The following is a 117,144-nucleotide window of genomic DNA, read 5'->3' as shown; positions in this document are numbered from 1 at the left end:
GGGTGCAAGTTCTATAATACCCTGTTTCAGGGAATGAGAGCGACTACGTCCACCACTGGCCTCCACCTGTACCCACCCAGTCACGTGAACACGTGCAGTAGCCACAATCTAATGTTCATAAATGTAAGGCAGTCAGAGAAATTCTAATTTCCAGTAATGACCAAACAGCCTTGCTCCTGATTGTGCCTGTTGGGTGATATACTTGGCATACTGCTGGAGCTAGATTCTGGAGGCCAAAGGCTTGACTGGATTCAGGTTTGGATTCTGACTACTGATTCGAGTATTCGAGTTTCCAAAACTGGTTATTAAAATAACACAGTGAGGGCCAGTGAAATGGTTCCGCTAGGAAATGTACTTGCCATCCAGCCCAAGGAGCTGAGTTCAATCCCAGGAGCCCACATGGTAAAAGGAGAAAGATAAGTGGCCCTCATCTCCACATGTGCACTGTGGTGCACACTCCCATCTCCCATCACAATAGATACATGTAATGAAATAACGCTCAATAAGCTAGGTTTGCACACGCTTGTCTCCTTGTTTGCTAGGCCCTGGCAAAGAAGCCAGGATAGGAATGTCTCACCAACAAGTACACTCCCAAATGTGATTTTTGTTAACATGGCAGGTGAAAACTTGTATCTTATTTCCATTCCCTATTATGAGCAAGTATGAGGAGCTTTTCACATGGTTACGTGGGCCATGCAGATTTTTAAAACCTAAATGGAACCGGTGAACTCAGTCAGTGAAGGCACGGTGCTCAAGTCTGACCTGAGTGTGGTGTCTAGAAACCACATACAGGTGGAGGGAGAGAACAGACTCCACAAGACCAGACTCTGATCTCCACATGTACACAGTGACACGTATGCCCCCACATCATAATACACAATAAAATTTAAAAATAAAGTTCAAGCCTGGAGATGTAAGCTCAGCTGCAGCATGGGTGCTTCCCACAGGAGGCCTTGCATGCTGTCTCCAGCACCACCAACAGCTAAGTCAGTAAGGAAACAACCAGGTTTGGAACACACATATTCCTACAACTCTGGACAAGGCAAGACAAGGTCAAAGCCATTCTGAGGCCAGTGAGACCCTGTCCCAAGATAGAAACCTTCATCCTCCATTTCCTACTAACACTTTAGTTACCTCTTTCCTACCCTTTTGGTCTTAGGACTCTACCCAAGGTATTGTATATGGTTGTTAAATTTTTACTTCTTAGGTCTGTGAGGTTTTTTGTCATTGTTTTAAAACAGGGTTTCACTGTGTAACCCTGGCTGTCCTGGAGCTCACTGTGTAGACCAGGCTGGCCAGATCTGCCTGCCTTTGCCTCCCAAGTGCTGGCACTAAAGGCGTATGCCACTACTGCCCAGCCTATGAGGTTTTGATATCGGTGGTTTTAAGTAGAGGGCCACAGAAATGTCCCTCCTCTGGCCTCCATGATTGTGTGTGTGTGCCTCTGCTCCCATGCACATATATGCATATATCACACACATTATGTCCACTATCTTTTTAGCTATGGCAATGACTTCACGGGTGTATCAGGTCAAAGGTGATTGAACTAAGCTTATGTGCTTATCTTTACGTGAGCACAGCTCACTCCTGGTTCATGTGCACGTGTCTACAGGAGGTAAGCACAGCTCACTCCCAGTTCACGTGCACGTGTCTACAGGACGTAAGCACAGCTCACTCCCAGTTCATGTGCGCGTGTCTACAGGAGTGAGCACATTCACCCCCACTGAGGCTGCACCAGTGAGATGCAGCAGGAGGAGCCTCCAACAGGAAGTCCAGCGTTTCCTTGAAGGGCCTGACTCCAGGGCGGACCTGCCTTTCCACTCTGCTCGGATGCCTCCTGGGCTGCAGGAAGGCTGGTGAGCGTAGGTGGACTAGCCAGAGTCACTTTGAAGCAATGAGGTAGTGAGTGGAAGTGAATGGAAACAGAACAAAGACTGGTAAAATTTTAAAAATTGTTTTTATTTTTTTGTCTTTTTTTTTCCTTTTTTTTTTTTTTTTTTCCTTTTTGGTGCTGTTGATTTATTCTTGAGATGGCTACACCACAGGACAGAACTGTGCCCTTGTAATCTAATGGCAATGCAAGACCACACTCCCTCACTGAGATCTGTTCTGAGTTTCCCACTTCAGCCCCAGGTCCCAAGAAGTCAATTAATTTTCACACTTTTTATTAAACACGGTAGTCCTGTAAATACATTTCCTCCATCCCCTCTTTTTTGTCTCTTGCCCCCTATGTCTGTGGGTGAATAATTCACGAAGAAAAAGAACGATTTAATACACATCTGTATCCTCTCCCCCAGGCTGATGACGAGTGTGAACTGGAGTGCACTCAACACGGTCAGGGTGGGGTTGTGTGCTCCGTGAACAGAACTGTGGCTCTGGCTAGTTCTGACTATCATCCCTGACCATGATGGAAGCAGAACATCATGGTCATCCTTGTCTGGACTCCTCTGAAGGTGGAACAGCTGAGGTGTGCCTGTGTTCCTCCTGGTCACCTGTGTTTTAGGGAAGGAGAACAGAGGAGATGGCCGACTCTAATTCCAATTGTAGCTACGTTACTCACTTGAACCCCACATTTCCCTTAGGAACACGCCTGTTCTGGGTGTGCACTCATGCTGGTATGTGTCTGTCATGTGTGGGGGGCATCTGCTACCAGGTGAATGTTACAGTTCTGTTTTCATCTCAGCTTTCCTTTGTTGGTTTTTCTTTCCTTTTTAAAATTTCCTTAAATTATTTTTCCTTTTAGAAAGAAGTTCACCAGGAAGTTAGTTCTCTTCCCACCACGCCGGACAGGCTGCAGCCATCTTTAAAAACCATGCTGTTTCTCCCTCACACCCCAAACAGGGACTCCTCAGGATGCCTCAGGAGGGTGAAGTTTCTCCCTGTCTGGCGGCAGTGAAGGCCCCTCTGCCACACTGGAGGTTTCTGATTGTGGGACACAGTCTGGGTTGTTTTCTTCCTGTCTTCTAATAAAAAAAGACATTCCTGACAAAAGAGAAGAGACAGGTGATAGCTGGGCTCCAGAAGACAGTGAGCAGGGTGAAACCCAGGCTTGAGGCAGGCGACGATCTTGCTCAGGCACTCACTGCGGACTGTTACAGAACTCTGGTTAACAAAACCAAAGCTTGGCCTTCCCCAGCTTGCAATTAATTTCAAGGCAACATCAACTTCCCTAAAACTCCCGTGCTGAGCTGCAGACACTAAGGATGATGTAAAGGTTGGGAGGAGGCCAACAGAATTGAGCCTTCCATGCTAAACCACCAAAAAAGCTCTACTTTAGTCTGTTAAATATCGGGTTTCCATGTAAGATCTAGTTTTGAAAGATAGCTTTGTTTACTAATAATGATTTAAACTCTACAGAAAGAGTGCTAAAGAGATGCATCATCTATTGCAATGGCTAAAAAAAGTGAGGAACCCGGTACCAGAACCCTACCCCTGAATTCCGCCTCTCCTAGCTTCTAACAAATCCTAGCATTTAACAGATTGTTAACCACCTTCGACTTTCAATTTTCTTCTTTGTAAAATGAGCACAGAAGCAGAACCCTGTAGGAAGACTTTTTTTTTGGTCAATACATTAAACACACAGGAATGGTACCTGACACTCAGGGCTTGATGAACACGAGCACTACATGAGCATCTACAGCTGCCTACAAGCAACCTTTTGAGTTGGTGTATCAGCGCTGGCTCTCAGACACATGCAAACCCGACCACCTCAGATGACGTTATTACTCACTTAACAACCAACCTTGAGGTAATTCTGGTATGGTAAGACACTACTGAACATCACCTTGACCTACTAATGCATTCATTACAGAAACAACCAGTAAGTGCCACTGATTCAGAAGATTGCCTATTGGGTAGGTCAGTAAATGCTCCTTCCAGTGTCAAAGGGCGAGCTTAGAGAGTTGCCTTCTTTATCTAGGCAATAACTGGTAAGCCAATTTTACCACCTAGTCATTCCTTTCCTCAGATGAGCTTGCTTAGCTTCAGAATCAGAAGGGACACACATACAGAAGCTGCCATCAGGAGGCATCCAGAGGGGCTGCTGCTTTCCTGCACCTCCCTGGCATTTCAATCACAGAGACGGTAAGAACAAGCTGCTCACACATTAATTCTGGCAAGTCTGCCTTAGAAGACTGGTGCCAGGAACTATGGTCACCATTGTTCCCAGCAAAGTAGCAGAGGTTCAAAAGTAATGTCTCGATTGTTATACACACTTATCAGGCTAGAAGAAGCTATGAGGGGAGATACTTTTCTGGTGCATTCTGCAACAGTTACCCTCTATGGTATGATCTGCAACAGTTACCCTACATGGATGATCTGCCTGCCCTGGACACCCCAGCTGCTGAGATAGTTGAACACTAAGTTCTTGATTTGAGCTATGAGCCTTAAACATAGCCCCATTCTCAAGCCTCCCCACCAGCCCAGAAAGAACTAGAAGCTTATCAACTCACCTGGACGACAGGCACAGTGCAGGAGTGTGAGCGCGAGCTATCGAAACAACCGGGTGAAGTCTCGCAAGGCCCAGCAAACTTGCTTACATTCCTCGGCACTAGAAGAGAGAAGGTGGGCGGGGTGGGGTTTGACTGAAGACCGAAGAGCAAACACACTGAGGAGTAAGAATAATGCTGAGGCACACTGAAGAGGGTGCCAACTCTGCCAGAACTGACTTCTCATGCCTGACATCTTCCCAGAACTCGGGGTAAAAGTGAACTTCCATAAACAAAAATAATTATAAGCTTGGTGGCTCTCAATGAATGGACTTTGGAGACAAACTGTTTAGGCTCATTCCTAGCTCTTGTGTCTTGGGTAAGACACCAATCTTTGCCTTAGTCTCCTCATCTATTAGCTACTTCCTGTTCCTCAAGAGGATCAAATCCATTCACATAAATAAAACATTTATGACAAATGGGAGTTTCTATGACAATACTTGAAGCTCCCGACACAAGTACAAGGAACCCAGGAGCCCTCAAAGGAAGATGGCCAGCAGGTTTCCACAAGGCTGGGGGCATTTGACCTCTATGAGGCATGCTCACCTAGGGCACCCCCTTCCTTGTTCTCCTTCAAAGACAGATTCTGTTGACAAGGCCTTGTCTGGTAACTAGGACTAGCAGCCACTGACTGTCTAGTGAACAGGATGCACAGAATCTCCTCTTGGAAGGAGGAGGAGAAAGGAAAGGGTTAACACGTGTGGAAAAGGAGAAGAACAAACAGGACTTGGTTCTCGGAAAACTGAGATACCCTAGTGTGATGGAAGCCCAATGCTCATCTGACTCTTCCCTGAGGCAAATTTCCTTCTTCTGTATTCTCCCAAAAGCTTTTCTGACTGAGCCTGGGGCTGAGCTAAAGCAAGAGAAAGGAAGTATTTCTTAACACATTCTCCTGACGCCTCTCCTGACCAAGAAACTCAGGCACAGGAACAGAGCACAGCTCAGGGGACTTGCCATTCTGTGCGGGCTAACTAGCAGATGGGTGACTGTTTAGAGCAGTAATCAACAAGGTATCAAATACCTATCTACAGACTCCCCCACCAAGTATAAAGGTCTAAAATAATGATGAAAACCTGGAGTCAGACTCCAGGAGTTGACAACAGAGATCTCGGGAATTTTCTGCCGTAAACATGTAATGGATCAATCACGCCATCTGGCATAGTGGGTACTGAACCCGCGGTGGTCTCGGGCATGCTGTGCAAGCATTTGACCACTCAGCTATATGCCTAGCACCTCTGCCGACTTAACAAGCCTTGCTAACAACATTACATTTTTCAGTCTATTTAAACATAAACACCACATGCTAAGGAAGCAGTCAAGTACATGCAAGCTCATGTCATTCATGTTCTCGACATCAGGAGGGAGGGCAAGGAGCTTACCAGAGGGTGCTGTGTGGTGTGTTATTACAAATGACTAAGAGAGAGGATACACAAGCACCCCCAAAATGCTAGAAACTCAGACTTCTTTTATTATCCCAGTATCCTATATGTTTGAAAATTTATCCATTTTCAATTGAGATCTTTCAATTTAACCTAGTCGGAGGAATACCTCCATCTCTATCCTCTTTTTTGAGAGTAAGAAAAAGAGCATTGAAATTAAAGTGCTGAGCATGGTGGTACATGCCCTTAGTCCAGCACTTGTGAGGCAGAGACAGGAGGATCTCTCTGAGTTCCAGGCTAGCCTGGTCTACATAGTAAGTCTAGGCCAGTCATGGCTACATAGGGAGATCCTGTCTCAAAAAACCAAATCAACCAACCAACCAACCAACCAACCCCCAAATAAACAAACAAATAAATAAGGTTCAAACACAAGAGAACTCTGGTGAATGCAAAATGAGTGTGATGATCTGAGTAAGGCTGCCCCATAGGCTCATATATTTCAACGCTCAGTCACCAGGGAGTAGAACTGTTTGAAAGGATTAGAAGGATTAGGAGGCATGGCCTGGTTGGAGGAAGTGTGTCACTGAGGTTTCAAAAGCCTATGGCCCAGACTCTCTCCCCCTACTGCCTGTGGACGAGGGTGTAAAGCTCTCAGCCCTAGGGCCATGCCTGCCTGTGTACTGCCATGCTCCCAGTGGTGGTTTGAATAAGAATACTCCCCACAGGCTCATATATTTGAATGCTTAGTCACCAGGGAGTGTGGCACCATTTAAAAGGATGAGGAGGATAAAGAGGTGGGGGCTTATTGGAGGAAGTGTGTCACTGGGGGTGGGCATTGAGGTTTCAAAAGCCCATGCCAATCCCAGAGTCTGTCTGTCTGTCTGTCTCTCTCTGCTTAAGAACTAGGATGCAGAACTCTCAGCTACTTCTCCAGCACCATGTCTGCTTACATGCCACCGTGTTCCCCACCAAGATAATCATGGACTAAGCTCTGAAACTGTGAGCAGGTCTACAGTTAAATGCTTTATCTTATAAGAATTGTCTTGATCATGGTGTCTCTTCACAGTAAGAACAGTGACCAAGACAGAAGTTGTTACCAGGGATTGGGGTATTGCTGCATTAGGCCTGACCATGCTGTTTGTTGGAGGAATATGGAAGACTTTGGAACTTGGGACAAGAAAACTGGTTGGACACTTTAAGCAGGGCTTAATGGGTCATTATGGTAGGAACATGGAAGACAGTGGAGCTGAGAGCAATGTAGACTATGACCTCTCAGCTCAAAGTTTCAGTGGAGAAGAATATTAGTAAGTGGCCTACACACCATTCTTGTGATTTTTTTTCCTTTTTGTTTTTTTGAGACAGATCTGTATAGCCCTGATTGTCCGGAACTCACTGGTTGGCTTTGAACTCACAGAGATCTGCCCACTTCTGCCTCCCAAGTGCTAGTATCAAAGGCGTGTGCCATCACTGTCTGGCTATTCTTGTGATACTTTGGAGAAGACTATGTCTCTTTTCTGTCCTTGTCCAAAAGTCTGCCTAAGGCTAAACTGAAGAATTTTTACATTATTAGCATTGTCAGAATAGATTTCAAGACTAGTATTGACTCTGTCATGTGGTTATTTGTGGTCACTCTTATGCAGAACTATAATGAAAAGGATCAAGCTGAGCAAGGAAAAATACAAAATGTACAGTTTGAGGAGAAAAGGAGCACCAGGAAGTGTAATGGAGCTAAGTCCAGGGCTCAAGGAGATAAAGTTTAAAGAAAAGCCTGATGCTAAATGAATAAAGGAAATGGTGACCTCAGGGCAAGGCCTCACCCAGCTAAGCTTCTAACTTGGGAAAAGGAATTAAAGAAAAGCTTAAGCAGTGAAGGGAACCATCAACAGAAAGCTGACACAAATGTATCTGAATTAGGAGGCCAAGTTCTAGCTTCAGCAAGCAGCAGAACTTGGCAGCTTTGGCCCCATGGTTCTGGCTTTAAAGTTAAGGATACAAGAATGGGGTTGTGGAATCTTCCTTCTAGGTTAAAGAAAGACACTGATGCCAAGTGTGTGTCAGGGGTGTCCCTGCATGGAGGTCCAAAGAGACCACTTCAAGAAGCTGTAAAGGTGAAGCCTGGATTGTGTTGGAGACCCCAAGATATTGGAGATACCAGAGTAGTGTGATGCCCATTGAGGAAAGCCACCAACAGAGTGAAGAACCAGCACGAGAGAGAGAAGTGTGTTGCAGTCAACAAAGCTGAAAAGTGTTGGAGATCTGAAAAGTGCTTTGCTCTGAGACATGGAGATAAAGAATTTGGAGTCTGCCCTGATGTTTTTGGTCCAGGATCTCCTGACTATGCTCCCCTTTCTCCTTTTTGGAACAGTAATGTATATTCTGTGCCACTATATGTTGGAAGCATGTGATCTGCTTTTTCATTTTGATTTTACAGAGGGTTACAGTTAAGAGACTGCCATGAGTCTCAGAAGAAACACTGGACTTTTAAGCAGTCTTGAGAGTATCAAAGACTGTATGGGGACTTTTGAAATTAGACTGAATGCATTTTTGCATTATGATATGACTACAGGCCCATGGGGACACAAAATGATAATGGACCAACCCTCTGAAACTGTAGCAAGCCCACAATTAAATGCTTTTCTTTATGAATTGCCTTGGTCATGGTGTCTCTTCACAGCAACAGAACAGTGACTAAGACAGTAAGCATGGCATAGGTCTCCAATCAGCTGCATTTCTGTACCCAATTCTATCACTGACTGACCTGGGTGGCAAGAGCTCTAACTAATTTTGAACTGAAATGGTGTTGGTGGGTAAGCCCACAAGAAATGATTAAAAAGCTCAATGAAGAGATAAAACAAAAATACCTCCCCCGCAAAAAAAAAAAAAATCAAAACAAAAATTTAAAAAGCTCCTTAAATGTTAACACCACTTTCTTACCTTGGTTCTTATGGCACTGACTAGTTTCTGTTCTCTGATTTTATTTTCTAACTCCTATTACTTTTCTGAGTTCCATTTTCTATATTTCAAGTCTTCTCTCAAATATGTTTGTGGCCACTATTTCTCAAGCCTCATAACCCTAGGCACGGGCTGAGAAATTCTACCTGGTGCCTTGGTTTGTAATGACAACCTGGCCAGTGAGACACCCCATCTGGTGCCTAGTTCTTCCATGTGCAGCATGTTTTAGCTTTAAGAGTGTCATGCACGGTAAGATGTCATGTTAGGCAGTTATACCAAGATGGAGAAATGGGAAAAAATGGCAGGGTTTCTTTTAGTTTTCATCAGTTTGAGCTAGTGATAGCTCATCACGTGTTGTATTCTAGGTTGATAAAGCTCAGCTTTCTGCAACTTGACCAACTAAGAAAACTGGAGAAGTCATCACCATTTGAAAAGCAGGCTGGGACTTGCTACAGTGAAGCTGAACCAGCTCACCCTCCCTGCTAGGACGGCAAACAAAACAGCATGTTGAGGCAAGAGTTAGAGGACCTTAAAACCAAAAGGGAGACTGAGTCATGCATGGGTTCAAGGGTAACACACACAAGAGAATTACTAAGAGAAGGTAAGCAATCTCAAACCCCAAACCCCTTTTAAGCTCAACATTATACCTACACACACACACACACACACACACACACACACCCCAATCTGTCACAGCCTGCTCTGGGAGCTGCAGAACTTGTTCGGCCATGAAGGTCAAGGCTGCTTGGTTCAGTTGCCTTCTCACTGAGCAAGGATCAAGGATGCAGTTATTCATGATATTGCTTTACTTGGAGCCTTTTCCCTTGCCCCTCTCTTGAATCAGAATGATGTCCGTGACCTTGATTTCAGACTTACTCATTATTCTAGCCGTCGTATATTAGCCCCATCAAGAGCATATGGGCCTGTGGAGACATATTCCAGAATGTGTGGGTGGCTGTTGTAAAGTTGGCAAGAGACATGCCCCAGCTAGTTTTGCAAATAGGCAATGACATTCTGGCAGTTTCTTTTCCAAACAAAACGGAGTTAAACTTCACGGATCATCTATAATGTATGGGAGCTTTGGGATTCCATTTGGCATCTCTCAATAACCTTATAGGGTAGAACTAACCTTATTTAAAGAGGAATCAACTGAAATTGAAATAACAGCATAATGACAAGATTGAGACCAACAGTCTCTGGAGGATTTCCCTAGGCTCCCATCTGCTTCAAGGAAATTAGAGCCAACAGATCATAGTTTTTGTTGACCAGCAAGATGGAGCAGAGAAACAGAAGCAGTGAGAAGCAGCTTTCTCCTGAGAGGGCATGCACATGAAATACCACGCATACTATAAAGCACAACGAAAGGAAATCAAATCATTCTGTAAGGTCACCCCAGTCTATACACGCTTACCTGGTACAGGGGATCCCCCCTTTGGAGAAGTGTATAGCAAAGGCCAGTTATTGTGCTAACTTTCAGCCATGAATATCAGTTGATACAAAATTAAAATACCAGTTAGTTCTACGGCATGACCTTTAGTCACTTAATATGCTACAAAATAACAGCTCTCTTTTTCTCTCTCCAACTTTTAGCTAAGACAAAATCTCACATTCTAGTACAGGGTGACCTGAAACTATATAGCCCAGGTTGGCCTTGAACTCAGAGTGATCCTTCTGCTCCAGCGCCCCCCATCCCCTTTTGAGACAGCCTCGTGTAGTTCAGGTTGGCCCTGAACTCCTCAAGTGGCTGAGGACATCTGTCACCTTTGTACTTCACCTTCCCAGTGCTAGGATTACAGACATAAGCCACCACACCCAGCTCAGAGACTTAATACTGTTAAGTTATCAAATCAGTAACACCCAAGGAAGTCTACTGAGTAAGTAAGTAACCATCAAAACTGCAACATTAATACAGAAACAAAGATTTCTACAATTCACATGGAATCTCAAGTACTCCAAATGCCCAAAACAGTCTTAAAAAGGGACAACAAAATTGGAGGTCTCATAATTCCTGGTTTCAAAAATGTATGATATTGTCACAGTAATCAAAATAACATGATACTGGCATAAAGCCAGACATACGGATCAATGAAATAGAGAGCCTAGAAGCAAATCCTCATGTATATGGTCAAATATTTCTTGACAAAGGTGCTAAGACCATTAAAAGAGAAAGAATAGTCATTTGAATAAATGCTGTAAAGAAAACCAAATAGTTACTTGCAAAAGAAAGATATCCCCTAACATTATATAAAATAAATAGGCTAAATGAAGGGAGGAGAGAGAGAGAGGTGAAAGGGAGAAAAGGAAGATAGATATAATTCTTCATGGAAAACCTAAGGGAATTTTGTATTATGCTGGATCTGGCAACTCTTGGCTAGGATAAGAACACAAGAAACAAAAATGCAAGGCGCATGTAATACCTTTGGTTCTCTGCTTAGCACTGTAAAAATGAAAAACAGAACAAGTATGTCTTCACCAACAGAGTTAAAAGAGGTCACCAAGGACAGTAAACTCCAGCCAGCCAATACTAAGCAGTAGGACCTTGTCTCAAAAAAGTCAAACACAGCCACAAAAAGGGTCATGGAACGTAGAGATTTTTTTTATTTAAGATACAGATATCCAATAAGCAAATGAAATACTATCTCATACTAGGCTTAAATTGCTAAAGCAGCTGCTATTAAGAGCTGGGAGACCACAGAGAAAGAGAAACTCTGTCTTCAAAAATGAAAAACAAACAAACAAACAAACAAATAATAAAGAGCCCACAATAAAGCATTTTGCCAGGTGGTGGTGGCGCATGTCTTTAATCGCAGCACTCCAGAGGCAGAGACAGGCTGGTTTCTTGAGTTCCAGACCAGCCTAGGCTACAGGGTGAGTTCCAGGATAGCCAGGGATACAAAGAGAAATCCTGTCTCAAAAAACAAAACCAAAAATCCCCAAAGCAAAACAAACTTAACAGCTTGGAGTAGAGGAGCAGAGGGAGGGGAAACTGTAGTTAGGATATTATTATGTGTGTGTGTGTGGGGGGGGGATTTATTTTCAATAAAAGGGAAAAACAAAAAAGAAACTTGGGGGTAGGGGAACCACTTTGCTATTCAGAACACTGCATCAGTCTATTAAAAAAAAAAAATCTTAAAGTCCACCAGCATCCCCCTTACCAAAAAGGTTGACAAGGATGTGGAGAAATTGAAACGCTGTAAAAATCCAGAGGAAATGTAAATGATGAAGCTACTCTGGAAAGTAATGTAGTGGCTGCTTAAAAAAATTTTTTTCCTTTCTTACTTTTTTAAACAATTACAATCGAGTTTCCAGAGTCTAGCAAATTCACTGCTGGGTGTAAACCCAAAAGGAATAAGAGCAGGGTCTTAAAGAGTATTTGCCTATCCATGTTTTTAATTTTACATTTTAAAACAATTTATTTTTCCAGTTGGGCATGATGTCTCATGCCTTTAATAACACAGGCAGAGGCAGGTAGATTTCTTGAGTTCCAGAGCATCCAAGAGCTACACAGAGAAATCCTGCTTGAAAAACAAAATGAGATCTATTTTTAGTGTGTGTGTGTGTGTGTGTGTGTGTGTGTGTGTGTGTGTGTGTGTGTGTGTACCCAGAGGCCAGAAGAAGGTGCTGGTTCCCTTGGGGCTAGAGTTATAGGCAGTTTTAAGCTGCACAACACAGGTGTTGGAAACTGAACTTGGGTCCTCTACAAGAGTAGCAAGTACTCTTAATGGCTGAGCAATCTCTAGCCCCTAAATTTATCTTTAAATCATTTACTTAGTCGTAGGTATGTGTGGTTAGAAGACAACTTGCCTAGAGTTGGTTCTCTCTTTCTACCATGTAGGTCCCTGGGACTGAACTTAGGTTACTGGGCCTGGAAGCAAGTCAATTTTGTTGTTTTTTGAATGAGGGCTCACTATGTAGTCCTGGCTGGCCTGGAACTTGCTATGTAGGTCAGGCTGGCCTCAAACTCACAGAGATCCTCCTGTTTCTGACTTGTGAATGCTGGGATTAAAGGTTTGTGTCACCACACTGGGCTCACACATCCATGTTTTAGGAACTATGTGTAACAATAACATCCATGTTCATAGCAATGTTATTTATAATTCACAGAAGACAAGAAGAGAAGCAACCTTAAATGTGCACTAACAAAAAAATAAATAAAATGGGGCATATGCATTCATAATGGCTAATGTTGACTGTTAACAAGTTCTAGAATCACCTGAGACAAACAAATCTCTGGGTAGGTGTGTGAAGGAGTTTCTAAACCGAGTTAACTAAAGTGGGAAAACCTACTCTAAATGTGGCTGAATATAAGAGAAAACCAGCTAAATATCAGCATTCATCTCTTTCTGCTTCCTGACTGCAAACGAAACATACCTAGCCTCATTAAGCTCCTACACCAGGACTTCCGGGCCAGGTCCCCCAGGGCTCTAATTACGGGGGCTGTAAGCTGCCTGTGGTGGGGCTAGGATCTGCACATCTGTAGAAGAGCAGCCATCCCCCAGCCCTTCAAGTGCACAGGTGCTCTCATCCTGACACCTCCTGTCCGTCTCTGCTTCCCGGCCACATAAGATGAGCAACTTCGATCTTCCTGTCCTTCCAACATGATGTTCCTTTCTCATCACATCAAAAGTAAAATAAAGGTGTGTGTCACCCTGCCTGGCTTGTACAATTTTCTTACCTATTACATGTACTTCTTTTTCAGTGACTATTCACTAATGCACACATACGATGAATTGTTTAACCATTCTCTATTGATGGATAATTATTATATTTCCAGGCTGGTTTTTTTCTTCTTCTGATATTACCAACCTTGCTACAACACTCATTCTTTGGCTTACACATTATCACACAAGTATATGAATAAAAGCCTGGCTTAACATTTAGCCAAATTCTAAAGGTTCTACCTATCAGTTACAAAATTCAAACTGAGTTACTGCCATGAATACTATGTAGAGACCATAATGTCTCAGAAAGACTTTGATTCAGGGTTACATTTAGAAAACAACACTGTATTTGTTTTCCCTTGAGATTTTAATACTGAAAAACTGAAAACCACCCATTTCCTAGTAGGAGCAATAAAAGGTATGAGTACACTTTAATGTCTACAAGACAATAACTAGAAAGAGTATATGGGACTATATCAAAGATGTTTGTATGTTCACATTTGATAAAGATTCACATTATATTTAAATTAATATATAATGCGCATTGTAAATGGCTCATGAGCCTAATGCATCTCAGAAACGTTTTGTTTCATTTGCACAGTATTAAAACTTTAAAATTTCAAAAGAATTTGACTGTTTTTAGGTTTGGGCACTGTGGTAGTTCGAAAGTAATTGGTCCCCATAAGCTCACAGGGAGTGGCACTATTAGGAGGGGTGGCTTTGTTGGAGTGGGTGTGGCCTTGTTAGAGGAAATATGTCACTGTGGGGGCGGGCTTTGAGATCCCAAGCCAGGCCTAGTGTCTCAGTTCACTTCCTGTTGCTTTTAGATTAAGATGTAGAAATTTCCAGCATTATGTCTGGCTGCACAAAGTCATACTCTCAGCTGCCATGCTCCCTGCCATAATGGACTAAACCTCTGAACTGTAAGCCACCCCAATTAAATGTTTTCCTTTATAAGAGTTGCCATGGGGCTGGAGAGATGGCTCAGAGGTTAAGAGCACTGGCTGTTCTTCCAGAGGTCCTGAGTTCAATTCCCAGCACCCACATGGTGGCTCACAACCATCTATAATGAGACCTGGCTCCCTCTTCTGGCCTGCAGAGATGCATGCAAAAGAACACTGCACAATAAACAAACAAACAAACAAACAAATCTTTGGAAAAAAGAGTTGCCATGGTCATGGTGTCTCTTCACAGCAATAGAAACCCTAACTAGGACAGGCACAACAGTTGATTAACTGAAGTCGACATCACTCTTAATGTTTTATAGACAAAAATGCTTTCTTGTTCATGCATGGATCGGTGTTCTTCACCACTAAATATCAAATATTATGAGAACTAAGGATTTGAACAGCAAAGATAGATCTCCTCAAGGTTAGCTAGCTATATGTGTAAGTGACAAACATACACAGCACGATGGTGTTGCCACCCAATGACTTTCTATGCCAACTGATGGAATGGAAATCTAAGCAGTTATTTTTCTACCTAACACTGGCAGCCACTGCCTCCCGTTCATACAGCCCCAGCATCTCTCACCTCGTGACTTGCTTGTGGAAATCTGTAAGTTGTTTGTGTGTCACTGTGACAGCTCCCACAGTTGTCTCCTTTGGCAAACCTTTCAAGGAATTCTCTAGCCACCGACAGAAAGTCTGTATAGAGAAATTGGATACAAATTTTAAAAGGAGGTAAAATTACTTACTAGGCACCCTATAGATACTAACCGACCCCAGAGGAATTCTCTTGAATCAGGCCCAACAAGATTAGCAAAATATTATCTTAGGCCTTCAGACACTCTGGGTTGATGAACTCTGCAAAAGCAGGCCTAGCTTCTCTTCAGAAGGGCAGAGGTCAACCATACCTTACAAGTGAAGTCTCTTCTGGATGAGACTCTTAGTCTGTTCCTACCATTAACATATTTATTTAAAAAAAAATTACTGGGTACCAGAAAACTCTTGAAAGACCAAAAGCAATTCAAAGTAAACATCAGAAAGACCAAGGAGAATAGGTGCTGCTAGCATGTTCCTGCAGTCTAACTTTGAGAAGACAGGAAGAAGCTTAGAAAAGAGCAAATCAAATGATGAAGAAATGAACACTACTTATGGATGTTATAGATAAACAAGGTATAATTAGAAGTATTGATGATGTCCTACAACAGCTTAAATTTTTTTTTTTATTTTATTGTATGTGTGTGTGTGGGTGAGTATACTGCCTGCATACATGTCTGTGTACCACAGAGTGCAGTGCATGTGGAAGCCAGAAGAGGGTGTAAGATCAACTGGAATTGCAGATGGTTGTGAGCCACCATGTGGGTGGTGGAATTCAACAACCAGTGCTCTTAACTGCGGAGCCATCTCTCCAACCCACACTGTGAGGCATAAATAGCAAGGCCAGGCCAGGTGTAGAGACACATGCCTTTAATGCAGAAGGACTAAGAATTTCTGGCCAGCCTGGGTTACATAGGGAATTCCAGACTAGCTTAGGCTATATAGTCAGATCCTGTCTTAAGAAAAAAAAAATAAATAAGTTAAACATCAACAAGACACACATACATATACCCTCTTTGCACATGCACTCACACTGTCTCTTTTTTCTTTGTTTCTGTAACATGGACTAAACACGAATCCTTGGCTGATCTGAAATTCACTATGTAACTAGGCTTGCCTCAAACCTATGTTGATCCTCCTGTCTCTAGCTCCCAAGTGCTGAGATTAGCTGGGATTACAGTATGTGCCAGTATGTACCTGTATTTTTATTTATTTATTTTTTTCTTTTTTTGGAGCTGAGGACTGAACCCAGGGCCTTGCGCTTGCTATGCAAGCTCTCTACTACTGAGCTAAATCCCCAACCCTGTACCTGTATTTTTAAAGCAATGGAGCAGATAGAAAAATTAGGCATTTAGAATTCTGCAAATCGCTGGGCGGTGGTGGCACATGCCTTTAATCCCGGCACTCGGGAGGCAGAGCCAGGTGGATCTCTGTGAGTTCGAGGCCAGCCTGGGCTTCCAAGTGAGTTCCAGGAAAGGTGCAAAGCTACACAGAGAAACCCTGTCTCGAAAAACCAAAAAAAAAAAAAAAAAAAAAAAAAAAGAATTCTGCAAATGAGTTTTCCTTTACAAGTTTTCATAATGGTACCCATGGTCTAAATGGACCTCCTACTCTTAGGTATCTATATACATATTTTTTTTTTTTGTTAATAGTATGAAATGTGATACTTAATTAGGAACATGCTAAAACTATATAATTAACTAAATCTAAGTTGCTTAAACCATGTGCTTTAAAAGTTCTTTTAAACATTATTACACTGGTAGTGATAAAACAAAAACACTTCATTAACTCACTCTCTCTCTCTCTCTCTCTCTCTCTCTCTACACACACACACACACACACACACACACACACACACACACACAGGCATGCGTGCCGCTATTTCTTGGGAAAAGAGTCATGGATGTTTGATTTCTGGGTCAGGTGATACAGAAACCATGTCAGAAAGCATACATATAATACATATAATACGAATCAAGAATCAAGATTTTAAAGTCATCCTTCCCAGAAATTAAATTCATTCAGTTTCCTTGTAATATCTACTTCTGAACATATATGCACTAAACAAGTAACAATGGAAACTATAGTACCATCATGTATTTTTATTCTTTATTTATTTATTTACTGCTTCTGGAAGACAGTTCATTTTAAGTCCTACTATGTATTTTCCTCTATTAATATTAAACACTAGAAATCATATTTTTCAAACTAATTTACAGGCTATTACATGGTAGCTGGAGAGAGGACTCTGGTTGAGAGACTATGGTTTGGTTCCCAGTAACTCACAACTGTCTGTTGGTCTAGTTCCAAGGGAACCAATGCCCTCTTCTGGCCCCTATAGGTACCAGGTACATGTGTTGTAAACATACGTACATGCAGGCATTCACACACACATAAAATAAAAATAAACCAAAAATTTTTTATACAGTAGGTATAGCATCATTAATGACTGTATGGCTGGTACTGAAATTACTTGAGGGAAGCGAGGGTCATCTGACTATAGCATCTGTCACCCCACTGAGCATGAGGGTTGACATCTTCAAGGCCAGGGATATAGACAGGTAGTACACTACATCCTTAGCGTGTGTGAGCAGCCCCTCCACTATTTTCAATAATCAAATGGAAAAAGGATCTGGTCAAATAGATCCAAAGGGGGAAAATCAATCCAGGTGTCTACAATGCGGTTTACTTATAATACTTGTATCCTTACAAATACTCTGGTTAATTTATCACAAGAACTAACATAGTCTAGTATAGAGTCCAGAGTGATTGTACACTTCTTAAATAATCTTCAACTGTATATGACTAATATGTAAGTATCCGATTTTCACGGACTTGACACAAGTCAACCAATCCAAAGCATAGGACCCACTTCTGGTGATGCACACTATAAACCACAGGGAAGTGACACAAACATACTTTCAAGACTCCAGTAAGGAATGACTGGCTTTCTATGGCTCCTTTACTTTCAAATTAAGCAATGTACTTAAATTTGGTTCTAAGGACATACACAATCCAGCTGGTTCAAACGTAGGGCCAGTTTCAAGGAACCAAAGCTTATTAGGTTTGGGGACTATGAGAACAGGCACCTTACGAAAGAAACTCACCGGTCTGTCAACCTGCATGATCTCCCAGAGCACTTCCGCGACGTCTGGTAAGGTATAGGGGGGGAGACAGAAGCAGCAGGTGTGGAGCAACTGGCTTACAAGCTGCTGCCCGAGTTGGTTCATCACCTGCCCAATCAGTTCCTTCCGCAATTCAAAATCTTCTTCATGCTGTAAGAAAACAGGAACACAGACTAGAACAAGGATTGTTTCAGACTATTTTGTACAGCACACAGCACTTAACACAGATATCTGAGATCTAGAAGTTAGTAACTTGGTCAGTGAGTGATCCCCTATGGGAGAGGTCAACTAAAACAAATCAAGTACACAAACAAGAAAGATAGAATAAAGTCACGAAGCAGAAAAAGTATGTTTAGACTCACATCATTTGCTACTCCTGTGTGGATGAGGTCTCGTAGGAACCTCATGACACTACAATTGGCATCTCGATGGTCCAAGGTGGTAGACGCAATGGCCCACTGTAAGATCGGGATTACTACTTGGCTCCTCAGTAAGGTGACAGGGCTACGCTGAATAAACCTGGTATGTGAGGAGAAGTTAGGTATTAACAACAAGATTAGGCCACAAAAGCCGCCAAGATAAAGGATAAAAGGCATGGAAACAGTAAAGGCCACCGGCTACTAGGACCATAGGGAAGGAGGGTTAAAAGAGAGCACAGAAGACATTCAGCAATTGTCCAGTGGTAACTAACTAGTCATTGGACCCTTCTTAAAACCCAGAATGTACAACATCAGAAGTCAATCGTAATGTCCACTCTCAACTTCGTGTTTCAATAATATATAAATGTAGGAGAATGGATTTGAATAAACAGACTACTCTGGAGGAGAATGCTGATAAAGGGAGGTGTGTGCACACGCATGTGGGGCGACAAAAGGAACAGGAAAACCACACTTTTCACTACATTTTGCTAGGAACCTGAAGTTATTCTTTAAAAACTCTTATTTATTTAAAAAAAGAATAAAAAGGCAGGGGGAGCAGGACTCCAGTGAAAGGCTAATCTCAATTTCAACTCACTGAGCTGTGGAGTCCCCTGGGAGACGGGATTCTGGGCATTCTGTGGGGGATCATCTTGAGTAGGTTAACTGCAGTGGGAAGGTTCACTCACTGTGGGGGGCACCATTCTCTGGGTTGGGATCTTAGGGTGCACAGAGGAGAAAGCCAGCTGAGCACAAGCATTCATTGCTCTCTGCTCTCTCATGGGAGGCAGTGAGAACGGCTACTTCCAGCTCTAACTTTCCCACGGTGACAGACTAAAGAAGCAAACTGTGAGCAAAAATAAGCCTTTCTTCTTAAGCTGCCTGTCGGGGTATTTCATCACAGAAGAGGAAAAGCAATGAACAGTCAGAGGAAGCTGGGCATGGTGGCAGATATCGGCCAGGGTGGTCTACATAGCTCTCAGACCAGTCAGGGATACACAGGGAGAACATGCCTTTAAAACAAACAACAACAAAAACTAGGAATTAGTTCTAAGATAAGATTATACTGAAGGATGTTCAGTTTCTTCAAGAAGTAGAGTGAAGCATGAAATAATAAGAGCATCATGGAACAGTAACACTAGTGGGGGATTATCTGTGTGTGCTGGCTAATTTTATGTCAACTTGACACAAGCTAGAGTCATCAGAGGAGGGAGTCTCAATGAAGAAATGCCTCCATAAGATCAGGCTGTAGGCAAGCCTGTAAAGCATTTTCTTAATTAGTGATTGATGTGGGAGGGCCCAGCCTATTGTGGGTGAGGCCAATCCTTGCCTAATAGTCCTGGGTTCTATAAGAAAGCAGGCTGAACAAGCCAGTAAGCATTCCTCCATGGCCTCTATATCAGCTCCTGCCTCCAGGTTCCTACCCTGCTTGAGTTCCTGCTCGCACTGCTTTTGATGATGAACTGTTATATGGAACTGTGAGTGAATAAACCCTTTCCTCCCCAAGTTGCTCTTGGTCATAGTGTTTCATCACAGCAATAGTAACCCACTAAGACACTGGGTAAGCACCTTTTTTTTTCCATTTGATAGTTGGCATTGAGCTCAGTCTCCACTTAGACATATTCCTAGCCCACCTAAGTACATTTTTATCTTGTGCATATTCCTTTTCTGTTCCCACCCAATACTTCCTCACCTCTGGAGATAGGCCAGCTCACAGAAAGGTTATGAATCAGTAAGCTACTTTTCCCAATGACCTCATTTTATAGAGAAGGAAATAATAAAATGTCAGGTGGCAAAATTAAGCAGTGACAAGAGATGAGCAATTAACATTAAAAAGTCTTGTTCTTCAGAAGGACTTACCGGGTGGCTAACCTGAACAGGTCATCTACAGTGTCGGGGTGATTTTGGAGGCCATTCTGCTGTTCTAGGAGCTGAAAGGTGGGAATGCATAGGGCCTAGAATAGAACAGTAATTTTATAACAAATGCTTATACATAAATATCAAAATATTCAGACTTGCCAAACATCACAGCACATTCAAAGAGTAGAAGACGCACATAGGAAAGACAAGATTATAATAAGAAGAGAAAGAGAACTCTTGCCCAATTCAAAGAACTTATATGTTCTTATATGTTTGAAAGGAAAGGAAGGAAGGAAGGGAGGGGAGGGAGGGAGGGAGAGAGAGAGAAAGAGAGAGAAAGAAAGAAAGAAAGAAAGAAGGAAGGAAGGAAGGAAGGAAGGAAGGAAGGAAGGAAGGAAGGAAGGAAGGAAGGAAGGAAGGAAGGAAGGAAGGAAAGAAAGAAAGAAAGAAAGAAAGAAAGAAAGAAAGAAAGAAAGAAAGAAAGAAAGAAAGAAAGAAAGAAAAGAAAAGAGGGAAAAAAAGACCAAAAAAGTCACATTCTTAGGGACTGAGGGAGGAGACGGCTCAGTGGGGAAGCGCACTTGCTATGCAAGCTTGAGGAACTGATTCTGGATCTCCAGTGCCTGCATAAGAAGTCAGGTGTGCCTGGACACACCTGTGACCTCGACTTTGCGGGCTTAGACAGACAGATCCTAAGACTTACTAGCCAGCTGGCCTTGTGGAAAATCCACTTCTACTTCAGTAAGAGATCCTGTCTCAAGGCAATAGGCAGAAGGCAGGAGAAAGACATCTGATGCTCTACTGTGGTCTCCAAATGCATAATATACACACACCTGCACATTGATGTGTATATCACACATACAACACACATCACACACACAGAAGACACTTCAGAAAGGGACGAAAGTACAGACTTCAGTTGATGATAGTGAACAGACTGACTTGCTCACTGACCAAATGATTGTGTTCCATCCCCACTTAAAGATCTATTTATTTTAGAAGATGGTATCAGAGCTCCTGAAACTGGAGTCACAGTATACCCAGGTTGGTCTCAAACTCACAGTAATCTTCATACTTGGCACAGAATTAGAAATTAAGGAAAAAAAAAAAAAAAAGAATTTTTTTAAAGGATTGTTTTATGCATATGAATGTTTTGCCTGCATACTATGTATGTACACCATCTACATGCCTGGTGTCTTCAGAGGTCAGAAGGTAGCATCAGATCCCCTGGAACTGGAGTTATGGATGGCTGAAAGCCACCATGAGGGTGCTGGGAATTGAATTCAAGTCCTCTGCAAGAACAGCAAGTGCCTTTACTTGCTGAGCCATCTCGCAAGTCCCAGCATTAGTGAAGACACTTTATATATGTACTAGATGCTGTCTAGTCATCAAACCTGATATCTGAGTTTGATCTTCTGGACCCACACAATGGAAGGAAGAATCAACTTCCACAAGCTGTCCTGACTTCCACACTCTGTGGTGATATGTGTACCCCACACCCCAACAAACGCAGTAAGGAATTAAAAAGCAAGGCATTGCAGTGTAAACTTATAATCTCAGTACTTGGAGGGTAGAGGCAGGCAGATCTCTGTGAATTTGAGAGTAGCCTGGACCATATAGTGACACCCCGTCTAAAATAAATAAATAGAAAAAAGAAAAACAATCACGAAGTGTCTATCTCCCCGACATTAGAATATCGACATACTGTGGTTGTGATAAGAATAAAAAGGACCCAGCAAAGGTTTTCCGGTCCACAAGGAAGGCCTGGCATAATCTCTACAAGAAAAACATACCTGGAGCATGTCTAATAATCCTTGCCGACAGCCTTCTTCCATGCCATACTCATCCACAAGGATACTGCCAAGGTACAGGAAACAGGAATGCTGATGTACACGATACACATTCACCATCTGCAAGAAGAAATTACCTAGTCAACTCATCTCTCACCCTTCAGAAAGTATCTCAAGTATCAATAATCTATCTCCAAGAAGAAAATCAGATGGGGCTTCTCTCTCTTTTTTTAAAAGATTTATTTATTTATTATGTATACAGTGTTCTGCCTGCATGCCATAAGAGGGCACCAGATCTCATTACAGATGTCTGTAAAACATCATGTGGTTGGTGGTAGATTGAACTTAGGACCTCTGGAAGAGCAGCCAGTGCTCTTAACCTCAGAGCCATCTCTCCAGGTTTTTGTCTTAAAGGCAAAGTATTACAGTTTGTTGGCAACACATTCTGAAACAAGGCTCAACTTAATTTTCAGGTTTTCTTTTTCAAGAGTTCCTTCATACCTTTGATTGGTTTCCTTCCCAAGACAATGTTGAAAGAACTGTCAAATACTTCAACTACAAGCAATTTAGTTCTCAGGGTAGTATTTCCAAAATATGGTTTCATGTCTAGGATTAAAGGTCTATACTACTATGCACTAAAATACCCACCCCACCCCTACAAAGATTAAATGTGCTGTCCTGACAACTGGGAGGTTAATATCAATACAAATTACTTAATGGTCTAAGGATAAGTGTTTCACATAGGTCTAAATGTTACTACTTCGAATCACACCGCACAATTACTTGCCAATCTTAATGATTAAAAGAATCAGATTGGGACTGGGAAGATGACTCATGGATAAAAGCACAAGCTTTAGGACCAGAGTTCAGATCCCCAGAACCCATGTAAAAGTTGGGCAGGTGTGGCAGCCACTTGTAATTCCAATACTTGGGAGGCAGGCAGGGCACCCCTGGAGCAAGCTAGCTACCTCCCTAGAATAGCCAGGATCTCCAGATTCAGGGAGAGACCCTACCTTAACAAGAAAAGTAAAGCTTGATTAAGGAAGACACTCTTTGTTAACTCTGGACAGCACTCTTCCTACACACATGCACGTATACTACCACTTGGGCAAAAAAGAAGTGAATCAAATTTATTTTTGACAAATAAAAAAGAACTGTGTGAACAGCAAAGTTTGACTTGTTTCATTTTCCCCAAAGATATTAATTAAAAAAAAAAAAATGTTTGCCACTGACACATAAAGGCTGGGCATGAGTCATTCTCTTCACACAATTTTAGCCAGTCTGTTCAGACCACCACTCCACAGGCTGTTTCTCTGGACAGCAGACCTACTCCATGCACGTATTTATGAAAACACACTTTCCGTTCTAAATCAATCCATCAACCCGGGTTCGCCCCGAGGGCACAGTCCCGCCCGCCTCGTGTCCTCTCACGGACAACTTACCTGTGTGACCAGCGGCTGCAGCAGGGCTGCAGACCCTTTGCCTACACAACGAACAGCGAAGCGCAGGCATCGGCAACAACGCTCCACAATCCGGTTGTCAGCACGGTGCTTGTTTAGAGTCTCAGACAGAACTGGCCAAATCTGAATCAAAAGGAAAGTAAGACAAAGAATGCATATTGACTAATAGCTGAGAAAATAATCCTAAATGGGTAATACCTGGTTTTGTTGAAGTTAAGTAAGTACTATTATTATTAGTCTCACACCATGGCCCAGGCTGGCTTCAGCTCACAATCTTCCTGCATCAGCCTCCTGAGTTTCTGGGGTTACAGCATACATTATTACACCTGTCTGATTTGGATAAGATTTTCTTTATAGTAGTAACACGGCCTGATTTGGCCAGTATGTGTATAGATATGCACAAGTTCACATATTACACATTACTAAAACCCAACCTTGAGAGAAACACAGTGACTCTTAAGAACAAGACCACCAACTCCAACCTTATAAAAATCAGATACACATTTTCCTAAATTTCAGACTTCCTTAGTGAGGATAAAAGAAGCATATAGAGGAAAAAAATATTTAAGGAAAGCAGAAAACAAACAAAAGGACTGGGGTTATAAATAGTTATCTGCTACACTGAAAGCTTAATTTAAGGCTATCTAGTATCTATGCAACCTCTAAAGTTTGCAATGCACGTCTAGAAATCATGGCTCTGGCTGTAGAGATCGTTCAGCAGTAAAGGCATTTGCCACCGAAACTTATGCCCTGAATTAAATCCCTAAGCAACACACAGTGCAAGGAGAGAACTAACACTTGCAGGTTGTCCTCTGACCTCTGCGCCATGGCGAGTGCACATGCATACAAACACACAATTTATAAAACAATATGCAAGCAAACTAACAAACAACCCCATGCCTCTTGATCCTCATATTATCCTGAGTGAACAAAGCATAAGGGAGGATTATACAGAGGGAAAGCTAATGCCACGGACTTTGTCAAAAATATTAGACTACGACTCACTAAGCCTCCTAGCAATTAGCTAATCTTAGAACTTCTTTGGTTTTCAGTGCATTTCCCAACCATTTTATTATCATCAAGTCATGCCAACAAAATAAATCTCCCTATGAACATGAAAGACAGCGTCTCTTCAACCCAGTTCTTCAAAGCCTTAAAAGGAAAAGAAAAAAAGTATCCATTAGTACTTACTTCCTGTATGACTTTTTGGCATGGATGAGTCTGTCCATTTTCTACAATAGGATTGGTGTGTCTGGGAAAAGACAATAGGCCCAAACAGTGAAAGGAGAATTTAACTGAGAACCCAGCCCTCACTCTCTGCTCATAAAATCAGGTAGAGTCATTTACTCACATCAGTTTTCTCATAGCCCCATTTCAAGCAAAAACAAACATACTTAAAGCCACCCCCCAAACACAAACATCAAACTATCACTAAGTCACTCCTAAAACAAGCAAATTCCATGCAACTTTGGTTATATAGGCTGCAGGGCAGGCTCTACTATTTTTTCTATTATTCCTCTTTATAAACCTAAATGTGTTTGTTTCCAAATTAATAAAAACACATTAAACCTGCCCTGAGCATTAAAACACAGAAAGTTTTGCTAGGTGTGGTAATGCACACATTTGATCCCAGCACTTGGGAGGCAAACACAGGTAGATATTTATGAATTTGAGGTCAGCTTGGTCTACACACCAAGTTCCAGGCCAGCCAAGGTTACATCATAAGATCCTGTCTCAAAACAACAAAAGCCCAGGGGTCATGGTGCACACCTTTAATCCCAGCACTCGAGAGGCAGAGGTAGGTGGATGTCTTTTGAATTTGAGGCCAGCCTGGTCTACAGAGTGAGTTCCAGGACAACCAGGGCTACACAGAGAAACCCTGTCTTGAAAAACAAACAAACAAAAGGGAAAAGGCTCTAAGAACTATAGTATAACAAGTGGCTTGCCATTGTTCTCGTCTGAACCTATGATACATGTTATGGATCCACAAACAAAATGTCAAATTCAACTCCTCTGTCTTGTTCTACAGCCCAGTAATTTGAAGAAAAGCCAGAGGGAAGCTTGAGAATCACTGAAACAATGACCAAAGAGACAGTGATGATGGTGATGACAGTGAGTGAGTGAGTGAGTGAGTGAGTGAGTGAGTGAGTGAGTGAGTGTGTGTGTGTGTGTGTGTGTGTGTGTGTGTGTGTGTGTGTGTGTAGCAGGGCAGGGTCAGAGACAGGATCTTCCTATGTAGTCTAGACTGGCCTCTGCTTGCTATGTAGTAAGCATGACCTTCAACTTCTCATCTTCCAGCCTCCATCTCCCAAGAACTGGGATTATAGGCTTGTACCATCACTATCGCTTGCTTATTTTGGTGTCTCATTTGTGTTTTTATTTTAACTCTAGACCTTCCCTTCTTACCTAAATATTACTGCCAGGCGATCTAAGAACACAGTGGGATCTGAAGATATGCCATTGCTGGGCTCCTGAGACAACAGCTGAAGAGACAAAGACGTTAACACACACAGACCTTTAGTGAATACTGCAGTAGACATTCTTATTTATCAACCCTCAACTTCTGCCTGAGAAATACTCAAATGGTACAACTTTCTTATTTGCAAACTACTTTCCTCTGTCTTGTGCCCTGGATTAGATGGCATATTAGCAGTCTATTTACTATCTGATCATTTGGGAGGGCAAAACAGCATTTCTCCATTTACCTATGATTAAGATAATGTCTGTATCTTACTAATCTGTACACTGTTACTTTATACTTAATATATGTAACATTTATATTTATCTAAAAAATATTTAAGTTTATGAGTGTTTGTTTATGAGTGTATATTCATGTATATATACTGTGTGTGAGGCAGCCTGGTGCCTAAGAAGGCCAGAAGAGGGTGCTAAGAACTGAACCCAGGTCTTCTACAAGAACAGCAAGTGCTCTTAACTGCTGAGCTGTATCTTTCCAGTCCCTATATGATATGCAGCTTTTACAAAAACCTTCATTTAGTTGGGTGTGGGGAGAGATATGTAAGTGCCATGGAATACATGTGGAGGTCCAAGAAAATTTGTGGGAATCAGTTCCCTCCTACCATGTGGGTCCTAGGGATCAAATTTAGGTCCTCAAGCTTAGTGGCAAGCACCTTGACCCACTGAGCCATCTTCCTAGCTCAGTTTTGTTTTAAGTTTCAGACAGGTCTTCCTATGTAGCCCAGGCTAGCTTTTGCCTCAGTACTTGACTACTGGGATTATAGGCAGGTGTCACCATACCCAACTTATATTTAGTTTTATTTAATATAAAGTGTTAAGATGATTACTTCTCTAAAGAATTTTTTTTAAGCAAACTGTCTCTCACTCTCTTTCCTAAAATTCCTTAAATACTGCTAGCAGTACAGATCATTACAGATAAACTTCAGGATCAATATGGCAAGTTCTAAAACTTCCATTAGTATGTCTATTGTTATTGCTCTAGAAATGCAGTTAGGGAAGAGCCGACAGCTTTAAAGTGTTCTTCAACAAAATATGGTAGACTACAGCTTTTCTTTCCTTGAGACAGTCTCACTGTGTAGCTGAGGCTGGCCTGAACTCACGATCCTCTTACCTCATCGTCCCTACTGAGTTGGGATTACAGGTATGTGCCAACACTCTAGGTTTCTAGGATATGGTTTTACTTCCTGGACTGGTTTTCACACTGCACCCTCTAAATGGTTATTACTGATACTGAGAAACTGAGAATCTACTGTCTCCACACAACCCCGCAATTCCCCTCACCCCCTCAGACAGGGTTTCTCATGAAGCCCTGGCTGTCCTAAAATTTGCTCAGTAAACCAGGTTGGCCTCGAACTCAAAGAACCACCTGTCTACCTCCCGAGTGCTGGGATTAAAGGTGTGAGCCACCACCATCCTGAGAAGCTACTGATTTTTAAATAGTCATATGACACATAAACAATGCTTTGGTCAATGAGCGACCACATGTATAAAAGTCATTTTATAAGATTATAATGGATCTGAAAAACTTAACACAGAGACTTAAACTACTCAAACATCAGTGTGTAATGTTTACTTCTATATTTGTAATGCTTCTAATATGACTGTTATTGATGTGTTTACTATATTATCATTACTGTTACTTTGGCTTTGTTTGTTTTAAGAGTATGTCACCATTTCGTCCAGGCTGCCTAGCATTCACTATGTACCCCCGCTAGTCTCAAACTCCTGATGTTACTGAATCAGCCCCTCAAGTGCAGGGGACACCATGTCTGGCCTTACCATATTTTAAGGTGTGCGCATACTCAGGAAAAAGAAATCACTATGGTAGCAGCAGCCCTCATATGCCCAGTGTTTGCCATGTCTCTTGATTTGCATCAAGAGGTCATGTCAAATGACTGACCTATAGCTTACAGTCCAATGTTTGAATACCTACAAAAATGCCAAACAATGCTTCCTCAGACTATTTCCTTGATGCAAACAAATGTTCAACTGTATATTTTCTAGTATGCACATACAATTCCAAATTTTAATAAATTTCAGTTAATTATCTTGGCTTTTAAATGTATGATAACTAACTTGTAAATAAGAATTGTACTTTTTCTTTCGGAACATCTAAGTACATATTTGTTTCGTTCCTTATATGGGCTCACCTTTTTCAATGCCATAACCTGAACAGAACATAGCTCGCTAAGACATTCAGTAATCTTATCCAAAGGTAGTCTTGCTAGGACAAGAGCTGTTCCTGAAAAACAAAAATGACTCCAATGAAAAGCATAAAGGCTGAATTGAGGTAATTAAATTAGTTGATCCAAATTATACAGATAAACAGAATTCTTTTTAAAAGATCAGCACTGTTTTTAAAATTACAGTATCTTAAGTGTGTGTTTAGAAGAGTCCAGGCTGATGTTCACATTGACGTAACTCAATGTTCATTTCTTCTTAGCAGCAAATATGAATGTGTTTAATATGAATGTGTTGTCTCTAACCCAAATCTATATTCATGCTACAAGCAGTATGAATTAATTTGATAGGCTTAAGTTCTGCTAAGAAAAGAATGTATGAACACATACTCAACACTCCCCTGAATGGAAAAACCACCTTCACCATCACTAAGTACATTACAACTAAAAGCTTCAAGAAGACTTTAAGGTAAGTCCAACTAGTGATCTAGAGGAGACTGTTACTAACCTTTCAGCAAACCCACAGCAGCTTCGGGAGACAACATAAAAGAATCAAGGGAGTGGGCAATTTCTAGGAGTCCATTAAAGTGCTGAGCCATATGATCCCGACAAACTGAACAAATGTTATGAATGGCTTTGGCTGCCGCAGAAGCCAGAGGCTTTTCACACAGGCCTTTCATCAAATAGCCCAATACAGGGTCTAAGAAATAAAAGTCAAATACAGATTATATATCTGAAACTCAAGGAAAATAAATACTTTCTTGCAACAAAGGCTGATATATTTTTCAAAAGTAACTCATAAAATGAAATATATAAAGCACTCTTAGTATTAAAACAAAACAAAACAAAATTCACCAAGTGTGGTGACACATGCCTTTAATCCTTGCACTTGAGAGGCAGAGGCAGGCTGATCTCTGTGAGTGTGAAACCAGCTTGGTCTACATGAATTCCAGACAACCGAGGGATACATAGTGAGACCTTGTCTCAAAAGAATCAACAAGGGCCTGGAGAGAGCACTGGCTCCTCTTTCAGAGGACCCAGGTTCAATTCCCAGCACCCACATGGCAGCTCACAACTGTCTGTAGCTCCAGTTCCAGGGGATCTGATACCCTCACACAGACACACATGGAAGCAAAACAACAATGCACATAAAATAATTTTTTTAAAAAAAGAACCAACAGAACAAAAACAACTTACAAATTTGAAGCTGATCTCTCTGATGCAGCGTCAGAAGGCCCTGAGCTCCATTCATTTCATCTTTCAATTCTTTCTTCATTGTAGTTAACTGTTCCTTCTAACCCCAGCTTCAAGCAGCAGTTTGAAAACCACTGACAGTGAGCCCAAGGGATGGCTTAGCCATTAACAGCATGCACTATTCTTCCCAAGACCTGAGTTCAGTTTCAAGCACCCACAGAGTGGCTTACAACTGCCTGTAACTCTAGCTCCAGAGGGATCTGATGCCTCTGGCCTCCCCAGGCACCTGCACTCCTATATACATATCGACACTGTTACACAGACTTAAAAACAACTGTGTGTGTGTGTGTGTGTGTGTGTGCACGCGCGCGCGCGCGCGCACATATGTACATGTAGCCCCACGGTAGATGTTAGGTGTTCCTCTATCACTCTCCACTTTATTTACCGAGGCAGGTGCTCTTAACTGAACAAGCTTGCTGATCATTCTACTAGCCAGCCTGCCCTGGAGATACCAGCTCTATCTCCCTAACACTGGGATTTCTGTTGCCCACCTCACCTGTCCAGCTTCTAGGTGGGTTATAGGTACCCAGACTCCAGTCCCAAACCCCACCGCTATCACTTCTAAATGAAAGAACTTACTATCTTATCAAATGCAACTGTTCCAACAATGGTGACTACAAAGGTTTACTTCCAGAGTTAATCCTACTCTTCTTTTTACCTTTCTTTATAAAAATCTGATTTTTTTTGAAGAAAGGAAATATTAAACACGCTGTAGGATCATAAGATCATTTTCATGAAGGACTCAAAAGGGTACTGTGTCAAAATCCAGTTAAAACAGTTATCTTGAACCAAGAATGTAGCTCAGTGGTAGAATGCTTAGCTAGCATACATGTGGCCCTGGAACTGATCCTCAGTACTATAAAACTAATTTGTAACACAACCTACCCTAGTCTATCCTCCTCCCCCAAACCCCAAGACTGTTTAGTTAGGATCCTCAGAAGATGGAGAATCGGAACTGGCAGCTCAAACAGCTCCAATGTTGTAGGCTTTGGGTCCCAAACGACACAGCAGTTCTGATTATTCTGGAGTCGATAGTAACACAGAAACGTGTTTACTGCTGATGTACAAACCTGAATCAGATACTGCAAGTCGGTATTGAACTCTGCTCATTATTGGACATGACAAACAAACAATGACCCCACTTCTGCTTCCTGGTAGAAGGACACACACACACACACACACACACACACACACACACACACACACACTCATGCACACACGCACAGGATTTTGAAAATATTATGGAATGGCATGCTCTACTTGCTAAGTGGCTCAGTAATAACTGAGCACACCTATCATATGTTCCACACACAAAAGTGAGAAAAATAAACTTGTGTACCTTTTTTGGTGTGTGTGTGTGTGTGTGTGTGTGTGTGTGTGTGTGTGTGTTTTCAAGACAAGGTTTCTCTGTGTAACAGTCTTGGCTGTCCTGGATCTTGCTCTGTAGACCAGGCTGGCCTTGAACTCACAGCCCTGCCTGTCCCTGCCTCCCAAGTGCTGGGATTAAAGGTATTTGCCACTATGCCCACCTACTTGTTTACTTTTTGTGGCAATTATTAATCATTAAAACCAGATTATTTGCAAACATTCACAAACTTGGGAACACATAAAATTCTCTGAATGAATCTCTTTTAAATATCAGGAGTCTGATTACATCTTTCTCTGGACAGATTTTTCCCCCCTTTGGATCTCAGGGTCTTTATCTGCAAAATGGGATAAATGATAAATGATTCCAACTTTAACTCCAACTCTCAAGATTCATTTTACTTTACATTTATTTTGAATAATTATTAGCTTTTACATAAAACATCTCCTTCACAGAGAAAACCCATTCCTTTCCTTTAGTCTATTAGCTGTTAGGAGGACAGTCTGATCAGCGCATACATGTACCAAAGACTAGCAGAGACAGAAATGTTTGTGCTTTATTTAAGTAAGGCACTAAATGCTCCAGCCCTCTCCCTATCTGGAGGTCTAACAAATGCTCCAACCAAGCAACTCACACTGCGCCTATTCTATGAGAAGAAAGTGGGAAAACAGACGCGAAAGAAAGGAGCCATCAGCCCAGCTCAAGGGACGGCAGCAGAGGCCGCGTTCACACTCACCCAGGAACTGAGGGTTCCGGTCAACCACTTCACTCATTTCCCCGACCAGCTCAATGCTGGTGTACCGAACAGCCATATGTACAGTCTCTGGGAGACGGACAACTCCCTCCAGCACCTCCACAAGGGTGGGATTGTTCTCCCTGAGGACAAAACAAGGACTCAGAGTTACTGTCTATAGGGGAATATTCTGGCCAAGCAACAGGCAGCAGTGAGACTTCACAGTGCCTAAAGGGCTTCTAAGTAAATAATAACTATTCAAATAAAAGTGCTGAATATTCTCAAACAAGGAGTTTGGTTTCTTGTTTTCTTGAGGTGCTAAGAATGTGTTCTACCACTGAGACACATTCCCCAGCCCTGAACATTTTCCAAACCTTCAAAATGGGACAAAAGATAGAAATTAAAAAAAAAAAATAAAAAATAAAAAAATCAATATTCCGGAAGTACACTGCTCCTTCTTCTGAATGACATACAAGTATCTAGATACATACTATCAAAGAGAGGCATTTGCAATTGGAAAGGCAGACATTTAGCTGATGGTGAATGCCATCTTTTAAAGAACCTATTTCATTGTGTCCCCTATCTGCAGCACCTAGAACAGTGCCTGGCACATAGTGGGCACTCCAGAAATACTACTGCCCGCTGAAATGAATGATGAGAACTCTCACAGACTGCTTCTGTCAGCTCTGTCCTCCAGAAGATTTCTATGGCTGGACACTGGGAACTTGGAAAGGAAAGTGTGGGTGGACTGGCTCACTACGTGACAGGACCCCAAGAACACAGGCTGCAGGGCCACTAGGATGCCCTGGTTTGGAACATAAGGGGAAATCTAAAAAACCACTTTCCACAGTTCTGTGAATTTATCACCCTCATCCTCCTATTAAACTGGGTTCAAAACACAGCATGGAAGATGTTCCCAGTTAGAATTTAATTCAGAAATGAAGATGTTTAAAATGAAGATATCCAGGATTATAGCATGAGTATTATCTGTCAATTACTAGGCTTATTACATCCTTTAAATGGACTAAAAAAACAAACCAAACCAAAAAACTGTAATCACATGTTGGTTTGAAGAGAGGATAAACAAGTAATTATTCTCTCGTTGATGCCTTAAACTGGATACTCAGCCAGTTATAGGAGACTATCTACCTAGCCTTTTTCCAATCAACACCTACTGAGCACAATAATAATGATTTTGGTAACCCTCAGACCAACAGAGAAGGTTCCAAATGGTTTAAGAGCAAGGGCTATGGTAAGTGGTTAAGAAGCAGAACTTCTATTAGGAAAAAAAAAAAGGCCTAATCATCTCCTAAAGTATTCTTGGGTTGAAAACACATCTACAAGTTCACAGACTAGGCCCTGAAAGGCCGCTAAGAAGGAAGCACTGTGCCGTTAACAGGTGCCCATCTGCCGTAGCCAGCTTTCCAATCAAGGTCCTAAGTAGAGCTCGAGTGTAAGCACCTGATCAAATTCCAACATAACTGGACAAAGTTATTATATCAGTGTATAAACTCAGGACACAAGCAAACTCTGCTTAAGAACCCTGTCTTTAATTTAATTTCCATGCTAAGCAATTACAACTCAAATTCAAATAATTTAAACTTTTCAATGGCAATAACAAAAGTAACAACTGTCCTTTAGATTGTCTATTCTTTTACATGAAATGGTACCAATGCTCTGCCTCTGAAGCCCATAGATTCCCTAAGACAGAGAAAGAGAACAATGTAATTAAACATCTAAGGGTAACTTACCTAAGGTCACAAAAGCAGGAGATCCAAATTAATGCCTATCCCATTGTTCTTAAGCAAATACCAAACAATTTACCACTCTAACAAATTCCTTGATCACACCCACTGACACAAGGAGCCACTGAAGGGAAAAAAAAATCAGCATTCTATTCCTAGCATCAAGAGTAAAGTGAGTTTAACTCTAGGAAATATATTAAAATACGGCATCAGCAATGCAGGCCATCCTGCACTAGACTAAAATGGGAAAGCTGGACAGCAGCATAGCAGTTATAAGACTTTCCAATAATATACCAATACAGAAACATGGTGTAAATCTCCTTTCTCTTGATAGTTAGAGTTCCCAGCAAAAGACTTATTAGACACTCACGGATCAACACTCTTTGCTATAGCAGCCATGATAAAGAGAACCGCTTCTGTCACCTCCCAGGGTGGGTTGCCTTCTTTCAGAGTAGAATACAACTAGAGAAGAAGAGGTGGATTATGGAGCCATTAAAAGAAAAACAGAATTCCAAACACAAACAAAACAAAAAATGTTAGTTCAAAGAAATCCGGCTCATTGTTTCTAAACCCAATTATCTCTCAGAGCCAACTATGAACAGTACTTTCAGGTTTCGTATTCTCACTATCTAGAAGTACTATGATTTTTAGAACCCCAAGAGTTTATCAAGATTATCATGTGTCCCCAGAAAAATGAGTATTATGGGGAAAATGTTAAACATTAATGAGTGTCTTGTGGTCTTGGTAGGAGATCAATAGATGAACATTCCTTTTTTTTAAATTTATTTCTTTTTGTGTCTGTGTGTGTGCATTGGTATTTTGCCTGCACTGATGTCTGAGTGAGGATGTCAGATACCCTGGAACTGGAGTGATAGTTGTGAGCTTCCATGTGGGTGCTGGGAATTGAATCCAGGACCTCTGCAAGAGTAGTCAGTGCTTTTAACCTCTGAGCCATCTCTCCAGCCCCCAGACAAACATCCTTAAAGCACAAATTCTGCCTGTGCATCTGCTTTATACAGTATATTTTCATTACTGGAAGCATCCACAGTAGTGCAAGTCAAAGTGCGGAAAAGAAAGTGCTCAGGAGGCTCTGTGCAGTAGCATGTCCAAGTACAGCCTTTTTGTTGTTGTTGTTTTTCAAGACAGGATTTCACTGTGGCAGTTCTGGTACTATCTATGTAGACCAGGCTGGCCTCTGCCTCTCAAGTGCTAGGATTAAAAGTGTGCATCACCACCACCCTGCCAAGTATACATCTCTTAAAAAAAAAAAAAAAAGGCAGACCTAGCAGAATACTGAGTGATGTTCTGGTCCTCGATTTCCCAGATTACATCTATGTGTGGAACATGACTAGCTATCAGGCCAAGTAAAGTGTTTACAGTTAAAAATAAATAACCGAGGGCTGAGGATTTGCGCAAGGCCCTGGGTTCAGTCCTCAGCTCTAACGGAAAGAAAAAAAAAAAAAAAAAAAAAAAACACAACAAATTTCTGCAGTCAAAAGAGACATTACAGAACCAGGCAATGGTGGCGCATGCCTTGGAAGGCAGAGGCAGGTGATCTCTGTGAGTTCAAGGCCAGCCTGGTCTACAAGTAAATTCCAGGACAGCCAGGCCTGTTCCACAGAGAAAAGCTGTCTCAGAAAAAAGAAAAAAGGAAGAGAGAGAGAGAGAGAGAGAGAGAGAGAGAGAGAGAGAGAGAGAGAGAGAGAGAGAGAGAGAGAGAGATAGATTACAAAGGAAAGAAAGAATAAAAAAAAAACTTCTCTTGTATGACATCACAGAACTTTTAATGTAATGTGTAGATATTTGTATCATTTCCTAATTTCAATTAATGATTTAGCTAGCTTTCTTTCGTTTTTTGCCAAAGAACATTTTCTGGCCCTGGTGCTCCATAGAACACATCTTGGCAACACTGACAGTTCATATAATTTGTAAACTTAAGTCAAAGACAAGAGCCAGTGAGAAAAGAGTAGAAATCTGAGTGTAGGTCATCTGCCCACTGAATCTGCCTCCTAAGAATCTCCAAATCTGCAGAGCTGATTCAAAGAACATGCTTTGTATGAAAAGCAATTTACTGAACATTTCCTTACATCAGGTAAGATCATATACAAGTTTTATATACAGACCAGGTGTCAACCCTCCTCTCATTTTCTTTTTGTTAGTTTGGTATTGCTACAACACAGCACCCAAACTGTCACATCAGAGTTCATTAAAGTACTATCCAGCAATAGGAAAAACACCTGAAATTATTCTAACATTAAAGTGATGTGGGATGATGACAATGATTGCAACCTTACAAGGTAAAATGTCACTTAGTGATCATCAGGAAACCACAGGACTAAGACTCTTCTACTCTAGTATAGCCACCTCTGGGATGAAGCTGAGATGAACAAGAATCTAACCGTAACTGTGGACCAAGGAAATACCATATAACTAATGAGTTGTCGGGATTAAACCTGGAAAACCTGCCATTTTTCCTAGTGGGGTCCAAATCCCTTTAAGTTTCCTGGAGACTTGCAGATTTGTCAGCTGCACACATGGAACAGCCCTCATTATGCAGAATAATAGAGTAAACCATAACTGAATTTATTTGTCCACTACAACTGGTTTATCAGACTCTAAATGAACACTGCTACTATATGCCAGGCAATGTGCTAGGCACCTACATATCTATTATCTCATTTGGCCACCAAGCTTGGGAAAGAAAGAAAGAAAGAAAGAAAAAAAAAAAAAGATGGACCATTTACAGAAGATATAGAAGCAAGATAAACACAATCAATGTGACCATTAAAACTGGCTTCAGAATCTCCAAATGGACTTACCTGGGCAAAACACTCCATAGAGCCAATCAAGAAAATCAGGTCCTTCACCAGGTCTGACACTCTCATTCGGAACTCCCCAAAGTCATCAGTCTCTTCGGGGACTCCCTCCTGAAATTCAAAACCATGTACCATCTGTTTAAAACCCACCGGAGCTGCCAATGCCCTGAGTAAAATCCACAGAGAGGAAAAAGCCATTCAGTAGTCCAGTGCCAATGAACCAAAGTGCAAAATCACAAGGCTGTGTTACCAAAAGAGAAGATCTCCTCAAGTGTCGGGTGGGTTGAGTCAACATGTTCTACCCTCCACTTTCCTATGAGAAATTCTTCCGTTTATCTATGTGACTATGTATGCCTATTTTGTATTTTCAATTACACATCTTGTTTGTTTTCAAGAAAACCATGATATGAAAAGTGATTGGAAAGAAGTGTTAAAAGTTGCCTATCTAGAAAAAGTCAGCTCTTTAATACTGAACAAATCTGAGGCTTTCTTTTTCAAAATCTTAAACAAAACAACAAAACCCAACTATTATCACAATAACTTCACAAGAAAAATTTTAGACTTTAAATCTTTCCTATCCCAATGCACTTCTCCAAATAAAAGAGTTACCAATTAATTTTAAGAGGTTAAAAGCACCTATGAATGTCTTGGGCTATGAACGTCTAGAAACACTCCTCAGTACCACTGAGAACTGCTTATATAGTTCAGCCTCCTTGTTTTAGGATGAAGAAACTAAAATGGAGAAATAATGAGGAAATGATGGCTTTCCAGATGAAATAATGCATAAAATTCTAAAGTACTATAAACTTCAAAGTGCAAAAAATATATGCAAGGGAAATGGTGCCACAGACTTGGCACAGAGCAGAGAATCCCGTGAAACAGAGCAGCTCATGTGGGATTGTCCAAGCAAAATGTGCTTACAACTGGGGATCCTCAGTTCAGAAAAATTCAGAGACGAGTATGTCACATTTCATCATAAGCAATTAAATTTACTCCAGGGACTAAAGCTACCCCACAAGCACTCAGAAAGGTAAAGTAACTGAGGCAGAATGAACAAAGTCGTTAAGAAGAGAAGGCAGTGGAAGAGCTTTCTAATCAACTATTTCATGTGTCTAGTATATTTTCTTCTAAATTATCAAATGATTATAAGTAATATAAAGTGAACGTATACATATGTGGAGGGAAATCAAAATTCTCAATATCCTTATACAATTTTTTCACTTTTTTGTATCAGTTTTTACCTAACCATGTGTCCTACACTATTAAAAACACAATATAAACCAAATGTGGTGGTATATACCTATAATCCTAGCAATCAGATGTAGAAGAATTGAGAATTCAAAACTGGTCCCAACTACATATCAAAGCATTGTCTCAAAAAACACCAATGATAAGGCCAGGTGTGGTGGCACACACCTTTAATCCCAGTGCTTGGAAGGCAGAGGCAGGTGGATCTCGAGTTGGGGGCCAGTCTGGTCTAAATAGAAAGTTCTAGACCAGCCAGCACCATACAGTGGACCCTATCTCAAAGCAAAACAAAGTAAAAAACTAAACAAACCACCAAGGACATGGAATGTAGCTCACTATGAGAACTTGCTTAAAATGATCAGGGCCCTAGGTTTGGTCCCTGGCACTACAAGAAAACAAAAAGGCCCGAACAAATTCAACATTTTGATTTTTATCCCTTATCATAATAATTACTACTGCAGAACTTATCACTTTTAATTGCTGCATAGAGGTTCATCAAGTTGCTGAACATAATTAATCACTTTACACACACACACACACACACACACACACACACACACACACACACACACGATGCTTTGTATAAAAAATTATCTTTCTTCTTTTATAATATCATTTAAAGCAAATTCCTACATAAACAATTACTGGTTCAGCAGGAAAAATTTGCCTACATAGGTCTAATTTTTATTATACTAGTAGTGACTTCTTCACTGTAAGCTAAAGTAAAAAAACCTTGAACACTACTAGATCTATTACCTTTTCTTTTTTTTTCCTTTTCTTTTTTTTGAAATAGGGTTTCTCTGGCTGTCCTGGAACTCACTCTGTAGCCCAGGCTGGCCTCTAAATCAAAGACCCGCCTGCCTCTGCCTCCCGAGCTTTTAGTTTTTCAAGTTGGAATCAAAAGGTGGAGAAGATTTAAGGCAGAGAAGGGTACTTACATGGTCAGGTTCCAGCTGGCAGTGTCGAGCCAAAGCATGAAGCAGCCTCTGAATGTACGCTTTGAAGATGCTATGGATAACCTCATCATTGGTTTTGTACAAATGTTCTCCTAGTCGGTACCAAAAGTTAAAGGAAATTTCTACCACCTGTTAGGTAAGAAAGTTGATGGTTTATTTGTGCAGGGAAAGAACAGGAAAAAAAAGTTTCATGACTACTTACCATAAAGCACAGGAGCTACAATATTCCATAATGCACATGCAGAGAGGAAGCCACCTTTTCTGTGGTACAGGTTTGTTATGTTACCTCCTAAATATCTTCCCAAATTACACCGCAAGATTCACTCAGATGACTACCTTTATATATTCATTCTCTCTCTCTCTCTCTCTCTCTCTCTCTCTCTCTCTCTCTGGTTTGTTTTTCAAGACAGGGTTTCTCTGTGTAGCTTTGCACCTTTCCTGGGTCTCGCTCTGTAGCCCAGGCTGGCCTCGAACTCACAAAGATCAGCCTGCCTCTGCCTCCTGAGTGCTGGGATTAAAGGCGTTTGCCACCACCACCAGGCTATATTCTCTACTTATCATTGAGAACACTTTTCCCAATGAACATTAGATTCTATAGAAAACAAAGACACACAAGTCTTGTAAGGCATAGTATTCCTAAATTTCTGGAACAATTAATTATGCTGACATCAGAAGATTTCTTCCCAGGAGAGCTAATTGTAACTCCCTTGACAGAGATGATTTTTAAATTCATGCTCCTCCCCTGTTTTGAGGCAAGGGAGTTGATTCATATAGTCAAGGCTAGCTTCAAACTCACAAAGTAGCTAAGTAAGGAGGATGACTCTGAATTTCCTCTTCTCCTGCCTCCACCTCCCTAGTGTTGGGATAACAGGGACACACTAACATGTCCAGCCCTCATTTGGCTGTTTTCATGAACACGAAAGATGACAGAAAGAGACGGGAATTTCAGTCACAGCTACCCTTCCATATAATGCTATTTCCGAAGTGACGACTACTCCTGCAAAGGGCTATCCTCAGGAGAGCTGCAGACAAATAAACAGCACCAGTTTGTGATAAAAGGCAAGAGGCTGAGGACACAGGAATAAGAGCAAGCCCAGAAGAGGGGCCTGCTATGGTTCCTTTCCATTAAGGACCTAAAGGAAAGCTGCTCAAATCAATGCCCAACCCAAGAGCACTTCTGTAATTCTTTTTCTTTTCAAGTTAGCAGGATTTAAAGATTTATTTTTACTATGCACATGAATGCAGGTGCCCAAGGATGTCAGAGGCATCAGATTCTACTGGAGCTGGAGTTACAGGTGGTTGTAAACCACCACATGTGGGTGCTACAAACTGAACTGAGGTCTCTGGAAGAGCAGTATGTGCTCTTAACCACTGAGACATCTCTCCAGCCTCCTTTACTATTTTTTAAGTGATGAAGAGGCATAATTTCTCAAATAGATGAAGAACTTTCTAAAAATCTAGGAAAAAATTTAAATTTCTTACTTATCTTTATGTGTATAGTTGTTTTCCTACATGTATGTCTGTGCACCATATAAATGCAGTACCCATAGGAGCCAGAAAAGGCTGTTGGATCCCTTGGCACTGGGGCTATAGTTTAGTAACTTGGGTCCCCAGGAACAGCAGCCAATTCTCTTAACCACTGAGCCATCTTTCGAGCCCCTAAAATCTAGGAAATTTCTAAGTGGGTATAGAAGCACATGTCTATTATCTGGGAGATGAAGACAGGATGCTTATCAGGCAGTCTGCCAGCCAGGGATGCACACCCTGTCTAAAGACAAAGAACAAAGACAGAGGGCTGGCTGGGGGTGCTGACGGGCGGCATCAATGTGCCTGACACGTGCAAGGCCCTGAGACTTATCATCAGTACCCCAAAGGGAGCAGGGTAGAGAGTGTAAACTGTCTTAAAGAGTATTATTATTTTTATAAATACAGCATCCATGTAGCCTAGGCTAGCCTAGTGCTCACAACGTAGCCCATGTTAGCCTCAAACTCATGATCCTTTGTCTCAGCCTCCAAGTGCTGAGATTACAGGCATGTCTCATCACATCCAGCTTTATCAGCTGGCCTCAAATTCATGGAGATCCTCCTGTGTTTGCTTCCTGAGTGCTGGGATTAAAGGCATGGGCCATCATGCTTGGTTAAGAAGGAAATTCTTCACACCTTTAATCCCAGCACTCGGGAGGCAGAGCCAGGCGGATCTCTGTGAGTTCCAGGCCAGCCTGGTCTACAGATCGAGATCCAGGACAGGCACCAAAGCTACACAGAGAAACCCTGTCTCGAAAAACCCACCCCCCAAAAAAAGAAAGAAAGAAAGAAAAAGAAATTCTTAAGTCTCATTCATATCTTTTAAAGAAAAACTGAAGACATGAAGACTTCTGGGGTTACCAGGAACTGGTATATCCTAGAATTTAGATGAGGAATGCCCAATGGCTCATATGCGTGGGAGGCTGTGGTGCTATTAGGGGGTAGTGGACCACTTATGAGGCTGGGCTTAGAAGGAAGTGGGGTCAGTGGGAAACTTCTCAGAGGGAGTTTGGGACCTGGACTCTCACTGTTGCCGCTTGCATATGCAGCCAGCTTGAGGTAAGCAGGCTGCCTCTGCCCTGCAGTCTTCAAGGCCTGGGTCCAATAGACAAAGACAAAAACATCCAAAACTGTGTGTGAGCTTGGAAAAGACAAACAAAACACACCACTTTTTCTCTCTTTAAGTTGGTTATCTCTGGCACTCAGAGGCTGAATGATATGATGTGGATTGTTTTTAGCTATAAAGCTCTAAAAAAATAAGTGGAACTAGAAAGGATGCATAGTGGTAAAGTAATGGGTTTTCCTTCTGATAGATTTTGAGTTGCCTACAACAGTCAACCTTGACAACCAGATAGAAAAATAGAAAAGAATGCAAAACGGAAACTCAAACCCAATTCTTAAATATCCCAAGTATGGGCCATTGATGGCTCGCTCACTGGGTAGATACTTGCTGAGTAAGGACCTTCAATCCTGGAACCTACATAAAAGGAAGGAGAGAAATGACAGTACAACACCACCTTGTTTACATTCACACCAAAATGTAAACATCACATTCACACCTGGACAGCACCCCCACCTCATAGGCAAATAATGAAATGGAAAAAAAAAAATCCAGTCAGACGCAACTCCCAGATCACATTAATTAAAAACAAGACTGTAATTTCTCAACCAGAGAATAACAGCCTTAACACAGAATAGATACTACCTCATACTGAGGGTGGCCTGCACAAATAAGAAGCAGTTCCAAAGTTCGAAGGTCTCCCAGACCTTGGCCTGGAGTACAAACGATTTTTTCCAGGAAAGTTTCACATAGCTCAGTGAAGATACGGCAGTAATTCAGAACTCTGTAGGAGTGGAATGAGAATACCATGTCAAGGATCTGGACTTCACATATGCAGATATGAGTCAAATGCACAAAAGTCGCTTTGCCTGAGGGCCATTTAGTGAATACTCACTACGGGCATCATAATCTCTGTGACAAATGCCTTTACTTAGTTTGCTCACATCTATACAAATAAGCATATGATGGTAGGTCAATTCACATTCTCTATTACAAATTTTTTAATAAAAGTCCAAATCAGGGTGCTGCAGTGATGGCTCAGGTGTTAGGAGCACTTGCTTGCTAGGGGACTTGAGTTCCATTAAACTGTGTATCTCTGTGTGGGTGTATGCATGTATGAATGCCAGTGCTCACGGAATACAGAAGAGGACTCTGGATTCCCTGGAGATGGAGTTATAGGCAGCAGCCAGGTCCTCTGCAGGAGCAGAACCCATTCGTAACTGTTGAGCCATTTCTACAGCCCCTAAACTAGATACTTCAAAGTTTATCCCTATTTCTTACAGTCTTCTCACTGTAAGTGTAAGAAACTAGTACAATCAAGAACTGGTGGTAACCCTCTCTCCTGGATCCAAGTTGCTACTCTAGATGCAGGTACATACATAGTATACATTTACAAGTCACACACAATCAAAAAACGATGGATGAATTATAAACAAGATTTGAGAAAAACACCAGGGCTCCAGACCTCAATAATGACTCACTTGTCTAAATCTTCACGTGCCACAGCCATATGATAGGCAGCCTCCAATGTCAAGACCCCCTGAAAAAGTTGCATGGCCAATGGCAAGTTAGTCTCTACATTTTCAATAGCATATAGAGCTGAGCACACACAGTCTGAAGCAGCTTCATGTAGGTTAGATGAGGTCTTGTCCTGTTGCTGAAAGACAGAAGGAATATAGAAGTAGAAATCAGAATCATTGTAGCCCAAGGAAAACAATTACAATTATGGACAGGATCATGCAGTCTACATTGGTCTTAAAGTCACGATGTAGCAGAAGGCAGCTCCCTGTTCTTCCTGCCCCTGCCTCCCATGTTAGGATTACAGAAATGCAAACAATGCGCTCCCACATCCTCCTGGCTGAGAGTACACCATGAACAGCCAGCCTCTTAGTTGCAGACCTCACCAAGACACCATCATCCTCACCCTACCTCTACTTCCAGGCATGCCAAAAAAATGAGCTTCTTTACCTGCCAATCAGGCTTACATGAACATTTTTTGTTTTATTTTCTTTTGCTTTTGTTTTTGTGAGACAGGGTCTCACTGTGCAGCCTTGTCTGGCCTGGAACTCTCTATATAGACCAAGCTGGCCTCAAACTCACAGAGATCCAAAGTATTAGGATAAAGGTGTTGGACTACCACACTAGGTTTCCTCTGTTTTCTAAAAAAAACAGAGAAGCTTTTGCAGGGCAAAAGACACAGTCAATAAGACAAAAAGACAGCCAACAGAATGGGAAAAGATCTTCACCAACCCCACATCTGACAGAGGATTGATCTCCACAGTATATAAAGAACTCAAGAAACTAGACATGAAAATACTGAACAGTCCAATTAAAAAATGGGCTAAAGAGCTAAACAGAGAATTCACAAAACAAGAATCACAAATGGCTGAAAGACATTTAAAGAAATGCTCAACATCCTTAATCATGAGAGAAATGCAAATCAAAACGACTCTGAGATACCACCTTACACCTGTCAGAATGGCTACGATCAAAAACACCAATGACAGTCAATGTTGGAGAGGATGTGGAGCAAAGGGAACACTCCTCCACTGTTGGTGGGAATGTAAACTTGTACAACCACTGTGGAAATCAGTATGGCGGTTCCTCAGAAAATTAGGAATCGAACTACCTCAAGACCCAGCCATCCCACTCTTGGGCATATACCCAAAGAATGCTGATACATACCATAAAGATACATGCTCAGCTATGTTCATAGCAGCACTATTTGTAATAGCCAGAACCTGGAAACAACCTAGATGCCCATCAACGGAAGAACGGATGGAAAAAATGTGGTACATATACACAATGGAGTACTACTCAGCAGAGAAAAACAATGAAAGCATGAAATTTGCAGGCAAATGGATGGAACTAGAAAAAATCATCCTGAGTGAGGTAACCCAAACCCAGAAAGACAGTCATGGTATGTACTCACTCATAAGTGGATTCTAGATATAAAATAAAGAACAATCAGACCACAACCCATAGAACCATAGAGGCTATATATATAGCATGGAGGTCCCTAGGATGACTGTGGCTTATAATAAATTTCGGTTTTACTCAAGTATTGAAAAAAAAAAAATAGCCAACTGAACGGAAACACATGAACTATGAACCAAAGGCTGAGGGGCCCCCAGCTGGATCAGGCCCTCTGAATAGGGGAGACAGTTGATTGGCTTGATCAGTTTGGGAGGCAACTAGGCAGTGGGACCAAGTCCTGTGCTCATTGCATGAGTTGGCTGTTTGAAACCTGGAGCTTATGCAGGGACACTTGGCTCAGTCTGGGAGGAAGGGACTGGACCTGCCTGGACTGAGTCTATCAGGTTGATCGCAGCCCTTGGGGGAGGATTTGCCCTGGAGAAGGTGGGAATGGGAGGTAAGCTGGGGGTAAGGGGAGGGGTTGGGAGAGGGGAGAATAGGGGAACCCGTGGCTGATATGTAGAACTGAATGGTATTGTAAAAAAAAAAAACAAAAAAAAACAAAAAACTGACAGGAGCCGGGTGGTGGCGGCGCATGCCTTTAATCCCAGTACTCGGGAAGCAGAGCCAGATGGATCTCTGTGAGTTCAAGGCCAGCCTGGTCTACAGATCCAGGACAGGCACCAAAACTACATACAGAAACCCTGTCTCGGAAAAAACAACAACAAAAACTGACAGTAATTTTATTTTGTAGTCTAAGTTTTCTTGGAAACACAGCATTCTGTCTGTCTCAGCCTCCAGAATACTGGGATTACAGGCGTGAGCCATCATCCCTAGCAGAATTACAAGATTTTCCCCATGTTTCTGTTTATATTATTTCTTCCATAGGGAATGCCATGTTTCTGCATGGTGTTGAACGAATATTGAACTCCTTTCTCTTTTTAAGTACCACTTAATGAAAGGGCTCAGCAATGCCAAAAGGCCCATTACATACCAAAATGAGATCTCAGAATACCAAAGTTAAGCTGGGGTTCTTAAAACTTCTGGGATGGAGAATCGAGATAACACAGAAATGGCAAATTTTCTCAATTTCTCATTCACAATAACACATGCTAGTATGCTGTGGGATGGTCTTTCTGTAAGCTGTGAATATATGTTGCTACCATTGGTTAATAAAGAAGCTGCTTTGACCTATGGCAAGATAGGAGTCAGCCAGGCAGGAAATCCAAGAGCGATACAGAAAGAAGAAGGGTGGGGTCAGGGGAGACACTGGGAGACACCTTCTGAGAAGCAAAATGTAATGGAACTCAGGTAAAGCCATGGCAATACATAGATTAACAGAAATGGGTTAAGTTAAGATGAGCGAGCTAGTTAGTAATAAGCCTAGGCCATAGACCAAACAGCTTGTAACTAATAAAAGCCTCAGTGTGTTTATTTGGGACCAAATGGCTGCAGGACATAGGAAAACTTTCGTCTACACTAGTATATGAGGACATAGCCTAAAACTATACCTATCCAATGTATCAATCAAGAATAAAAACAATATTATTTCTTGCTAGGTATCAGAGCACAGTTATAATCCGAGCACTTTGGGAGAATAAGGCAAGATGATTACTACAAATTCAAGATCAATATGGAATAGAGTGAGTTCCCAGTTAGCTTTGACTATAGAATAAGACCTTGGCTTTAAAAAAAAAAAGTCTTAGAGCTGATAAAATGGCTCTGTAGGTAAAGGCACTTGCCAAGCCTAGCAACCTGAGTTTGATCCCTGAGACTCACATGATGGAGAGATGTCCTCTGACATTCACACACATATAATAATAAGTATTTTAAATGTAATTTTAAAAGTTGTGGTGCTTTTAATCCTAGTACTTGGAGGCAAAAGATCAGGAGTACAAGTTCATCCTTGACTACACAGTAGGTTCAAAGACAGACCGCCTTGAAACAATAACAACAATAAAATATTTTGTAGACATTCAAAACCTGTTTATTCTCAGCCGGGCGTTGGTGGCGCACGCCTTTAATCCCAGCACTCGGGAGGCAGATTCAGGCGGATCTCTGTGAGTTCGAGGCCAGCCTGGGCTACCAAGTGAGCTCCAGGAAAGGCGCAAAGCTACACAGAGAAACCCTGTCTCGTAAAACCAAAAAAAAAAAAAAAAAAACCAGCAACCTTTTGGGGCTGGAGAGATGGCTCAGAGGTTAAGAGCACTGTCTGCTCTTCCAGAGGTCCTGAGTTCAATTCCCAGCAACCACATGGTGGCTCACAACCATCTGTAATGAAATCTGGTGCCCTCTTCTGGTGTGTAGGCATATATGTGGGCAGAACAGTGTATACATAATAAATAAATAAATCTTAAAAAAAAAAAAAAAAAAAAAAAAAAAAAAAGTAACATTTAAAAAAAAAAAAAAAAAAAAAAAAAAAAAAAAAAAAGAGCCAGGCGGATCTCTGTGAGTTCGAGGCCAGCCTGGGCTACCAAGTGAGCTCCAGGAAAGGCGCAAAACTACACAGAGAAACCCTGTCTCGAAAATCCAAAAAAAAAAAAAAAAAAAAAAAAAAAAAAAAAAAAAAACCTGTTTATTCTCTTTGTACATTTTCTTTGGAAATTACTTGAGGAAGTTCAAAAAATAAGTAATCAACCCAAAAAGCATAGTAAAGGGGAATCTAGGCATCATAACTGGGGACAAATTTAAGAGACAACTTACAAGAGTAAGAACTTTCCAGAGGGCCCAGGGCAGAGCCAACACGGCCCACAAGCTCCAGTGTCAGCCCCCGTGGTGAGAGCAAAGGACCCGGAATTTGAGGATAACCAGGGTCCCACAGCAGCTAGCCACAAGCCAGCCAGTTCCTTAGTTGAGAATGTCTCAGAACAGTAACACAAGTCCACAGAGGGAAGCTGGAGGGCTCTTATTCACCAATACAGTTAGTGTCTCTAAATTTAGTGAAGTTGTCACTGTAAAGACCTTCTCTAATAACAACAATAATGACACCAGATACTTAGAATCTCTCTAAGGGTAAGAGCTACTTAAGTTAGGAGAGCTAACAGATGCAAATCATCCCATCAGGTTCTTACCTTTTTTTAAAAAAAATACTTTACTTATTTATTTTGTTTTTTTGAGACAGGGTTTCTCTGTAACAATTCTGGCTGTCCTGAAACTTACTTTGTAGACCAGGCTGGCCTCAAATTCACAGAGATCCACCTGCCTCTGCCTCCCAAGTGCTGCGATTAAAGGCGTGTGCCACCACTGCCACCTCCCAGCTTTTTTCCCACTTGCTCTTTTAAGTTGCAATATGAGAGACGTTTTATTAGGAAAAGGGGTGGGGTGGGGTGGGTAGGTGGCTCAGGGAGTGAAAGTGCCTGCCACACAGGACCGAGAACCTGAGTTCAGATCCCCGGAACTGTGTAAGAGCACTCCTATGGCAAGATGGGAATCAAACACAGGAGAACGGCCAAGAACCTTCCAGGTCAGCTCTCCTGGAGAATGCAACACAGCAGTAAACAATGGGAGAGATGGTACCTCAAAGACCAGATAGAAGGTAAGGACTATACAGAAGGCTCCAACATCCAAATGGGTGCTATGTGTGGCATGTGCATGCCTTCATACAGAAAGCACACATAAACACAAAATAAATAGATAAAAAAAATTAATGCTTTCAAAAAGTAGTATACAGGTCTGGGATAAATGTTAGAAGCCCAATGGTGTCCATGACCAGCAGACTGAAACTCTTCCTTTATGGGTCATTTGAATAGCAACACATGCCTTCTTTTGCACATGCTCCATTACATGTCAGCCTCATGGGCTTTTTTCCTTCCCTAAGATAAGGTGTTATTTAGCTCACCTTTGCTTCAAATATGCTATGCAGCTAAGGGTGACCTTGAACTCTCAATCCTCCTGCTTTTACTATCATGTACTGAGATTATAGGCATGTGCCATCAAGCTCAACTTACGTTATTCTTAAGACTCAGATAAAATTTTCCTCTCCAAACAAACATTGAGATGTCCCAGAAAGTTGGTTATTAGACGTGGCAACGACAGTTATAGCCTTACTTACCAAAACCTCAAAAAGGAGCGCTAATAACTTATTATTAGCCATGAAGTTACTGTCCAAAACTCCCAAGTTAAACCAGCTTCCCAAACAGCGGAAGACCTTCATAAGCATCTTCTCATCAGTTCCTGCTTTTTCTACACATGTCATCTAAATAGAAAATATAGTTTAAGAAAAAAAATCAATTTTTATACTTCATTCCCATCGAACAATATTGAGAGATTAAGATTTTTTTTTGAGACAATATCTTGCTATTTGGCCCAGGCTGGACTCAAATTCATTATCCTCTCCTTTAGCCTCCTAAGTGTTAGGATTACAAGTGTGTCCTGCCACACTTGGCAAAAACATTCATTTTAAAATCAATCTTTCCCTCTAAGATGGCAAATGGGAGACAGAAAAGCTAATGCAAGTATATAAATAACTTGCTTATATTTTTCTATTTCTTCATGGGCATTGCATTGTAGCCAAAGGAGCATAGAACTAACAAATAAGTGGCCAGCCGTAACATTTACTGAACCCTATTATGTGCTAAACATGATTTTAATAGCTTTAACTGCATTAACAAAGTTATGCAGTTAAAATGAAACAGATCCTATTACTCTCCACATACAGATGGTGAAACTGAGGCAGAAGAGTTAACCATCCTCTTAACAGGGCACAGCAAGCACTCAAACGTCACAAGTCTCCAGGACCTATGATCCAGGCTGGAGGGATGGCTAGTGACTGAGAGCACTGGCTGCTCTTCCAGATCAATTCCCAGCACCACACAGCAGCTCACGACTGTCTATAACTCCAGTTCCAGGGGATCTGAAGCCAGCCAGAGATACACAGTAAGATCCTGTTTCAAAAATGAATACATTTTTTAAAATTAGATTTTCATAAAATAAGCTACCTTCACACAAATTACACTGCAAAAAAAGCCCACTAGACACAGAAGAACCGGACTGTCATCACCTAACCCAGTGGGTAATCCTAACATTACTAATGAAGGGTCAATCAGACATCACAATGTGGGTAAGATGCAGCATGAAATAACTTGAGAGGCCTATGATGGAAAACTTAGAAAAAAATTTTCTAAACTCCATCAAGCCTCGTAGTTCCTATCAGCATGCTAAAGGAAAACAAATTAAACCCTGGAAAAAAGGATCCAAGTGACTATTTTCTCAATTATCCTAAGGATAGAATATAAGTAGTCGCAGTATTAATACAGTAGAAAATTCATTACATGCAATGGATGCCCTAAGGCATTAGACTTAATTTCTTTAGAGGAATCCTTACTCAGTAGGGCTGCTTCAAACAGACCCCCCAATTAATTACAAGAAATAAGAAGACTACAAAAACAATCAGAAAAAAACAAAGAAAGCAATCATAAATGCTAAAGACATTCTTTAAAACAAATCATGTATAGAGAAACCAAGAGGAAAGGGAACTGTGACTACTAGCCTAAAACTAGCCTAAATGGATACTGTTTGCGAACTCTGTTTTAAAATATTTAGAACCAACTGGGAGAATGTGAATATGGTCTAAAAAATGATATTACATAGGAAATTTTCTAAAATGAAAAAAATAAAGCTAGATGACTGAAACAGAAAACTATAATCACACAGAGATACACATTGTTCACAGGACATGTGTTAAAGCGTCAACAATAGTCAGTGCACTGGTGTACAGGACATGTGTTAAAGCGTCAACAGTAGTCAGTGCACTGGTATACAGGACATGTGTTAAAGCGTCAACAGTAGTCAGTGCACTGGTATACAGGACATGTGTTAAAGCGTCAACAGTAGTCAGTGCACTGGTATACAGGGCATGTGTTAAAGCGTCAACAGTAGTCAGTGCACTGGTGTACAGGACATGTGTTAAAGGGTCAACAGTAGTCAGTGCACTGGTATACAGGGCATGTGTTAAAGCGTCAACAGTAGTCAGTGCACTGGTGTACAGGACATGTGTTAAAGGGTCAACAGTAGTCAGTGCACTGGTGTACAGGACATGTGTTAAAGCGTCAACAGTAGTCAGTGCACTGGTGTACAGGACATGTGTTAAAGCGTCAACAGTAGTCAGTGCACTGGTATACAGGACATGTGTTAAAGCGTCAACAGTAGTCAGTGCACTGGTATACAGGACATGTGTTAAAGCGTCAACAGTAGTCAGTGCACTGGTATACAGGACATGTGTTAAAGCGTCAACAGTAGTCAGTGCACTGGTATACCCACAGTCTCAACTACTCAGGAAGCTAAAGCAGGAAACTCGAGTCAGGGCTCTATAAAACCACATCTCACAACAACCCAAAAGGCTGGGGGCTGAAGAAAAATGATCAAGACTGAGGTTAAGAGCCATTGCTGCTCTTCCAAAGAACCAGAGTACAGATACCAGAGCCCACATTGAGTGGCCCATGAACTCTAGCTCCAAGGGAACTAATGCCATTTTCCGACTTCCACTGGCACCTGGACACACATAGCAGACACTGACATAGAAACATAAAGAAAAATAAAAACTGCCGGGCAGTGGTGGCACACGCCTTTAATCCCAGCACTCAGGAGGTAGAGCCAGGCGGCTCTCTGTGAGTTCAAGGCCAGTCTGGTCTACAGAGAGAGTTCCAGGAAAGGCACAAAGCTACATAGAGAAACCCTATCTCGAAAAACAAAAAAACAAAAACAAACAAAAATTGGGGGATGGGGATTTAGCTCAGTTGTAGAGCGCTTGCCTAGCAAGCGCAAGGCCCTAGGTTCAGTCCTCAGCTCCGGAAAATAAAATAAAATGAATGAATAAATAAAATAAAATAAAAACCTTTAAGAAAAACTGAGGGACAAATGTGGTGGCACACACCTATAATACTGCATTTAGGAGATAGAGTGAGGTAGAAGAGAGCGCAGAACCAGGGAGGCAGAAGTTCAGGTCATCCTCAGCTATGAAGCTGTGAAACTTGGTATGAAGCAAGTTTGAGGCCAACTTAGGATGCATGAGACCCTTTCAAAACATGGCTTGCTCAGCATCTTAAGATGCATGCTATAAGCCAGGTGGTGTGGCGTACTCCTTTAATCTCAGAGGCAGAGGCAGGGGGATTTCTGTAAATCTGGGGTCAGCTTGGTCCACAGAGAGACTTCCAGGACAGCCAGAGCTGTTACACAGAGAAATCCTATCTTGAAAAAAAAAAAAAAAAGATGCATGTTTTAAGACTAATGGCCTCATCCCCGGGACCCACATGGTAGGAGAAAACCAACTTGGGCAATTGTCCTCCGACCTCTACACACATCCTAGGGTACACAGCAATGTGTGTTCCCCTCCCCACAATAAATACATGTGATTTTAAGAATTAAAAACAAAACATACAAAAGAGAATTTGGTTGCAATTCAGTGGTAGAGTACTTCTAGTATGCATGAGGCCCTGAATTCAATCCCAAACACCACAAATTAAAACAATCAGACACAGGATATGATTTCCAAGTTATAATTGCTTTATTTTTTTCTAATGTCCTACAATATTATTTTCTTTAAAAATAAATGGCCAATTTAAAAAATTAAAAATGTTTATGTTCCAAATAGGTTTTAACACCAAATTGAATATAACTAAAAACAAAGTTTCATTTTTTTCAAACATAACTTTGTTTTGTTTGATGTATGATATTGCAGAAGTACTAAAACAAATCCTTGAAAAATAGCCACATTGTGGAGAAAATAAAGCTAGACAGTAGAAATCTAAAAATGAGCTAAGTAGGGGCTATAGTTCTATGACAGATTTGTTGTCTACCATGTAGCAGGCCTTGGGTTCAATCTCCAGCACTGAGAGAGGGGAAAAAAAGACCTAAAAATAAGATAGGTTAGGTAATTAATTTAATACAATCTAGTTCAGGAATTAGTAGACATTTTAAGTTAAGGACCAGACAATAAATATTTCAGGCTTTGCAAGACACATGGTCTCTGAAAACTACTCAGTTCTACTAAGACAGTCTAAAGTAATATATATAGACATGAACCTAAAGAGTCCAGCTGTATTCAATAAAACTCATATGTATGCTACCAGCTCATAAACAACAAATTTACCCACTCCTGGTCTAAACTACTAAAAATTCTAACTGGCATTAGCTAATGTTTAATTATAATAATGCCCAATGGCCAAGTAAAGTCTCCTAATATTTCTTTACCAAAAAGTTAATTTGTCTTAATCTTGAGTTTATATGCACTTCCTTTAGTGTGGTCCTTTATCAAGATGCAATGGCTTTTACGTATCATAAGAATTGAGTTCAAGTTCTAAGTTAACAGTTAAATAACACCAAGCCCATTTGCATTCACATACAGAGATATCACCCTCACACACATTACAAAGAAGCTCAAGAAGTACAGATTTCAAAAGTATTTTGTATTATTATAAAAGTTTTATATAAATGCCAAAGCAGTATCACTGCCACATTTACAAAGAAAGCTGCTTCATACCATTGCGACCAGGTCACAAAATAACCACACCATGGTTTCTGCACTTCATCAACAAATGAGTATTTCAAACTTACCAATAAAGATACCACTGTACTAGAATAGAAGGCCAAGTCTTCTATAATTTCTGTGCGCCTGTTGGCTCCAATTCGCAAGGAACGACTATGTACTTCTTCAGGTAACACTGTAAGGATCTCCAGCAAAAAAGGCAAAGAAGTTACATCATTGCTATATCTGGAAAAGAAGAGGAAGGATGTATCACGAGTCACCAATAGCCAGCAAATACACAATCACAATACCATCCATCAGAATAGCCCACAACAACAAAAGAGCAGCATTCCCTATATTAAGAGGGAAAGAGCCCGGTGGTGGTGGTGGTGGTGATGGTGGTGGTGGTGGTGGTGCACGCCTTTAATCCCAGCACTCAGGAGGAAGAGACAGGTGGATCTCTGTGAGTTCGAGGCCAGCCTGACCTACAAATCAAGATCCAGAACACCCAGGACTATTACACAAAGAAACTCTGTCTAAACAAACAAACAAACAAACAAAAAAGATTTATTTTTATTATGTGTATAGGGAAGGGGTATTTGCACATAAATGCAAGTGCCCACAGAGGTCAGAGTGTCAGACTCCCCTGGAGCTGAAGTTACAAGCAGTTGTAAGTTGCCTGATCCTGTGCTGAGAATTAAACTCAGGTCAGTATGTGCTCTTAACCATCAAGCCACCGCTCCAGCCTCCAGTTTTAGTTCATTTTAAAACATTACACACATGAATGCACACACAAACATACAAATATGATCAAATATTTTGCTAACTTGGCTAAATTCTGTATTATCATAACCTCCAGTTTTCAACACCAGTATCTTCCTGACTTTGCAGGTCTGGCCAAGCAATCATAATGACTCAATTTAAAAGATAACCAGCAATTTCATGAGTCCTTTGTCATATGTGATTTGTGAATTTACACTATAAAGAATAAGATTATTGTACATACTCATTTATTTAGAGATAATATAGCCTTGACAGGACTGGAACTCAATATGCAGACCAGGCTAACCTTGAACTCATAGAGATTTGCCTGCCTCTGTCTCCTGATTGCTGGGATTAAAGGCGTGCCTCAACCATGCCCAGCCCTGAAATTTACTTTAATGAGAAAGTTAATAATACATAATTCAGGGGCTAGCAACGTTGCAGTATGTAAAGATGCTTGTCACCAAGCCTGATAACCTGAGTTTAATATTCAGAACCCATAGGGTGGGGAGAAACAACTCCTTCAAGTTGTGCTCTGAACTTGACATGAGTGACGTGGCATGCACACCCACAACACACAAAAACAAACAATTTTGAAAGAGAAATAAAAATCATGTCATTTGGGAATGGAGAAACAGACGTTTCAGTGGGTAGGAGCACTTGTTGCTCTACCAGAGGATTGAAATTCAGTTCCCAGCATGCATATCAGGTAGCTCACAACCATCTCTAACTCCAGCTCCAGAGGATAGGATTCATCTGGACTCTGTGGGCATTTGCACTCATGTACACATACCCACAAGCAGATACACATACCTATACATAATTAAATTTTTAAAAATATTTTTTTAAACCTGGTGGTGGTGCATATCTTTAATTCCAGCTTTTAGGAGGCAGAGGCAGGCAGATCTCTGAGGTCAAGGCCAGCTTGGTCTACACTGAGAGTTCCAGGATAGCCAGAACTGTTACACAGAGAAATCCTGTCTCAAAAAGCAAAACAGAGAAAAACGTAATTTTATGTCCGTAATTCCAGAATAATCAAGTGTCTAGTGACTAGAACAGATTTCTCTGTGTTTATTAATGGTAATCCCAATGCTAATATACCACTGATACAAATTACAAATTACTTACTTTTCTACCAATGTTTGTACACATCCTTTCCAAGAAGGCATCTGTAGGGCAAGGTCTGCTATTGCTAAAGCCAGCTGAATGGGAAGAGAGATTAAATAAATAAATAGCCCAGATGAACAGAAACCATCGATGCTCACAGAAAGCAGAGACCATATTTCTTTTCAACAATAGGACAGAGAAGACTGGCATCCCTTCCCCTCCTTCCCCATGAATGTCTACCTATCCATTCATCTAGTTAGCCACAATTGCTTGGATTTAAAGATCAACCTTAGAAATTAAAGACAAAACCAAAAGAATCAACAAAATGCACTTGATAGAAAATATATCTTTCATTGTTATTTCTGAGACAGTAATTCATCTAGTTCAGACCACCCCCAAACCCACTGTGTAGCAGAGGCTGTCCTCAAACTCCTGATTCTCCTTTCTCCACCTCCCAAGAGCTGCTATTACAGGTTTAAACCACTATGCTCATCTTAAAAACTTCAAAAATAAAACATTAAAAATAAATTAAATGCCAGGTGGTGGTGGTGCACCCTTTGATCCTAGCACTCAGGAGGCAGAGGCAGGTGGATCTCTGTGAGTTCAAGGCCAGCTTGGTCTACAAAGCCAAGTTCCAGGATAGCCAATGCTACACAAAAAAAAAACCTGTCTCAAAAAACAAACAAACAACAAACCAAAAACAAACAACAAAAAAAACCACATCAAAATATATTTAAAAATATAGATATAGATTTCCTTAGACTATATTAATACTTACTTTTTTTTTAAACCCAAGACAGGGTTTCTCTGTGTAACAGCCCTGGCTGTCCTGGAACTATCTTTGTAGATCAGGCTAGCTGCCTCTGTCTCCCAAGCACTGGAATTATAGGTGTGTGCCACCACTGCCCAGCCAACACTTACTTTTATTTGGCAATACCACAGAACTTCATGGACAGCTAAATTATAGTTTTCCAAAAGACCAAAGCTACTGACAAAATGAGACCTGTGGCTATGTCCCTAAATAATGGATTGCCATTTCCCTTCTCCTTCCTGAGGCCTCATCCAAAAGCCCCCTCTTCAGGAACACTTCTATGTCAGGCAAAGAACATATGTATGTACTTTATTTTCTAATATATTTCCCTGGCTAAAGGGGAAAGCCAAAATGTCCATTGTTTTATTTGTAAGACTTACAGCCAATCCTTCCTGAAATGATTTTTAAAAATAATTAATAAAAAATAAAAAGTAACTACATAGACCTCTAACCCAAAACAGTACAGATTTTTTTTTAATCATCTGACATTTTTACAGTAGGAAAAACAGGCTAGAAAAAACAGACACTCACCTCCCCACTTCCAATATTTAATGTTTGAGCCTAATGAACTCAAAGATTAATACAAAAGATTAAATTTTTTACTCTGCTACAGTTGTATACAGTATATAGCAATAAAGTTAACAAATATTACCTTACACGGCCTATCAATAATAAGCAAACTGAATTGATGCATCCAAATGTTCCTACAAATTTCCTTAGTAAGTAAAGGATTTACCTGAGTCACAATGACAGGTGACAAGTCTTTCAAGTTCTGAATATGAGTTAGCAATGAGTCCCTTAAAGAAGCATGAGAGTCTGTGGGGAGCTCATAAAATGAGGTCTGAATCTTCATTTTCATGGTCTGGGCAGCAAAATAGCATGATTCCACATCCTGTCGGATCTGTAACAATTGATCAGAAATCTCCCAGGCATGAACCTGAAAGTAAATCAAAGATATCTTAAAGTATATTATTTTTATAAGTAATTTTTAAAGTCATATAATTTCAACACATATAGTTAGACTAAATATAATGGAAAAAAGATTTGACAAATTAACTTCAGTTTGTAGGGCCTTTTCAACAAAAGTATTTCCTAAGACTTTGTGATTTATTCTAGTAAGGCCTAATGGCCTAATCAACTGAATCAAAAGACAGAATCTGGAAGATTAGAATAATCAATTCTATACAGCAGTTATAAAGGAAAATGTACCAGAAATTTCTACTAAAACTAAAACATCACTCTAAAGCTTCTAACCCTATTTTTAAGTTGAATGTTTCTTCTCTTATTCAAATGTTTTGTTCACTCTGAGACCTGAGTGTGGAAAATTTTTAATATATCTATAAACAGAAAAATATATTCCATATTGGTCTCATTGGACATACTTTTTAAACTTTAGTACCTCATAAAACAACAGGAAACATACCTTGGTTCAAGTGAAATTTTCTGATATGCTTATAAAAAGACAGTTTGACAATGCTACTAAATAATTTTCAAAAAAAACAAACTTGTCTATAGAAATAATAAAAAAGAACAAAACAACAAATCTGGTCACTAATAGCTAGTCATAATAAGGAGTCCTATTTTAAGGAGAACTCTGGGAGAAAAAGCATGCAGTACACAGTAGACAGCTGACTAATGATTGACAAATTCTGATCCAATTATGCAAACTGCCTCTTCGTAACAGATAATACAACGGCAATAATACAATGAAAAAAAGGGACCAGTCTCAATTGTGAAACAGTGCCAATTTCAAAGACTTTGTTTGTTTGTTTGTTTGAGACAGGTGTATCCAAAGTTATGTAGTGGAGTATAACCTGATCAGCCTGTCCCTAGCTCCTGGGAATTGGAATTACAGGTATGCAACACCATGCCCAGTTTAAGTAGTGCTGGAGATTGAACCAGGGCCTTGTGTGTGCTAGGCAAGCATTCTACCAAATAACATCTCCAGTACCATATAAATCTTTCTAATCAATTCCTTCTTTTTTTTTTTTTTTTTCAAATTTTCCCTTCAATTTCTTCTCTTTTTCTCTCTTCCTTCTTTTTTCTCTCCCTTCTCTTCTCCTCCTCTTCTCTCTTCTAGCCTGGAACTCATCATCTTCCTCCTTCAGTGCTGGGATCACAGTCCCAAGTGCATGGCTTTTTAAACTGTGCATCACGTAAGTGAACATGATGGTCCCACGAAAAAGCAACTGGCAACAGAAAAAGGCTTCTGAACACACAAGGACCAAAAGTTAATTTGAAACCACACAACTGGTGAGCCCAAGGTGTTTGAGGGAGTCTTTGGGTGTGTTGGAGAAGACAGCCTCACCACATGCGGCCTTTGTTCTGAGCACAGTGTGCACACAGCACTAAGCACACCTTCCTGCCGCCCAGTGCCAAGGAGTGCTGCCCAGACACCTCAGCAAGAGGTCACATTATTCTGGCATGGATTGTGTTTTTTACTATACATACAAAGTTTTCTGCTCTTATAGAAACATTTGAGTTTAATTAAAGAAATCAAAGACAATTATTTTCAAAGAATCTTCTCACCATGTATTCTAAGAATTATCAGTGTAACTTTGGACAGTACTGTGTCACATTGCTTAATTTTTTTAAAAAATGCTGTTTGAAGCCAGGCAGTGGTGGCGCACGCCTTTAATCCCAGCACTTGGGAGGCACAGGCAGGTGGATCTCTGTGAGTTTGAGGCTAGCCTGGTCTACAGAGTGAGTTCCAGGACGGGCACCAGAGAAACCCTATCTCGAAAAACAAAACAAAACAAAAAACCTACTGTTTTGAGTTGCTGAGAAGTTTCATTTTAAAAGGCATTAAACATTAAATTAATTTTAGCTTGCGATTAGGACAGAATGTCAACATCTGCCATTTTATATTATATGCTTAACTGAAGAGAGGTCTCAGCATTAGGAATCGAAAACAAAATACTGATCAGTTCTGAAAACCACTAAAGGTGCTTTATGTCTTGCAATATCAAATGTGCAGCTAAGATCTTTTTTAAACATTTACTTGTATGTGTGTGTATGTGTAGGCATGTATACACATACACCTTCCTTCTATATGAAATGGCTGGACAGAAAATCACTGCCTATGATATTTGACACTATGTTATATGTAGTCAGACTCAAATGACTGAGTAATGGATTTGTAAGGATTTTTCTTTCCCATACTTTAAATAAAAGCAATACACTGTACCAGTGAAAACTTAGTAACACAGAAGAACTTTGGAGATAGCCTGCGAAGACATCCATGTCTTCCATTAGTGGATTAAGTGGTGGGTTTCTTCTCTAATACAGTGGTAAACTCTGTCTTTGCGATTCAATACAAGTTTAAAAAAAATGAAAAAATTTCTTCTTTTTAGTAATTGAGGATTTTTTGTTTTTCTTTTTTATTGAAACACCAGAAAAAAATGGATGATGATATGGTGAAAATATTAATAAAGAAAATGTTATTATAAATATTTTATATCTGGTCAAACTAAATTCTATTATAAAAGCCACAGACTGTTCCATGCAAGAATTCAGATAGTCCCCTGGGCCCTTCCTAAACAGTACTTTAAAAAACAAAATAGAAACAAATTTCAGATCAGAGAGAAGGCTCAATGGGTAGAAGCACTTACACCACAAATCTGATTGATGGCCTGAGTTTGGATCCCCAGAACCACATAAACTCCAGAGCGCCATGCATGTGTCTATAACCTTGTACTCCTGCTGCAAGATGGGGAGATGGAACCAGGAGGATCCCCTGGAAGCTCCAAGGCCAGATAGCCTATAGTACACAGCACAGTGGCAAATAGTTAGAAAGGCCCTGCCTCAAACAAGTTAAAAGGTGAGGACCCACAGCAGAGCCTGGGCTCTCGCCTCCACGAGTGCCATGGCAGACACAATTAAGCCCTCACACACAGACACACACGCACACATACACACAAAAATATTTTCTTTTAAAATGAGCCGAGCAGGCAAGATGGTTTACTGTTTGAAGGTGCCTGCTGGCAAGCTTGACAGAGTTCAATGTCCAGGATCCAAAATGACAGAGAACCATTCCCACAGGCTCTCCTGACCTCCAAATGGTGGTTCGACCCACACTCATCCCCATGTACATACATGCAAATTAATTAACCAACTTTCAAAAGCCAAGCTTCAGGTAACCAAATAATTAAAGTGAGGCTTCAACACTGTGAGTGGTCAAAAGAGCAAATGAAGATTCAAAGGAAGAGAAGTGGTTATGTAATATTCACTTTGTCTGACAGTCTACAGTCTAGCCATCCAAGAACGAGGATGAAAGTCAAGTGCATACAAAAATAAACTTAACTGGGAGTGTGGGGTGTGTGTGTGTGTGTGTGTGTGTGTGTGTGTGTGTGTGTGTGTGTGTGTTCAGGGTGTATATCAGAGATAGCACCCTTTTATTTCCTGTGCAAGAGCCTGGATTTGCTTCTCTACCCTGTAAATAAGTTAATAAGCTTAACTGGCCTCATATGTGCACTGGTACTATTAGTCTAAGGCTATTAAAAGTTAACATGAGCCAGGCGGTGGTGGCACACACCTTTGATCCCAGCACTCAGGAGGCAGAGCCAGGCGGATCTCTGTGAGTTCGAGGCCAGCCTGGTCTTCAGAGTGAGATCCAGGAAAGGCGCAAAGCTACACAGAGAAACCACCTCAAAAAAACAAAATAAATAAAAGAAAAAAAAAGTTAACATGAAATAAAGCAACTGAAAGTGGACTATTTTAATTCTACTACCCTCTATGGCTTGTCAATCCAAAATTTAGAACAGAAGAAAAATACAGATGTAATACAGAAGAACTTTAGGCAAAAACCAGGAGTGTAGCTCAGTGGTGAGTGTTCAACCCCCAGTGCCTTCCTGCCACCAAACAAAAAAGAGGGAAAAAAGAAAGAGAGGGGCCAGGGAGATGGCACTGTCAGTAAAGTGCAAACATGAGGACCTGAGTTCTATTGCCAGCATCAAGTTCAAAGCTGGTGTGGTGGCACATAGGGAAGCAGAGAGGGAAAGGATCCCTTCATACGAGTGTTTTAGCAACTAGAATTTTTAAATGCACAGTCATTGTAGACCATCATACAAAAAACAACGGATTAGCACTGACTGGCAATAGAGTACATTACCAAAAGTGAATGGGGAATGCCAGGTGGTAGTTGTGTACACCTTTAATCCAAGCACTTGAGAGACAGAGGCAGGAGGATCTGCATGAGTTCAAGGCCAGCCTGGTCTACAGAGTGAGTTCCAGGACCCAGGACAGAAAGGACTGTTACACAGAGAAACCCTGTGTTGAAAAAACAGACAAACAAATAAATGAATGGAGGAAAGAGAGCTGTAATTCAATGCTTTAAATGGTTAAAGATCAAATCTATTTCCCCTCCCTTTTAATATGGTCTGGCCTTAAGTAGTTTGTGTAACTGACAGAACAGTTAGGTCAGGGGCGGCTTCAGAATTTCTGCCAAATTTTTCAGCATTACTCTGAGAATCAAATGCCACATGGGAATTCTCGACTACTCTCCTGGTGGGGAAACTTGAAAAGGCCCTGAGACTACATGGAGAACAAGAGGGCCCGGCTAAGTCTAACTAGTGTTAGACTTAGTTAGCATGTGTCTGAAAACTTCCAAACTATTCCAATCACTAAATGGGTATCTCAGTGAGCATGAGCATAAGCCAAGGAGCCCTGTAAGAATTCCCAACCTACAAAATATGATACAATCAACTAGCTTTCATTTTAGGATAATGTGTTTCCCAGTGGTAGGTAACCAGACATTATGTGCCTCCAGATGAACTACAAAATGACAAAGAGATCAAATTTGTATCTCATCAGGCCTTGGCTTCCAGCTGCCAATCTGCAAGAGAACAGTTGTCCCTCTGTATCCTTGGATTGGTTCAGGGCCAATCTCTCTAGATGCCTATGTCTTTCATGAAATGGCACGGTATTTGCATATAACTATACACATTTTCCAATATGGTATTTTCTTTTTTTTTTTTTTTTTTTAAGATTTATTTTATTTATTATATAGTGTTCTTTCTGCAAGTTTGCCTGCAGGCCAGAAGAGGGCACCAGATCTCATTATAGATGGTTGTGAGCCACCATGTGGTTGCTGGGAATTGAACTCATGACCTCTGGAAGAGCAGTCAGTGCTCTTAACCTCTGAGCCATCTCTCCAGCCCCCAGTATTTTTTGTTTGTTTTTAGAATGAGTTTTGCTATGCTGCCCAGGCTGGCCTGGATTTCTTAACACTCTGAGCTTAGCCTCTTGAGTGCTTCCCATATACTTTAAAGTGTGGCTAAATTTAAAGAAGAAAGTTCTCTACAGGGTAACTGGAAGTATAGTCTAGTGGTACTTGCCTAGCATGCACTAGGCTTCAAGTTTGGTCCCCAGTACCCTAAACAAACAACAACAAAAAGCAAAAGACTAAAGGCAGGTGGATCTCTGAGTTCAAGGCCAACCTGGTCTACATACAGAGTGAGTGAGTACCAGGACAGCCAGGGCAACACAGAGAAACCCTGTCTCACCCTGCCCCCTTCCCCCCCTCAAAAAAAAACAAAACTGCAATGTCATGTGATATTTAATCTGATGTCAGAAAACTCAACTGTACCGTTCTTATATACTTTTTTTTTTATTATGTTTGGGTTTTTTGTCCCACCCCTAGCCCAGCTTTGTCAACCCTTTGAGTACAGCCATTTGGAGACTGTAAAACATGCATTCTCTGTAGACTCAACAAGGAACAAACCACACAGTCCTCACTGTGGCAAACATGATGGAGATTAGTGAAGGGTCATGGGAGCGACGTGGTTCTTGAAAAGCTTATAAACCTTGGAGTAGGATCTTAATTGTGTGGAAAAAAAGCTGTTCATGTATAGTAACACAATTAAAGTATTTTTTAATTTTAAAACAAATAAAAATAATTTGTTTGTAGAAGATTCTCATTTGCAACTTTGTTCCATTTTCAGAAACCTTAATTAACAAAAAAAAATTAAAAAACCAAAATATGCATTTTGGAAGTTGTATGTTTATCTGAGCAATAACTAAGATTTATTTCTTTTGTGGCTGCTGAGGTGTATTAACTTTGAAGACGATAATGTCTCCAACAATATAATTTTCTGCCTTCTTGTCTGTATTTTCCAGCAGCCTTGACTGCATTTTTAGAACCTTCCCCCCCCCCTTTTTTTTTTTTGTTAAAAGAACACTCATGACAAATTTTATTTTGGCTCTTTTGGATCCTTATCCTTATGTTCAGATTATTGAGATTTTTTTTAATATGCAAAAAAACAAACATCTCTCTAAATGAAACAGCTAAAAATTTGGCTCTTTACTGAACATAAGTGACATATTTGGCTTTAAAAACAAAACAAAAAGAAAGTAACTCCAATTAAGTTTAGTTACGCAAACTGTTTTTCTGCTAATTGCCTAATGTTCATGGACAGTCTACTTCCCTGGTACACGGTACACAACAGGCTTGATCATCAGTCCCATAGAAATACTTAAGTAAAACAGGAAAGATATTTGGGGTTACATAAAAATCACCCACATTTAACTAAACAAGTCCTATTAAAAAAGTCATCTGTGGGGCTGGAGAGATGGCTCAGAGGTTAAGAGCACCGACTGTTCTTTCAGAGGTCCTGAGTTCAATTCCCAGCATGCTGTGGGATGGTCTTTATGTCAAATAAAACACTGATTGGCCAGTGGCCAGGCAGGAAGTAGGTGGGACAAGGAGAGAGGAGAGTTCTGGGAAGCGGAAGGCTGAGAGAGAGAGAGACACCGCCAGCCGCCGCCATGACCAGCAGCATGTGAAGTCGCCGGCAGCCACGTGGCAAGGTATAGATTTATGGAAATGGATTAATTTAAGCTATAAGAACAGTTAGCAAGAAGCCTGCCACGGCCATACAGTTTGTAAGCAATATAAGTCTGTGTTTACTTGGTTGGGTCTGAGCGGCTGTGGGACTGGCGGGTGACAAAGATTTGTCCTGACTGTGGGCAAGGCAGGAAAACTCTAGCTACACCAGCACCCACATGGTGGCTCACAACCATCTGTAATGAGACCTGGCACCCTCTTCTGTATACATAATAAATAAATCAATCTTTAAAAAAAAAAAAAGTCATCTGTGTCAAAAGCACTAGTACCATGCTCATTCTGATCATATGCAAAACCTGGAGAAATAACTCAAAACTAGCATGCAGCCAGGTGCCCTGCCAGTCTGGTGTGAATGTCTAAAAAAGTATGACAGAAAATAAAGAATTCTGCCTTTTTTTTTTTTAAAGGAACTTCTCAGGAGACTGGAGGGCAGGGGGTGGGGGGTTTGCAAGAAATCCATCAGCCTGGTTGGTGGCAGCTGGCGAAGGGCTGTTCTGTCAAACTGACAGTACAGAGAATACACAGAAGATGAAGGAGCAGCCTGTGGTGTCGTCTCCCTACAGGTTTCCATGAGACAATCCTTGGATGTAACAAGTGGGGTGAAGGGGAACTTTGCTACCAACCACTTGACCATCAAATATGGAATTAAATATTCCCATTAAGACAGCAAAACAAAAGCCAGTCGCAAACATGGCTTTCATTTCCACTATTGACAGATTTCTTTTGCTCTTTAGTTCCTCTTCTTGTCTTTCTCTTTTTGTGATCGACCAGCTAATTCTGTTACAGGTTCCTTCTTTGCTAATTTTTGTCTTTCCACTTCTACCTTCAATCACTTGTCTGTGTCTACCCTGTAAACCTGGGTGCCCGTGGTGAGCAACGCAGAGCTAGAAACGGTGAGCAGCATGTCTGCAAACGTGGTACTCATTCACTGTCCACCCCTGCACTCCCACCCACCACGAGGGAAGCACTCAAGAGCCAGAGAAAGATCTGGAAGAGGCTTTGCAGGACTGACCCCAGGGACCACTCATAAACTGCCTTTTAAAGTCTTTGTCTTTCATTACTTCCGCCATAATGAATCCCTTTCCAAACTCTGTGTGAATCTTTCCTGCAGCCTGAGGAGCCTTCATGGCTTTCCTGATGGTCCATGCATGAACTTCATCTGGCCCTGCAGTGAGAAAGTATTCCAGTTGGCGTGCTGCAAACCCAGCCTTAGTGATCTTTGGCAAAGCACTGTGTATCCTGGTTTACTTTTCCACTTCCAGCTACTTGTGTCCCTCCTCAGCACTCAATTTTTGCAACTTGAGTTCCAAGGCCCCACTAAAAGGAATGACCATGGCAACTGGGTCATGACTGTCTTTAACTCTTTATCCTTTATCAATCTTTCTTTTCCTTTTCAATGTAGTCTTTTTTAGAAAAATTAACCAAGTAGACCATTAGTTTTGAAGTAAGAAATAAGTGTTTATTCAACACTTAAATCTCTCAGTCATTCCAAACATAATAGAAGTGAACATATTTCTTTTGATCTATAAACCCAGAATCTGACTTTGCGTATTATATCATATTCAGGCTTCAGGTTTTTGTTTTGTTATTTCCCTTAAGACAGGGTTTCTCTGTGTAGCTCTGGTTCTGGCTGTCCTGGAACTTGCTCTGCAGCCCAGGATGGCCTCGATCTCAAGAGATCGGCCTGCCATTGCCTCTGAGTGCTGGGATTAAAGGCGCAAGCCCCCACCACCCGGCTTGAGCTTCAGTTTCTTATCTCCTCCTCTCACAGCCATCTATAATGGGCCCAATCATTTATCCATCTTTCAGCAGAAGCTCTTCATATATTATTTCTACATCTCAAGTGGGATCTATGATTCATGATCTCATCATCTTCAAAAGCATATTAGATTAAACCCCATCACAGGCACTAATATGAGATAAAAAGGCATTCAACAAGCCCTTCCCGTTGTGAGCTCCTTTCATAGGCCAGCAATATCCACTACATTTAGAAAAGCAGGAATCTTCATTGGTTTGTGATACTGCAACCTTTCATCTGGCACAGGAATGCTACTCTCATTGTGGTAGATGGCACAGAGCAGGAAGTTTTCTGCTGAAGCTGACTATTGGTTAACATATTGAAAAAGGTAGACTTCCCAACACTGGCAATCCAACAACACCCACATTCGGTGAGGTTCCAAATCTTAACAATGACTGGGGGTGGTTTAATTCCATCTCCTCTCCTTCTCAGGGCATCATGTTGAGTGTGCACGATTGCGTGGGGTCCCAGGCTACAAAGACTGATGTCACTGGCAACTGGAGGTAAGAAGGAAAGTGGGCTGTTTTTTGCTTTTTTTTTTTTTTTTTTTGAGCCCAAGCTGGCCTTGAACTCGTGGAAATCCATCTGCCTTAGTCTCTCAAATATTGGGGTTAGGTGCACGAGCCACTGCATCCAGCTTATCTGTATTTCTGATTTAAAACCACTGCCTCTTTAAAAGTAGAGATTTAAAAAATAAGGAGAAAAGGGGCAGGAGAAATGGCTCAGTAGTTAAAAGCACTGACTGCTCTTCCAGAGGACCTGGGACTGATTCCTAGCACCCACATGGCAGCTCACAGCTGTCTGATGCCTTCAGGCCTCTGCAGGCACCAGGCACACATGTGATGCAGACACGCATGCAAGCAAAACACCCATACACATATAAACAAATAAGAATGAATGGAACCAAAACAAAACAAAAATTAAGGTGCCTTGGGAAAATTGTTAACTTGTGAATAGGAATGCAAATTGGCAAACATGAAAGGCAAAGAGATTTATTTTTCTAGAGCTTTTAATAATACTGGAATTTGTTTTGTTGTTGTTTGTTTTTAATATCATTTGGACACCAGGCATGGTGGGGCATGTCTATAATACTAGTGCCTGCGAGACTGAGGCAAGAGAATGCAACATTCATGATGGCCTGACAACTTAGTAAGACCTTGTGTCAAAATGTACTTTAAAAAGAGGAAGAGTAGATGACCTGAGATCACTCTCCAGAATTCATATTAAGACAAAAAGAACTGAGGAAAAAAAAAAAAAAAAACAGAACTGACCTTACAAAGTTGTTGTCTGGCTTCCATACCTGCATTGTGACACACACCTGCATTCACATTACACACACACACACAGTAATAAGGGCTGGACAGATGGCCCAGCAGTTAAGAGCATTGGCTGCTCTTCCAAAGGATCTGGATTCAGTACCTAGCACCTGCATGACAACTTTCAACCATCTGTGACTCCAGTTCCAGATCTGATACCTTTTTCTGGCCTCTGAGTATCAGGCACAGACATGGCATACATACATACATTCGAGAGAAACAAACATCTAAAATAAAAACAAATGCAATCTCTTTTTTAAAAAGGTAATTTTTAAAAAAGTCTTGGTGAGATGGACAGTGGTGGAGCACACAACTTTAATCCCAGCACTCCAAAGGCAGAGGCAGGCGGATCTCTGTGAGTTCAAGGCCATTCTGGTCTACAAAATAGATGCCAGGACAGCTAGGGATACACAGAGAAACCCTATCTCAAACACACACACACACACACACACACACACACACACACACACACACACACACACACACGGGGGCGGGGGGGGGGAGAAGAGAAGGAAAGAAAAAGAAAAAAGTCTTGGCGAATTTAAAAAGACTAAAATCACAGAGAGGTTGGTGGCTCATACCTGTAATCCCAGCAATGGATACCTGTAATCCCAGCAATGGATACCTGTAATCCCAGCAATGGAGCTGTAATCCCAGCAATGGAGAGGCTGAGACAAATGACTGCTGCAAGTTCAAGCCCAGACAGTGCTAGCTAGCAAAGCCTTGATTTGTTGGTTTAAAAAAACCTTTAGATCAAGAGCGAACTCTATTCAGTATGGTACTATGAATTCTAATCAGCACAATTAAGCAAGAAAAAGAATAAAAGTCATCGAAATTGGAAGAAAGATTAAAGTGACCTTTGCTCAAGGATGGCATGACCTAATGTCAGAAAAGTCCCAAAGTCCTTCATGTGCAGGACAAAGAGGAGACCCAGCTAGGGCTTAGCTTAGTTGGTAGAGTGCTTGTCTAACATGTATGAAAACCTGAATGTGGTCCTCAGTACTGGATAAACCATGTATGGTAGCACATGTCTAGAATCTCAGGAGCTCAAGGCCAGCCTGAACTACACAAGAATCAGCCTCAAAAGTCACCACCACCACCAAAGAGAGATGTGGAATAAACAGAAGAAAATCATCTTGGAGGCAAGCATGGCAGTATTTTCAGTTATCGGGAAGGCTAGAGTAGAAGGTCTGTTTAAGCCCAGGGGTTGGAGGTCAGCTACAATAAATTTAAAAACAAAAATAAAAAAATAAAGCAAAAAATCTATGACTGACCAAATTGGGGAAGTCTCTCTATATTAGAATCTACCATAATATTAATATTCAATGTCTTGAGAATGATGGATGGTTTCAAAGAATGTGCTTGTTCTTACAAGACATAATCACAATGTTTAAGGAGTGTAACAATAAGGTCTGGAGTTTTTCTCCCTAAGGGGCAGAGTGGAGAAAACAAACCAAAGATTGTAGGTTTCTTTTAGGGAAATAAAAGTGTTCTAAAAATCAATAGTGGTGATACAGGCACAACTCTATTAATACACTAAGACTGCTGCACTTTATGTAGATTACCTATGTGTGAATTTTACCAAACCTACTTTAAAAAAGGTAAAAGTAATTACGATACGTCTGAATATGTTAAGAGTAATAGAATGTCCTATGCCTTATGTTGTCACTGATTACTTAAAAGATATACAAAGTGAAAAACAAAAACATTGTATTATATATTCAAGACTGCACAGTATATAAAAGTAAATTATCTTTTCTTAGTTAAAAAAATTTAAACTTTCTCTATATGCAGAAAATGGATGAGACTTCAGGTCACAACTTCTACACAACTTAACTATGTTGATACACACACTATAAAAGCTTCAAAATTTTTCCAGATAGTCTATTTAAAAATGCTACTATGAGAGATGTGGATCCACCTCAGGGGTAGAGTGCTTGTAAACCCAAAGCCCTGAGTTCAGTACTCACCTTACCCCATCCCCAAAACTCTAACATAGGGCAATCAACTAAGCACAGACAAAGGCGGAAGTTAGGAAGGCCCTGGAAATGCAGTACAAAACCCTAGGCTTGATCTCAGCACCACATAAAGGAGGCGTGGTTCACACCTGCAATCCCAGAGGCAGAAGATTAGGAGTTCAAGGTCATCCTTAGTGCTACAGAGAATTTGAGACCACCCTGGACTACAAAAGACCCCGTCTCCCTCAAAATAAGAAGTGTCCTCCCTCCCCCCAAAAAAAGGAAGACGGAAAAAAAAAAAGAAAGAAAAGGAGGTTAGCAAACAATCATAATTACTGATGTTTTTCTTTTCTTTTAAAGAACCTCTCTCATTTGCTATGTGGCCAAGGATGACTCCACTTCCTGAATTTGGACATAATACACCAACACACCTGGTTTTTGAGGTACTGGGGATGTATCCAGAGGCTCATGCACACAAGAAAAACACCGACTGAGCTATATCCCAGCACCATAATTACTGATTTTACAATTAAAAACACAATTTTAAGCCGAGGAGTAGCAGAGCACGCCTTTAATCCCAGCACTCAGATGGCAGCAGCAGCAGCAGGGCAGCAAGGCAGAAACCGGTCTCAAAACCCAGTAATAATAATAATAATGATAATGTATACAATGTGAGCGTGACTCATTTGGTTACACACTAACAGAAAAGCTACCGCTAACACAGTAAGTTCTCTTACTTGTACCCTTGACTCTCACAGCTCAACTGTAACACTCTGTACTGGATTATTTTCTAAGAGGCCATGGCTGTCTTCAAAAACACAAACAACCTTAATTATCTCTGCATCTCCCTAAAGCATACAGAAATCCTTAGGTCACAACAAGCTTTGTATATACACATTACGTTGTGAAGTATGACCAAAAAAGGATATCATCTCTTTTACTTTTACACTTTTTTGGTTTTCGGGGCAGGGTTTCACTGGAGCTTGCTCTGTAGACCAGGCTGGCCTCGAACTCACAGAGATCCGCCTGCCTCTGCCTCCCAGTGCTGGGATTAAAGGCATGCACAACTACACATGGCTTCTATGATACTTCCTAGTTTTCCCAAACATGCAACACATGTTTTCCTAGGTATGTGAGACACTTAACTCCATTGAGAATAACTATCAAAACAGAATTTAAAACGTGTAAAGAGAAAAGGGGCAACCGAGCAAGCAAATCAGTTCTTTACAGATACAGAAAAGCCGGAAGATGAGAAACTCTTTTCAATCTGAGGTGTGCATGTGTGTTCCTGACTACAAGTGCAGCAGCGTTACGGTGTCCTGGGGAAGTCACAGGACGTCAGGTGGGTCTGCACCTTCCATGTTGACACAGACGTTCAATGATTACACAGCACACAGCTGTTTCCAGGTGTGTGTGGGTTCTGGGGCGTCCAGACACAGGTCCTCACTCATGCACAGCAAGCACTGCACCCACTGAGCTTTCTCCCCAGCCTCAGCAATACGTCCGCTCTCATCTGGAGAACTGCACGGGCTGTGCCAGAGGGGAACCTCAATTCTGTTTGATTTTTAGTGATGAGAAGCATGATGTCTTCTCTAGCTAAAATCTGAAAATTTAAATGTTTTGTTCCGTGTGCTGAGATGCACACCTGTAATTTCAACACCTGGGAGATACAGGCAGGAGGATCACCACTTCCAAAAAATAAATAAAGGGTTTCAAATTTTTTTCAGAGACAAACTTGAAAGAGGAAAAAGAGTGTCTTCTAAAGGGAGCTTACTTCAAAACATTTTCGGTATTTCTGAAATTTACTAAAAGCAGCAGTGTACTCCGATCCGGGCAACTAAAGCAAAGGGAAGAGCTGTGTCTCTTGGCACTCCGAGGACACAGCTCCGGGGGTAGAATGCTCGCCAAACAGGACTGCGACCCTGCGTTCCTACAGTATTACAGCAGTATTACTAACTAGGGTGGTGGTGCACACCTATCTACCCTAGCACGGTCTTAGCACTCAGGATAGACACAGAAGGAACAAATTCAAGGACATTCTTGGCTACAGAGAGAGTTTAAGGCCAGCCTGGGCTACATGAGACCCTCTGAGATGGTTATGCATTGTCAACTTGATGAGATTTAGAATCACCATGGAAACAAATCTCTGGGCATGCCTATAAGGAACTATCTAGAATAAGATAAATGAAGTGGGAAGACAAACCTAAATGTGAATGGTATCTACCATTCCACGGGCTGTGATCCTGGACTGTAAAAGTAAAAGAAAGCAAGCTAAACAGCAGTATTCACAGCTCTCTGCTTCCTGACTGTGGACACATCAGCTGCCCTCTGCTTCTGCTAGCCTACTGTTTCTGCCACGACAGCCTATGCTCCCTGGAACTGTAGCCAAAACAAAACCCTTCCTTCCTTAACTGCTCTGTTCAGGTCTTTTGTTATAGCAACAAGACAAATAACTAACATATCCTGTTTCAAAAAGGAAAAAAAGGGAAATCTTCATCTAATGTTCGTGTGATCTAGACGGAGGTTATAGCTTAGCACTGAAATGTCCCCAAGCTCACATGTTGAAGTCACAATCCATCAATGTTTAGGTTCTTCATTAGACCATGAAAGCTCTAAATTTCATCAATGGGTTTAATCCACAAATGAATTCATAACTTAATGTTGGGGCCATCAAGATGACTCAGTATGTAAAGGTGCTTACCCCCAAGCCTGACGACCTGAGTTTGATCCCCAAGACCAACATGGTGGAAACAGAAGTGACTCCTTTGACCTCTACACATATGGCAAACACGTGCCCTCACCTCACACCAAATAAATAAAATGTAATTTAAAACACATAACGGACTATTGGGAAATGACAAAGTTTTAGGAGGTGGTGCCTAGTTGAAGGAAGCAGGAGGACAAAGCGTGTAGACTTGAAGGTCTACGGAGTCCTAAGGTCCTGTCTTTGCTTCTTCCTGTTTCCCAGTGACTGACATGAGCAGCTTTGTCCCACAACTACTCCCTAGCATGGCACTCGGTCGCATCAATCTGAGGACCACAGAGCTCTATGACCATGCACTGAGAACTCTGAAATCATGAACCCAAATAAATCTGGACTCTTGGTCTATCTCAAGTATTTGTCACAGTGATGATATAAAACTGACTTAGGAAAAAGGGATTTCCTTTTTAATTAAACTATAGAGAGCAGCTATATACATTTCCCAGGACAGTTCTATAGGTAAATGACCTTAGAGAAAAAATTCCCAAATCCTGCCTCTTGGGAGGCAGAGGCAGGCGGAACTCTGAGTTTGAGGCCAGCCTGATCTATAGAGTGAGTTCCAGGACAGCCAGGGCAGCTCAGAGAAACTGTCTCTAAAGACAAACAAGCAAACAAACAAATAAAAAAAAAAAAAAAAAGCAGAGCAGAACCAAAAAGGAAAGAAGAGCTATTTTCTAATTCCAAACACCTTTTTACTTAATATTAAGACACAGAAAGTGTCTCCTTTAGTAGCCCGGGCTGATCTTAGGCGCTAGGTGCTGGGATTCCAGGTGTGACCACCATGCCCATTTAGCCTTTGAAGTTGCCTTGTGTACTGCTCAACTCGACCTCTCCTTCCTAATGTCTGTCCTTTGGAGTAAGACGAGTTACGAGAATCACCTGTAAAGTAACTAGGCAAAATGACAATCAAAAGCTACTAAATGCCAAGAGTGGCAGCGACTCCTATACTCCCAGTGCTGGGTAGACAGAAGTGGGAAAGAGAAACAAGACCTTAACGTCATGCTGAGCTACATCCATGAGACTGTATTTCAAAAAAATTAAAAAACTACTAAGTAAATCGTTAGTTTAAAAAATAAGCCTCCCTGGGCTATACAGAGGTTTAAATCTAGTCTAGACAATTTTGAAAGTCTGTCTCAAACTACAAAGAAAATATCTGGGTCCGGGCCGGTGGTGGCACACGCCTTTAATCCCAGAACTCGCAAGGCAGAGGCAGGTAGATCTCTGTGAGTTCGAGGGCGGCCTGGTCTACAGAGCTGAACAGGACAGCCAGGGCTACACAGAGAAACCCTGTCTTGAAAAACTAGAAGAAAGAAAAAAAATTATCTGGGAATATAGCTCAGTGGTGAAATGCTGACATGAGGTCCTAGGTTAAATCCCTAGTGCTAGGGGTGAGGTAATGTTGGGGATATAGCTCAGTTGTAATGCATTTGTCTAGCATGTGTATGTAAGGTCCTGAGTTCAAACCCAGCATCTGGGGCTGGAAAGGTGGCTCAAAGGTTAAGAGAATTGGCTATTTTTCTAGAGGTCCTGAGTTCAATTCCCAGCAAACACACGGTGGCTCAAACCCAGCATCTAACCCTTCTCCCCCTAAAAAATCTTCTATTCATAATAATCCTGCCAATACTAAATGTTAAGAGGCAATAATTTATCATCTCATTTTTTGTTCTTCATTCTAGGAGCTGGGAGGGGTTAGGACCTGTTGCTTTAAAACAGTAACAAGTTACTGTTTTCGCTAAGCCAACCGAATTCTGACCCCATGGATGCTAGAGTACACTGCTCACCATCCCTCCTGCTAACTGCAGAAAGAAAGAGTAAGGAGGATAAGGAGGATCTTTACAAGGAGAGAATAAAGCACTTACACTTCAAGGACTTTCTAGGCACAGATGCCAGGTGCTACCCACTGAAATCCAGGCTTGGACTAAGCTCCACATTCTCAAAGGGCCATCTCATCCGAAGCCTGGGGCTCAGAGTCAGCAGGAGGAAGCTGCAGCTCCCACTAGCAGCACATTTCAAAGAGACTGCAACAAGAGAATATGTTCCATTTAAGGTCTAATTCAGTCTCCCTCTTCACAAAGCAGCAGCAGCAGCAGCAGCAGCAGCAGCAGCAGCAGCAGCAGCAGCAGCAGCAGCAGCACAGACCTTCCCATCAGTCTTTTCTTTCCAAGGATATTTCCATGTCTCTGTGATGAATATGGGGGCAGGCTACAGCCCAGCAATCCTTTCACGAGCATGCCCCAAGTCCTTCACTATACTGCAGCACAACAGATCTGCAGAGTACCTGCCTCTTGTCTTCTTTAACTAAGATGCACTGTTATTTCAGGACTCACTGGTATACCAACAGCTCTAAAACTGCCAAGTCAACCACAATCACTCAGCAGGCCTCAACAATGCAAGCACACACCCAAACAGGAGCCAAAGGAGTCATTAGCTGCCAAGATTTAGACTCAAATCAGGGCTGCTAATTAATCCTGCACAAAAACAACTTAAACAGAATTACTTGAAATCCTTCAGAGAATCCAAGAGCTTTGATGAACAGAAAATGAGTTTCTGGAAATAAGATATTCAATGAGACATGAAAAGTAACATAAAAGTGTCTGGTTGCTGCATTTTAAAGGAAAGCCAATCAATGGATGATAGATTTATTAAATGAGAGTTGCTAGGGAATATAGGGCAGATAGTCTAATCTCAACTTCCTATAGTTATTAAGTTCAACAGAGCTGGGGCTAGAAGAAGGCTCAACAGTTAAGAACTTGCTGCTTTTCAGAGAATGTCAAGGTAGAAGAAACCATTTGTTAAAGCATAGTCCAGGTAAGGAGGGCTTCCTCAAAGCCAAAATATAGAAAACCTATTTACTTTCATTCCTGCCAATCTAAGTAAATTTATAACAATTCAATAGATGAAATTTTAAAATTTTTATCACATTTTTATTTATTGTATTTGTATGTGTTTACATGCATGTGTGCCATGACACATGAGTAGAGACCAGAGAGGTCAACTTGTGGGAATTAGTTTCTCCTTCCTTTAGGTTAGGTTTCAGGGACTGAACTCAGGTCATCAGGCTTGGCAACAGGCACATCTCATTATTAGCAGGAAGGGTTTTTTTGGTTTGTTTTTGAGACAGAATTCCATTGTAGCCCCCAGTATCTAGAACTCACAAAGCCAAGGATGACTTTGAACTCCTTCTAAAATTTCCTGCCTCCAGCTACCCAGTGCTGTTACTACAGACATGCACCACTAAACCTGGTTTTATGCATTGCTGGGATTTGAACCCAGGGCTTCTTTGTGCATGCTAGGCAAGCACTCCACAACTGAGATACACCTTCTGCTCAACTGATAAAAGTTTATTATGTGTATTAACCATAATAACAAAATTGAGAATCAAATATTTTAAACTCATAAAAAATAATGTGAGGCCAGGCAGTGATGGCACACCTTTAATCCCAGCACTTGGTAGGCAGAGACAGGCAGATTTCTATGAGTTCAAGCCCATCCTGGTCTACAGAGTGAGTTCCAGGACAGCCAGAACTACACGTAGAAATTCAGTCTTGAAAAACCAAAAATAAATAGATAAAAATGCCCTAAAAATGTGAGACGCGATATTAGAGTACTATTTATGAAATCACTGTGTTTAAAAAGATCTGGGCCCTGGGCAGTGGTGGCACATGCCTTTAATCCCAGCTCTCGGGAGGCAGAGGCAAGCGAATCTCTCTCTGTGAGTTCCAGGCCAGCCTGGTCTACAGAATGAGTTTCAGGACAGGCTCCAAAAGCTACACAGAGAAACCCTGTTGGGGGGGGGAGGGATCTGGGCCCTGACTAGTAGGGCCTTTACTTCCATCACTCAGGAGGCAGAGGCAGGCAGATCTCTATGAGTTCAAGGCCAGCCTTGTCTAACATAGCCAGGTCCAGGCCAGAAGAAGTTACATAGTGAGATTTTTGTCTCAAAATAAATACATAAATAAGGCTCTGAATTTTCAAAAACTGTGTGTGTTCAAGTTCACTCACATATTCTCTTATTTGGGGATGACTGTTAAACGTCGTTACACTATTGGTGAGACAGAAAGTACAGGGCACAATGCACACACTGAGAACGAAGAACTGTGCTGTAAGATCAGGGAAGAAAAAGAAGCAAAAACAAACAGAATATAAATTCTGCCACCAGAAAATCTAACCAAAAGAAAAAGAAAAACTTATTTCCTAATATTGTCTTTTGAAAAGTATACCAGGAAAGAAAAATGAGTACTTTCTAAAAGAGATTCTGCCACTACAAAACTGCCCCTTTTAACAGAAATGTGCATTTCTAATAAAGAGAAAGGAAGTTGTTCTCTCTGTGGTTTCATCTGGACAACCATTCAGCACTGGTGACTATCCAGCACTGTGCTGCAAGCTGTGGAATACTGCAAGAGAGTCTGAGTAGTGATGCACTGAAACTTCCTATACTTTGTTATTAAGCTCAATAGAACCTAAAATTCTAAAAATCTAAGACAGGTATCTGAAGCATTGGGCAGGGTTTTGTTATTATCTTTCCAGAAGAATGAAGGCATCCAACTAAGGAATCTGAAGATCACTGGACAAATGAGACATCTGAAGAAAAAGGACGAATCATCCAGAAAAAAATGACCAAAGAAAAAGAGTAAGTTGGCCTACTGGTATATCACCCATGTGACTTAGCAACTACTTCTGAACATATTTCCCCAAAGAAATGCAAGCAGGGGTGTCATGTTTAAGCTCTGAGAACACTATGCTAGGTGAGAAAAGCTGGCAACACCACAGAATTGTTGGTTCCAGAGAGCAATTGGTTTCAAAGACAACAGAATGCTGTAGGAAAGGGGGACAGGGGCTGGTTGTATTTTAATGAGTATATCTTAGTTTTTGTAGGGAAAAGTCTAGAGATTTATGGTAGTAACAGTTACACAATGTCAGTGTACTTAATGTCACTGAACTATACACTTAAAAATGGCTAAACGGTGGGCTACAGAGACAGCTCAGCAGTTAGGAGTGCTCGCTGCTCTTCAAAGGACCAAGTTGGATTCCTAGCACCACACTAGGCAGCAGCTCACAACTGCATATAATTCCAGCTCCAGGGAGCCGATACCCTTTCTGGCCTGTGCAGGTGCCCACATACAAACATACAATTTTTTTTTAAAGCTAGCCAGAAGCTTGTAAATCTGGCAAAGGTGGGGCTGAGGAAGAGCGTGAACTCAAAGTCAGTCTTTGCTCCACAGTAGGATTTTTGTCTCAAAGCAGAACAACAAAAATGACTAAAATGGTAAATTTTGTTTCGAATTTTTTCTCAAAATAAAAAATATCCACAACAGCTGGGCACAGTGGCACATGTCTTTAATCTCAGCACTTGGTAGGCAAAGACAGAAGGATCTCTGTAAATTTGGGTCAACCTAGTCTACATAGCAACTTCCAGATCAACCAGATCTACATAGTGAGAGATTCTGTCTCCAAAGAAAGGAGCTGGAGCCAGGGATGGCTCAGTGGTTAAGATCGAATCCTGCTCTTATGGAAGACCAGGTTCAGCTCCCAGCAACCGTATCTGGTGCTCACAGTCAGCTGTCACTCAGCCTCAGGAATCGAACTCCATCTTCCAGCATCTGTAGGCACCTGCACTCACATGCACAACTCATCCACAGAAACACACACAAATAATAAAAATAAAATATATATTTTCGAGTCAAGGTCTCTCTATGTAGCCTTTGCTGTCCTGGAACTCTGTGTAGATCAGGTTAATCTCACATTCATAGAGCTCTGTCTGCCTCTGCCTTCTGGATTAAAGGCATTCACTACCTCATTTGGCATAAATAAATATTTAAAAATCCACAAAAGCTGGCCAGCAAGATGGTTCAGTGGGTAAAAGCACTTGCTTCATAAGCCTGACCAGCTGAGTTCTACCTCTCAATCTCATTGAAGGCAAAAGCAGACTCCCAGATGTGTGCAAACCTATTTTTTGAGTACCCATACAGGGTAATATTTTTAAACCCATAAAATATACTTTTCATTTTCCCCATAAACACTAATACAATAAAAGCTGAATAAATACTTGGAAAAGTCTTGAAAAATCTATATTGTAATTAGAAATTGTAGCAGTGCCCTGATGATTTTATGTATCAAACTATCAAGTGGTCCAAGACCAGGTGAGCCAGAAATAAATGAATCCAGGTAAGAATGAATAGCACCAGTAAATAGACAACCATACCCACAAAAACACCATCACAAATTCACAGTCTACCCTGTCCAATTAATGGAATGGATTCATTTAAACTTTCATTTCACTTTAATTAAATAGCCATGCCTGGCTAAAGGCTTCCTTATGGAATGGTGTAAGTACATTAATGAAATCTTAGCCTTTCCTCTTTGTTTACTTACATACTCAGTTTCCACCAATGAGCATATAATATTCGTTCCTATATTCATTAAGCTAACTGACCCTCAGAAATTATATAGAAACATTTTTTATTTTCTAAAAAGTCTTCCTTTCAAAATCAAGCTTTGTTTTAAAGGTCACTTAACTAGAAGATATAAACATAACCACAAAAATAAATAAGCAAAAGATAAACTAAATTAGTAACTACAACTGCTAGAACAAACCAAAAGTCTAGGTATTGAAACTAAGCAGAGGAATCAAGGAACTCCCTTTGTGTGGCTGTGGAGCCATCATCCATGCTGGGTGAAGACTTTCAGGGGCAGCTGCTTTGGGGTCATCCATAACTCTACAAAGGAAATCAAGGCAGAAGAAGCCTAAGTATTCAGAGAGTCACATATTTACTAAGTGGTGACACTGGGCCATGAATCTAGACCACCTGTCTCTGATCTGGTACCTGCTCAGTATGATGAGAAGAATCTTGGAGGAAACACAGTGGGCTAGCAAAGGAAAATGAACCATCCAGTGATGTGGTGATGTATTTGTAATCTAAGAAATAAAGCTTGCCTGAGGAGCAGAGGACAGAGCCAGTCACTAGATTAAACATAGAGGTCAGGCAATGGTGGCACACACCTTTAACCCTAGCACTCAGGAGGCAGAGATCCGTCTGGATCTCTGTGAGTTCAAGGCCACACTGGGATACATGAGATTGATCCAGTCTAGGAAAGAAACAGAACCAGGCAGTGGAGGCACACACCTTTAATCCCAGTGTTTGGGAAGCACACACGCCATTAATCCTAGCAGTAGGAATGTTGCGATAGGAAGTGAAATGGCTGGACCGAGAAAGGCATGTAAGGCGTGAGGAGACAGGAACTAGAGAGTTTTTGAGCTGAGAACTCAGAGGCATTCAGTCTGAGGATTTGTGGAGACAGGATAGGCTGAGGGGTTAGTGAGGTGAGAAGTGGCTGTGGCTTGTTCCTCTGATCTTTCAGCATTTACCTCAATATCTGACTCCGGGTTTTTATTATAAGACCATTTAGGATTGGTGCAACACAGTGACCTAAAGCAAGAGATTCTGAAAAAGACTGTGTGTAACTGTGCAGGTGACAAGCACAGGCGCTACACCATGTGAGCAGAAAGACTTGCTTCTTACTATTTTGCCTCCTAAATAAAGTTCCAGAAGGGAAAAGCACTAGAAAAGCAAGCAGAAGCTGACAGCCATGGTCCATAGCCTTTCTGACATGCTATAAGGAAATTTTCATTGACATGTGACAAATCATATGCAAAAATACCAGCTGAGTTCATTAAAGCATGACTTTATCTCATCTTAATTCTGGTTTTTTGTTTTTTGTTTTTTTTTAATATGCTTTTCACCATGTCTTTTCAGTTTCCAGATAAACTACAGTACCTACCTACTTTTCTCTGGTTTTGTTTATTTATTTATTCATTCATTCATTCATTCATTCATTCATTCATTCATTTATCTATTGGTTTTGGTATTTTGAGACAGAATTTCTCTGTGTAGCCCTGGCTGTCAGAACTCTCTTGAACTCAGAGATCTGCCTGCGTCCACCTCCCAAGTGACTAAAAGGTGTGAGCTGCCACCATGGCCCTGCTGTCTCTGGCATTTTTAAGATAGGGTCTCTTGCCTAGCAGCCTCAAACTCAGTCTGAGCTGTCTCCCTGTCCCCACCCCCAAGTAGTTAGCAGGACAGGCATGGCCCACACTCGTAGTTTATGCAGAGCTGTGGGTCACATCCATGGCTTCGTGCATGCTAGACAAGCACTCTACTAACTGGGCCGTACCCGAGCCCTGAACTATAACTTCCAAACTAACTTCAAATCCACAGAGCATTTCCGTAAAAGAACCAACTTAAAACAACTAAGCGGCATAACTACTAGCCCTAGAAAAAGACAGTCTTTGTTCCTCAGAGCTTTCTAAGGTGTCTACTAATTCTGTATACACACTGGAGGTGGCCAAAGGAGACTACTAAGTACTCAGAACATACATGCTGCTATCACATAAGGATTCCTTAAGATCTGATTCAAATTCACTTAGTTTCTTTTAAAACACTTCAGAGTTGTCAATGATATCTGCTTACCATAGTATGTAACTATGGCTCAGGCCTTCCAAGAATTTTGGTGAAAATGGTCTATAGAATAATGAATAAAAGTTCTTCAGAAGCTGGGTGGCGGTGGCACATGCCTTTAATCCCAGCACTTGGGAGGTAGAGCCAGGCGGATCTCTGTGAGTTTGAGGGCAGCCTGATCTACAGAGCTACATCTGGGACAGGCACCAAAACTACATGGAGAAACCCTGTCCTGAAAAAAAAAAAGAAAGAAAGAAAGAAAAAAGTTCTCCAGAAACACCTGTTTTAGCTGGACTTGCTAGAACACACCCAGCACTTGTCCAGCAGAGGCAGGAGTTGAAGAGGTTTCAAGGCCATTCTGGGCTAACAAGAGACACCCTCCAAAAAAAGAAGGCAAAACTCCACATGACAAAGAAACCGGAAACAGATAACACCAAAACTGTAAAAACTCTTTTTTTGTTGGGGGAGGGGTTTTTTCAAGACAGGGTTTCTCTGTATAGCCCTGGCTGTCCTGGAACTCAACACTGTAGACCAGGCTGGCCTCGGACTCACTGAAACAGAAATCAGCCAGCCTCTGCCAGGATTAACTATGGTGTCTAACATATAAACTATCTTAATGAACAGACCTGAAAAAGCTGGACTCTGCCTGGGGACAGGATGAGCTCAGATGGGGAGTGTCAAAAATAAATCCTAAGGCTCAGAATTATAAACACCAGGTACAACTAAAGGTAGATACCCTGCTCTGTATAAGCAGCAGGCAGACCCCTAGATTTTCTCCTTGACTCTGAGCAACTGGACTATTATCCTCCCATCCTAAAAGAGGTTTCCTCTGTGATTTAACTCTGGCAAGACCCATAAGGACAGGACTCTCATCTGAAAACACAGTATGAAATGAAAGCCCGGAGTTCTACCACCTGCTCTCATTCCCCCACTGAGCAGTGGGGGCACTGGTAGCCTAGCTTACATCCCCAGTCAGAAAACTAGAGGACTCTGCTCAAAGTATAAGTAGCCCAAGAAAAAATGAGCAACATGAAGACAGTAAGCAATGTCACGGGCAGCAGTCCATCCTGAAGATGAGACACAAGAAACTCAAGTTCAAGACTAGCCTAGGTCACAGAGTAAGACCTAGGCCAATCTGGACTATGTAGCAAGATCCTGTCCCAACTACCATCCTCCCCGCCCCACACTTCCCTATTTTCCCTACAAGCAGGTAGGGAAAAGTTAAGACAAGAGTACAGTAGTACATTATAATTCTAATAGGAGACAGAGACAGGAGGATCAAGAATTCAAAGACAGCCTGAGCTACAAAGTGAAACTCTGTCCCCATCCCCTTTAAAAAAGGAAAAAAAAAAAAAGCTAAGAAACAATTCCTCAGTCAAGGAAGTACTTACCTTTAAAAAAATAAGGTTCTGAGTTTGAACCCTAGAACCCACAATAAAAATAAAAAGCCAGGCGCCAGTTGTAATTCCAGCACAGGGAGGTAGGTAGGGGTCAGCTAGCCAATCAGTCTAGCTCCAGTTGGTGAGTTTGATGCCAATGAGACTTTCAAAGGAGATGGACATTGGTTCCTGAAATACACCCAAGGTTGTCCTCTGGCCTCCATCTGCATGCACTCACATGCACCTTCTCACACATAAACATGCACACGTAAGAGAAATGGAAGGATAATAAAAGAGGATTAAAGGTACTCCTCTCAATTATCCATCAAATGAAGGACTAATCCAAGAAAATGTTAGGAAATCTAGGAATCAGCAGACTGAACACACACACACAAAAAAAAGGTGTAGGAAATTCCCTAGGACAGTGTTAAAGAGGAATCCCAGGACAGTAATTAGGCAACAGAACCAAGAGAGGTTCAATAAACGAAAGTCCTCAGAAAGAAAAGAAACAAAAGCCCCTTATCTGTGTCAAAGATTCTATAAGCTTGAATGGTTGATTAGAACGCCCCATCATAGAAAGTTACAATGTTGAGATACAGAGCCAAATTATCTTGGGCTATTTTTAGCTCCCTCACTAGCATTCATTGCCCTCCGACCTTTAAGGTGTATTCTTAGCAGACCACTAACTTCTACCAATCCAAAGGCTAAAAACGTCATCAAATAGTACCTAAAATCTACTGTAGAGCCAATTGTGGTGGCACATGCCTTTAATTCCATCATCAGGAAGGCAAAGGCAGGCAGATCTCCATGAGTTCAGGACCAGCTGATGTACCTAGCAAGTTCCCTGCCAGCCAAAGATATACAGCAAGACTTTGTCTCAAAACAAAACTACAAAAACCCCTACAAAACAAAAAAAAACCTACAGCAGTTTTCCTGTTTCTTTCCTATGATCTGTTCACCCAAAGCCCCACCAATGTATTCTGTAAATTCTTTGATTTGGTTTTCCTTGTTTCTCTCTCTCTCTCTCTCTCTCTCTCTCTCTCTCTCTCTCTCTCTCTCTCTCTCTCTCTCTGTGTGTGTGTGTGTGTGTGTGTGTGTGTGTGTGTGTGTGTGTGTGTGTAAGTATGCACACAGAAGGGAACATCAGATCCCCTGGAGCTTGAGCACAGCCACTGTGAGTTGCCAAACAGGTGCTGGGCGGTGAGCACTGCCCCCTAGAACAGTAAGCACTCTTGACCACTGAGCCGTCATCTGCAGCCCCACTTCCCTGTCCCAGTTAATACAATCTCACCTAACCACTTCCACAGTAGAACACATTTCAGGACACCCTGAGCTCATGTTTGTGGACCATGATCGTTCATATTTGACTCAAGAATAAACTCACTATCTTTGAGGTGAGGGCTATTTGGGGTTGACAGATCTTAGGGCTACACGCTTTTTTCAGCCAACAAGGGAAACAGATCAATACGAACATATAAGGTGGACATTTTATACTACGGACATTTGGGAACAAATGACTTAGATATATAGAAAACAAAACAAATGTTTTAAAAAAAGATATTGCTCACCAAGCACAAAAAAAAATGTTAAACTTTTAAGTTTTGATAAAAGTTGAAATTACTTAAGATTTCAAAATAATAAAAACATGGGGTTCCTTGAAATTCTTGAGCCAGGCAAAACAGTAAATAATGGATTGTGCTCAGAGAAGACCATGTGAGTAAGTGATTTAGGGTTGGGACTTTTTGGTGATGACAAGATCCAGGGTACAGCTACGTGAGCTGAAGAACATAAAGGCACCAAGAGGCTCAAGTGTCAGGTGAACTGTCCATTTAAACGCTCAGGTTGGGCAACTGAGATGCTTAAGCTGTGAGGACACGTGCTGCCAAGCCTGACAACCCGAGGTAGATCTCTAGAATCCACAAGTCAGAAGGAGAAAACTGACTTCCACAGTGTATCCACCCACACATACAATTCTCACGCTTTGTCTACTATCATATCTGCTCCAGTCGGCTGTCTCCCCGCCCCCCTTGAGACGGAGGGGGGGGGTCTCTCTACATAGCTCTGGCTGTCCTGGAACTCATTATGTAAACCAGGGGGGACCTCGAACTCAGAGAGCCACCTGCCTCTGCCTCCCGAGTGCTGGATTAAAGGTGTGCATCACTATGCCTGGCTATCAGTAGGCTATCTTGTATTTCAGCGTTCCCTGGCTTCTGGTTGGCTTGATCAAGAGGGAATCGCAGAAGAACAGAGTCAGAAAATTCATTCTTCCAGCACCCTCACTGCAAGGGACCTCAAGTTCTATCACCAGAAACTCATCGTCCCTCTCAAAGAAACCAAGTAACTACTCATCTCTCTTATCCCTTCCAGCCTAAAAATAAGTTTCTTACAGTCTATATGTAATACTATTTCTTCTGGTACCATTAGACCTACAACTTTATAAATAGTACTTAATAACAAACTCTGCCAGGGCATGGTAAAGGAAAGCAAGGCCTGTAATCCCAGCTACTTAAGAGGCTGAAGCAGGCAGATCCAAAGTTCAAGGCCAACTGGGCTACAGACAGTTCAAGGAGAGCCCAGGGCACTTAACAAATCTTTATATCAAAATAAAAAGTAAAAAGGCCGAGGATATAACTCAGAGATGAATATCATGCCTAATGTGTAAGGCCCTCGGTTCAATCCCCAGTACCTCTAATTTAAAGAAAACGATTAAACACACACACACACACACACACAGAGAGAGAGAGAGAGAGAGAGAGAGAGAGAGAGAGAGAGAGAGAGAGAGAGAGAGAGAAAACAGAAAACTCTGGTAATTTTGTCAAATGTGCCCTTCCTGTTGAGAATCCTTGATGACTATGCAAAGATGCAACAAAGAATAATGCGGAGAGAAAGGCGAACAGCTTAAGTGAATGCTAACACAAGCTCTATGTTAAACTTCTCATAGCTCTTGCAAGATATTACATTTAATCGTCACAGATTGGTTTGTTTTGTTTCCAATTACCAACATCCAGAAGTAGTTTGTCCATGGTAAGCACTCCAGTACTGATTTAAAACACAGTTAGTAGATTTATTGGGGAAGAGCTGACTAGTTTTGGTAGGTTATTTATATTTTAGAAAACTGTATGACTACAGAACTAAAAACTAGATGAGTCCTACCTGTATGGGGAGCCTCAATTTAATCTTTTTTCCTTTTTTGGTTATAGGGTTTCTCTGTGTAATCCTGGCTGTCCTGGAACTCTCTATAGACCAGGCTGACCTGGTCTCTTGAACTCAAGAGACCCTCCCGCCTCTGCCTCCGGAGTACTGGGATTAAAATCGTGTGCCACCACCTATGGGAAAATCTTATTCTGTCTTTTCACTATGTAAACAAGGACTTGGGTCTCACATTTACATGCAATGATCAAAAGTTGAAGTGGCAAATGTTTTAAAAATTATGTACTTGCATCCTAGGGGCTTATTTAACAGGAAAGAGCACTATTAAATACCAGTTACAAGTTAGAGAAGGGAGAGCATACAAAAATATGCTTATGAGTATGAAATGCAAAAATAATGGGAGGGGAGAGCTAAGGATGTGGGTTCAAATAGACTCCCAGAACCACACACAAAAATAATAAAGGCTAGTGTTTAGTAAGTCAGTCTGTACGAGACTCCTCAGTTTCAAAGAATTTCACAGCTCATAAGACTAAAACCCACACACAACAAAATCAGCAGCTATTACAAACTCATAAAAATAAAACCTAGGAAAGCTGGACAGTGGTGGCCCACGTCTTTAATCCCAGCACTTGGAGGCAGAGGTAGGTAGATCTCCGAAATCGAGGTCAGCGTGGTCTACAAAGTGAGTTTCCAGACAGCTAGGGCTACTCAGAGAAAAACCAAAATAAACACATAAAATAGCAAAATCAAGGGAGGGTGAAAATCAAAGGAGAAAATACAAAACGTGAATAAAAAAAATTAAATACATGATCTAAAAAAATGTAAATATGAGGAAATATAATAGATATAACACAAACACTCCACCACCCATTCACATAATTATATGGGCTAATTTAACCAGTTATGATACCCATCTCACAGACAGAAACCTACAGGTGGAGGAAATAGGTAAGAAGTCAATATAAAACAAAAGAACTCCAAAGATTTCCTGAAACCATAATTAATTTTTCTTTATATCATTTTTGCACTCCAAAGTAAGGGGGGGGGGGAATTCATACGAATATGAATCTAAGACACCTGAGAAATTTCGAGAAGAACATGAGTGAAAATTGGCAAGGAACACTGAGGTGTGAGTAAGGCTACCACCGGGAAGGAATTGCCAGATGCAACCCTTGGACATGGAAAGTGAATCAAAAGCATCCTTACGTGGAAGGTGGGGAAGCATTTGGGTCTGACTTTGGTTGAAGGAAGATAAAACAGAGAAGCACTAAGAAAGCAAAAGCGATGGTGGAACTTAGAGAGGGACTAGAACCATGCCGCCAGCGAGAGGTGCAGAATTACAAATCTGATTCGACCGGACAGCGGAAGGGCCAATTCGTGGTCATCAGTCGCCACTAGTTTCTAAAAGGCGGCACAGATGTGGCTGCTCAGCCCCACCCCACAGCAGCAGCTCCTTCGGAAAGAGGCTCTCTCCCAAGGCCCACCGCCCCGCTCCGGCTCTCGGCTCAACCCTAGATCCCACTCGGCCCCGGCCCCGCGGCGCAGAACCGGCCCCTTCCCGCCCCTCACCGAACGCTGCAGCTCCCCAAGCCAAAACGAGGCGCGCTCCTTTCCGCTGGGATCTGGGTCGTGGTAAAGCGCCTGCACTGCCTGGTACACGAGCTGCAAGGTTGGCTTGGCTCCTTCCATGGTGGCGGCGGCGGCGTTGACAGCAACGACTCCGATACTTCTCCCGAGGCGGCCCTCTTACTCCCTCCTCTCACGCTTCCTCACTGTCTCGGCCGCAGCCGCTCCCAGACTGGCGCCATCTCCTCCTTTCTGGCCGTTACCAGGGAAAGGGGAGTTCCTCGTGGAAGTTGCCCCCGCGGAAACAGCGGAAAGGCCGTTTCAGGTTCCTGGCTCCTCTTTGTCCTCGTTCTGCTGGAACCCAGACTCTGGAGTCCGGACGCGGGCTCCTGGCTCCTCACCTCCCGCCTTGCTCTCAGAGGCCTATCTCCGCATGACACAAACCACGCAGCGAACCTGAGCAGAGCTTACCGGACCGGAAGCAGCCGCCCGGATACTTTCTCACACTTCCGTCTTGTGCACTACAAACTGCCTCCTTCCCGGCACGCCTCCTCTTGTTTCCCGCCTCCTCCCGGAAGTGACCCTGCCGGACCAGGAGAACTGAAGGAATGGGCTATGAGGTACTTACCTAGGGCCCTGATGTTTTAACTTGAGCTTTCAGATCGGTTTGTGTCACGTCCCTGACCAAATCTTATCTCCTCGGCACTGAATCTGAAGTCCTCCCGTCTCCTACTTCTGCACCCCTCTCCAGTGAGTCCTTTCTGTCTCCTGTGGGCATTTAAGGAACATCACTTCAACTGTCTTTAAGGTCCACCATCTGTAGTGTATCGCTGAACCAAAGGTCACTTAAGGTATGGTTCCTACTCTGATTTCCATTAGAATCACACTAGGTACACTTAACCAAATTACTGTTTTCACACCTGAAGCATGTGCCACACTGAATAACTCCAGAATGAGCCTCTTTTTTTCCTACTAAGATCTTAACATTCAAAAGGAACCTCTTGTTCTGTTTCAGGTTCTTAGCCATGTATCTCTAGAGCCATTCGCACACTGGATGTTGTTTTTGTAATATACCTTTCTTCTCATATCAAAAGTCAATACTTTGTCGGATTGTGTAGAGGGGACCTGTAATCTCAGCTCTTGGAAGATAGAACCATCAAGGAGAGTTCAAGACCAGTCTCCGCTACATGAAACTCTGTCTTTAAACAAACAGCAGAATGGTGGTAGTGCACACCTTTGATCCCAGCACTCAGGAGGCAAACACAGACAGGCAAATGAATCTCTTGAGTTCGAGGCCAGCCTGATCTACAGACCAAGTTCCAAGACGGCCAGGGCTAGGCAGAAAACCCTGGCTCAGGAAATAAATTTAATTTAAAAAAACAGACAAACAAAAGCAAATCAATAGTTTAGCAAGTCTCAATTCACACATGTTTCCCAACATTGCTGCTGCACTAAAAATAACTATCTGACAGTGTGTAAAGCATTATAGTTACAGACTAACAACTTTCCAAGATAAAATCCTTCTCTCTCTCTCTCTCTCTCTCTCTCTCTCTCTCTCTCTCTCTCCAAGACAGGTTTTCTCTGTGTAGCTTTGGAGCCTGTCCTGGATCTCACTCTGTAGACTAGGCTGGCCTTGAACTCAGAGAGACCCACCTGGCTCTGCCTCCCGTGTGCTGGGATTAAAGGCGTGCACCACCACTGCCGGCTAAATCCTTTTTTATGAGACTCTTTCAAAGATTTATTTTTATGTCTATGAGGGTTGTGCCTCCATTTGTGTGTATGTGCACCGTGGTGCATGCCTGATACTGGGGGAGTTACAGTTATGAGGTACCATATAGGTGCAGGGAACTAAATATAGGTCCTCTACAAGAGCAGCAAGTGTCAACTCTCCAGCCCGAAAACTTGGTTTGTTTGTTGTTTTTCAAGACAGGGTTTCTCTCTGTAGTCCTGGCTGTCCTGGAACTAGCTCTGTAGATCAGGTTAGCCTTGAACTCTGAGATCTACCTGCCTCTACTCCGGATTGCTAAGATAATAGGTGTGCACCACCACTGCCCTGCTAAACCATCATTTTAAAAGACTAGAATTCGCCGGGAGGTGGTGCACATGCCTTTGATCCCAGCACTGGGGGGTGGAGGTGGGGGTGGGGTAGAAGCAGGTGGATCTCTATGAGTTTGAGACCAGCCTGGTATATAGAGCAAGTTCCAGGACAGCCAGGGCTACACAGAGAAACCCTGTCTCGAAAAATAAAAAAAAAATAATAAAAAAATTACCAGCTTTGATACCAGTTATTGAAACATGAGCTAGAGATGTAGCTCAATTGGTAGAGAACTCTCTAACATGAACAAAGCTTTGGGTTTGGCCCCCACCACATAAAACAAAGTGTGATGGTACACACCTGTAACCCCAGAGAGTTAGAGACAAGAAGATCAGAAGTTCAAGATCATTCTTGGATACTTAGTAAGTCTGAGGCGAATCTGGAATTTATGAGACCCTGTCTTACCTTTAATCCCAGCACTCGGGAGGCAGAGCCAGCCAGATCTCTCTGAGTTCGAGGCCAGCCTGGTCTACAGTGTGAGATCCAGGACAGGCTCCAAAACTACACAGAGAAACCCTGTCTCGAAAAACCAAAAAAGAAAAAAAAATTAACCTAAATTATCCAGACTGATAGACATAGGAAACTAAGATTAAAAAGAATTATACCAGGCAAAGGCAAAAAATGTTAAAATCTGTAAGAAAAAGAGAAAAGTGTACTCTATAGGGTCTGTAGACAGAGAAGTCCACACCAGCAGGAAGAAAGACTTGGTGTTTAGCAAAAACAACACTCCACACATCTTTGTGTCCTCAAGAGATTGCCTAACATATGGTAAGTGTGCAGAAACTGTTTTTAAGTGGCTGTCTTTTAGCTCCTTAGAGACTTCTCTTAAATCATTCTGGCTTGCAACACTGAATGTCTTGGGCAAGGACAAAAATAATAAGCTGTTGCAGTAGTCCTGGTGAGGAGCAATGGTGGCCTAATGTGGACATTAGAGATGGAGATAGAGAAATGTAGAATACATATAGGAAAATAGATTTGGATGTGGTGGTAGCTGTGGTTACAGGATGCAGAAAGAAGAAAGAACTCAGCTTCCTGAAACGTAGACCACACAGTTACTTTTATGGACAAGGAAAATGTCAGATATGGACTCCAGTTCCCTGTCATAGGGATTGTCATGAGACTTGGATCTGTCCCAAGATGACACGCATGACTTTCAATGAACCTCAAGTTAAACAGCAAGTTAAACTGTGGCTCCACAGAGTCCTCCTGTCATGAGTGAGTTATGCCACTAACATAGACTGACACACTTGTGTTTTTATATAATCAGATTGTACTAAATGTCAATGAACTTTGAGAATCATTTTCATCACTGGCTACTGATTTCACCCGGGGTTGTGGTGATGGCAATTACAATTTTTTTTAATTTTAGTCCAATCTTAATTACTAATATAAATTTCAAATCATACATCATGCTTCATACATGTATAAATAAATAGGTTCTAGAGAGCTGAGAGGGGCGAAGGGATTACAGAAGTTAAAGAGCCAATGCAAAGAGTCAATACGCATACAAGGAGCCCCTGCAAGTCATCGAGTGTTTTGCTAACCAGTTCTGGAGCTGGCAAGACAAAGGGACCACAGTGTTGAAGTGGCCAAGTATCAGAAGTAGGGAGAAATATGCTGAGGGAGACAATGAGAAGTTTCTTGGTGATGTCCAGGGCAGAGACCATAAGCAGCAGTATGCTCCAGTAGTCTATAACAGTGACAAGTCAGCAGACCTTGCTATAGTCTGACGTACCTGTGCTTTTATGTGTCTTCAGTAAATTGTTGCATCGTCTCTTCATTTGGTGTGTCAGAAAGACTAATTACCTAAAATCCTCGGGTAAACTGAGAAGTCTGGATGGGAACACTGACATGATTGATAACACCTGAAAGCTTCTGAGTGGGCGCTCCGCACATCAACCACTGGTGTCTACTATGCCCAGACTGCAGGGGAACTAACCTGCAGATGGACTTGTCCATCCTCTAAGCTCCCCCTTTTCCATTCTATAAAATCCCAAGCCCCACCCCCATGCCACATATGCACAGTCTTTTTTTTTTTAAAGATTTATTTATTAGGTATACAGTGTTCTGCCTGCATGTCAGAAGAGAGCACCAGGTCTCATTATAGATGGTTGTGAACGACCATGTGGTTGCTGGGACTTGAACTCAGAACTTCTGAAAGGGCAGCCAGTGCTCTTAACCTCTGAGCCACCTCTCTAGCCCCATATGCACAATCTTATTTCCACAGAGAGACTGGCCCTTTAGTTGTCCTGATTAAAGAACAATTCTGCTTCTGGAGATGCCTGTCTTCCTGTTATTTCCACGTCACCTCCATCAATCCCCATCTAGCAGTGTCCATTAAGCTTACAAATGGTAGATGCTTATAGCACCTGTAAGTCACTTAGCCATCTGTGCCATGTGACTGCTGTGGAGGAATAGCTCTGAGCACACCATCAATTTGCCATCTTTTCCCCTTTTATTAAAAATAGTTGTGGGTTGTTTTTTTTTTTTTTTGGCCTCTCTCTCTTTCTCTCTCTCTGTGTGTGTGTGTGTGTGTGTGTGTGTGTGTGTGTGTGTGTGTGTTACATAATATATTCTAATTACAGTTTCTCCTTCTTCCTTCCTCTACTCCTCCCAGTTCCTCCTCCCCTCCCCTCCCATCTGTACCCACTCCCTTTCTTTCTCTCATTAGAAAACAAATGGGCTTCTAAGGGACAATAATAAAATGTGATATGATAAAATAAAATATAAAACAAAAACTAACACATTGGAGTTGGACAAGATAAACCAATGGATGGAAAGGAGCCCAAGAGAAGACCACTCTTTCACACACTCAGAAATCCCATAAAAACACTGAACTGGAAGCCATAATATGTGCTCAGAGGACCTGATGCAGACCCGTTCAGGCCCTGTGCATGTCAGTCTCTGAGTTTGTATGAGTTTTGGTCCTATTGGTTTAGATGGCCTTGTTTTCTGTGTGTCCCTGGTCTCCTCTGGGTTCTCATTTTGCCTCCTGATAGTGGTCCAGATTTCCGGAATGTTTGGTGCCAGAAGTTTTTTAGAATTAGCATTTTCTTTGACTCAAGTATCTATGTCTTCTACAGTGTCTTCAATGCCTGAGATTCTCTCTTCCATTTCTTATACTCTGTTGGTGGACCTGACCTGTGAGGTTCTAAATTTTTCATTTCCATATTCCCCTCAGATGTCCCCATGTTGATGTAACCAACTGTCTTATTAAATAAGAAACACAGAAACAATGTAAAAGAGAAAGCCGAGAGGTCAGAGCTCAGAGCTAAAATCTCACCCTTCCTCCTGCTGTCCCAGCTTCGCGAAAGAGAGCTACTTCCTGTCTGTACGTCTTTTTTATAGTACTATTGTTCTGCCTTCTCATTGGTTGTAAACCCAAACACATGACTGCCTCGTCACTGTCTGAATGTACAGCCCCCTAGGTCTTAAAGGCATATGTCTCCAATGCTGGCTGTATCCCTGAACACACAGAGATCTATGGGATTAAAGGCGTGTGCCACCACCGCCACACTCTGTCTATGGCTCTAATAGCTCTGACCCCCAGGCAACTTTATTTATTAACATACAATCAAAATCACATTTTAGTACAATTAGAATACCACCACATCCCCACCTTATTAAGTTCTACCTAGTTCTGACAGACTATCTCCGACAGTCACATTAGAAATTAGGGTATCAGCAGATGAATACAGTGTGCACATGATTCAGTCCATAGCATCTGCCATTACCAACTCTAGAAAGTTAGTTGAAGGCCCTCGTTCTTGCCCTAAAGAATCAGATAACGTTAGACTGTGGGCACACATCATAGGAAAAGGTTAGGTAAAGCCAGGCTGACTGGGGCCTGGAGAGATGGCTCAGAATATAGGGGCACTGGCTACTCTTCTAGAGGACCCAGGTTCAATTCCCAGTACCCACACAGCACTCACAGCCATCCACAACTTCAGTCCCAGTAGGTCTACCATCTTCTGGCTTCCACGGGCATTGCATGCAGGTGGTGTAGATAATCATGCTGCAAACACCTGTACAAATATAATAAAGTTTCTTTTTAAAAATCATATTTAAAAAGCTAGCCTTGCTGGTGTGGTGGCACAGCCTTTAATTCCAGCACTCTCCAGGCAGAGGCAGGAGGCTCTTTGAGTTTGAGGTCAACCTGGTCTATATATATATTGAATTCCAGGTTGTCAGGGCTACATAGAAAAACCCTGTCTCAAAAAACAAAACGACAACAACAACAACAATAACAAAAACCAACAATAATAAAATAAGCTGATTCCAAAAACAGAAATAAAACTGGAAGACAATGGCCAGGGATCTAGCCCTTGTGGTAGAGTACCTGCCTAGCATACATGAAGACCTGGATTCAATCCCCAAAACTACATGATCCAAGCCTGGTAGTGCATGCTGTGATCCTACCACTTGAGAGGTGGAGGATCAGAAGTTCAAGATTATCTATAGCTAGGTAGCATGTGTTTAAAGTTAACCTGGGCTATGTGAAACCCTCTCTCAAAAAAATATTGACTAACAGTAAATTCACAAACCACGTCAGTTTCATTGGTAGCAATTTAACAAGTAGTCCAATTTCCCTTGATAGCTAAACTTTTGCGAAATTTTGCTGACTTTTTATTCCAGTCTTAATCACTAATGTTAACGGTGGTGATAGTTTGTTTGTGCTCTAACAAATAAAGCTTGCCTGGAGATCAGAGTGAGGAGCTAGCCACTAGTTAGCCATAGAGGCCAGGCAGTGGTGGCACACACCTTTGACCCAAGCATTTGGGATCTCATGCTTTTGATCCCAGTACTTGGGAAGCGCACGCCTTTAATCCCAGCACTAGGGAGGCGGAGACAAGAATATAAGGCAGGTGGAGACAGGGTCTGGCCCCATTTTTGGTCTAAGGAGTAGGAAAGGTAAGAGGCGACTTTGACTGCTTTATTTCTCTGATCTTTCAGCATTTACCCCAATATCTGACTCCAGGTTTTAATTATTAAGACCAATTAGAATTCATGCTACAGTTAACTCTCAGGTTACTCACTACATATCACACTATAATTACACACGTACACTCCATACAAGTTACAGAATGGCTACAGAAATATTACAAAGGCCTCAGCAGAGTTTAAACAGTCTAAGGATGCCTTCCTATAGTCAGAGGCAGATTGCTGATACAGATGCAAGTAATATGGGACAGGAGGGACAGATAGGGGCACATTTGTATTCTTTATATTTATGTTCAATATTTAAAAGAGTTTATTTTATAAGTATTTCATACTTTTAAAAAAGGAGTCAGCACATGTAATTATAAATTGCTCACTAGTTACACACTATTAATGGTTTGCTTATTCCAATTAACCTTTAGTCTAGATTTAACCTAGACAGCACCTGGTTGGGCTGGGAAGCAGGATTTGCAAGACTCAGCAGCCTTGAGAGCATTTGACAGCTCCCCTATGACAATGAGAGGAAAATGTGGAGATTAGTGAAGCTCTCACACCCACCGTGAGCTCAGATTCAAGGCTGACTACCTAGCCACAGGGACAAGACTAAACTTTGAAATGGTTAGCTGTTTGTTCAGATTCCCTATAAAGTATGCTAGCTAGAAATAAGAAGGGAAAAGTGGATATTTGGGGATTTTGAACCTCTGTTTTCCCAAGCTCCAATCTGCTGTTAGAGCATGTGGTAGTTTGAAAGAAAATGGCCCCTAAAGGGAGTGGCACTATTAGGAAGTGTGGCCTTGTTGGAGGAAGTGTGTCACTGGGGGTGGGCCTTGAGGATTCAAAAGCCCAAACCAAGCCCAGTGGCTCTCCCTCTGCTATGGATCCAGATGTAGAACTCCCAGCTACTTCTCCAGCACCATGTCTGCCTGCACACCGCCATGCTTCCCACCATGATCATAATGAACTAATCCTCTAAAACTGTAAACAAGCCCCAAGTGCTTTCTCTTATAAAAGTTGCCATGGACACGATGTCTCTCCACGGCAATACAACACTGACTAAGAAATATGGCAAGCGCTGAATTGTGAACTTAAAAATGGTTACATCTGCAAATATTATGTTCATTTAAAAAAAAATAAAGTGGAATGTAATCACCATACATTATGTGTATGAAATTGAAGATATCGATGTTCTAAAATAGAAAGTGGTGATGGTGTCATGGGCCTATGAGGATGCTGGACTAAAGTCTACCTAATTGTGCAAATAGGCAAATTGTATACTATGTGAATTATTTGTCAATAAAGATTTTATAAAACGTAAAAAAAAATAATAATTACCATAGAGTGAAAAAAAAGAAAGAAAGAAACACGGCAAGCACTTTAGCAAATGAGCTACTTCTCTAGTCCTGGTAAGACTTTAATAAGCTCGTGTGTTCCTGAGTGTTCCCGCAGGCTTTGGCACTGGGTAGGCGGTAGTTCCTATTTGTTCAGTGAGATGCAGGGTTGTTGCTGGAGGGCTTCTCTCCAGGTTCCCCAAGCCCAGCAGTCCCACAATCCACTTATAAAATAATCACTCAGACGCTTATATCACTTATAAACTGTATGGCCGTGGCAGGCTTCTTGCTAACTGTTCTTTTATCTTAAATTAACCCATTTTTATAAATCTATACCTTGCCACGTGGCTGGTGGCTTACCAGAGTCTTGACATGCTGCTTGTCCTGGCAGTGGCTGCAGTGTCTCCCCCCTCAGCCTTCTGCTTCCCAGAATTCTCCTCTCTCCTTGTCCCACCTACTTCCTGCCTGGCAACCTACTTCCTGCCTGGTCACTGGCCATCAGTGTTTTATTTATATAGAGCAATATCCACAGCACTTCCCCTTTTTTTCTTTTTTTAAAAAGGAAGGTTTTAACTTTAACATGGTAAAATTACATATAAGAAAACAATTACCGAGCAAGAATTATAGTTACAATATTAAAGAAGATGTCCTATCTATCTTATATTTGTGAGTTTAAAGTTTTATATCTAACTTATCTTTTATCATAACTGAGGAAATTACAACTATCTAGTTTTCAACCACATCAAAGACCTGAGAAGGAACATAATGGTACCTGAGAAATGGTAGATGGATGCAAGCAACTTTCGGGAATCTTGCAAAAGTAGACCAAGACAGCTGGCAGCCTGGACAGTCACCTAATGTTTCTCAGCATTGTTGGTGCATTCAAATTGGCTACAGGCCTAGAGTATCTGGCAGACCATTTTTAGAAGCAGGAATTCTGAGAGACCATCTTACCCTGTCTTGGCAGAGTACAGTGGTCACTTTCCTTGTGTCCCACTTGTCCAGGAAGGACAGCATTGCATTTGTACTGTCAGCCGTCAAGGCAAGGGCAGTTCTTTGCCCAGTAGGCCATTTTGTGCCAAAAAGACAAACTTCCAAATGGAAATGTCTTAGAAGCCCAACATTCTCTCGGGATCAATTGGTGCAGCCAGGAGCAATTGTGTCTCACATCAACAGAATTCTAAGTTATTTAAATGTCATATTCTCTAGGTCTATGAAGTGTTTGAAGATTACCTATCTATCTGAAATATATCTATGTATACCTAGAAGACTTAACTAACATGGCTACAAATATTATCATAGATGACTAATTATTAATCTATTTTTAATTATCCATTACAATTTTAAATGAGTTAAACATAATACCTCAAAAATAGAAATATGTATATATATATATATATATATATATATATAGTATAACAAAATTAACTTTAAGTTTGTATCAATAAACTAAAATTTATACTAATGTAAAACATTTTAAAGATAAACTAAAACCTATACCAATGTAAAACATTTTAAACAAGTTGTTCTTTAAAAGTAGGTTCATTAATCTACCCTTTTATCTTATCATCTCTATGTCCTTCTATATATCTATATCACAGGGTGATTCTTTCTGCTCCTGTATTTGTACTCAAAATGGAACCGATGCTGCCTGTATATTGGAGTCACTCAGGGCCCCCTCCCTAGCTCCCTCTCAAATCCATGGCCTCTTTTTCTTTATTTTACATATGTATTCATATATATATGTGTGTGTATACATGAATACATTTATGAACACAATTTGTTTATTCCATTTACTGCTTGTATGTATGTAATTTTAGGGCTGACAAGTTGGCATTAGATAGCCAATTAGAGGGCTCATCATGAGGAGGACTATTTTTCCTGCTCTCAGTGTGTCTTAGTTGCCTGTGGTTCTTTGTCTTGGGGTGGGGCCCTGTGAGAGTTCCCTCGTCTATTGGTGTCTTTATTCAGCCTTATGTAGTGTTGAGCTATCATGGACGCTGATATTTCCAGGAGACATGATCTCACAGCAGACTTCCTGGTCCTTTGGCTCTTACAATCCTTCTGCATCCTCTTCTGTGATGTTCTCTGAGCCTAAGGTATACGAGTTGTGTTGTAGATGTGTTTATTGGGGCTGAGAACCCATGATCAGCTTTCTCTGCATTTTGACCAATTGTGCTTTTCTGTAATGATCTCTGCCTGTTGCGATGAGAAGTTTCTTTGATGAGGAATGAGAGCTACACTTATCTTGGGTATAGGGATAAGTATTTAGAATATAGTTAGAGATTGTGCTCTTTTAGTAAAGTAGTTGTGCTGGTTTGAATGAGAATGTCCCCCAGTTGGTGGAACTGTTTAGGAAGGATTAGAAGGTGGGCCTTATTAGAGGAGGTGTGTCCCTGGAGAAGGGCATTGAGGTTTCAAAAGTTCATTCCATTCCCAGTTAGCTCTCTGCCTCCTGCTTTTGGATCAGGATATGAACTCTCAGTACTGCTCCAGCACCAGGGCTACCTGCTGCCATGCTCCCCACCATGATAATCATGGACTCTAACCCTCTGGAACCATGAGTCCCAATAAACGTTTTTTAATAAGCTGCCTTGTGTTGTTAACTGTTTTTAATCATTTACAGTGGCTGCCCCTTAAGCAACCAGCTGTCCTAATCAGAGATTAGTTAAGCATCTCCATTGCCTACCAGCAAGGTAGCAAGGGCCACAGCCTGAGGGGTTTCTATTCCCTCAGGCACCGACTCTTTCAAAGCTATTAAGGGAAACTTTATCTAGATCTCTATCCCTCCAAAGAACTCACAATTCAAAGGCTGAGGTGGTATTCTGCTCACTCAGAGAGGCTGAATAGCAAGTAGTTAACCTCCCTTTGTTGGTGTCTTCCAAAAATCCCAACTGTCCTTCTTAGTCCCCACTTAAGAACCCTAGCTACAGGTGATCCTCCCTACCACTTCCTGTCAGCTACTTGCTGACTTAGCCTCCTACTCACAGGTTAATTTAATAAAACAAACTTAACATATATTTGCACTGTTAACAAAAGCAATAGGAAAAAATCCAACACACTTTAAAATAATATTCCACAACAACCTTGTCATGGGTCTTATGGCAATAGAAAAGTTACTAAGATGGTGGCAGTAGCAGGTTCTCCTCTGAATCCATGACCCCACTATCCCCAGGTGATTGACTAGGTTCCCAGTACCAGACATGATTTCCCTCCTGTTTAGCAGGCTTTAAGTCCAATCACACAGCTATTGGTTACCACCAAAATATGAATGCCACTATGGTACCTTAGGGATATCGTGACTTGCTGGTCATTGTTGTGGATTATAGGCATCAAAGCTGTGTAGGACTATTGGTTGCTTCCCTCCTTTGGAAGCATGCATTGCATTCCAGTACCATGAAAGTTAGTCCTGGGTGGGTGGGGGAGGCTTTCGGTTTTGAGTTTTTTTTTTTTTAAATAACAAAACAGGTATTATACTTGTCTTCAAACAATGACACTATAAACTTTAAGTTGTATCTGCCAAGAGCCAGCATTGACTGAATCTTGGTGGCTGTTGCCAAGAAAAGCCATATATTAGGACTGGAGAGATGGCTCAGCAGTTAAGGGCACTTGCTGCTCTTTCAGAGTAACCAGAACCCATATGCCAGCTCATGACTATGGGTAACTTCATTTCCAGGGGTTCTGAACACCTTTTCTGATTCCCTCCCTTCCCCAGGGCACCATGCACATGTGTGGTGTGACAGGGCAAGGCAGTGCAGAGCTTCATCCATCTTGTATTCTTGCTGAGGCCATTTCAGATTTAACTAAAATTCGATCTCTTTGTTGGAGAATCCCATGGAAAATTACCCAACTCTATTCCAGGAACCCAAGTTCAAGATGTGCTAGATAACTTATCTTAGCTTTTTGTGCAGAACCCCCTCCAGCTAACTGCTTATCTTAGCTTCTGTTAAACTTCCTGCTTGTGCAAACCTCTCCTGGTAGCAGAGAGAGATAACAGGATGGTGTTTTGCCTTTAAAGGCCCCTCTATCAGAATTCTCAGGGCTATACTTAGGACTCAAATTCCCGAGTGTAGTCCCTCCAGTTGGAATAAAGACTTTTTTGTTTTATTTTTTTACTTTTTTATTTGTTTATTTATGTCAGGGTCTCACTATGTAGTCTTGGCTGTCCTGGAAGTCACTATGTAGACCAGGCTGGCCTTGAACTCACAGAGATTGTCTCTGTCTCCTGAATCCTGGGATTAAAGGTGTGTACCACCATACCTAGTGGAATAAAGACTTTCAATTGGCCATAAACTTGTGTCTGAGTGGTCATCTTTGGTGGGCTCCCCATAACAGTGGTACATGTACATATATGCAGGCAAAACATTCACACATATAAAATAATAAGTCCTTTTTTATTTCCCTAAAACCAAGCTTCTCTTTGTAGCCCTGGCTGGCACTCTGTAAACCAGACTGGCCTCGAACTCAGAGATCTGTTTACCTCTGCCTCCCCAGTGCTGGGATTAAAGATGTGTGCTACCACCACTCAGTTTAAATAAATCCTTTTTTGAAAGAAGAAGAAAAGCCATAGAGCCTCATCTTCTGGCCCAACATCTCCTAACTAATCAGCCCTCAGGGCATGGCACGTGCTTTAGACTGAGTTCCTCCAGCTCACACAGCCTGAGACACCCTAAACCCAGCATTTTCTCCCTTCAGTTGAATCCTTGGTGGAGGCTCATGGATTGAGGACAACATCTGCCTTTGACTTTCCAGCTCACAGGTACCCTGAGCCACAGCCAGCACCAACCCTTACACTGCTTCCTTCTAATCATGTGGGTGTAGTCCAGTAGCTGGATCCTCCGGTGTTTTGTTTTGTCTTTCTTTTGAGACAGAATCTTGCACTTGAAATCCTTCTGCCTCAGCCTCTCAAGTAACTGAGATTACAGTGTATTTAATGAGAAAAGGAAGCAGGAAAACAACCATCAGTTTGACAACCCAAGCTCAGCCAATCACCTTCAGACAGTCACATGGCTTTGCACACTGTTGGCATCTCCCTGTTTCCCATGCTGTTCTTGCTTCCTGAGAGATGGATGCTTAGATCCAGTTTGCCTGGAACTTTCCTAGGATGACACTGGAGGTCCTAGATCAGGAAAACTCATTAACCCTGAGCAAAGGACAATTGATCACCTAACAAGTGTGGTCAGATGGTTGTCCTCCCAGCAAACGGCCAGTGTTCTTAACCACTGAGCCATCTCTTAAGCCCCACATCTGGCTGTTCTTATGATGATTATAATAAGTTATCACTCCTAACTATAGATACAGACCCAAATTCTCATTCAGGCAGTAACTCAACACGAGTCAGCAGCTTTCCCAAGAGGCCAAAAGTCACTGCATTCACCCAGGAATGCCACAGCTAAGAAAAGGACATCAGTTATGGAGGAACTCAGACCTAAGAGTAAAGAGACAAAAGGGGTATTGTGTGATGTCCATCTAGGCCAAGACTGAAGACACTCTATAGCCTAAGGAAGGGTTCCACAGTGGTTGTGTTGGTGGAAATATTAGACACGCGGGGAAAAGCAAACAGGGAATTCTCTCCTATGGGCCTCAGGTGCTATCTGCTGACATTCGTGGTTTCGGGTTTGATGACCCATCAAAGGAATGGTGGCATGGGATTCCCCTGAAAAATCATGTGGACCTCTCAGGAACGGATCATTCACAATCTCCAGGTCAGGATGGGACTTCCGTTCTTTTGGGGCTTCCCTGGTTCCTTCGTGTTAGCATTTGGACATCTGTACTGGCCTGCCCTTAGGGTCCTGACAGGATAGACCTCAGCTGCAGCCACGAAGAGTTCATGTTTGCTGCATTTCCTTATAAAAGGCAAACCTTGTACACCTCCTCTCTCTCTCTTCCTTTTCTTTCACTCTTATCCCCAGAGACCCCTTCCCTGCCCCTTCTCTCCCCTCCCCTCGATAAACGTCCCACGTGGGCCCTGTTGCATGGTGTGACTCCTTCCCGCCATTTTTAAATACAACACTTGGTAGATGGAGGTGTCCTAGGAGAAGGCCATGAACACCTGCACATATGTCATCTCAGACCATTTCTTTGTCTTTTACAGAAATAGTCTAGTTAATATTAGATGACAATATAGTCAAGGCTGCCATTTTGATACCAGCTCTGTCTGTCCCCCAGGTTGTATTAGAGTTAGAAAGTGTCACAGTAAAATACGGTACAGAGAATATTCTGACCCGCCCCTTGAAATCGCACCCCTCGGCACCACCCTGCATCCTGACGCAAAAGCCTCTTTTTAAGGAAAAACTCTGCCTCTTCCTCTCCCCCTCTTCCGCTTTTCCACTTTTCCTCCCCCCAGGTACACACCCTTGATCTCTCTTTCTCTCTTCTTCTTCTTTATTTTTTTTTTTTTTTTTTTTTTGGTTTTTCAAGACAGGGTTTCTCTGTGTAGCTTTGCGCCTTTCCTGGAACTCGCTTTGGAGACCAGGCTGGCCTCGAACTCACAGAGATCCATCCGCCTGCCTCTGCCTCCCAAGTGCTGTGTGTGCCATCACCACCACCACCACCACCACCACCACCACCACCACCACCCGGTGTCTTTCTCTCTTCTTCTTGTCTCTCTTTCTCTCTGTCTCTCTCTTTCCTATCTTTCTCTTCATCTCTCTATTATAATAAACTCTGTAACGTGGGTGCAACATCTGGGTTGCAAATTACTGGCTGCCTCCGCTTCCACCATGCCCACATGGCATGCATCTGCCCAGCATGTTTCGCTGCACATGCACGAGGGATACCCTCATGGCTCACCCCTCCCCCACACAATAATTCATAACAGGTACCCCTTTTGTTTGGGTTAAGCTTTTGCCAATTCCTTTCCTGATCTCCCCTGGCCCCGGGGCGGGGGTTGGGGGGAGTGGTATCTGGTAGAACTGAATGGAAATTTCCCATGATAACCTGCAAAGGAATGGAGGAAACAAGATTCTGAGCTGATTTCCTCAAAGGGCTTCCTCTGGAGAGAGAAGAACTGGTCCAATGTGGATTCCTGGGGCAGCTTCCTGTGGAATCCTTCCTTAGCATACAGACCATCTCCAATTTCAGCCTCGATGGACATCACACAACGCCCCTTTTGTCTCTTTACTCTTAGGTCTGAGTTCCTGCACAGCAGGTCCTCTTTCCAGCTGTGCACTCCTGGGTGAAGGCAGGGACTGTTGGCCGCCCTCTGGCTGTCAGGTGATCTTCCCTCAGTCAGCCTCTTGGGAAAGGTGCTGACTTGTGTTGACTTACTGCCTGAATGAGAACTTGGGACTGAATCTAAAATTAAGAATGATGGCTTAATACAATCATTATAAGAATATTGGGGTCCTGGCAGAGCATTTCCCCAATCAGGGGAAATGAAGGAGGTGCCATGATAATAGGAGTGCCTATTTCCTTAGAGTTTGGATAGGAAAAGGGAGAGGGAAAATCCATAAGATGTTTCATAAGGAATCAAGCTAAGAGGAGATTCTTCCCAAATTAGACAGGGTGGGTTATGTCAGTTTATGTTATAGAGAAGAAAGGGCCAGGCTGTGGTGGCACATGCCTTTAATCCCCGCACTCGGGAGGCAGAGCCAGGCAGATCTCTGTGAGTTTGAGGCCAGCCTGGTCGACAGAGTGAGATCAGGACATGCAGAAAAGCTACACAGAGAAACCCTGTCTCAAAAAACCAAAAGGAGGGAGAGAGAGAGAGAGAGAGAGAGAGAGAGAGAGAGAGAGAGAGAGAGAGAAGAAAGGGTCCTTGAACCCTTAAATTTAGAGATTATGTTAGTCTGGGAACTTGAGATCTCAAAAATTTAGTAATAGATTTTTAAAAGTCACAGGAAGGAAGATAAAAATAGTTGATATTATCCCTCTATCTTCATTACTATTAAGATTGATAAGTAGCGCTGGTTACCATGCGGAAAGGTCACGAGCCACGACAAAACCCAGTATCACAGCTTTATTGGGGGAGGGGGACAAAAGAACCAGGCCTGGGGGAGACACATGTGCAGAAAGCAGAGAGAGAGAGAGACAGAAAAGAAATAGTGGGGGGAAGAGAGAACAGAGAAGGGAGGAGGGGGGTCTGGGTCCAGCTTTTAAGGAGCAGGCAGGCTTACAGAGCTACACCACACATGCGCTGATTGCGTGACCACACTGCATGCATGTAGTCACCAGCATACAATGATGACATAAGATGCAAGACCCTGTGCTTAGCTTCTGAACTGTGCAATTGGGTCATGCAGCTGGAGTGAGGGCAGAATTCTAACACTATTCTTTTGCTGTGAAGAGACACCATGACCAAGGAAACTCATAAAAGAAAGCATTTAACTGGAGGCTTACTTACAACGCCAGAGGGTGAGTCCATGATCATCATGGTGGGAAGCAGATGGGCCTGGCGCTGGAGCAGTAGCTGAGACCTTTACATCCTGATCCCCAGGCATCAGGCAGGGAGAGGAGAGGAAGGCAGGGGAAGGAAGGGGAAGGGAGGGGAGGGGAGAAGAAGAGAGACTGGGCCTAGTATGGGCTTTTGACACTTCAAAGCCCACCCCTTATGACACTCCTACTCCAACAAGACCACACTTCCTAATAACTTCTCAAACAGTTCAACTGGGAACTAACCACGCAGATATATGAGCCTCGGGGGCCATTCTCATTTAAACCACCACACCATGCCAGCATGCACCTGACAGATGTGCAGATTTGTCTTGCTCTGCGGAGAGTCTAATTTGCTCAGTTCCACGGCCCAGTTATCCTGTCATGAGAGTCTTTTTATCAGCAAATGCCCTGATGACTTTTAATTGTCTGACCTGTGCCTGCTGATTGGCAGACAACACAAGTTTTAAAGACAGGAGAAGCAGTCAAGCAAGGGCAGGACAGAGAGAGAGGTCCCCATGTGGGGAGGCAATCTATGTCCTGACTGGGTCCAAGTCTGGTCTTTGCACCTCTAATTTGTGTTTCTTTCCCCTTTAATCATCTGCCTGACTCTGTAGGCAAGTTGTGAACTACTCAAGCAAAGCCACAGAACAAGCGATAAATTGTGTTCTTAATGTCTGAATGCCAGGGCTAGACATCTGTAACTTAGACACATGAAATTAAAAGAAAACAAGAACAAAAAGGAGGGGAGAAAAACATTTAACATTCAGATAGCAGCAGAGTTCGGCTCTGCTTCAGAGAGCAGAAACAGTCCAAGGACAAGAGCTAGCACGATTGCTTCAGATTCCCCCAAGACTAAACGGAAGAGGCAGGAGAGAGGGAAAGGGAGAGGAGAGGAGATTGTTTCTTCTCTTTTCTCCAGCAGCTGCAGGAGTTTGGCTTTCGACTACAGACTCGAAACAACAGGAGGCGGAGGAGGGAGGTTGCATGGGATTTTACCTCATTCCTGGCTGGAGCGGGGAACCTGTTTCTCCTTTTGCCTCGCCGGCATTTTTGTCTTGGGTGAGGCAGCCATCTGCAGTGACCACTTTCCCCAGGAACTGAGTCCTGGCATCCATGTGCCTCGCCTGTGTGGCCTCTGCTGTCCATGGGCCAGGCAAAGGAGGTCCGGCGGTAGACTAACGGCTCTCCGACCACACTGACGAGTTCAGCTGACCGTCAGCTACAGACATCGGAATGAAATGAGTAGGAAGCAGTGGGGGCAATGTTTAGCAGTTAAACAGAAAAGAAAGTATTTTCTCACCTCCAGGCTGACCCTGACATCAGTGGCCAGTCAGGGTCAAGGTGGAATGTTTCCAGGCTTTTGACCTCTTATCCAAAGTGTTGAAAACAAGGGCTCACACAGATCTGTGAAAGTAGCAAGATAACCTTCTTTATAGCAAAGTGGTAGTACAGATTGTAGAGGGATGTGCTGTCAAGATTGACAGCAGGCTACACGAGGACCCAGCTATTGTTTAGGTCTCCCTTTTATGGGTTTCAAAAAAAGGATGAGTTTGTTTTCTAAGGTGCTACAAGCCCCAAAAATATATGAAGTAGGATTTCAGCTGACTATGACAAGCTAATACCTGGAAGAATCCAGGGCCTTCCAGAGGTCAAGCTGAGGCTCAAGGAGTCTTGGTGATATTGGCTTTTGATTATTAGCCATTTCCTTGTGCTATTTCTCATGTGCTATTGTAGCTTTTCCATCATTTATTGGGCACAATTTCCCCTCTACTAAAGGAATATTTAGATAACCTTCTGAGCAGTAATGCAGCCAGGATCCCTAATTTCAGGCCTTTCTGTAATTATTGTCATTAACAGCATCTGGCAAGGAACATCCCCGGAGGAGTAGACCTCTGTACTAGAACAGACTTAAGCATCCAGACTATCTGTTTGAGAAGGCCTGGTGGGTCTGCTAAGTAAGCTTAGCTTTCTCCTTTCCAAAGTCTTATCTCTAGTTTTAGATCCAGCCTTAACAATTAACTCAGAACTAAAGTGTTCCAACTTACAGGTACATCTAGCTGTGATGGAAGTTGCCTAGCCAAGTTGCCTAGCAACTGAGCACACTTGCCAGAAACAGCGGGAGCAGAGATAGCTTGGAGAGATAAGGGTCAAAGGGATAAAAGGGCAGCTTTATTTTCAGGAAAGGACTAGTCAAAGAAAAGAAAAGAGAATGGAGGAACTAGATGGGTAAGAACAGGAGAGGAACGAACTGAGATGGGGAAGAACTAGATTGAAGGGCTGGAAGAGAGGACTAGAGGAACGAGATGGAAGATGAGGAAGAGCCAGATGGGGAAGAACAAGATGAGGAAGAGCCAGATGAGAGAGAAGGAGACGGGAGAGGAGCTAAGATGGGAAAGAACTAGATAGATGAGAACCTAGATGGGGCGGAGCTAAGATGAGAGACAAGATAGAATCTAGAGGGGACAGCAGATAATTGTAGAGAGAAATCAGGCAAGAAAGAAGCTAGGCATCAGAGCAGAATAGAAGCTGTGTAGAGAAAAAAACTGACTCAGAAGAATAAAGTGTATAGACTGATGAGTTTCCTATACATAGATTCATTTGTTATCATCAAAGATTAAATTATCAGCTGGTTGTAGATTCTTCCTGGACCCTGGGAGGGGACTATCGAGGGGCTGGACCCCCACAGTCTACATCACTAAGGGGTATAATGAAGGTAGCTCCTTGTTCTGACTGATAGAGTAAGATAGATAATGATGTTTCTACTATTTGTGCCCATTCCCTTAATACGTCTGATCTTAGCATATGCTTTCCCAATATGCATATGCATGAGATGGGCAAATAGGGGATTCTCTCCAAAAGTTCACTTTGAAGACACAGCTTTGCCTTACTGAGCTTTCACCCCAAGTCAGTTCAGGCCAGAGCAGCCTTTCTGTTCTTCAGACCTGAATGTATTGGGAATGTATGTGAGTAAAAACTGTCTAATGTTGATTGTTACTAGTTGCAGAAAAACCTACACTACTGTTCAGAGGGGGTATACATGTGGTCCAGTGCAGGCCGGGGTCCAACACTGCTGGGCGCATTGATTGAGAGGGATATGCTTGCCCTGTACATGCAGCTAACAGAGGGTTCCAAGTAGGATTGCCAGCCACTGGTCCCCTATACTTGCCTGAGAAGAGATGTTTTACACTGTGAATTAGGAATTCTTACAGGAATCTGTATACATGTTAAAACTCTTAGGACTAAAAAATTTTAAAGGTGTCAACACTACTGTGTGTTCACATACAAAACAAGAATTGTAGAACTGTTCTTCAAGAGGAATACAGAGAGAGCACCCTAGGGAAAGACGTAGAGGACCCACAAACCTGTCGCTCAAATGTTAAATGGTCTTTTAATAAAAAACCCGCAGCTAGATATTGGGGTAAATTCTGAAAGATTGGAGAGACAAAGGAACAAGCCACAGATAACTCTTACCTCTAGAATTCCTCAGCTTGAAAAAGCCTCAGCCAATAGGTCTCTAGCTGAATGAGCTTCCTCAGCGGAAATGGCTCTAGTTCCTGTCTCCTCCTGCCCTATATACCTTTCTCCGCCCAGTCATCACTTCCAGGGATTAAAGGCGTGTGTGTGTGTGTGTGTGTGTGTGTGTGTGTGTGTGTGTGTGTGTGTGTGTTTCCCAAGCAAAGGCACGAGATCTCAGTGCTGGGATTAAAGGCGTGGGCCACCACTGCCTGCCTCTGTTTCTCTCTTAGACTGAGTCAATCTCATGTAATCCAGGGTGGCTTTGAACTCATAGAGATCCAGATGGATCTCTGCCTCCTGAGTGCTAGGATTAAAGGCATGTGCCACCACTGCCTGGCCTCTATGTTTAATGTAGTGGCTTGTTCTGTTCTCTGATCTCCAGGCAAATTTTATTAAGGTACACAATATATCATCACACAAACCCTGGTTTCCTTTAAGAAATGATGGCTCTGGAATGAGAGAAAGACAACCTTTTTCAGGGTTAGACACATCACTGTTTAGATAGTTTAGCATATATGCATACACACACACACACACACACACACACACACGTTAACCTTTTTCCTGCAGATACTACTACACACAGAGGGATGGTGGCCCAGTTGTGTTCTGATCACTCCTGTTCTGTCCCCTTATTACACTTGAACACATCTCAACAAATAGCACTAGCTAGACAGGGTGCTCCTGTATTCACAGTGAGTCACAGATTTAGGGAGATTCTGGGAATTTTCTTCCTATTTTCTTTTCTTTTCTTTCTTTCTTTTTTTTATTTTTTATTTATTTATTTATTTTTACTCCCCCCCCCCGAGACAGGGTTTCTCTGTGTAGATTTGCGCCTTTCCTGGAGCTCACTTGGTAGCCCAGGCTGGCCTCGAACTCATAGAGATCCACCTGGCTCTGCCTCCCAAGTGCTGGGATTAAAGGCGTGCACCACCACCGCCTGGCTTTTCTTTTTCTTTTCTTTTTTTTTTAAAGGAGATTTATTTATTTATTATGTATACAGTGTTCTGTCTGCATGCATGCCTGCACACTAGCAGAGGGCACCAGATCTCATTACAGATGGTTGTGAGCCACCATGTGGTTGGTGAGAATTGAACTCAGGACCTCTGGAAGAGCAACCAGTGCTCTTAACCTCTGAGCCATCTCTCCAGCCCCTTTTCTTCCTATTTCCTGTGTGTGTATCTTTTTTTTAAATTATTTTATTTTCCGGAGCTGAGGACCGAACCCAGTGCCTTGTGCTTGCTAGGCAAGCTCTCTACCACTGAGCTAGCTAAATCCCCAGCCTCTGTGTGTGTGTGTGTGTGTGTGTGTGTGTGTGTGTGTGTGTGTGTGTGTGTGTGTCTTAGTTCTACAAGTACAAATTTTGTTTATAATCTTTAAACAGTTATTTTCCTGATGGCAAGGAAGAGCACATTGCAGGGACTAGAAAGCTCACAGTGAATGAAAATGTGCTTCAAATGCCCTCTGAATACTGTGAAGTCTTTATCTGCCATTGTTCCAGTGCAGGATGGTCTGCTAATGAAGCATTTTAGAGGCTTTGGTTGGGCATTGTGGTGCCCATCTGTAACTGTGATGGTGAGGAGACAATGGGGGTTTATATGCAGATGCCTGGAGCACATGGCCAGCCAGTCCAACACATCATTGAGCTCCGAGCTCAGAGAAAGACCCTATCTTGGAAAATAATGTGGAGAATGATTGAGGGACATGCCTTCACACATCCATGCAGACATGTGCAAACACATACAATCCCACACATACCACACAGAGAGACACATAGCCATTTTGGACACATGGGAGGCTGAGGCAGGAGGATTGCTGTCAGCTTGAAGCCAATGTGGGCTACTAAATAAGTTCTAGCCCTGTCTGAACGACAGAGTAATATACTATGTCTCAAAAAAACAAACAAACCGCCAGACTAAACCAAACCAAACCGAACCCAAAGCTTTGGGTTGGAAGTTACAGGTAAACGATAGCTTTGCCGGCCACCACTGCACTGCTCCATGTTCAGCTCTGCATGCCACGTGCTGCCACCAAATCATGACCAACCAGAGTGAGAGCATCTTTGTTAGCACCAAACTGCAGGGCAGGTGAGGGGCTCCCGCTACATCCTCTCCTGTGTGTGCTTCAGAGGCTGGGGGTTTGGGTTGATTGCAGAGTGCATATCTGACTAGCATGCATGAGCCACAGGGTTTGGGGCGTGGGAGGGTCAGAAAGGTCGCCCAGCAGTAACAAAACTCACCTCCAGGACACTCTCCGTGTAGTTTTGGTGTCTGTCCTGAATCTTGATCTGTAGCCCAGGCTGGCCTCGAACTCACCTCACAGAGATCTGTGTGGCTCTGCCTCCCGAGTGCTGGGATTAAAGGTGAGCACCACCACCTCGTGGCTTTCTGCAGGTTCTGGAAGAGTTACAGTACAATGAAATGTAGCTAACACTACTGCCATCCTCAGCTTACTCCCAAAGGCAGCTGCCAACTAATGAGGCTAGGAGACACACCCTCGGGGCAGTCGCTACTGTCCAGGACCAGGCCTTGTGCTCTGAAGGACAAAGGCCACATCCAGAGGGAGAACAGGACTCACCAGAACAAGAGAGGAGCCTGAGAGCAGCCGGGATGAGGAGTCACTGATTGCGACAACTGGCCTGGCCCTAGGGAAGATCCATCTCCCTCAGCCACACTTTCTCTCTTGTTGGTCTGTAACCACAGACCGGAAAGGCTGGCTGACAAGGAGACATGGAAAGCAACAGAGGAGGTCGATGAAGTCGATATTCAGCGTAAGAGCGCAGCTGCTAGTTGAGGCCAGCTGCGGCAGTGAGGGGGATGCAGCAGCCGGGCCTGGCGGCAAACCCACACCTCCCCAACTTACATGACAAACAGCTTTGCCAGGACCAAGGACGAAAATTCCCTTCCTCTTGGAGAGTGGATGGATGGTCTTGCCCATGCCCACTTCATTCCTACAAGTGTCCTTTTCCACCAGTCCAGGCTAAATGATGCCCCTTTTTGCAAATAGATTTGTTTTTATTCAGATCTTTTCATTATCAACACAATCTAAAAGTCAATCTCTTTTCATTCTGTTCTAATTAATCAGTCTTGCTGTGTTAATTTCCTATGATCTTCTGGTAGAGATGACTAGTTATCTGTTGTAATGTCCTAATACAGCACATTAGTAGAATTGTTAGTACGTGGTTAAACATTAAAAACTACATTTCCCATCATCCTTTACAGCGGAGAGTAGCAAGATAGTCTAAATTCTAACCACTAGGATGTTAGTGGAAGTGTCTACAAAAAGTATTGAAACTTTTTCTATTCAATTCGTTTTTTTCACAGTAATTTTTATTTTATGTGAAGAGGTGTTTTGCCTGCATGTATGTCTGTGTACCATATGTCTACATTGCCAATGGATGCCAAAAGAGGGCATCAGATCCAATGGATCTGGATTTACAGATGGTTGTGAGTTACCCCATGAGTGTTGGAAATTGAATTCAGGTCTTCTGGGGCTAGACAGTGATGAGCATTCTGTGTGTGGCCTTGCTAAGGAGCTTCCCTCTGCCTAGCACCCTGGGTCCTGGGTTCTCTGGAAAAGCAGCTGGTGCTCTTAACCTCTGAGTCATCACTGCAGCCCCTCATTAGTTTAATTTTTAAGGTTTATTTATTTATTATGTATATAATGTTCTGCCTGCACGTATGCCTGCCATAAGGTACCAGATCTCTTTATAGAGGTTTGTGAGCCACCATGTGGTTGCTGTGTGGCTACTGGGAATTGAACTCAGGACCTCTGGAAGAACAGCCAGTGCTCTTAACCCCTGAGCCATCTCTCCAGCCCTAGTTTAATTGTTGAGACAAGGAGTCTTATCCCATAGCCTGGTCTGCCCAGGAATTCACAATGCCACCCAGAAGGACCTAGAACTTGGTGAGCTTTCTTCTCCCTCAGCCTCCTGAATTCTAGGATTACACGTGTGAGCCACCACTCCGGCCAAGAGACCTTGAACAGACCTCCAGCAGGGCTGAAGAGCCCCGCAGCTGTTAAGAACACTTGCTGCTGTTGCAGAGGACCTAGTTTCAGTTCCCAGCACCCAGCGCCACGTGGCAGCTCACAGATGTCTGTAACTGCAATGCCAAGGGATCAATGCCCTTTTCTGAACTCTAAGGCACACATGTGGTACATCTGCATGCACGCAGGCAACACATTTACAGACCTTAAAAAAAAAAAAAGTATCTCGTATGCCTACTCCTATGCTCCTAGGAAGGAAGCTTGACAGCCACCAGTTAAGATCAAGAGTTGAAAGCCAGGCGGTGGTGGCGCACGCCTTTAATCCCAGCACTTGGGAGACAGAGGCAGGTGGATCTGTGAGTTTGAGGCCAGCCTGGTCTATAGAATGAGTTCCAGGACAGCCAGTGCTACACAGAGAAACCCTGTCTCTCTCATCAACTCCCTCCAAAAAAAAGATCATAGTTGACCTTAGGAATGGAGGTTTCCATAGCAGAATATCCATGAATAGAATGAAGAGATGTGTGAGCTTGTGTAGGATTAGGTCCGCTAACTTTTATCTGCTATTCTTATCTTTTCAGGTCTTAAATGCAGTGAAAACGAGGAGGGCCTGGAGAGATGGCTTGCTGGCTAAGGGCATAGGCTGTTAACCACTTTAACACCAGTCCAGGGTGTCCAGCGCCCTCTTCTGGCCTCCATAGGCATGTGTGCAAGTGGTGCACACATGGCCAGACAAAACACCCATACACATAAAATACATTTTTAACTAAAAAAAATTGCTTGAGGATTCATACATGTATATAACGTGTATTGATCAACTCCACCCCCATTCCCATCCCTCCAACTCCTCCCCTATACCTCTCACCATTTCCCTCCCAAATCCATGTGCTCTTATTTATTTATTTATTTATTTATTTATTTATTTATTTATTTATTTATTTATTTATTTATTTATATTGGGGCTGCTGTTGAGACAGGATTTTTTTGTGTAGCCCTGGCTCTCCTGGAACTGGCTCTGTAGACCAGGCTAGCCCCAACTCAGAGGTCTGCCTGCCTCTGCCTCCCAAATTCTGGGATCAAAGATGTGCACCACTACACCCTGCTCCTGTGCTCTTTTTAAAAAACCCATTGAGCCTGGCAGGGGTGGCACACGCCTTTAATCCCAGCACTGGGGTTGCGGGGGGGGGGGGGGGGGGGGGGGCAGCAGAGGCAGGCAGATTTCTATGAGTCTGAGGCCAGCCTGGTCTACAGAGCTAGTTCCAAGACAGCCAAAGCTACACAAAGAAACCCTGTCTTTGGCACACGTGTGGGGGGCAGGGGTGGAGGTGGGGGTGTCCACTTAATGCCACCTGTGTGTGCATGGGTGTAGGATCACCGGCAGCATGGGCAGCCTTTTAAGGCTTCTGTGCTGGTCAGTTTGTCGTGTTTTGTCAATGTTGTGCCCAGATCGTGACCCCCAGAGAGACCACCAAAGACGAGCATGCCGGAATGCAAAAGCAAGGTTTAATTCTGGATATCCAAAAGCAATACAAGCCTAGGCAGGGACTTCGTCCAATACATCCAACGCAGTGGAGGCTGGAGGAAGCACCCACCTGTCTGCAAGCTCAGTTTTTAAAGGGAAAAGTCACAAGGTTACATCATTTAGGGGTGCTAGTACAGGTACAATTCTGATTGGCTCGCTTCTAGGGACTTCTAGAAATTACTTCTAAGGGAGTGGTTGCCCGCCACCATTTCTCATTGGCTGCCCTCAGGTGGGGGCATTTCTGTGGTCAGTTACCCTGGAAACCAGGGAGAGGACATTCCATAGTCTGGCAGGCATTACCTCGTGACTATCTTGTGGCTCTGTACTTTTACACTTCCTGGTTTCTGGAATCTGAACTGACTGGTCTCAGTAACTTCTGGCCTGTTCCAGTAACTTATGGCCTGTAGCTAAAAGGAGCAGTCTTAGGCCTTTAGTTTTGGGGTGAGAGCATTTTGGTCTTATTTTGGTTCCACATTTCCCCCTTCTCATGTGCCTAATGGAACCCAATCATGGGTTTTGGACAGTTAGCTCCTAAGTACCCCTCTCTAATAATGGCCATGTATAGTTAGCCATCTTGTCTCTATGCCAGGGAGTTTTCTTTTGACCCAGCATTTCAGCCTTTTCTGAACAGGGAATATGGGTGATGTATTCTCTTCTGGAACTGCTTCAAGCTGGCATTGGGGCGCCGCTTTCAGGGGCCCCAAAAGGCTGAAAAGCTGGTCAAAGACTGGGCAAGGGGGCATTTGTCAGAAGCATGTAGCTGCCTGACCCCATAGGGAAAGGGAAGAACCATATTAGCTGGGCTGGTCCATGTCAGCTTTTAGCAAGTCCGGAGCTCACAGTCGTCTGGAGCAGTGGAGTCAGCAACTGAAACTTGGAGGTGACTGCCAGCCAAGTGGAAATCTGTTGAGACAAATTTAAACTAGGAACAGAAGTTAAAATTTATGAACTTATTTGGAACCCTTAGGTCCATACCCTTAGTAATGGGAAAACCAGTAGTCCCAAGACCAGGAGAGAGGAAAAATACCATCTTTAGGAATACTTATCTGGGGTCCTTTCAACTTCTGTGAAGTGGGTCTAGGTTTTTATAACTCTTTTGATCCTTTGAGGCCTACTTACAAAATGACATAAAAAGTTTTAGATACATTAGTATTACCAATCTGTAGACAAAGCAGGTAATGGGTATCTTGTAAAACAGCAGAAGTGGACTCATAACTTTGAGTCCCAACAAGTTACATTTAAATATGACATCTAAAACAAATCCAAAATATTGAGCTTGTGACTGAACAGTAAGAAGTCATTGCTCTACCAGCTCATCAGGACTCCTAAATGTTAAGCTCTGAACCATAGAACAGGAGAGTAATCTGAAACATATCTCATTTTAGACTCATATCTGAACCTTTATGACTTACTTAAACTTTTATATCTTAGAACATTTTCCTAAAAGTGAGCTAACAAGAAAGCTATAGCCTTGCATGAAGATCTGGTTGATGCTGCCATGCTGACAAAGTTAGAGCTAGCCTGGCCATCAGTACTGTCAGAGATCTGAGAAGGATAAACTGTATCTGAGTGCAGACCAAGAAGCTTCCAATCCTATAAATTACAGGGATCAATCCCTACCCAGGTCTCCATATGTCGGAGGCACCAGTCAGAACAGCATCAATCTTCTTCTGCCATCAGGTCCATAAGGCAGAGTATTTTTCCTGTGGAATCAGGACATGGAAGACTGACCTTGATCACGCAAAAGGGTGCAATCAATTCCAGTGTCCTACTGCTTGTCCACAGTCTGGGCTGGGTCCTGGCGGCAGGCGTTGCATTGGGGCATCTTGCCCTGTGGTCAGCGTTGTCATATTTCAGGCAGAGATGTTGTGGTGCATCGTACGTAATCTTCTTTGGAGACCTTGGGTCACTGCTAGGATCTGGAAGCCTGTCTGATATAGTAAGCTTTTAGATCAACATTTAAATGCCATATTCTGCAGATCTCTGAAGTATGAGGGCTGTCCAGGCATATCTGAATAGACAAACTTTGTTTCTAATTACTTGTTTCAAGCTCAACCCTGAAAACATATGCAAGAGACTGAGTAAATGAGTAAACTTACATCAGTACTTACTTACCCTGACTACAATTAAAAAACTTGATTACTTATGACTGATTATTTATGTTCTCTAACAATCTACAAAAGTAGCCTAAAAACAATGCTTTTAAGTTGAAGCTCTTCTAGCATCAAATACAGGTTCAGTAAAGAAACCAAAACAAAATATCATTATACAACATTCTTAAGCCTGAACGTACCTTGGGTAAGAAGAAACATTTTTTAAGCCATTGGTTTTTAACTATAAAAACTGTTCTTAAAAGACTGAGATCTCTCAAATGTCTTCCACCACTGTAACTAGACTCTTTTTGGAACTCTAGTCCTGCCATACATTTGCAAACCTCAGCTGTTTCCTATGATTCCTTTATGTTGCAAAGTTTGGCTGCCAGAGCAAGGTATATTCCTGTGAATAAAAGCATTGATGTGCAGCTTTAATATTAATCAAATACCTTATTTATTAAACATATGTTGCCATCTATTTAAATTCTCTAGAAACTTGCTGTTGAACACTTGGTAAAGACATAAGTATTAGGTGTTAACCCAAGTAGATCTTTATAACCTTAGTAAAAGATGGCTACCAGCCACATGACTGCCCATGAGGTCACCAGCCAAGATGGAGGGAGCCACGTGGTTGCTGTTTAAAGCTCATTTTTCTAAACAATAATTACTTGCACACATACACACAGTTGGATCCAAGTTACACACATACATACATACAATTAAAGCTTGCTTACATTTTCAAGTCACATGCCTGTATACATACACACATAAGCCGTTTGCAAAATCATTAGCCATTTTTAAGATGAAAACCAATAAGAATTAACTTTCAAATTCAGTATTTGCAGGTATAAGAAACCATAACAAACAGTTTACATCACATCCTCTCTGACTTTCTACGACCTTCCATGTACCTTCAGTCCATAACTTTGATCCCTCAGACATTTACTCTAGACAAATTCCACCTTTTTCTTTTCCTTCAAAACAGAAACTCTTACCAAAGTCTTTCTTGTGATTTCCTTCAGTACTCTAGAATATATTGTAAAGTTACAGTATTTTAAACAAGAACAGAAATACATGCATATACCATAACAAGAATAACTCTCAATTTGCACCAGCACTGTACCGCAGACAAACTGTTGGTGACATTCCATTCTTGGAGCCAGACCTTGATCAGGTTTTAGCCTCAGGGCAGATCTTGGGAGCCCCACCCAACAGCATGGAAGAGAACAGGGAAAGCATGCACCATGGAGACAAAAGATTGCTGTTAACCTCAGATTTTCAAGAACACGAGAACGGCAGACTGAAAGTGACTCCATGCCCTGGCTGGACCCACAGACCTGTAGGCCACTCCTCAGCTGTGACCCTGGAGGGGCAGTTAGTTCTCCACCAGCCCCCACACTGAGCTCCTTGAGGCTCCTGCTGGCTCCCGCCAGTTCCGCCCCATGTCCACACAGGAGCCCAGCCAGAACCTGCCCGCCATATCTGAGCACCACAGTGCTCACAGCCGGCTTTAGCACAAAGCCATGCCTAGTTCCCATGCAGCCAAGCCTCTACTCCACAGCTTTTTGAGTGAGCTGGGGCCCCGAACCCACTGCATCTAGGCCCCATGATGCTCACAGGCAGCCTAGCCCTCTCAGCGGCACCCTGGGTCCCCGAAGTAGCAGCTGTGCAGCCGCTGCCTGCCAGAGTCATTGCAAGCTTTCTGCTGCCTGCTGCCTGTGCTCTGGTCAGAGAGAGTAAGGAAGCAATGTTAGGTTAGTCTGTGCCAGTTCAACCACCGAAGGGGTCTCCAGCCCTTCGGCTGGCAATCGGCCCACAAGTCCCAATGCACACACAAGCTCAGGCATAAAACACTCACACATGTGGCCACAGTTCTCACACATTTAACAAATCACACTGACGAACAGGATAGGCAGACAAAAAGGAAGAACAAGGGCCCTACAGATGGTCCAGGCAGACGAGAGTCCGGAGAGGGAGCCTCGATAATGCCAAAGACCTACAGATGGGACAGGGACAATTCAACAGAGTCTCCCGATCCCCAGATGGATCCAAACAGACGGACCCCTCACGGGCATCCTAACAGACGGACCCCTCTCGGGCGTCCTATGACGGGGGGACCTGTGAGGACCCCCGCGTCCTGATGAGGGGTTGGAACGTCTTCCAACTCCTCCAGGTCACCTTACAGGCGCGTCCGCCAAGGTGAGCCTGTCAGATTCAACCGCCGGCTTCGGATAAGAGAATGAAAGTAACAGGAAAACAAAGACAAGAAAATGGAGCGCTCTTACCGATCGGTGCAGATGGACCTCCGGAGCTCTTAGGTGTCCCGGCGGGGGGGGGGGGGGGGTCTCTGGGGATCCCGGACGAGCCCCCAAATGTTGTGCCCAGATCGTGACCCCCAGAGAGACCACCAAAGACGAGCATGCCGGAATGCAAAAGCAAGGTTTAATTCTGGATATCCAAAAGCAATACAAGCCTAGGCAGGGACTTCGTCCAATACATCCAACGCAGTGGAGGCTGGAGGAAGCACCCACCTGTCTGCAAGCTCAGTTTTTAAAGGGAAAAGTCACAAGGTTACATCATTTAGGGGTGCTAGTACAGGTACAATTCTGATTGGCTCGCTTCTAGGGACTTCTAGAAATTACTTCTAAGGGAGTGGTTGCCCGCCACCATTTCTCATTGGCTGCCCTCAGGTGGGGGCATTTCTGTGGTCAGTTACCCTGGAAACCAGGGAGAGGACATTCCATAGTCTGGCAGGCATTACCTCGTGACTATCTTGTGGCTCTGTACTTTTACACTTCCTGGTTTCTGGAATCTGAACTGACTGGTCTCAGTAACTTCTGGCCTGTTCCAGTAACTTATGGCCTGTAGCTAAAAGGAGCAGTCTTAGGCCTTTAGTTTTGGGGTGAGAGCATTTTGGTCTTATTTTGGTTCCACAGTCAACATGACACAAACTAGAGTCATCTGGAAAGAGCAGCCTAGTTGAGAAAACGTCTCCATCAAATTGGCCAATAGCTAAGTCTGTGGGAGCACTTTCTTGATCAACGTTTGATGTGGGTTCCTGCCTCCAGGTTCTTTCTCGAGTCCCTGCCTTGGCTTCCCTCTGTGGACTGTGATTCCGGATATGTAGGCTAAATTAATCCTTTCCTCCCCAAGCTGGTTTTGGTCACGGTGTTTAATCACAGGCAGAGAAAGCAAACTGAGACTGTTGCATGAATGTGGGCACCATGGGCCCTGGCCCCCGACTGTGAGTGGCTGTCTCCTTGCTTGCTGACCTTGATCAGATGTCCTCCCTATTCAGATTCCCTGCCGGTATCCACCCTTCTGAATGCTTAAGGGAAGTTCCTTGTTTGTGTATCCTGCATATTGGGCGTTAACAACTTAGATGCAAGAATGTAGAACATTGGGTCTGGAATGTAGACCATTGGTAGCGAACTTCTGCCCTCCGGGGGATCCTCCATTTGTGTTGTAAGCCTGTATTTAAGGTTTCTTCCCTCTTTCAATAAAGGGCATTCGGCATTCAGTCATGGTGAAAGACTCGCTGTCTCTTGTCTCTATTTTTAATCCGTAGCCCTTCGCTCGGACATGGTGAACGGGTATTGGTAATGCGGGCGTTACCGCTACACATGAATCCCAACTGGTCTTAATAAAAACCCAGAGCCAGGTATCAGGGTGAAAGCCGAAAGATCAGAGAAGCAGAGCAAGCCATAGCCACCACCTCTTACCTCACCAACTCCTCAGTTTAAAAGAGCGTAAGTTCCTGTCTCCTCCCGCCTTATATACCTTTCTCTACCCAGCCATATCCCTTCCTGTCTCAACCTTCCTAGTGCTGGGATTAAAGGTGTGGGCCACCACTGCCTGACCTCTGTGGCTAACTCTGTGGCTAGCTCTGTCCTCTGATCTTCAGACAAGCTTTATTTCCTAGATTACAAACAATATATCACCACATGAGACAGGCTGAATCGCTGAAGAAAAGTGAC

General features: G+C 42.3%; 1 protein-coding gene, 1 long non-coding RNA gene and 1 pseudogene across 6 annotated transcripts; all 3 read right to left on the bottom strand.

Annotated features, from left to right (window-relative positions):
• Positions 1–2,148: 2,148 nt before the first annotated feature.
• Tnpo3 (transportin 3) lies at positions 2,149–85,873 on the bottom strand. 4 transcript variants are annotated; one of them, XM_015998056.3, is made up of 24 exons: positions 85,319–85,779; positions 72,624–72,782; positions 55,825–56,025; positions 54,299–54,372; positions 52,498–52,654; positions 47,999–48,142; positions 42,513–42,688; positions 41,677–41,815; positions 38,430–38,576; positions 36,247–36,354; positions 33,798–33,889; positions 31,686–31,825; positions 28,838–29,029; positions 28,300–28,391; positions 26,078–26,154; positions 24,863–24,923; positions 23,654–23,794; positions 22,215–22,331; positions 20,422–20,516; positions 18,508–18,664; positions 18,128–18,295; positions 15,013–15,125; positions 4,452–4,549; positions 2,149–2,982 (listed from the first exon to the last, which is right to left on the bottom strand). In XM_015998056.3, the coding sequence occupies exons 3-23, from the start codon at positions 55,945–55,947 to the stop codon at positions 4,489–4,491; spliced, it is 2,574 nt and encodes an 857-aa protein (XP_015853542.1). In that variant the 5' UTR covers positions 55,948–56,025; positions 72,624–72,782; positions 85,319–85,779; the 3' UTR covers positions 2,149–2,982; positions 4,452–4,488. The 4 variants fall into 4 exon arrangements, with proteins under 4 accessions (XP_015853542.1, XP_076422700.1, XP_006979459.1 ...); XM_076566585.1 differs by lacking the exon at positions 72,624–72,782 and adding an exon at positions 58,700–58,848 and having other exon boundaries at positions 85,319–85,443; XM_006979397.4 differs by lacking the exon at positions 72,624–72,782 and having other exon boundaries at positions 85,319–85,873.
• LOC143272322 (uncharacterized) lies at positions 44,511–47,990 on the bottom strand. The gene is made up of 2 exons (XR_013049788.1): positions 46,519–47,990; positions 44,511–45,930 (listed from the first exon to the last, which is right to left on the bottom strand). It is a non-coding gene; the product is annotated as an uncharacterized LOC143272322 (long non-coding RNA).
• Positions 61,956–71,771, bottom strand: LOC143272321 (obg-like ATPase 1; annotated as a pseudogene). The gene is made up of 3 exons (XR_013049787.1): positions 64,704–71,771; positions 63,956–64,551; positions 61,956–62,240 (listed from the first exon to the last, which is right to left on the bottom strand). The product of XR_013049787.1 is annotated as an obg-like ATPase 1 (transcript).
• Positions 85,874–117,144: the final 31,271 nt, after the last annotated feature.

Source organism: Peromyscus maniculatus, chromosome 3 (assembly GCF_049852395.1).
Source record: "Peromyscus maniculatus bairdii isolate BWxNUB_F1_BW_parent chromosome 3, HU_Pman_BW_mat_3.1, whole genome shotgun sequence".
Lineage (NCBI taxonomy): Eukaryota > Metazoa > Chordata > Mammalia > Rodentia > Cricetidae > Peromyscus > Peromyscus maniculatus.
Note: the sequence above shows the minus strand (reverse complement) of the source record. Positions and strands in the feature narration are given on the sequence as shown.

Bases quoted from the DNA above. Each gene is read 5' to 3' on its own strand.
- Tnpo3 (XM_006979397.4), bottom strand. From the start codon at position 85,438: ATGGAAGGAGCCAAGCCAACCTTGCAGCTCGTGTACCAGGCAGTGCAG. The intron at 38,577-41,676 runs GTAGTATCTATT...CTTACCTAACAG, and splicing joins CAGGCCACCCTCAGTATGAG to GTGGTAGAAATTTCCTTTAA. The intron at 23,795-24,862 runs GTAAGTACTAAT...CTTTTGATTCAG, and splicing joins GCCAAAAAGTCATACAGGAA to ATTTGGCCAGTTCTGTCTGA.